The sequence below is a fragment of the Caretta caretta genome, chromosome 5, assembly GCF_965140235.1.
Source record: "Caretta caretta isolate rCarCar2 chromosome 5, rCarCar1.hap1, whole genome shotgun sequence".
NCBI classification, from domain to species: Eukaryota; Metazoa; Chordata; order Testudines; family Cheloniidae; genus Caretta; species Caretta caretta.
The window spans coordinates 136,519,741-136,662,445 of record NC_134210.1 but is presented as its reverse complement, the minus strand read 5'-3'; the positions used below and the strand labels follow the sequence as shown (position 1 = coordinate 136,662,445).

Below are 142,705 nucleotides of genomic sequence, written 5' to 3'. Positions count from 1 at the left end.
GCTCAGTAGCCATGTCCACACACGCCTTCTCCAGCATGTCTTCCCTCCCAGCACCCAGCCTCCTCAGAAAATGCCCTTTCAGAGCCATCTGGCAGCCAGCCACTGTGTACTCAATGCCCAACCTTGGCTTGATATCAGCTGTGAATTACAGAGACCCACGCACTGGCAGAGCCTAGAACTGGGGTACTTGTAGAAGGAGCAGTAAGATGCTGGGGTTAGTGGGATGTGGGGAGTAGGGCTGTACTGAGGGGTTATGGGTAGGGCAGCAAGGCTATGTGGGCATTACAGAAGAAAGAGAACAGGGTTTCTGGTTAGTGGGCACGGGTAGGGGAAGTGGTGGAGAGCAGCATTCCTCAGCTGACCTTTAGGAAGCTCATTGGAGCTCAGCTCCTCTGTGGCTGCATGTCCCCCCTCCCCTGCCCCATAACCTCACTGAACATCCCCTCTGCCCCGGCCCAGTCCCATTCTGCCCATACTCCCCCACGGAAAACCCTGCTCAGTCCCACTTCCAGCCTCCATCTGACCTGAGGGGGGGCAGAGAAGAGCTGGCTCTGATGAATTCCCTGTGGCTTCTCAGCATGCAGCTCTTCTCTGGTCTCACTTCTCCCTCCAAACCATGCCCCCCTCCAGCAGAAGCCCCTTTCAGCTCCCACCACTCCCTCCCCACAGCATCTAGTCAGTGGGCATGTCTGTGAGAATGCAGCTCTGGGGTTGGGGTTTGGCTGGGCAGGGCTGGTGGAGCTGAGCTTTCCCCTACGCTGGGTCTGAAAGCTGCCCTATTCCTGTGCTCTGGCATTGATCTGTGCGCATCAGAGGACTCGGGGCTCTTTCCTCTGCCATAGTCAGTACATCTTTAGTGAAAAAATATCATGGAAAATGCTGTTATCCTTGGCAGAGGTATGATGATAAATGGAAAGACTAAATTCAGTGCTCACGGTGTAAAATAGAAATGCTTTTAAATATCAAGTCACAGCACAACCTTAACTAGCCAACATGCCTCCATAAGACAATAGGGTTCAGAGTAGCAGCCGTGTTAGTCTGTATCCACAAAAAGGACAGGAGTACTTGTGGCACCTTAGAGATGAACCAATTTATTTGAGCATAAGCATCCGATGAAGTGAGCTGTAGCTCACAAAAGCTTATGCTCAAATAAATTGGTTCGTCTCTAAGGTGCCACAAGTCCCCCTTTGCTTAAGACAATAGGGAACGCTATTACAGTGGTGCAGGATGAAAGTATTATAGGCATTTAGCATCTCCAGAGTCTGAGGTATTAGGAATTATAAGTCCTTCCAATTGTCTTTACAGCTAGTTAAACTATTTATAACACTCTGGGGAGGTAGATATGTATTTATATTAAATTTAGACACAGAGATGTTAAGTGACCTGCCCAAGTTGACAGAGCCAGGAATAGACCCAAAAGTTGCATGCATGTGCTGGACAATCGTGGCTTTAGTTCCCGGGAGCAGATGGCAGATGAAATTCAATGTTGATAAGTGTGAAATTATGCACATCGGGAAACATAATCCCAACTCTACATACAGAGTGACGGGGTCTAAATTGGCTGTTACCACTCAAGAGAGATCTCGGAGTCATTGTGGAGAGTTCTCTGAAAACACCCACTCCATGTGCAGCCAAAATCAAAAAAGCGAACAGAATGTTGGGAACCATTAGGAAGGGCTAGATATTGAGCCAGTAAATATCATGTTGTCTTTATATAAATCCATGGGACGCTCACACCTGCAAATCTGGTTGCCTCATCTCCGAAAAGATCTATTGGAATTGGAAAAGGTTCAGAAAAGGGCACCAAAAATGTTCACGGCTATGGAACGGCTTCCGGATGAGGAGAGATTAAAAAGACTGGACTTTTCACCTTGGAAAAGAGACAGTGGGGGTGGGGGGAATGACAGTCTATAAAATGGTGACTGGTGTGGAGAAAGTGAATAAGGAGGTATTATTTACCCCTTCACATAGCACAATAACCAGTGTTACCCAGGGATGCTGGAACAATTTGTATAGGAGGGGTGCTGAGAGCCACTGAACCAAACTGTAAACCCTGCATATGAATGGAAACCACTTCAAACCAGAGGGTGTGGCAGCATCCACAGCACCCCTAGTTCCAGCACCTATGGGGTCACCAAATGAAATTCATAGGTAGCAGGTTTAAAAGAAACAAAAGGAAGTGTTTCTTCATACAACAGACAGTCAATCTGTGGAACTCCTTGCCACAGGATGTTGTGAAGGCTAAAATTATAACAGGGTACAAAAAAGAACTAGATAAGTTCATGGAGTATAGGTCTATCAATGGCTATTAGCCAGGAAGGGCAGGGATGTAACCCCATGTTCTGAGAGTGTCCCTAGCCCGTGACTGCCAGAAGCTGGGAATGGGTGACAGGGGATGGATCACTTGATGCTGACCTGTTCTGTTCATTCCCTCTGGGGTGCCTGGCATTGGCCACTGTCAGAAGACAGGATACCGGGCTAGATGGACCTTTGTTCTGACCCAATATGGCTGTTCTTATGTCCAATCACTAGACATGCTCCCTTCCCATGGTACCGAAAAGGATACTAGCAACAGACGCTGAAAAGCTAGTGTTGTTCCAGACAAGTTTAAATTGATCCAAGAATTGTGTGTGTGTGTGTGTGTACACTACCTTATCTTTAGAGCTGTGCAGAGGACAGAAATTCCATTTTGAGAAGGATTGAGATTGGAACAAACCTGAAAATTCTGAAGTTCTATGCAAAGGAAAATTCCTAAACAAATTTGTTTCCTGTCAGTCAAAACATTTTGTTTCTATTTTGACTTTTTAAATTTTATATTATAGTACAAAATAAACAACAAAAAAATTGGAAATGAGATGTTTTGACACTGTCAGAACACTTTCCTCCCTGGCTTTCTTCGAAAATGAAATTCTGGCAAAAATTATTTGATTTTGTGAGAGAAGGTGTGTGAGATAATATCTTTTGTTGGAACAACTTCTGCTGGTGAGAGAGACAAAACTTTTGGCTTACACGGAGCTCTTCTTGAAATCTGGGAAATGTACTCAAGAAGTTGCAGCTAAATTCGAGGTGAAACGGAAGTTGGTCCAATAAAAGATATTACCTCACCCCCTCCTTTCCCCTCCCCATCTTGTGAGGTATAGCTCATATCCTGGGACCAACATGGCGACAACAACGCTGCATATGTCATTTTGAGTGTGGTAGAACTGCATATTCTGACAGAATGTTATCCCATCGACATTTCTCCGACCAGCTGTAATTTTCTTGTGAAATAAGAGTACCGTGCATTGTTGCTAAGACTAAGATGATGTAATTGAAATCACAGAAGTCGCGGAATCCATGACTTCTGTGACCTCCGTGACATTTTCCACTTCAGTCTCGGTGTGGAGGGCTGGAGCTGTCAGCTGGCAGAGGCCCTGAAGCTCTGAGCTGCCATGAGCAGAGGGGCCCCCCACAGCTCCCAGCCACCATGGTCTGGACCGGGTCCAAGCTGCCATGGGTGAGGGTGGGGCCCCTGCAGCTTCTAGACACCATGGGGGGACCTGGAGCTCCCAGCCGCTGTGAGCTACGGGCGACCCAGGGCTCCCAGCTGCAGCCGCGGCAAGGGCTGGACTCCCCCCTCCTTTCCCCTCCTGCAGCGGGGCTGGGGCTCAGCCCCATTTTGTCCCTGTTATTTGTAATAAAAATCAGGGACAGGTCAAGCGCTTTCATGAATTTTTTTTTATTGCCCGTGACCTGTCTGTGACTTTTACTAAAAATAACCGTGACAAAATCTTAGCCTTGGTTCTTGCTGATGCACACGCGTGTTACAACGCTGGTCAGGAATCAGACTTCTATGGATGCAGCGATGCAGGTTTAATTCTATGTATCGACTCAGAGCTGAGATTGTCAGTCACTCCAGGCCTTCCAGCCATTTCAATCGGAAATGCCCCTAGACCAAACGAAGTGCCGTTACGGGAACAGGCCTGACACTTTATTTTTGCCAGAGCGGCGACAGGGCACAGGGAAACTCCTTCCCCTTGCCTCGGCGTAATCACACTCGGAATGGAAAGTGAAAACGGGCCGTTGGATGCAGGGCCGTGCATAGCGCCTTATGCCTTTCCATTTCATCTTGAGAGACAGCACCAGGCAGCTGCTTCTTTGTGCAGGCTAAATATAGCCCCGTTCAGGCGGGGTGCTGCTTCTTAACAGCTGTGGCATGCAGTCTTTGTTCTCCTTGTCAGTGACTGTGTCCCTGCTGACGCTGCCGTCAGACCCAGGACAGAAATAGCGCGAGTGACATTCCACGAGGAGAGCCCCGGGCCTGCTATCTCCTTTGCCAGGCCCGTTTCCCAGACGCGTCCTGGTTCCCTGTGTGCTGTGCGTGACTTCTCCCCTTGCACTACCCCTCCCTGCAGCAGCATTCTGGAAGCGCGCCCCTTTGTCTTCTCGGTTGACACGAGCTGTCTAATGCTGCAAGCAAGGCTCCTCCGGGGCGACTGACCCTTCTGGCCAGTGAGAGAAGTCACTGATCTCCCCATGCAGTGCGGGGCGGGGGACGATCTCCCCTCTGGTGCAGGGCTGGCCTCTGGACTCCTGCTCTCACTGCTCAGGGGGACAGAGTGGGGGCTCTCTCGCTGGTAAGAGCGACAACCTCCCGACGGGCCCAGCTTCCCCAGCAGCATAGGTGCTGGAACTCGGGGTGATGGGGGGCTGCTGCGCCCCTTGGCTTGAGGCGGTTTCCATCATATGCAGGGTTTACAGTTTGGTTCAATGGCTCTCCCCACCTCCACGATACACCCTGCTCCAGCCCCCCTGCACAGCAGGCCTGTAGCCAGACAGGACGCGGGGAGCCCTCCCTCAGGAAATGCTGAGATGTTCCCCTCCGTGCCGAAAACTCAGGCACTGCACTGCTGCCCTCCTCCCCACACAGACCCATTGGGCGCCTGGCCGCCACTCTGGTCAGGGTGCTGGGAATGCCAGGGTCTCACTCCCCCTGCCAGCAGGGTGGGCAGCCCTGGCGCCCCATTGCCCTGGCGTAGGAGGAGGGGCAGCCCTGGGGTGGGTGGTGGGAAGCGTTAGGATGGCGGAACTGACAAGGGAGGTGGTGGGCAGCCGATGGGGAGGCTGCACCTCCCTGGAGCCACAGGCCTGCCCCTGAAGATAGGGATGGCAGAGGAGTCTGGGGCAGAGGCGCCAACTTTCCAAGTTCCTGGGGGTGCTCGACCCCTGCTCTGCCCCAAGTCCTGCCACCACACCACCCCTACCCCCAAGCCCTCACCCAACCCCACCTCTTCCTGCCCCTGTGGCATGGGAGTTCATCATTACAGTAGCACCTAGAGATCCCCACCATGATCAGGGCCCCCTTGAGTTAAGCACTGTACAGACATAGTCTGAGATTATTCCTGCCCCAAAGAGCTTGCAGTCTAACGGAGCAAAGGTGGGAGGGGAAACTGAGATGCAGAAAGGGGAGTCCCTACCAACTGGCCCTCCAGGGGATTTAAGGGGACCTGGAGCAATGAGTGGTTGGGGGCCTGGAGCATGGGGTCATCATGGGACTGTGCGTGAGGCAGCAGGAAGCTCAAGGGTTGCAATGGGAGAGCGCTCTCTGCCTATATCACCAAGCTGTCACCTGGTGGGCCAAGATGACCTGACCATCACAGGGGGGGAAACAAGCAAGAGGGGGAAACAAAGAACAAAGCCAGCGAATTCACAGGAATAGTTCTTCAAGGGGGTCAGTGCTCTGTTTATCATCTACACCCGAAAGTGTCTCGTTCCTTTTCCCCAGAGATTTCTGACCTCTACAGCAAGTCCTTGGTTTCCTGGGGAAAGCCTGAGCTGGTGCCCTGCCCTCCCCAAACACAGTGCCTGCTCCATGGGTGTTCGGCTCTATGCAAGCTCCTTTCTGTCCTACATACGATTTCAGGATTCCAGAGCAGGGGTTTTCAACTGTTTTTCATTTGCAGACCCCTTGGAAAATTTCAAATGGAGGCACAGACCCTTTGGAAATCTATTGTCTATAAATAGAGTTGAATGCTGTTCCATCTAATTATTTCACAGCCCCCTTAGATATAGTCCGTGGCCCTCAGGTTGAGAACCACTGCTCCAGAGCACTGTCGTGTCGTTCTCTCTCCTCCCTTGCAATGAGCTGGGCCTGCCCCACCACGCCACAGGGGGCCCCACAAAGCTAAGATACATCATAGCTACAGAGTCACTGTGGGTAAATGTCGTGCGAGTATGACAGTAATTTCATCTCTACAAGTGGAAATAAAGCACACTAAAGCCGAGGTGTTCAAACTGTGGGGCCCCCAGATAGGGTTCCCACCTGGCCGGGATTTGATCGGTCTGTTTTTTTTGTGGCTTTACCAGTTGCCAGAAAAATAATTTAATCTGCTGGGTTTTTTACGTGGTGTAAAGATTTGCATTATTCTCCCAATTCACGGAGACGGGGAAGGATTGTGTGTCCAGCGAAGGCCGCTGCAGTGTTCGCGGTACCGCAGGTTGAGTGAGGACAGCTCAGAACTGTTGAGAACAGGGCAGCTGCCCGTCCCCGCCGCGCAGCCCGGGCCTGGGGGAGGAGAGGGCTTGAGCCACGGGAGAGTGAGGAGCCGACGATGTTCTCAACCCCCTCTGTCTGGGGGCTTTCTCCAGGTCCTGTCGGTGGCTGATACGAGGGGGGGGTGTTGCCTTCTGGTTGGAAGCTGGAGATTGCCTCGTGGAGGGGGGCGGGTTGCTGGATTTTTGCCTACCCCTAGAGGGTGCAGAGGAATGTTGAGGGAGGTGAGCCTTGCCGGGCGGCTCAGGTTTCAGCCCCAGGCAGTGGGGCTTAGGCTTAGGCTTCGGGTTCTAGGGAGGCATGCGGGGGGGGCACTGCTTAATTTCTGCCTTGGGCCCCAGCAAGTCTAACCGGGCTGTGGGCCTGCTTCTCCAGGCCCAGACCCCTCCCATGCCCAGCAGCCTCTGAGAGGATGGCTTAATGGAGTGCCCCATGTGACAGGTCACTCTGTCGCAGCCTGGCTCTCCTGCAGTGCGGCCACTGCCCTGTGTGCTGATGGGTGCTAGAGGAAATCCAGTTGGCTCTGCTGACTTGTGCGCTCCCCATCACTCTCACTGCTGCTTTGCTCCTGCTTTTCCTTCCACTGAGTTCAGCCTGCAGCTTCAAACAGCAGTGATTTGCTCACAGTCTGTGCAAGCTGTGTTGCTCACTAGGTGTCTGCACGTGTTTGGAAGCTGCACGTATTTGATGCTGCATTTGGAGTTTGAGCAAATGTTGTTAGAAAAGGCCACACAGGATAAGACCCATTTATTTCTCCTGGGTCCCTGATCGGCTAAGTCTACCCCTATGTGGCGAGAGAGGCCGTTTCAGTTGGCTTCCCAGAGAACGGTTCTGTTCTAGTCGAGCTCTCTGATCAGATGGCAAATCAGAGCAAACAAACATTTTCTCCCTGCCCCGTCTTCCTGCCATCAGCTGATGAAAGGCAGCTGTGCTGGTGGTCAGCTCCCTCCGGCAGGCATGTGGCTACAGTTATTACAGCCTGGTTAGAGCTTGTCCAGGAAAATGGTTCCTGACTCCAAGCAGTTGGGCAGGAAGCTTCCCCAGTGCCTCGAGGAAGAAGAATGATCTCTATCGCCGGGACTCAGGGCCGGCGCTGGACTTCCCACCCTGCCATGGTGCAAAGCCTATGGCTGCCTCTGACCCTGGGCAAGTCACCTCAACTTTCTGAGGCTCTGCAGCCACTTGGGTGAGGTAGAGGGAGACATGTGGCAAGGGGACATTCAGGAAGGTCTGTAAAGTGCTTTGAGATTTTTGGATGGCAGCTGCTATAGACCCATAATGATTAGTGTTCTGCACTAGCTGGGCTCAGACTCCCTGCTGCGCCGACTGCCCCTGGGTACCTACCCCCACATCCCCTCTTTGGGGACCACTGTCTTTCCTGACAGTCTGCACACCTTCCCTGCCTCTCTGTTGTCCATAGGTGTTTCCTCATCTCTGCGGTCTTCACTCAGACGCTTCCTCAGACTCCAGTTTCTCTCTCTCTACGACTTTGGTATCCCCTGCACCGCCAGACTCTAGAGTACACTGGTGCCCTGTTAATCTGCAGGGTAAGACTTGCCCCTCCTGGTGCCATTTCCCCTGACAGTGCACATCTGCTCCCACATTCTGTGGCTTCTCTCCCTCTCTCTGCAGTACTGTTACCCATGCCCCCTGATTTGCCGTCACTACCTCCGCCCTCCTCTCTCCCCTCCTTTCTCCCACAATTATTTAGAGAACTGTGCCTGTGAATGTGTGTGGTTGCTCTTTCCTGTCTGTTTCCCAGCTAGATAGTTGGTGAAAAGACATTGCTCAGACCCAGATTAGGTCTAGAGGAGGCTTTGGGTTTGGATTAGACAGTCCAAGTCCTTGTGAATTGGTTTTCTGAGATTTTTGGTCCCAAGTGGTGGAAATCTCATGAGATCAGTGTTTCTCACCAGACTTCTCCTGCCTTGGAACTAATCCAGATTGAATATGAAGAACTCAAACTCAGAACCACAGGGGTTGGTTTGGATCTGGGCTTTCTAGTCTGAACCATCAACAACCACCACTCCAGAAACCTGGGGAGGGAGCTTGGAGTTCCAGTTAAGACCTGTCTTTACTCCTATGTAAACCACGGTGATATTTTCCAGTATGGTCAGTGGTCGCAGTGAGCCTGCAATCCCCTGACTGTGTGTGAACCCAAACTTGGCCTGGGGTTCACAGTAACATGGGAGAACTGGGTTACTGGGTTACCCAAGCCCTTTTGAACTTGAGGCCTCTCCTTCCCTAGGTTGCACATGAGCGGAGGTCTCTTGGAGAGATGCTGTGGTGCTATGTTTCCAAGGTCAGTGGAAGGGCAGGACCTGCCTCTGGAACTTGCTCCCCCGACTGCCCTTCAGATCACAGCTTGAGCCAGCTCCAGATCAGGCTGCTAGGCTCTTGGCAAAATGTTGTTTTCTGTTTTTCTATTGTGCATTTGCTGTGGTCTGTCCTGGTCTGGTTAGCTGAATGCCTTCAGCCAGGCCTATTTCTGTGAAGGGCAGGACACGTATGAGCTCCGGGCACTGTGTGATTTTGATAAATGTTGTTCAGTTTGTAGGTACTGTTGTTATACAGAGGCCAGTAAATATATAAAATTCCCTGGCCTGAGAAGTCAGGCAAGTCACTTCTGACCCAGAGAGTTGCAGGAGCCCATTTAGAATAAATCTGAGATAGATTTGTAGAGCTCTGGAGTCTGGGCTACATTCTGCTTGCCTGTGACTTCCTAATTCTGGTTAGGGTTTCTTTGCTCACTGCTCTAGGATCCATAACTCATCCTCCAGGTAAAGCTAGTCAGAGGGCAGAATGCACTCCATGCAGAGGGTCAGCAGCAGGACTAAGCACCGTATACGTCCTTCTGCACTGCAGGGAATTTCACCGAGAATTCTTTGGAAGTGAATCTGTGCACCAAGTAAATCTGACTCAGTGATCGCTAAACAGGAGCCAGCAGCTGGACTGCCATTGACATCACTTTGTATTTATAGGGAAAGTCTGGGTCCCCAAGCAGAAGCCAATCGACCCTGTTTTGGAAAGAGTAACACTGGAACCAGAGCTGGAGGAAGCCCTGGCTAACGCATCTGATGCAGAACTCTGCGACATTGCTGGTAAGATCCAGTTCCAGTTGGGAGGGTCTTACAGACCTGTCTGTTGTTACTCCTCCTCGTTTGTGGTGTGAAACAGGTTACTGCCTTCTTCACAAATGCTGCTTTCTGCTTTTTATTTTAATGTTGTTGCTTAAGATTTGGTTACAAAGTCTACCCTGCACTGGTAAAGGGTTTGGTAGGATTTACTTAGTGACTACAAAGGAATTATAGAATAAAGTCTGCCTATCTGTCTTTTCCAAACCAGAGGCCAGACTGATCTATGGGTGGGGAGGGTGTTAAAGTATCTACTCAAAAAAAGAGGAAATATTTTCTGCTTTTTCTTCTTTCTCTTTCTGAGTCTCTGCATTTATTGTCAATACTCGCAGCTTCTGCACATGAAAGCACATCCCATGCGAGTGTGTCCTTTAAATGAAGCACATAGAACCTAGTCTGACTCTTGTCCATTATGGGTTTGGTTTGTTCGGGCAACCTATCTGAGAGTTGGTGGATTAGAGCAGGAGAAGGGAGGGGGCCAGTTTCTAAAGGGACCCTTTCTGTGTGCTGGAAAGGTTTTGTTTCATTGCAATTCTTTCTGATAGTCAAATTTTGCTATGTTAGCTTCAGAAGAGGGTGAATCCGAATGTAGGAGTGTTGCCCCCTGTAGCACGTCGCGACTCACTGGTGCGGCGTCTCCTGCTGGTCATCCTGGGAATTAGCGCTCCAGCCTCCGGAGCACCCTCTGCAGGCCAGTGTCCCGCTTGCGTCAGGTCCCCGTGTCCCTCCCGGACCCCGGTGTCCCTGCCCTCGGGGTTCTGCCCTCTGCAGTACCCCCGCAGTCCCTGGGTCTCCCCGCCCTGGGGAATCCCCACCCTCTATCCCCACCTTGCCTCAGCGGCTACTGCCAGGCTTCATCTGGCCCTGCACACTGGGGCAGACTGCAGTCTGTACCACTCATCATGGGCAAGGAGGGTTTGGACCTGCTGCCTTTGCCTAACCTTGGGCTGCCCCTCTGCAACCCCAGTACCTGCTTTAGGCCTTCAGCAAGGCCTGCAGGCTGGGGGTTTTCCAGCCTGGAGTCCCCCAGCTCCTCTGGCCTTTCCCCAGCCCTGCTTTACTCTAGGTACCCTGGTGAGCTCCCAAGCAGCCAGGCCCGTCTCTCTCCACAGCTAGAGAGAGACTGCCTGAGCCCCTGGCTCACAGCCTTTTCTAAGGCCAGCTGTGGCCTGATTGGGGCGTGGCCCCTGCTGCAGCTGCCTTCCCCATCAGCCTATCCTTTGGCTCCCCTGGAACATCCCTTTCCCAGGGCTGTTTTGACCCCTTCAGGGCTGGAGCGGGTGCCCACCCTGCTACACCCTCTATCTAGCAAACTAGGATTTGCTGGGGAATGTCAAGAAGATCAAAAGGTGGCTTTATTACAGTGTGTGTACCAGATACTAAAGGGCTATTTCATTTAGCAGAGAAAGGCATGACAACTACCCATGGCTGAAAGTTAAAGCAAGACAAATTCAGATTAGAAATAGGCACAAATTTGTAACAGTAGGATGATCTCCTTTCATATGCATTGCAAGTCGATCTCTACTTGTTTGGCCATCTAATGGCTGCATCATCCAGGGTAGTCAGGAGTTACAGCCCACCCACCAGTCTTCTGAGTTCTCCTCCACCACGTTGACCGTTTTCATTGCTGCCCCATAGTCACACTGGGAAGATGGGGCTAACCCAAGTTTCTGCATGGTGGCAGCCACTTTGGCCATTCCAGTCACCAGCCAGTTAAGCCTAGTCCAGGATCTGCGTCCCAGGTTGCAAACATGTGGATGTACGCAAGGGCTTCTGAAATTCGTTGGCATGCCAGTTTCTCTAGCCCAAAGTTGCTGCGACACTACGACGACGCAGCCGTCAGTCCTGGCATGCGGCTGTTCATCCGAGATGGCGCCAGACCAGCAGTGCAGTGGTCGTGCATGAACCAGGGCCACAAAAGGATGTTGCCAAGTCACTCATGGCAAGTCAGCAGCAACTGCAGGTGTAGGTGTTTTCTTCTGGAGGTGGGTGGATCTTGTGGGAAGTGCATATTGCTCATTTGCACCTACTGGAACCGTTGTCAGCCTTGTGTGCAGCAGGCTGCACGTTATTCCGTGGGAGCAAATACCCCTGCCAGGGCCGAGGTTCGTAGAACATTTGCCTCTGCTCCCCAGTAGGTTCCTGCTCGCGTCTGTATCACAGCAGTGCTGGAGGTGATCGTTTCCTTCACGTGTTCCAGGGGCCGCTTTGGTAGAGTGTGGCCCAGCTTGGCTCCTAAGGAAATGACAACTGTCTGGAAAGGGAGAGGATGACCCTCAACACAGATTGTCAGGGGTCGATTGGTCGGGATCCTTCAGCTGGAAGGTTGTGGCCCCTATCTTAGACGTACTTACCTTTGTCAGTGGAGACTTACATTATGTGGCCAGAGCATTCATGTCCTGGCTGAGTGACCCTTTGCTATCATGTGCATCGTCACCCACATCAGCAAGACAGATGTCATCTGCACATATGTACTTATCGGCCTTACTTCTGGGTAGGTCGTAAGTATGTATGTTGAAGAGGAGAGCAGCTAGTCTGCTTCAGAGCTGCCTAAACCAGCTGACTTTGTCTCCAGTTCGTAGGCGCCGACTTCCTCTCTACCCGGGGAGTGCTTGACACACACACACCCCCCCACACACACACAGCTTTTCTGCAGCGTTCAGGAGGCGCTGGGAGGGAGGCAGGGCCGCCGACGGGCAGGAAGCACTGGGGGAACTGGGGAGCTTGGCTGCCAGTGGGTGCTAAGAACCCACTAATTTTTTTCCATGGGTGCTCAAGCCCTAGAGCACCCACAGAGTCAGCGCCTATGCTCCAGCTAGCAAGATGAAGCTCTGATTTGGTATCATTTTCATGATAAACCACATCATGGGCTTACAGGGAACAGTCTGCAACAACTTAATGGTCAGCCCCACATGCCAGATGGTATCACCTGCAGCTGACAGAGCCTCCAGAACAGCACCAGCTTTCTTGCTCTTCTCAAAGGCATCTTCAGTGTCTTCTGTTAAGTGACAGGTTTCAGAGGAGCAGCCATGTTAGTCTATTCGCAAAAAGAAAAGGAGGACTTGTGGCACCTTAGAGACTAACCAATTTATTTGAGCATGAGCTTTCATGAGCTACAGCTCACTTCCACTGAATGCATCCGATGAAGTGAGCTGTAGCTCACGAAAGCTTATGCTCAAATAAATTGGTTAGTCTCTAAGGTGCCACAAGTCCTCCTTTTCTATTAAGTGAGTGACTTGGTTTTGGGTATAACGTCCTCGTCTGAAGTCAGCCTGAACAAAGGGACAACCACTGAGGATGATGCCCAGGGGAGTGATGGATTCTCCATCTCTTGGTCCTCAGATCATGGCTGGATGCCTTTCTGGGAGGCCTGCTTTCCCCCTTCTCACCATGCATCATAGCCAGTAGCTGCTGTGCTTCTAGCTGAAGAGCACAGGTGTGCTGGAGGTAGCAGGTTGCAGGATTTCTTTTGGAATTTCTCAGCAGTAGAGTCTTTGTTTTTGCTCAGACGGCACAAAGGGAACAGAGACCAGCCACAAGTCCCCAGTGCGCACCCAACAGCTCTTCTGCAGCCCTGCTTGCAGGTGGAGAGTGAGTGCTGAGCTGCAGCTGACCCCATCTGGCAGGTGGTTCCCTGGGGACCATTACCAGATGGCATAGCGTAAATCAGCCCCTAGGCTCCTCCAAATTGTGCCAGGGATGGCCCAGATCTGGCTAGAGCAGGGGTAGGCAACCTCTGGCACACCTGCCAAAGGTGGCACATGAGCTGATTTTCAGCACCGGTCCTGGGGGCTCTGCATTTTAATTTAATTTTAAATGAAGCTTCTTAAACATTTTAAAAACCTTATGTACTTTACGTACAACAATAGTTTAGTTATATATTATAGACTTATAGAAAGAGACCTTCTAAAAACGTTAAATGTATGCCTGGCACGCGAAACCTTCAATTAGAGGGAATAAATGAAGACTCGGCACGCCACTTCTGAAAGGCTGCCGACCCCTGAGCTAGAGACACGGGAAACAAGCATCAAGCGCCCAGGCAGGCTGCCTGTAGTGGAATGCTAAACTGTATGATATGTTCAGCCACTAGGTGGCACTGTGTGCAACAGCCGGTGCATCCGATGAAGTGAGCTGTAGCTCGCGAAAGCTCATGCTCAAATAAATTGGTTAGTCGCTAAGGTGCCCCAAATCCTCCTTTTCTTCTTGCGAATACAGACTAACACGGCTGCTACTCTGAGACCCATCTTATTTTAGCTAACCTCAGCCATACACCTGTCTCAGTCCTCGTCCTCAAAGGACACCGGCCCAACACCTTCAAAGGACAAGCCTGGGAGCTTAAATTCATAACTCTCTGGACACTAAAATCACGGTCTTCATAAAGATGCTGGATTTATGGCTTATTACCACAATCTGTAACCCATTAACCCCCCTTTTTTGTCCTATGGCTGCAGGGGTGTTAATAGGCCACTCTACCTTGACCGGTCCTGTAGAATATGTGCTAACTACTTATGCTAAACAATCTATTCCACCTGGCATTTAGCTGTGATGCTCCGTGTATGTTTCCCAGACCTGAAGAAGAGCTCTGTGTAGCTCGAAAGCTTGTCTCTTTCCCCGACAGAAGTTGGTTCAGTAAAAGATGTTACTTCACCCACCTTGTCTCGCTAATATCCAGGGATCAACTCGGCTATAACAACACTGCAAGCAACAGTGGAAGTTATTTGTTGATTGTCTGTTAAAACAATTCCACCTGACTACACGGCCTGGGGAATGCCATAGCACATTAGGGTCACGTCTGCTTGAGGCCCTATTAGATCTTTGTGGTGGATGACAGTAAATTCAGTCTCTATTTTAAGTTCTCCATGACCCATCATATTTGAGATAATTAATATAAATGTTTGTGGGGGACCATTTTTTCTTAACAATAGAAATGAAGAATTAAAAAGACTAACTAGTTTTAGTGCTCAACCTTCAGTCTCAAGAAACCATGGGTATGTGCCCCTGAGAGATAAAGAATTTACTCGGTTGGTTTTATGGCAGCCACAGCCATGGCTGAAGAGACCCACTCGAGAGAGATAATCTCTCTCTGCCGCATCTGTCACATTTAAAGGTGGTATTTCAATCCTTTGGACTCTGCCTTCTGCAAGCTCTTTTCTCCTCTGCTAAGCTGGACTGCTTCCTCTCGTAACTCTGGAGATCCCTGTTAAGCCCTTGTTTCCAAAGGCTGCAGTCCTGAGTGTGATCTTCCCAGGTGTCTACATCCATGTCCATTTCTTTGAGGCCTCGCTTGCACATATCCTTGAAATGCAATTTTGGGTGTCCTTTGGGTCTTTTTCCAGATGCCAGTTTGAGGGTGTCCTTTGGAATGCGCCCATCATTCCTTTGGCACACATGCCCAAGCCAGCAGAGGCGTCTCTGTTGGAGGAGTGTTTGCATGCTGGGTATTGCTGGCCCATTTGAGCACCTCTGTGTTGGTGACTCTGTCCCTCCAGGAGATTCCAAAGATTTGACGAAGGCAACGCACATGAAAGCTGTTGAGCCTCTCTTCGTGGTGAGAGTATCAGATCCCTGTCTCGCTCCCGTACAAAAGTGTGCTGATAACACGTGCACAGTACACGCAGATCTTTGTGTGTTCTGTCAGTTTGTTGTTTTGCCAGACCCTCTTGTTCAGTCTAGACATTGTTGTGGTAGCTTTTCCAATATGTATGTTGAATTCTGTTTCACATGCAAGGTTGACTGTGATAGTGGACCCCAGGTATGTGAACTTGTTCACCACTTCAAGTTCTTAGTTGTTGTTCTTGATGGAGGGTGCTTCCTCAACTCCTTGGGATGTTAGGTTTGTCTTTTTTAGGCTTCTAGTAAGGCCGAAGTCTTGGCAGGCTTTGGAAAAACTGTCCATGAGGTTTTGGAGATGGGCTTCTGTGTGGGTTGCCACTGTTGCATCGTCAGCAAAGAGAAGGTGTTGGATGAGGGCCTCCCAAGTCTTGGTTTTAGATCTGAGTCTTGCAAGATTGAACAGCTTTTCATCAGCTCTTGTGTGCAAGTAGATTCCCTCTGTTGAGGAACCAAAAGCTTGTTTTAGTAGCAGGGAGGAGAAGATCCCAAACAGACTTGGGGCACGGCCTTGCTTAACTCCGCTACGAATCTGGAAAGCCTCAGAGACTGAGCCGCCATATTGGACTGTGCTGTACATGTTTTCATGGAAGGATCAAATCATGCTTAAGAGCTTGGGGGAACATCCAATCTTTTCTAGAAGTGCGAATAGTCCACTTCTACTGATAGGGTCAAAAGCCTTTGAGATTGGTGAAGGCTACGGAGAGAGGCTTCTTTTGTTCTCTGCATTTCTCTTGTAGTTGTCTCAGCGAGAAGATCATGTCGAGAGTAGACCTTTCAGCTCTGAAGCCGCACTGTGATTCAGCACAGATTTCTCTGCCAGGGCCGGCTCTAGGTTTTTTGCCTCCCCAAGCAAAAAACAAAAAAAAACCTCCGAGAGCGCAACTGCCGAAGCAAAAAAAACCAAAAACCCCACCCCACCCCGAATGCCCCCCCCTGGAATTATGCTGCCCCAAGCACATGCTTGGTTTGCTGGTGCGTAGAGCCGGTCCTGCTGTCTGCAAGGGTCTGAATGCTGATCAGGCCAACTCGGGCAAAGGCTTGTCCCATAGTACTAAGAAGGGAAATGCCACGATAGTTGTTACAGTTGCTCCAGTGACCCTTGTTTTCAGAGAGATGTTGATGGTGATGTTGGTGTCTCTCATTTCTTGTGGTACTTCGCCTTCTTTCCAGCACAGGCAGAGCAGCTCATGGAGCTGTTGCAACAGGACGGGTTTCCACATTTGATGACCTCTGACAGCATGCAGTCTTTTCCAGGGCCATCTATGGCAAGGCTAAGCTCCTCAACTGTTGGTTCATTGTCGAGTTGGTTCATTACAGGTAGGCTTTCGATGGCATTGATGGCTATGACTGGAACAATATTTTCACAAGAGTAAAGCTCACAGTAGTGTTCTACCCAGCGATCCAGCTGCTTGGTGCGGTTGTTGATTGTTTCCCCTGTTGTTGATTTCAGTAGGGCTGTCTTCTTTGAAGTTGGGTCCAAGGCTTTCTTGATCCCACCATACATATTTCTGATGCTGCTTGCAATCAGCTGCTACTTGGATGCTTTTGCATAAGTGCAGCCAATAGTCATTGGAGCACCATTGAGCAGTTTGTTGTACCTTGGTTCTTGCTGCTCTCAACACATAAGTTTTTATTTGGGCTTGTAGTCGGGCGGTCACCCTGCTCCGGCCCTGAAGGGGTTAAAACTGCCCTGGGAAAAGGCTGCCCCAGGGAGCCAATAAGCTAGGCTGATTGGGGAAGCAGCCGCAGCTGGGGCCACTCCCCAATCAGGCCACAGCTGGCCCTATAAAAGGGCTATGAGCCAGGAGCTCAAGAGGACTCTCTCTAGCTTTGGAGAGAGAAGGACTGGCTGCCTGGGAGAAAAGGGTACCTGGAGTGGAGCAGGGCTGGGGAAAGGCCAGAGGAGCTGGGAAGCTCCAGCCTGGAGAGCCCCCAGGCTGCAGGCCTTGCTAAAGGCTGGGAAAGGTACTGGGGTTGCAGAGGTGCAGCCCAGGGTTAGGCAAAGGCAGCAGGTCCAAACGCCCCTTGCCGATGATGAGTGGTTTACAGACTGCAGTCTGCCCCAATGAGCGGGGGCTAGATGGTGACTGGCAGTAGCCGCTGAGGCAAGATGGGGATAGAGGGTGGGGGTTCCCCAGGAGGGGAGACCCAGGGACTGCGGGGGGTACTGCAGAGGCAGAACCCTGAGGTAAGGAGCACCAGGGTCCGGGAGGGACACGGGGGCCTGAGGCAAGCGGGACACCGGCCTGCAGCGGGCGCTCCGGAGGCTGGAGCGCTAATTCCCAAGACGACCAGCAGGAGTCATCACGTCGCTACAGGGCCTCTCTTGTAGTTGGTTTGGGCTGTGCGTTTGGCCTCTATGGCTGGTATCAATTCACTGGAATATGCATCAGACCAGTCGTTCGTCTTGCTTTCCTTCTTCCCAAAGACTGACAGAGCTGTGTCGTAGATTGTGTTCTTCAGTTGCTCCCGCTTCAGGTGGATGCTTGTGGCACCATCACTGAGTCCAGGACTTACTGTCATATGTTCTGGTAACTGCTGTGACTTTTCTTGGTCCACTAAGGCAGCGGTTTTTAAACTTCTTTTCTGGCAACCCAGTTGAAGAAAATGGGGAACCCAACAGAGGTGGGGATGAGGGGTTCGGGGTGTGGGAGGGCCTCAGGGCTGGGGCAGGAGATTGGGGTGCAGGAGGGGTCTGGGCTGGGTGTGTAGGCTCTGGGGTGGGGCCAGGGATGAGGGGTTTGGGGTGCCAGAAGGGGCTCTGGTTTTGGGGGGGCTCAGGGCTGGGGCAGAGGATTGGGACGCGGGCTTGGGGTGCAGGCTTACCTCCAGCCCCGTCAGCGGCACAGCTGGGGGGCAGCGTGCAGAGCCTCGTGCCCCTTCCCCCCCACGGGAGCCAGACCTGCTGCTGGTCGCTTGCAGGGCACAGCGCGGTGTCTGAATTAGCCGGGCAGCACCACCGCTGGGACTTCTAACTTCCCAATCGGCAGTGCTGACCAGAGCCGCTGTGACCAGCGCCTTCCATTCCACAGCCCAGTTCTGGGTCGTGACCCACCGTTTGAAAACCACTGTGCTAAGGTACCGATGATAATACAAGGACGCCCTTTGACTTTAGATCTGTTTATTGTCTTTGGTTTAAGTCTGACCTTGCTGCAGTGAGCACTTTGATAACTGCGGGTAATGAGGACGCTGTTAAGGCTGGTACCCCTTGTGATGATAAGATCCAGTTGGCTCCAATGGCCAGATCTGGGATGTTTCCAAGACCCTTTGTGCTGTGGCTTTGTCTGGAAGAATGAGTTTGTTACACAGAGGTCTTAATAGGAACAAACTTTTAGCAGGCTCTGACCGTTTCCATTCTTTTATCAGTTCCGTGTTGACCAAGACAGTTGGTCCATGCTTCATGATCAGCTCCCACCCTTGCGTTGAAGTCCCCTAGCAGGGAAACATATTCGTGCTTCGGAACCCTGCTGATGGTGGTGTTCAACTGGTCGTAGAACTGGTCCTTTGTTGGGGCGAATTCACTCGCAAGGTTGACTGGGCCCTCCGAGGTGAACAAGCGTGGGGCCAGAATTCTCTCTGATCCATTTGTAGGTGGCTCAGTCTTCCCCAGAAGTGAGTTCTTGATGGCAAATCCCACCCTGTGCTCTTGCGTTTCTTCAGCACTTTCCTCCTGCCTGAAAAATGGGTCCACGTTAGCAGACCTACAATTACTGGCATTTATTTGTCCCAGCAGGTTTTCACCAGGTAGGTCCCTAGCAAGAACCACCCTTCTCGCGACAGTCCCCGCACTCTGCAGCCAAAAAACCACATGGTCAGGGAAGCTCTGGCAATTTCTGCTTCTGGTACCAGCCAGACCCGGGAAGAGCCATTTGTGGAAAAACTAAGAGAAAACAGCTGTTGGGATCTTGAAGGTCTGTTCTGTGTGAAGTTGAGAGGAATTTTTGTTCTTCGTTTATTTTATGATTTGCCCATCCGTAATAAACATACGTTCCCACACATATCCCTGTGTGTACAAACAGGCATGTGACATTCTATATCGAACCACAGGAGAATGGAAAATTCATTGCTACAGGGCTTTCTCCAAAACGAATTTTCAAAGGGCAGCAGGATTTCTTTTTTAAAACGTTATGTTTGGTCGGTTGGCTCTGTGCTGCTTACTCTAGTAGGCGCTGGACTGCTGAGGTTCTGGAACATACATAGATTGAGGCTGGGTCTACACTTCAGCCGCTACCATGGCACAGTTGCAACATGTCAGTGTAGCCACTCACTGCGGCGACGGGTGGGGATCTGCCATCACCGCAGGTGATCTGTCTCCACGAGAGGCACTAGTTAGATCAACGGAAGGGTTCTTCCATCGGCTTAGCGCTGTTTTACACCAGGGTTAGGTCAGCTTAACTGCCTCGCTCAGTGGTATGGGTTTTCACACCCCAGAGCAACGTAGCTGGGTTGACTTAACTTAGTTTTTAGTGTAGGCCAGTCTCTTTCTCTCTCTCTCTGTGTATGTATTGTTTTAGAAAATTAGAGACTGAAATGCGTTTGTTATCTGAAACTTGGCTGCTGTCTTCTCGCAGCATTTTAATTCTGTTTACAGTACTTGTGTTTCTGTCTTCAACAAGTCACCATGGACCCCGGCACTGCTTTCAGGTTTTTGTGACCTGTTAAAGAGTGCAAAGCTCAAGTCAAAGCTGCCTTTAGTTTGTGTTGGGTATAAACAGAGCGCCTGTTGCCAAAGCACTTGGGATATATACACTGTTCTGTAGTTTACTGGATGAGAACATCTCATTCTGCCGCTGTGTGTGCCAGGTACAGTGTTGATGCTATTGTCTTAAACAAGTGTGGAGAGCCCCTCCCACCCAGGCTAGCGGCGGGTGGAAGGCACATGGTAAACTGCAGGATCAGTCTTGAGATTGGTAACTCCTCATGGCTGTTTCTATGTTTTGTGATTTTTATTCTTCCTCTCACTTTTTTTTTTTTTTTTTTTTGTTTGGCTCCAACCTAGACACTCCATTCAGCTTGATTATTGGGAAACTGTTCCCACGTCTGTGCCTCCATTTAATATCTTTTGGCATTAATGCACAGCCCAGACCCTTGCTGCCTGCAATGCATATACCTTTCCCTGCACAAATCGTGCTACCCTTTCGTAGAGAGAAAATGGCCATAGCCTCAGTGTGCTGTCGGTACCTGACATCACTCAGCACAGTGGGACTCAAACTGCGGGCTCATGGGTGCCATCTTTCTAGCTTTTCTACATTCACACAAAAGCAAATTTCTTACTGTGGAGGCCCACATTTTAGGTCACTTCTGGGAAGCTGTGTGCTCTCGAGGCTTTGCCAGAATCCATCTTTTCTCAGCATAAGGGGCTGCAATAACTTGTTTTTTTTTCCCTTTCTTTTTGATGTAGCCATCCTTGGCATGCATACATTGATGAGTAACCAGCAGTACTACGAGGCACTTGGGAGCACCACTATAGTTAACAAGGAAGGCCTGAACAGTAAGTATGTTTTACAGCTGTTCCGAAGTATTTGCTTGAAAGACTCAAAGTTGCTAGTGGGCTATTGACTGTGAATTATTTTTAATAATATTTTCTAACCTGATTTGTCTCATTATGTCAAATGCCCCTAAGAAGCCTGAACGAACACAGGGCCCTCTTATATTGCCAGAACTGTAAAAGTGTGAGATCTGGTGCATCTGGGATGGGCAAAGGGGAAAGCATGTGGCTTTCATTGCTCGATAGCCCCCCCGATGCTCACCTAATAGCATGGGACTGACCGTGACCGTACAGGAGATGATACGTTCTCTCTAGAGCTAGTCCGAGAATCAACATCTTTCTCACAAGGAATTTCAGACAAGTCCTTGGTTTGGAAGTTTTCAGCTGGAAGATTTCAGTTTTCCCATGGGAAGTTTTAAAACAAAAGGTTTGTTTTGACTTGGAATTTCAATTAAATGTAATTTCATTTTCTTTAAACCAAAAAAACAAAGTGACATTTTAAAAAAAAAAAGAAAATGTTTGTTTAGATATTTTCCTGTGGACAAAATGAAATTGTGGTTTTTTTGGCCGAGAAAGAACTTTTGGCATGAAAAATGTGGAACACCTTTAGTTCTGTGCTTGGAGTCCGAGCCTGTAACTGGCAAGGGGGGAGAACGGTGGCCCCAGACCTCATTTCCAACAGACAGGCAGCAGAAAATAGCAGAATGCAGTCAGAGCAAATCCTAAAATGGCTGAACCATGCAGGTTGTGACTTGTTTGACTCTTAGTACATATTGCTTCCCCCTCTCCCCACCCTTACTCTACTGTATCCACGTACTCTGGCCCACTACAGGGAAACCAGTGGGTCAGAACCTCCGCTGGTGTAAATCAGTGTGGTGCCACAGAAGTTTAATGGAGAGATGCTGATTTATAGCAGTTGAGGATCTGACCCCATATATGAATTGTAGAAATGTCATTGACTGAGGAACAAACTGGTGACATGCTAATATGTATTAGAATATGGCTTTGTCCGTAGCAACATTCTGATTGGCCTTTGTGATGACATCTGACCTGTCACATGCCAGCTACCAACAATGTTCACGTTGCAGCTGGGACCCCATTGTTAAAAAGAAATAAAAGGAAGATCCTCCCTCAACCCCAGTTAATATTTTTTAAAGGAAAAATACACAGGAAGATTCTTACTCTTTTTACCGTATTTCCCTTCCACCTGCATTTAACACAGTGGCTACAGGGAATTTCCTCAGAAAAGTATTACTCCTTCTTAGAGAAGTTGTCACTGTGGGTGCCCCATGGGAGGTGCGCGCCCCAAGGGAGGTGTGTGCCTGTCTGTGCACTCTTAACAGGGCAGCCCTTATGGCAGATCCACCCTTCACGTTTTTTCACCAGGACAAGGTGACTCCGTCCACATCCTCCTTTCCTGCCCAAGGACTCATCGGACTTTCACATAAACCAGGACGTTTCCAGACTAGCCCGGACTTCACACTTCAAGGGAAGAAGCTAGTTTTCATGCGCCAGATGTGAGACGAGCCCTTGCATTCTACTTCAAGAGAATTAAGCCCTTCAGAGCCTCTCCTAAGCTCTTTGCCCTCTTTCAAAGAGGATGAAAGGAGCCCCTATTTCCACCCAAATATTATCAAAATGGGTCTTACAGTGCATTTTAGCACGTTACAAAGTTTCTCAGCTGTGCAGCCCCTGGCTAGGGTGACTGCCCATTCCACAAGGGCACAACCCACCACGATTGTCCATTACGGACACAGTCTGTGGACTGTGCGGCTCTTCACGCCTGCAGGGCCGATGCGGCCTTGGGTGTGGTGGCTCTTCACTAAGTATTAGATCCAGTAGCGTAGCCAGGGGGGAGTGTGGGGAGCGGCCGCTCGGCGCCTTTTTAAATTCTTACTCACCCGGCGGCGCCCCGGTTCCTCGGCGGCAGGGGCCTTCACGCACTCCAGCTCCTCGGCGGCGTTTCGGCGGCGGGGGCCTTCAGTGCTGCCGAGGACCCGTAGCGCCACCCGGTGAGTACAAGCGGGTGGCACCTTTGTTTATGTCAGCTGCCCCTGTTGGCTCCACCTCGCTCCGCCACTGACTAGATCCGTCAGCTCAGCTTCACCCCCGTAGTGTGGGCACTGCTTGGGAATCACCTGGAGTGGAACACCCATAGAGACAACTGCTCGAAGAAGAAGGAGGTGTTACTTACTAGTACAGTGTGATCACGGCTTACGTTCTCATATAGTATTTCCTGGATGCTATAAAAACTCCAGGGGGTCTGAAAACGTTTACCAGAGCACCATTCTGCACCGCTCCAGTGAATTTAAGTGCTGAGTGTGATCTCTGAGGATCACCAGGACCAGTAATCGGCTCCTGCTTTGTGTCTTTCGGTGTTTTAATGTTAGGCTGCTCTGGTTCAGCCTTGACACCAGTCCCCAGTGTACTAGCATACGGTCCCACCCTGGCTCCCACCAGCCAAATCATGCCTTGCAGGGTGACCTCAACTGTCCTTCTGGTGCCAAGTATCCCCAAATCTGTGTACCTCAAGTTCTTAACTACCAGACATTTGGACTTTTCCCCTCTGGTTCCTCACCCCAAAGGAGTGTTCTCAGTTCATTCTCAGTTCTCAGTTCACTTTGGCACAGTTTGCACGACAGAGATCTGTTCAGGGTAAAAATAAACAAAAAGTTTATTTAACAGTGAAATCACAGACTCAGAGATGAAATGGCAAGGAAAGCAAACACGGACAGTATGTTTTTAAACCAAATAAACATAAAGTTGCAACCTCAGGCTTATGCTTTGCTATTAGACAAATAAGTTACCTATTTCCCCTGCACACTTTCCCAGCATGCCTCCTGTCACAGAGGAACTCCAGCATTGCCTGGAGAGTACCCCATTTAGACACTGGCCCTCAGTTTCTAGATGTCCTTCACTTCAAACCCTCTCTCTTGCAGACTGTGGTGATTCATGGTGCGGGAAATTCATGGGGGGCCATACTGGCTCAGACCAAAGGTCCATCTAACCCAGTGTCCTGCCTTCCGACCGTGGCCAATGCCAGGTGCTTTAGAGGGAAGGACTAGAACAGGGCAATTATCAAGTGATCCATCCTCTATCACCCATTCCCAGCTTCTGAGAAGGAGTAAATAACACTTCCTTATTTACTTTCTCCACACCACTCATGATTTTATAGACCTGAATCATATCCCCCACCCCCCTTAATCGTCTCTTTTCCAAGCTGAAAAGTCCCAGTCTTATTAAACTCTCCTCATATGGAAGCTGTTCCATACCCCTGATAATTTTTGTTGCCCTTTTCTGTACCTTTTCCAATTCCAATATATCTTTTTTGAGATGAGGCAACTAGATCTGCACGCAGTATTCAAGATGTGGGCGTTCCATGGGTTCATATAGAGGCAATATGATATTTTCTGTCTTATTATCTATCTCTTCTTAATGATTCCCAACATTCTGTTCACTTTTTTGACTGCCGCTGCACATTGAGTGGATGTTTTCAGAGAACTATCCACAATGACTCCAAGATCTTTCTTGTGTGGTAACAGCTAATTTAGATCCCATCATTTTATATGAATAGTTGGAATTATGTTTTCCAATGTGCATTACTTTGCATTTATCAACATTGGATGACTGGGCAAAAACGGCGGATGAAATTCAGTTTTGTGAGATCCCTTTGTAACTCTTCACAGTCCGCTTGTGACTTAACTATCTTGAATAGTTTTGTATCATCTGCAAATTTTGCCACCTCACTCTTTACCCCTTTTCCCAGATCATTTATGAATATGTTGAATTGGACTGGTCCCAGTACAGACCCCTGGGGGACACCACTATTTACCTCTCTCCATTCTGAAAACTGACCATTTATTCCCACCCTTTGTTTCCTATCTTTTAACCAGTTACTGATTCATGAAAAGGCCTTTCCTCTTAAGAGCCTTTGCTTAAGAGCCTTTGGTGGGGGATCTTGTCAAAGGCTTTCTGAAAATCTAGGTACACTATATCCACTGGATCCCCCTTGTCCACAAGCTTGTTGACCCCCTCAAAGAATTCTAGTAGATTGGTGAGGCATGATTTCCCTTTACAAAAACCATGTTGACTCTTCCCCAACAAATCATGTTCATCTATGTATCTGGCAATTTTGTTCTTTACTGTAGTTTCAACCAATTTTCCTGGTACTGAAGTGAGGATTACCAGCCTGTAATTGCCAGGATCACCTCTAGAGCCTTTTTTTAAAAATTGGCATCATATTAGCTACCCTCCAGTCATCTGGTACAGAAGCTGATTTAAATGATAGGTTACATACCATAATTAGTACTGCATTTTCACATTTTGAGTTCCTTCAGAAATCTTGGGTGAATGCCACCTGGTCCTGGTGACTTCTTATTGTTTAATTTATCAATTTGTTCCAAATTGCCCTCTTTCTGAGGCCTTTTCAGAGTTTCATCGACAAAAGTTATGTCAATGACCAAAAAGCACTATAATAACATTGCTGTTGCATGTTCACACTATGCTTCTTCTATCAGCAGAACACGTCCGTTCTTGGTGCTCTCGCATGGACAGTGAGAGCAGTGCACTGCGGGTAACTATCCCACAGTGCTGCTCCCCACCTTATGCTGCTAGGACTTGGGGGTTGGTGGAATGTACCACAGCGCATCATGCGTGTGGGCTTAACATCCCATGATGCATTGCTTTCTGTCCCAGCATTCTATGGGCTTACGGCTTTGGTTCGCAGCTTATTTCAACGACCTTAGTTTGCTGTCTGCCTGCCATCTCTGTGCGAAAGGATGGATCCTGCATTGCTTTCTACTGCTCTGCTAAATGTCATTAACACATCACAGATGGCAGTGCAGTTAATCATAAAGTTCCTAACTGAACAGGATTCAGACTTGCCCGACCTGCTGTGTGCTGTGGATAGGAGCAACATACAATGACTTGTGGCATTCACAGAGCAGCTGCACACAGTGGACCACCACTTTTGGGCTCGTGAAACTAACACTGAGTGGTGGGATCGTATCGTCATGCAGGTCTGGGATGACGAGCAGTGGCTGCAGAACTTTCAGATGTGGAAAGCCACCTTTCTGGGACCGTGTGTGGAGCTCACCCCAGCCCTGTGGCACAAGGACACCAGAATGAGAGCTGCCCTCTCGGTGAAGAAGTGGGTGGCGATTGCAGTGTGGAAGTTGGTGACTCCAGACTGCTACTGGTCAGTCACAAATCAGTTTGAAGTTGGGAAGTTGACTGTTGGGGCTGCGTTAACACAACTGTGCAGGGCCATTAATCGCATCCTGCTGCAAAGGACCGTGACTCTTGGCAACGTGCATGAAATAGAGGACGGCTTTTCAAAAATGGATTTCCCTAAATGCAGAGGGGCCATAGAGGGCACACATACCCCAATTTTGGCACCAGGCCACCTTGCAATGGAGTCCGGCAATAGAAAGGGGTATTTCTCCATGGTATTGCAGGCATTTGTGGATCACCGCAGCTGTTCACCGACATAAACGCTGGATGGTCTGGGAAGGTGCATGATGCACATATTTTCAGGAACACCAGCCTGTACAGAAAGCTGCAGGTGGGGACTTTCTTTCCAGACCAGAAGATTCCAGTGGGAGATGTTGAAATGCCCATAGTGGTCCTGGGAGACCAGCATACCCCTTACTCCCCTGGTTCAAGAAGTCTTACATGGGAAACCGGGATAGCAGTAGGGAGCACTTCAACAAAAGGTGCAGGATGGCTGTGGAATGTGTGTTTGGCAGATTAAAGGCATGTTGGCGATGCCTTTCTGGCAGGTTAGATCTGAATGAGGAGAATATTCCCATGGTCATCGCCGCCTATTGCACTCTGCATAATATTTGTGAGGCTAAGGGTGAAAGGTTTGCTCAGGGGTGGACTGCTGATGCACTGGGCCTGGCAGCTGATTTTGAGCAGCCTAATACCAGGGCTATTCAAGGGGCACAGCGGGGGGCAATTCAAGTCAAGGAAGCTTTGAGACAACACTTTGAGAATGAGAACCAATAATGTATATTTCTATGCTGCAAACTGCAATGCTTCATTAAATCAAGTTTTCTTAAGACGCACCTGTGATGATTCATGATCTAGGATTTCAGTAAGCAAAGGATTAAACTGCTTGTGTATGTCTTGCTGCTGCCTGCTACCTCCGTTTGTAGGACACAAATAAAGAGCAGTTATCTTTCAGATTCTTTGTTTTTACTAAACAAACGATCCACCCACACACAAACGCTCAGTGGGAAAAGAAGGGACCATGGAAGGGCAGACCGTCAGAGCTGTGCATAGGTCCAGCTATCATTTTGAAAACTGTCTGAGGGGGTGGAATGAATGGAAAATGGAGAAATTCCAGAAAGCATAAGGGAATGCATGGGTGGAGTTGAGAGAGGCATGGAAAACCGTTCTGAATGTGCTGCAGGGGAAGGGAGGCACGCATCTGTTGTGACTGCAGTGTTATGAGAAACTTAAGCATCTCTATTTGCTCCTCCATTACTTTTATCATCTGCTTAGTAGCATCCAAGAAAAAGTCCTGATTTTCTTTTCTGTCCTGCCGTTCAATTTCTCTCCACTCCCTGCATTCCCTTTTTACTGCATCGGAGTATTGCAGGACGTCCTGGAACATGTCCTCCTTGCTCCATCTTAGCCACTTTCTTATCTGGCAGAAGCGCTCCACTGGTGTGTAGGGGGCTCCCCTGAAGGCCATATCTGCAGAAGCACAAGAAACAATACACAGAAGCATGATTGTTAGTTCATGCACAACATTGAATCATTGCAGTTTAGCACACCCTTTGTAACATACCAAGCACTTTCTCACTGCACTTGGCAAGCACATATCTCGGCGAACACGCCAGGCATGGTGAGATTAGCCCAACGGGGGAGGGGCATTCTACCTGGGGTAAACAGCAATGGTGCTTATGAAAGGGTCGTGGTGCAGTGACTAGGGACAATATTGTAAATGCTCCAACACTTTTCCCCGGGCAGGGGTCATTGAAGCAGATATCTCACTCCTGAGGGTAACCAAGGAAGCAAGGCTGCAACTGCTGCATGCTTGCAGCTTCCGACTGGTCCCTATGCTGCTCGCCTGTGTGCAGCTTTGGTTTGCACAAGTAATTGCCAAGTTGCGCGGGAAAGTTTCATGCAATGGAGGAAGGAACAAAGCAGCTCTGCCAAGGAACCTCCAGCAGAGGACTACCAAGTACCTCCAGGAAAGTTTCCTAGAGATCTCTCTGGAGGATTCCTGTGAAATCTCAGTGTGCATCAACACACTGTTCCACTGCACTGCTTAGAGGCACAGGAAAATGTCCAGCACACAGAAACACAGCCAGCCTTGTACATTTCTATCCTTTCACCTACTTCTGCAGTACACAAAGCAAATGAAAGCTGAACATCATGAGCACCATCAACTCAAAAAAAACACTTACCAAGGGTCTCCTCTCCTGCTTCTTGCTCACCAGAGTGGGAGTGCCAGGACTGGCTAAACCTTTCCGGAGTGGAGAACAGTTCCTGACTGGCCAGCCCACCTAGTGAACCCGCCGTGGGAGCCACATAATTCCCTAACTCCACCTCCTCGTCCATGACTTCATCCTCGGAGTTAGGTCCACTTTCTGCCACCTCCAGCCCTGCCAAAGCATCCATGGGGCTCTTGGCAGTGGAGGTGGGGTCATCACCAAGGATAGCGTCCAACTCCTTACAGAATAGGCAGAAGGCCTTCAGGACAGCACCAGAGCGTCAGTTTGCCTTCCTTGCTTTCTGGTATGCCGGCCTCAGCTCTTTTATCTTTGTTCTGCATTGCTCTGTGTCCTGACTGTGTCCCTTTTCACACAAGCCCTAAGAAATCTACCCATAGGTATCAAACTTCCTATGGAGCGCAGCTGCAACTGCATAGCCTCCTCTCCCCAAATACTGAGCAGATCCAAGAGCTCTGCACTGGTCCAAGCGGGAGACAGACCTGGTTTGCAGCGTGGAGCCACCATGGTCAGCTGGGAAGAGGCGATGTGAGCTCTCCACGCTGACCAAACAAGAAGTGGAATTTTAAAAATTTGTGTGGCTTTAAATGGGGAGGGGTGGATGGTTGTTTGTGGCTGCAGGGCAGCAGAGTTCGAATTGCTGATCAGAGCTGTCAGGATGGGCATTGTGGGACACCTCCTGGAGGCCAATTAAAGCAATCAAATCAAGCGCGGTATCTACACTGGCACTTCGCTGCTAAAAACCCTGTGTCTCTCGTCGAGATGGCTTTATTTTGTCGCCAAAACTGAAGAGTTTTGTCACCAAAAGTGGCATTGCAGTGTGCACACCTCCACCATTTTGCTGCCAAAAGCTGCCTTTTGCCGACAAAACTGTAGTGTAGACAAGGCCTTAGTTTTCCAAGACTGGGGTTTTCTTTTTAGTTTCAAGTTAACTGAAGTCTAATGGTCCACCGTTGTCTTTTCTTGGCTGGACAACGGGGGGTACCTGAAGTGAGGCCTTGCCTACACTACACAATTCTGTTGGCAGAAGGCAGCGTTTGCTGACAAAACAGTGGAGGTGTGGTGTACACACTACTCTTGGTGGCAAAACTCTGCCGTTTTGCCGACAAACTAAAACCACCTCGACAAGAGGCATAGAGCTTTTTGCAGCAAAATTAAAGTGACAAAGCATCAGCGTAGATGCTGCCATTCGTTATGTCGACATAACTGGCCTCCCCCAGTATCCCACAGTGCCCACTGTGACCGCTCTGCTCACTGTTTTGAACTTGGCTGCCCTGTATCTAGCTATGCCTGCAAGCGCCCCTCCCCTTGCAAAGCTCCGGGAAGCTCTGACATTCCTCAGGGGTGAGAGTGGAGGCTGTGGGAGAACCTGGAGGGAATCACAGAGCCATTAATGTGGAATCGGCAGGCAGGCAGAGTGGGCTGCTGCCGTGGGGGGAAGAGACTGCTGTGCTGTGCAGAGCCAGGGGCTGGTGTCCCTCTTCCCCCAGGACTGGTTGCTCAGGCTGCTGTCTGAACTTAGAGAAAGCCTTCCGACACACTGTCCTTCAACACACACTTCCCCAACATACACTGTCTGTCTCTCTCTCACATATTTCTTCCCCCCTCACACACACACACACACACACACGTGTTGTTTCTGTCACTCCTCTCTCTCTCACACACACACTCCCTGTCACAGACTCACCCCCTCCTCTCTCCACCACACACTTCAGTTGAAAAGCAGCTGGCAATCTAGTTGGATGCCCCTGGAAGGATGGGATTGAGAAATCTGCATCATGTGACACTGTACCTGCCCCATGAGGCATTGCAAACCTCTCCCAAAGTACCCTGCAGCCAGTTGCACAATGGGATAGCTACCCACAGTGCACTGCTCTCTGTGGCAATGCAAGAGGTGCGAGTGTGGACGTGCTCTGCCGACAAAAGGAGCACAGTGTGGACATGCAGCAGCGGTTTAATTAAAGCGGTATAACTTTTATCGACAAAACTCTGTAGTGTAGACAAGGCCTCAGTTTCATGTGAACAGCTAGCTAGGGAGGATCCACTCCCTGCTGGGAGGCATACTTGGCGTTGCAGTGCCGGCCATGAGCATACTATTCTAAATACATAAATTATATGTATATAGAATAGTAAATTCTGTATATAGAACCCCAGGCTGTGTACAAGTCTCATAGTGATCATCAAGTTCAGACCATTTCATAAAAGACTTTACTCGATACGCTTTTATAGTTGCATAAAATCAGTAGATTCAACGTCTTATTCTTTGGGGTTCAGACCCTGTTCTCCCCTTGGGGTGTCAGGACCCTGATTGTCACATGCAGTTACTGGAGTTCTTTGAGATGTTCTCTCTCTGAGTGCTCCTTCCCCTCTACTTTGGAGTCCTTGCCTCTGGCCAGGTTTCGTGGGTGAGAAGGAACTGGAGCAGCGGAGGGGCTGTCCTTCCCGTACGCCCTCAGATTGGGGCACTAGGGTATATACAGCGTAGGCACGGACCCCGCACACTGCTACCACAAATCTCCTATTGAAAGCGCACAGGTGCACGCACACCTAAAGGGAAGTGCCCGTAGAGAGGGAACTTCTCAAAGAACTCCAGTTACTATACACGTAAGTAACCTCTCCTTATGTTACAGCCAAGATCCAACTGAGATCAGGACCCCTTTGTGCTAGGCACTGTACGTATTTAACCCACTGGTGAGTGTGTGTTGTAGGGTGTCGTCTGTGCCAATTCTCAGAGGATATGAGTTGTTACTGCCTCCAGATGCAGAGGGGCTTTAGTAGCTTTTAGCGATGGGGGTCCCTTGCCCTCATGTGCCAGCAATGCCTCTTAGCCATGTGCATTGACCAAAACGGACAGTCTCTACGCAAAAGAATAAATGGACACAAATCAGACATCAGGAATGGTAACATTCAAAAACCAGCAGGAGAACACTTCAGTCTCCCTGGACACTCAATAACAGACTTAAAAGTCGCAATTCTTCAACAAAAAAACTTCAAAAACAGAATCCAACAAGAAACTGCAGAACTGGAATTAATGTTCAAACTGGACACCATTAAATTAGGCCTAAATAAAGACTGGGAGTAGCTGGGTCACTACAAAAACTAATTTCTGCCTGCTGATACTCACACCTTCTTGTCAACTGTTTGAAATGGGCCACCTTGATTACATAGGCCTTATTAGCACTACAAAAATGATTTCCCCTCCTTGTCAACTGTTGAAAAAAGCCCACTTCCACCTTAACTGAATTGGCTCGTTAGCACTGACCCCCCCCCCACGTGGTAAGGCAACTCCCATCTTTTCATGTGCTGTGTATTTATACCTGCCTCTGCATTTTCCACTCCATGCATCTGATGAAGTGGGTTTTAACCCACAAAAGCTTATGCCCAAATAAATTTGTTAATCTCTAAGGTGCCACAAGGACTCCTCATTGTTTTTGCTAGTACATACATTGTAAGGGATAGTCCCTGCCTTGACAAATTTACAGTCTAAATAGACAAGACAGACGAAGTTTACTTAAGTGACCTTCTGTCTTCAGTTAGAACCTTCATCAACCAGTTGATTCCTCCTTTCCTCATGTCCTTTTTATGACAGGGAAAAAATAGCCCAAACCTGAGAGTGGCCTAAAGAAAGTGTCTTTCCACCCCATCTGATTTTTTCATGTTGCTTTTTAATTGCAGGTGTGATTAAGCCCACGCAGTATAAACCAGTTCCCGATGAAGAACCCAATTCAACAGATGTAGAAGAAACTTTGGAACGAGTAAAGAACAATGACCCTAAACTCGAGGAAGTCAACCTTAATAATATTAGGGTATTCAGCCTCCCCTTCCTATGACAATTAACACTTCACAGTGAGACAGGATGTGTGCTATCTAGAGGACAAAGGCCAAGCACACCGTGCTGTGCAGGAGAATAGGTTATTGTCACAGCAGGCTGTGTTGGCCATTATTGGCAAAAGGACAAGTTATGGTTAGGGCTAGATTCTGAATTCCTTGCTTATGTAGAAATCAACAGGGCTGCTTGCAGAATAAGGCACCGCTCAACAGAAGTTAGGCATCGGAATCTGGCCTTGACTAGTTTTAGGATGTTTTTGAGGGGATTTCACAGTATGTCATTAGAGCCTACCTACAGTCAGAAAAAAGTGCTTTGGGTTTGCATTGTATTTACAGGGAATCCTAATTGTGCATGTGGCTAGATGTCATGTACAAACACACTGCAAGACTGGCAGAGCAAGGATCTTTCAAAATAATACACACTGAGTCCCTAGGTCAATGTTAGCTGCTTCACTGCAGGAATTTCTTAGTGAAACCCTTGCAGAAAAATTACACAGATGTAACACTAAGGCTGGTAATTTAATTACACAAAAGACAGTGTTTCGCATTGCCCTCTTGTGCTAATGATACTGTATTATCTGCCAAAGGCTGTGTGGCACTGAACAGCGTGGCATGGCTTGCAATGAACGGGCTCGTATAGGTATCTGTGCATGGCCGTGACGCTAAAGCTGCTGTGAGAAACCACCATTCCGCATTCCCTGACCTGGCTGATTAAAATCTAGGCTTTTCTCTGGGCTTTTCTAGCTAAAGGTGACATGCAAAGGACAAGCAAATGTGCTTGTACGCTCTTCTGTTTCCCTTAAACCTGCTAAAGGAGGGGGTAAGGCGTTCTAGTCAGGCTGTTAAAAACTTGGTTTCTGTTAACTTCTCTTTAACTCCTGTTGTGGGCAACATGCCTTCATTGCTGTTTTCTTTTGGGGGCTGGGAAAGCGCCCGTGACTGTTTTCTAGTCCAGTCCAACCGTGGAGGGTAAAACCAAATACTCAAGTTAAAACAGGCAGAACTTCCCTCTTCCCTCCCAGCTGTTTCTTTTCCCCACAGACCTCCCATAAAGAAGCAACTCAGGGCACATGCACAGCTTGGCAGGTCACCTTTTAAATGCGCACACGGTATCGAATGCACACACGCCAGCTGCATGATGATGGCTCCCGCACCTGCCTGCGCCCTCTGTGTGCGTTGGAGGGTGTTGTGTTCAGATACATGCAGATGAGGTTCCTGTGTGTGCAGTTAGTGCTGGTGCCGTTAACTCCATGTGCACAGTCAGCCAGCTGCAACTGTCCATAGATAAGGTACTGCATTTTCAGAAGTGACTTGTGACGTGGGGTGCAACTTGAGACCCCTGGAGAGGAGCCTGACTCACAGGTGGCAGGGGCTCAGCACCTGTGAAAACCTCGAGGTGTCTCTAGTTGGACTAAAGATTTGGCGTGCCACTTTTGAAAACCTGGGCCAAAGATACATGACTGCATTATTCACAGATGGGCTTACGGATAGTGGTGGTAAGGCCATATCATGCCAGCTGATCCCAGGGAAGCACTCCTCGTTGAGGACTATGGAAATAGTCAGTTTGAAATTTTAAAGAGTCCCTTGGAAGTTATCAGATTCTGAAAAGAGTTTGTCAAGTATTGAACAGGAAAGAAATACTCTTGGCTGGTGAGAGCTCAGAACAGGCACACAGATGTTTGTCAAACTCTCCTAGTTCTCCCCCAAAAGTTACCAGTGACGGAGGGAGAGAGAAGACTGGGCCTGATTCTGAGAGTTGAGGATGAGCTGCTTAGCTGTCAGGGTCAGGCTGTGATCCTGCAAGTGGATCCTTGCAGGCATAAGCGCCATGCAGGCCTGCACACTAGATCGAGGCCTGAGGAGGGCAATTATTTCCCAGCCATGACTTGGCTGTGGCTGGTGCAGTGATATAGCACTGTTAGAACTTGTGTACACCCAGGGCTTTACCTACTCAAAGCACTCGGTAAACCTCAGCTACGTAAAGCCCCACACTGCCCAGGGAGGTGAGCAGGTGAGTACTGGCCCCATCTGACAAGTGGGGAGCCCAAAATGCGCTGAGGTGACTTGCCCAAATCCAGGCAGCGAGTGAGGGGCAGCGCTGGGATCAGAGTGGAGGCATTCCCGTGCTGCTTGGGCCATGCTGACCATTTCAAGCACTACTGTACAATCTAGGTTCAGCTTTCTGTCCCCTCCTGAATACCCAGTTGTGCCATTTCCACTGTACAGAAAGCTGCTTGTATTTCGTACACACAGTGCATGCTCCTTTATACAATATTTTTTTAAGGAGTGTACCAGGAATCTGGATAAGGATGACTGACTAATGCACCTTTCCGGGCCTTCTTTTTGCAGAATATTCCCATACCAACTTTAAAAGCATACGCTGAAGCACTGAAGAATAATTCCTATGTAAAGAAGTTAAGCATAGTAGGAACAAGAAGCAATGACCCGGTAGCCTATGTAAGTACCATACCATGCTGTGTGTGATGACAGGCTAATGGCTGGGGGACGGTTGTTAGTGGAATTGTTTTCTTGCGAGAGTGATTGTTTAAAGCAACCTGAAAAGGGGAAAAAATTGTGGTGCCCTTTTTTGTACTTTTATATTGTATGAAAAATGCCAGAGATGGGAAACTGAGGCATGGAGAGACTAAGTGACTTGCCCAAGGTGTCACAGGCAGTCTGTGGAGAAGCAAGGGCTTGAACTCAGGTCTCCAGCATCCCAGGCGAGTGCACTGGGCCGCTCTTCCTATTATTTATTATTCAATTCTAACACTCTCCCCTTCGTGACTGCAGGCACTGGCAGAAATGTTAAAAGCCAATGGTGTATTGAAGAGCTTGAATGTGGAATCCAACTTCATTTCTGGGTCCGGGATCCTGGCTCTGATCGAAGCACTCCAGCACAATACTTCACTGATCGAGCTCAAAATTGACAACCAGGTAAAACAAATCCCAACTTGACCTCTTAGATTGAATAAAAATGGTTTTGTTGGGAGGCCTTGTATCAGGAAACGTGGGGTTTGGCTCACCTGATACTTTCTGGACAATCACTCTAAAAAAAAAAACCAACTGGTGGGGGGGATAGGGAGAAGTCTGTGTAGTGGGCTTGACAAGTGGCTAGCCCACATAGAGGATTACTGCCAGCTAATGGAGTAACTCCCTTAGGCCGAGCGGTAGAGCACTGTGCTGAAGGTTCTGGGTCCATACCCTGCTGATTGCCTGTGGTTTTGGGCCATGTGTACATAGTCAAAACTACACCAGGTTTCTCTGATGATTCAGTATTGGTCAGCCAACAAATGACAAGATAATTTAGGGCCTGATCTTTCAAGCTGCCCATTTGCATGGAGCACTTGATGGACTGGACCCTCCATAAATGGAAACAAAATCCTGCAGGCTTCATCCAGTGCCCTTGTGCCATCATTTATAATCCTCTGCGGAGAGCCTTTTGGAGAACTAGGCTCCTAGCTTTTTTCTGAAGAAAGCAGGTTGGGACTTTTTTACAGCAATAAAACAGATGTTTGAAAAGCTGGAAAGCCCAGGATCCAAACACTGGAGATCCGTGGGCATGCCAAGGTGAGCGATGGACCCAGATTCGGTAGCTCGCCCCGATCTCCGCTGAGTTTGCTGTCTCCAGAAGGCTGGGCAGTGGTGGGGGAAGGCCTGTGCAATGTTTGCTGGTACTGATGAGATGTACTGTGGAGTCAGCAGGAGGCAGTCCAGGGATCAAAGACCAAAATAACAGGGCAGCCCTCAGTTGTAACCTGCTTTTCCATTATCTTTTAATAAAGAGCCAGCCGCTGGGCAACAAGGTGGAAATGGAGATTGCAAACATGTTAGAAAAAAATAGCTCCCTTTTGAAGTTCGGGTATCACTTTACACAGCAAGGTCCCCGGCTTCGTGCATCTAACGCCATGATGAACAACAACGACCTGGGTGAGTCTGCCTACACGCCTGCTTGCATGCATTCTTCCATGCTCCCCATAGTCCATGGTGCTGGCGCTCCCCTGCGGTGTGCTTGTCAGGAATTCCCATCAGCTGTGAATGTAGCGGGTGCGTATTTCCTCTCCTGCTCTCTGGCGGGCACATTGACCGAGACTCTATGTAAATACATCTCAAGGAAATAAACAATTCAGGAGAAATTTCACTTGAATTAGGAAAGCACCCGTTTGAATCGGAAGGGGCTGGTGCTTGCTAGGGAGAACCTGATTCTCTTCCTGCTTTCTCCTGCTGAGAGGTACCGGACTCCACCAGCAGTTCCATTCAGTCATTGGGGCTGGCGGTGGAGTAAAGCGCTACTCAGTGTGAGTAAGACAATCGGCTTCTGGCCCAGAGTAAGATGCTGTGCAGGGCAAGGGTGGCAGAATCTGGCCTTAACCAAACAGGGTCTCCCGTGATACTCAGAGGCAGTGAGCACTAGTGCTGGGGAGTTTGGCATTTCCATGTCCTTTGTTAAGCCGTAGTTGGCAGAGTTAGTGCTGGGAAGCCCGGGCTGCTGCTGGCATGAACTGGATCAGCAGAGCCCTTCGCTTTCCTGGGCTGCTGCCCTTTCACAGACACTGCTTCCATCCCCGCTTTAATGGGGAAAGGACAAGCAGAAGAGTCAAGCTCTGAAGACTGAAAAGTTTGGCCCCTGCCTTTGAACAAATCAGGTCTGTTGTTAGTTGTGTTCAGGGGTACAAGGCTAAATTCTGTTCCCAGTTCTATCTGGGCGCCCCAACTGAAGTTAACAGAGCTGCGTGCGATGACAGTACTTCTCACTGATAGGTGCGGTGCTGTAGGCATTCGCTGACGGACGGTTGCTTGGCGACAGCCTCACATGCTGCACTGGAAGACTACCCAGTGGAGCCTGTTGGGACCTGAGAACAGACCTAATTTCCAGAGATCTTACCCGTGGAGGAAATTAACATATAGCTCCCTAGACAGACTGGCTAAGAGGAAGTGCCTGGTGAAAGATTTGCCATATAAATGTCTGCCCTGAATAAACAGCAATAATCTGAAGCCGTATATTTTGCTCTTAACGTGGTTTTCCAGCACAGTCTAACCATTTTGTGTCCTTTATGACATGAGTCTACTTCAATTTAAAAAGCTATTGAATTAGCGTACCTCTAAATGAGACTGCTGTGCTGAAAAGCACTGACTTATGACTTGGTGCTCTCTGTTCCATGCAGATGTCTGTGTATTACTGTGTGTGCGCGCGTGTTCAACCTGTTGAGGTTTTTAAACCAATGGACTGGATTTTGTCTCCAGCTAGTCTGCTGTTCTCATGGCAGTGTAATAATACATTGCATTTACACAGAATACTCCTGGGGGGGATTCTGCACCAAAGAAATGAAAATTCAGCGCACAATATTTTAAAATTCTGTAAAAATTTTGCGTATTTTATTTGTCAAAATAACCCAGTATAATCACACCAGTTTCAATTATTTTGGTAATTTATTTCAAAATACGTCAGCAATTATGTCTGTGACAATACAGACAACAAAAAAGATTGAGGAAATGTTTTTTTGACAAATAGATTCCTTACGAGGCATATTAATACAGAACTCTGAGTAATAATTCATTTAAACTTTGGGTTTCCCACTCGTCAGATGGGGCCAATGCTCACCTGCTCACCTCCCTGGGCAGTGTGGGGCTTTATGTAGCTGAGGTTTACAGAGTGCTTTGAGTAGGTAAAGCACTGGGTGTATACGAGTTCTAATATATCTATATATATCTAATATATCACTGCACCAGCCACAGCCAAGTCATGGCTAGGAAATAAATGCCCTCCTCAGGCCTGGATTAATCTAAATGCATTTCCTGCAGCCCTTAGAAGCAATGTAAAGGTTTGTGGGAGTCAGGGGTAATGGAGGAGCTGAGGGACAGGGAAGTAATTGCAAGGAAGGAGCCTGGGAGTGAGCCTGGAGGGTTCTTGGGTGTGGGTGGGAGAAGTATGGAACAGGTTATTTTGCGGGGCAGGGAGGGATTGTTAGGGAGCCTCCCCCATGCAGACCCTGGCTGACCCCTAGCTTCTCCCATTCAGTCAGGTTCATCTGCCCCTGTCCCCATGTGTCCCTGAACCCTCCCATCCCTACGTATCCTTGCACACCCACTCAGGCACCCCTCCTCCCCCCAACCCCATGTGTCCTTGCACCCTCCTACCCTATCCCCATCTGTCCCTGCACCCCTTCGCCCCATCCCCATGTGTTCCTGCACCCCCACTCCCATTCAGCTCCCGCCCCAGTCTGTCCCCACCACTAGCCCTTCTGAATCCCAGTCTGTGACCTCTCCAAACAGCTCCACACTGTCTGTCCCCCCCAAATGCCATGCCTTCTGACCTGGCCCCACGAGCAGAGCGCTGTGAGGAAGGCAGCCTTTTCTCTTCCCTATCCGCAGCTGGGGCTGGCCCGGGAGTGGCTGCTCTCTGTTCTGGCACCACAGCGGCCTATGGTGGGCAAAAGGCATAACGGCAGCACCTGTCCAGCAGAATGGATTTTCTGCAGAAAGAGAGCTCCGCATGGCACATGAATTATGTATGTGTGCAGTGGTGCAGAATTTCCTCAGGAGCAACAGAACCTTACACCTCGGAGTGCTTCCAAATTGTGGCTCTGATTCTGCAGACACTTAAGCGTGTGCATACCTTTATACACACTAGGTGTCCTGTGGGACTACTTGCATGCATAAATGCACACACAATTCCCCAACACAACTAATTTCCCCCTTTGTGCATATGCATTTCACCTCAAATTAAGAGTTTCTTGGCATGGCACAGTGCAAGGAGGATTTTCTCTGGAACTAGAAAATGGATAAAAGCCACAATTTCAACTAGAAAGTCACTGCTCACTGACTCTCGGATCAGAGTTGGTTTTCATGAACTTGGAATGTATGCGCGTCACCACGTTACTCATAAAAAAGGCATTACATTTAATTTGTCACTCCTGCTTCTTTTTGGTTGAGAAGTTGGTGACTTTACCTGTCATGCAGCTGTTGTATACTTTGCCTCCTTGATCATGAGAACTGTACAGAAGATATCTGATTTGGATCTTGTTTGCAGCTCGTATACGTCGCTCTGATGGCCCCTGGCATAACTTCTCAGCTCTGCAACTGGACGATGTATAAGTACAGACAGAATTTTTTCCCTACTGGCAATAGCTCTCTATCTGTGCTCCACGACTTGTGCTCTCAGCTGCCACCACCTGACTCAACTCAGACTTGGTTTTACTCTCTCTAGCTTCTGTTTTACTGCTCTTGGCTCAGCTGCAGGTGATACGTTGTATGATCTAGCACGTTAGATGGAAGGCTTTTTACATTCATCCTATGAGCTAATTTCTGCATTCTCCCTTTTCTGGCTGCTTTTTCTTTCCCTCTGTATTTATTTCAAATATATAAACTGTGTTATGTATCCAGTTTAAACACCTTCTCTGAAAATGCTCACTAAAGTGTGGAGGAGCAGAAAAACACAGCTCAGAGATTAATGAGGGAAAACCTGTTTTGGCAGGGCACTTTTTCTGAGGTAGGAAGGCCTTTATTAAGCTATACAGAAGCAGTAAAAGATAAGGACTGGATAAGAAGCCATACTCTCCTTGCGCAGCTGCAGGCGTTCACCAGCTATTCTCTACCTGCCTCTTATGTGCTGATCATTACCTGATGAGAAGCAATCAGGGAGAGATGTAATTGAGCTACCAAACTCTTGTTTAACAGAACCCTGTGAGCTCTGTCCCCATTTGAAGCTGATGTCAGTTACTTCAATTTTTGAGCTCTTTTTTAAACGATGTAGATTTTTAAATTGATGTTAAAGACCCTGGTCTGTGTTCTCAAGGTCACACATCAACTTTAATAGAAGAGATGAGGCTAAATCCCCTGGACTGCTTTGAAAATCTCAACCCTGACTCAATGGATGACAGCTGAAGCCAAATGCATTCAAATTAAAAATTAGGCACAAATTTTTAACGAGGGTGATTAACCACTGGAACAAGCACCCACGGGAAGTGGTGGATTTTCCATCTCTTGATGTCTTCTGATCAAGACTGGATGCCTTTCTGGAAGAGATGCTTTAGCGAAACACACATTGTTGGGCTCAATGCGGGCGTAACTGGGTGAAATTCTCTTGCTTGTGCTATACAGGAGGTCAGGCTAGCTTATCTAGTTATCCCTTCTGGCCTTAAAATGTATGGAAAACCCCCCAAACTTTTCCCCTCACATGAGTTTTGTTCTGGTTTTAAACTATCTGTGGATATACCCGCTATCCGCGTGTGCAGCGTCTGCCTTGACTGACCCTTGTTCCTGTTCTTTTTCAGTGAGGAAGAGGAGACTTGCAGACTTGAATGGGCCTTTCTATCCCAAGTGCCGAACTGGGGTGTAGTTCCCGGCTGTGAGGCTTGCGCCTGGTGGTTTGTGCTATACCCTGGAAATCCGAAGGCAAAGTGCCTGCACAAAACGTCTGTGGTGCCTCAGTTCTGTGTTGCATAATTATGCACTAAAGGTTTAAATTAACTAGTGATTGTAGGTGACGATTTGATCAAATATGACTAATGATGTTTTCTTTAGTCAAGCTGAGTCAATCCAGTTACGAGTTGCCAATTTTAAGCAGTCTCGGTTTAGAATACATCACAGCACAAATGTGACTGTTAATTCACCTATGACTTAATTTCTCTTAGGATTTCCTGTGTGGTGTTTCAGATATATTTAGGATGTGTTATGCATGATTGGAAAAATTACTGCTCTACACAAGTTGCATAGGTATTTAAAAAAATATTTTTTCAACTTGCTTTCCTGTTTGACAAGCATTTCTACTCTCCTACCACATTGCTACTATCCCTTTTAAGGACTTGTAAATTACAATTAATTACCAACATTTGCTGACTTTATTTGCAGACAGGATGTCAAAACCACCCATATTTTTTCCCAAAAAGAATTCATGTCTTTTTTACTCCCCCCGCGCCCAAATGAAAAGAACGTAAGGCCACTGATTATAAAGTAATGGCTCCATAAAAACAGAGTAGTAGGTATTAGATGGGACGTTAAAATCTTCTTCTCTCCTTTCCCATGGATATGTAAAACCATTGCTTTAAGAGATTAGGAACGAAATCCTGACTTCACTGAAGTCAGGAGCAAACTCTCATCGATTTCCCCCTGAATTTTCTCTTGGAAATGTGCCCCATGTGCTTTTACTCAGTCTGGTAATGAGCGTGCTGGAGCCCTCACTTGTAATTCTGGTTTTCTGGCTGGATGACCATTTTATTTATCTGCAAAACTTCTTGTTCTGCTAGAAATTTTATTTTACCAACATCCTAAATTTCTGAGTAGGGCACCCTAATAAAGAAATTACTTGAAAATACCCTGCCTGGGAATCCATGTAGTCCAGGATGCCATTTGAGTAGAGTTGCATAAACACACCAGGCAATTGGGTTTGTGTGGTGATAAAAACCCACTGCCTTTCTAGGGAGGAATTTCCAGCAGCCACATGCAGCCTTTGATCATGCAGTGGGTTCCTCACCTGCAGGCCATTTATACCCACACCAACTCCCATTGACTCCAGTGGGAGCCTGGTCTGCACAGCGTGAAGTCTGCCCATGCAGAGCCATTGCCAGAGGGGGGCCTTTGTTTATACCCCTAAAGAATCCATCCGAGCAATCTTTTTCACATAATAAACAACCTTCTGCCTGCTGCTGTTCCCAGTGGAGTTCTGCAGTCTGTGCATTGTGTAATACAGCAAAACTGCCACTAATTTCAACAGAATTTTTGCATGAATCCAGGATTCAGGCTTTGGCCCTGATTTGCTCTCTCTGAATATTACACTTTAACCTTGAGTGGGAAATACAAACACGTTTGATTGTTGTAATAAATGTGTCAGAAATGACAAATAAAAGGTGTCAGTGCAATTTTTTGTAAAATCCCATACAAAAGATTAGAAAATCCTGAAAAACCAGAAAGGGGCATGATTAGCATAATGCCAGATGGACAGCGCTATTCCCACCCGACACCTCCCAAAGGCTTTAGAAAAATCAATGAAAACATCCGTCCAGATTCCACTTGATAGCTAGCGGCAGAGTTGTCTGCTCAGATTTGCCCAGAACTAACTCGGCATCTGTGTCTGCTCTTCCACTGACTCAGAGGAATGGCAATTGTTCTCCCCCTGTTAAATGCTGCTTGCCCTGATGCCCATGGGGAACCTGGGTCTGTGGGGACAGTGCAGAATGCTCTGAAGGGGACCCTGATGTGAAGACCTGAGAGGATTTTACCCTACGTGAAAATAAAATAGTCCTTAAAAAAAGCAATAACCTTTCCCTTTTTCATGCTATAGTAGCATCTAAACTCCCCTGGCAGTTGAAACATATTGTGGGATGACTCTGGGCATGTGTGTGAAAGTCACACTCATGCTGGTGAGCCCTCACTTGCTGCGTGGTGACTGTGCTGGGATTACATGGGTAAGTGAGCAAGCACTTACCAAGTAGAGCAAGGACTGGCACAGTTGCCTGGGGAGAAGCATCAGGCTCTGTACCAGCTGTCCTGTCGAGCTGTGATAATGATGAAGGGTCACGAGCTCTTGAGGAAAAGGGGATTCCCTCCCGACAGCGAGCACCATGCCTGCTAGTGCGCAGACTCTCCTGCGCGGAACTGCTGAGACATGGAACTAATGTACCGCCTCAGAGAAGTCACAGCAGTTGTGCTGAACGGCGAGTCGGCCTTTCAAGTTGTGTCAGAGTGGTTCTTGGGGCGTAGCTAACGAAGACCAGCACATGGCCAGACCCCAGGGGTTGCCTACTCACTAACCCTTAGAATATGGAGGCCATGGAGTGTACTTGCCTTCTATGCTGGAAATGAGTGAAATAGTCATGGGGGCAGCTGCCCCCTCTTACCTCCTGCTCCCTCCCCTTCCAGAACAGCAAACCACCCCAGTCTCCTGCTCCTCCTCCACAAAGCACTGGAACCACCTCACCCCCGGCATAAAGGAGCCTATTGCTTCTCCTGCCTTGTAGCGGGTCTGAGGCTACGTCCTACTCAGCACTGGTCCAGCCTCCTTAGCCACTGCCCGCCCGCCTGGCCATCCCACCCCTGGCATGGGTAATGGGGAGACTTTCTCAACACTAGGGGAGCAGGACCCAGTGGGGTTTGGGGGTAAAGCCCCTCCTAGGGGCCAGAAACTCTCTGTAGACCAGCACCTTGCTAGCAGGCTGCTTGCTTAGGAATGAGCTGAAACCCAGCTGCCACTCACTGGGGCACTAACAGGTTTCCAAAGGGTTAAGAGCAGCCCACGCCCTGATGAAGAGCGTTTATACAGCTCTGTGGCAGCATCAAGGATGACGTGTCACCCTGTCATATTTAGAAGTTCATGCTAACATGCAGTTGACACCGTTTCCCATTCTGTACTGAAAAACGGACCTGGCCAGGGCCTTTCATGGGGGTTACAGGATGGTAATTTAGGCGGTAGGTTTGTCGGCTGGTTGGGGGTTTTAAAACATGACATCTGAAAAATACCACAGTGCAACAGACTCGTTGTGGGATCCTGTTCCCAACCACACCTACTGGCAGTGATGTAGGCTGGGAATGCAACATGTGCCTGATGGCAGGACGCTGCTTCTGGGCCAGCTTGCCAACGCAGCTGGGAAAGGTGCTGCAAGCAAAGAGGCATCGACCTAGTGCTAGGAACACCCGCTGCCTAGGGAAATAGGGGCCTCTTCCAAAGGCCAGTGTTGTCAGTGGGTGGCACTAGTCACATCAGGGGTTTGGGCTCAGCCCCTGCATTATCAGTATTACCTAATATCAGCTCTAGGGAAGGGTCCCACAGTTGACCTTAGAGCAGATCTGAAAGCCCAGCTTGGAGAACACAAAGCAGCAACCCAGCAGTTGTTGAACAGTCATGGGAACAATGTCAGAGAAGACAGGGAATTAATGCAACCAGTGTATTACATTAACATCAAATCTAAATCTGTTGCAATGCCTTCCTCCCCATGCTTTGGAAAGGGACCATGGCTGTAACTGACAATAAGCAACTGTAGAAACTTGAGTGTGATGGGGCACCGCCCCCGCAGCGCAGATGTGGTCAAAGTGGCAAGAGAGGCCACTTAGCCTTAGGCTGCACCTGCTGGGGAGCTCCGGGGCAAGGCACCTGGTTGAGCGCACGGCTCACCTGGGTGGGAACAGGTGGGGCTGCTATAAAGCCACAGAGCTGAGGTAGGGGTTGCAAGGAGGTGAGTCTGCAGGCACACTCCCTGGTACACATGGGACAGTAGGAGCCTGACAAAGGCAGGCTTGGACACAGTCCAGGGAAGGAGGAGCAGTAAGGGGTGACAGGGACAGACCTGATGTGCTGGGTTGAGGGTCCCTGGGTTGGCGCCTGGTGTAGAGGGCAGGCCCGGCTTTCCCTGCCAGCCAGTGCGGGAGTGGTGCAGTCAGTGCAGTGGAGATGGACACTGCCTGAGACTTTGAGGAAGGGAGACTCTGATAATAGCCCAGAAGGGGAGGCCCCTGGGGCCTGGACCAGAGGGCTAAGCCATTAAGAAGCAGTGCCGCAGAGAGCGAAGGGCCACAGTGCAAGTGACAGGCAACACACTGAACGACCGCCGGATGGTGGCGAGCTAATTCCCCAGATGAGCCACGAGGAGGCGCTGCTGAGCAGCGAGTAGCAGACCCCATGATACTGAGAGAAGGGTTTTTTAAAAGCCATTGTCAGGACATAGCACTAAGTGACTTTACTGGTCATTAGTACGGACGGGGGGATATATTTCAAAGGGGATTTTCTTCACTAGTGACAAGTCTTCCAAACGATTAATAAAATCTCTTTACAAACTTGGCATTGTCAGTGCTTGACAAGCCTGGCTCAAGAGAAGGCCATCTGGTGAGCCTGGCCCTGGCCCAGTGACTTTAGTCAGGGCATCAAGTGATGGGACAAATTCCAGTTCTAGTTCCGTAGGTTCCTGAAGGCCTCTTATGCCTTTAACAAGGGCTGAGAGTCAAGTCTGACATCCCACAGCAGCAGAGCGACACAGGTCCATGCCGGTAAGTGTAACAGTACCACTCTGGGTCCGTGGAGATGCATTACATGGATCTCATGTGTCCATTGTGTGCAATCACGTGGGGACTCCACACATCACCACTCCTACTCCAATGATGCTCATTAATATTTACATCATGTCCCGTGCTTTCCTCAGCAAATGGCTGCATTTCAATGCATTTCAGAACCCCGCCGGTGTTCTGCAGCACACATAGCACAATGCAAGTCCTGGGCTAAGGGCTGTATCTTGAACATTTAAAAACTCAGTCACATGAATTCCCTTCTGCATGGTAACACCTGGGCACTGACTGCCACGAGAGAGGGGCAGTGAGTGGGTTATACATCTCCCTCTTCCCACACAACATGCCCCGCCAGATGAACTTGACTGAGGTTGTACATGGCCATTGAGTGTCGCCAGCTTTCGCTGGGATGAAGTCGTGGGTCCAGGTTCTAGTCTCACACCTGCTGGCTGCTAGTGTAAACCCAGGGACTTGTGTAGCTAGCCTGACTTACACTGGTGTAAGGGAGAGAAGACTCAGGCTGCTGGTGTTTATGTGGAAAATAGCCTCAACCACAGTCTGTTTGTGTTCCCAGTGATTAAAAGCCTGTTGCTTCCATCTCCCTAATCCGTGCAGAGTGTGGGGGGAGGGCCCAGGACACACACATGGCTCAGTGATGGTGGCAAAGACAGCATAGACCTTGCTTGTTCCTTCACCTTCTGGCTCCTGTTTGGTTGTGAGTGGCTGAATCCCACGGCATGTACTGTACTCATAAAGTTCTCCCTGGCGCCCATCACATTGTGGGAGGCAGAGCAGTAACTTCAGTGCAGCGGCAGGAATCCTGTAGCACCACTGCTGTTTGACGCTCCATTAATTTATACTTGGCCAGGGGGTAGTTCATGGTGCAATCAAGCGCTAAAGAGACACTGGGGCTGAGCGTTTCAAAGCCACTTCAGGGGTCTCAATGTACAAATCCAATGAAAATAACTGGGAAGCAGGCACCCAAATTTGGAAGCCCCATACCCTAGAACGCGAGTGTATATTATGGAGTGTCTCATGTTTTCCTGTGCTTCTCTTACATGTGTTTGACTGGGACCCGCTGCCGTCTGTCCGTGCATTCACATTCCTCCTTGACCATCCATCCAGAAGGGTTTGAAGACAGCTTGAGTCCTTTCTCCTGACAAACGGGACAGCAAGCCGTGAATCCCTTCACTCGACAGCTTGGGCAGGTCAGGACAAGCTGCCGGCAGTGCAGGCTGGAGCACAATTTGTACTGATCCCAGAGCGTCCCGCAGTACCTGCATTCTGGGGAGAGGAGAAGTGGAGTTAAAACCCATCCTGCCCTGCCTATCACACTTGCACTGGGGGCACTGTGGTCTCCTGCTAGGCAATCCTTTGCCACAGGGCTCTGCCTTAAGAATGTCCGGCAGTATGGTCTGAATGGGCTGCCAAAATTCATTCAAATGGTGACCCTTCATCTTCCAGGGTATTGCATTCACGCTCTGGCCCTGCTTCCCTGCCCTTCCTCGCCAGAACGAGAGCTAGCCCCTGCCCACAAAAGGGGCTTTTTATTTTGATTTCGATGTTAACAAACTTAGGACAAACTCCTTCCTGCCATCCAGGCCCCATGCGCAGGAGCTGGCTGTCCCTAGGCAGTAGCCCATGCCTCCTTGTGGCTATCGTGTACAAACAGGAATGGTAGTGCTGCATTTGGAATCTGCTCCCAGGCTTGGGGGGACAGAGTCCTAGAGGCTACACATCCCTAAACAACCCAGAGCACTTGTCCTTTACTGAGCAGCTTTCCTCCCGACTCAGCTGCACTGCTGGGAGCTAACCCTGACTAGTCTAGCGTGTAGCTGTTTGCTGAGCCATGCTACTTCCCCTTCAGTCCCTCTTGAGCATGGCCAGGGCTTCAGAAGGACATTTTATTCCCAGCACAAAGCCTGCCACCTTCAAGATGGATAAACTTATGGCAAATGAATAAGTCGAGTCAGCTGCTATTGAGCTCACAGTGATTATCCATCTAGAGACAGCAGCACCATCCTCAGAGCACTCACTGACTCCACTTCAGATGCAGCAGACAAGCCACAGGCAAGCTTAGCCCAAGTCCTTTGTTGGTCACTTCTCACCAGCAATGTCATTTCAAGCTGGAGCTGAACAGCTGAAGAGCAACACCAGCTGGAAAGCCAGGGAGTGTTCACTCATCTTCAGCTTTTACTAGAGTGAAATACAATTCTCTGGGCTGTGTAAGCCTTGAAAGCTAGAAACAGCCAAGCACCCCATGGGCTGTTGCTACCAGGTTTTCTTCCATAGTGTGGCAGCCTAAGGTTAGTGGAGCCAGCTCTGTGTGGTGGTAGAAGAGTCAATGGCTGGCTCAGAACGGTTTGATCAGTGTAAAGGGGTGACAAAACCAGTACTGAGGGTAGAAGTGCTAGCGACCTACATTACAATCTGCTCCTCCCCAGTGGGACAGTGTGCTGTGCTGTCCACGACGTCACAGAAACATTATCTCACGGCCCTCTGCCCTGCCAGTCCTGAGTGCAGACAACCTCCCCTCTCACTCCTGATCACAGAGCGTCCCTGTGCCACTGACTGTCAAAAAAGCCGTATTAGGAAAGCATTCCTTAGATTTTTAGCTGTCTTTAAAGCAATTCAGTAGCTGGAAACAAGGCAGCAAGGCAGCACCCCTGAGCCCAACCTGCTCTCTGCTGTAGGTGCTCCCCAGACTACAGTGTGCGAGCCTCTGTCCTAGAGGGCTCTGTGGTGACTATTACAGCTCTTGTTCTGTGATCTGAGATGTGATGGCCCTACCTGCAATGACATCTTCATTGGAAGAGATGGTGTAACGTTCGTCAAACACAAACAGCTTCCCCCGGTAGAACCCATCGGGAAACTCCTCCAGGTACTTGTGGATGCCGCCCTTGAGCTGGTAAACCTCCCTGCATACAGCCTGTTTAAAACAAAGCACCAGAAAACCCAGCTTAGGCTGTCCCAGCCAGCTTGTGCCAGACTGCCCAATGCTCAAACAGGGAACTAGACCCCTTGGAAAAGGAGCAATATCCCAGTGACAGCCATAAGACACTATGCATGTGCCCACTGTCAGTCCCTACTGGGTATTACCGTGGTTGCCAATACTGCATAACGGCTGATTGACACGGAGCCAAAGGGTCACTGCTTTTGTGGTTCATGAATGGTGTTTGTGGTCTGGATTCTGAAAGAATCCAGATCAACTCCAGAGCCAAGAGGACGCTATCTTGAAGAACGGTCGCTGTATTATACAGTAAAAGCTCTTAAGGCCTGATTCACCCATTGCTTACACCAGTTTTACACCAGTGTAATTCTAGGGACTTCAGTGGAGTTCCTCTGGGTTTACACTGGTGTAAATGGATCAAGCCTCAAATCTCCAGAGAAAGTTTATCTGGACTGATCTCTTGCTCTCTCTGGGCAGGGGATAACGAATAGAGGTGTGAGAGAGGGAGGATGGTCATGTGAATGGGGTACTAGACTAGGACCTGGGAGATCTAGACTCCATGTCCAGCTCTGCCACTGATCCACTCTGAGACCTCGGGCCAGTCACTTAATATATCTAGTTCCTGAGTTCCCTGTCTGTGAAAGGGGGATAAGCCTTCAGAGCTTCCTTGGAGTCTTGTGAGGATTTTAGCCTATGATTGTGAGGTGCTTCGATAGTGGGGTGATGACAGCATGGCACAGGGCAGCTGGCCCCAAAGGCAGTCAGCTCCCAGCCTACCTGTGCCAGGCTCTGCTGAAGAGGAGCCAGCCCAGACCCATCTGGGGATAACCGACAGCCTAAGCAGCTGGGCAGTAGTTAATCAGTTAAGGAACACCTAGGCCTTATGAAGGATGGTGTGGGTTCCGGCAGGAGAGAACACAGGGAGGAAGTACCTGGGGCATGAACTCCTCAGGAGAACTGACTAGGCAGCTGCTCCCACAGGGCGTTCCCTAGACAACAGAGGCTTCAGGGAAGAGAAACAGTCCCCAGAACACAGAAAGAGAAAGCTCCTAATGGGAGAACTTCTCAGGGGAGCTGGTGAGAGGGCTCACTGGGAAAGGAAACATGCTCCTAAGTGGGAGAGGCTCTGAAAGGGAGAAAGGATGCCACGTCTCAGTGAAACCTGATCCCAATGGAAGGACTTCACCAGAAAGCAGCAGGAGCCCAAGATCAGAGGAATTATGTGTTCTTCTGAGAAAGGGCCGTCACAGAATCACAGGACTGGAAGGGACCTCGAGAGGTCATCTAGTCCCGTCCTCTGCACTCAAGGCAGGACTAAGTATTATCTAGATCAGTGGTCTCCAAATTTTTTGGCTCATGCACCCCCAGGTGAAGACCGGAAGACCTGCCGCAGGCGGGCCGCCGCCGGAAGAACGACGGAAGACCTGCCGCAGGCAGGCCGCCGCCGGAAGAACGACGGAAGACCTGCCGCAGGCGGGCCGCCGGAGGGGGAACACCAGCCGTGGACGTACAGAGCTTCCGCAGAAGAAAAATAAAAACGGCGGAGTGCCGTCCAGCGGCACTCCTGCTGCCATGCACCCCCTGGATCATCTCATGCACCCCAGTTTGGAGACCACTGATCTAGACCATCCCTGACAGTGTTTGTCCAACCTACTCTTAAAAATCTCCAATGATGAAGATTTCACAACCTCCCTAGGCAATTTACCTACACTTTGAGCCTGGGCCTCAAGCTTCTCTTCCCAGAAAACAGGATCCCGGAAGTACCTGAGTCTGTCCTCAGCTGCAGGAGGTGCATGTGTGTACATGACATTCCTCTCCACCCAAGCAGGAAGTACACTGAGTTACCCAGCATTCCTTGCACAACAAACACAGGCTCTACATAGGTTAGACTGTACAAGGAGAAGGGGGGGGAGGGGGGCTGAAAATTGAGATCCCCCCCATTGTGATTCTCATTTGACAGAAGGCTCCAATGGAATGGTTGTTTTGGGCACATGCCTTCTGCCCTTCTTATGATTCCCACCAGATGTACAAACATACGGGCCTGACACTCCATCCACCCTATAAAACACAACTTCACCAACCAGCAACAGAAAAGACCACCCCCATATAGTCCCTCCCAGGCTTGGCAATGAATGCCCCAAGCCCCTGACCCAGGTGCTCCCAGAATGGCTTCTCACCTTGCTCCTGAGGTAGGCGGAGCCACGCTCACAGCGGATCCCTCCTGTACAGTACATCAACACGCGCTTGTTTTTAAAAAGCTCTAAATTTTCATCTATGTAGCTGGGAAAGTAGCTGAACTTCCTAATGTCTGGAGCCAGGCAGCCCTGGAAATGACCCTGTAACAAGAAGAGATGGCTGTGTGATCGACAGCACTGGCAAAAGGAGTGGGAACACTGGCTGAACTAAAGAAAGAACCAACCCTTTGGGCCTGACCCTCCAGGTCACTGCAGCTACTTTGGCTCCTCAAAGGGTATTTAGGCACCTAACTTCCATTGATTTCAATGGGAATTAGGTGCCTAAATACCTTTGTGCCTCACAGCATCTGGATTCTGGTTCTAAAGCCAAGACATCCTACCCTGTTACCCCAGTGTGAACGGGATCGCCTGGGGAGGGATAGCTCAGTGGTTTAAGCATTGGCCTGCTAAACCCAGGGTTGTGAGTTCAATCCTTGAGGGGGCCATTTAGGGATCTGGGGCAAAATTGGGGATTGGTCCTGCTTTGTGCAGGGGGTGGGACTAGATGATCTCCTGAGGTCCCTTCCAACCCTGATATTCTATGACATAACACTGAGGCTCCTCCCTGCGGCTGGCACAGAGGGCGTGGCTGGAGGACGGGGACTTGGTCAGGATGTCTCTCTGTTGCACTGATGGCCAAGGCAGGGTGGGCTTTGGCTGTCTAAACCAGATTTGAATGGCTTTTCTCTGTTGTTAAAGCTTTGGCATCCCCCGTCTGTTTCACGTCAGACTACACATGCTGCTCCACTGCTGGGCACTGAGCCGTCGGGCCACCCTCAGTATGGCACTGAGAAGCCAGGCAGGTCCTTTGCTGCTTGAAGCGACGTACCATTCGTGAATTGGCACCACCAAGCTGCAAGGTAGCATGGCAATCCCTTCCCCTCAGTCACATCACCCACACATGCGGACAGGGTGAAATGATCCCCCCAACCACCAACAATACCTCACAGGGAGCAAATACTCAGCACTTACTATTTTACTTTCATAAAAGTTCCTGCAGTCCAGTAAAATGGTGTCGCTTTGTGCTTGAGGAGCCTGAGATAAATATTTTTCTACTTCTTTATGAAATTCCTCGGGGGATAAATGGATTCCTAAAAATAAAACACATGGAAAGAAGCGCTGAAAAGCTGAGCTGTTTTAAATGCTGACCAGTTTAGCAATTCCGCTTGGCCTCTCTTCTAACCCAGCAGTGACACATGTGCATGACAAGCTTCTCTGGGAAGTGAACGCTACTGGAATGTCAGCTGGTCTCAGCCCAAACATACTGGGCAAATTTATCTGTAATGTCACTCCACAGGCTTCAGTGAATGAACAAATGCATCACAGCATGAGTCAAGGGAACGAAGGATGCCAAGCTGCCATCTGTCTTACAGTGGGCTGGGTGGAACAGCAGTGCTGAGCCTTTGCTGCCTTGCCCTATCATTTACACCCCTCGTGTGCAAAACACTGCCCTGCTGACTGGTGGCACTTTACACTCACTCCACCTGGGTGTAAATTGTGACACAAGGTGCAGGGCTGGGGAGGATCAGACCCTGAATGGTCTGGGCTAGCAGGGTCTGAACAAAGGTAGCACAAAGGTATCCCCACCTGCCGCCTCTACACTAATGAGCCTGCCCTGGAGGAGGTATCAAGAAGTGGCTCACACAGAGCCAACCTGCTCTGTTACGTCAATGTAAGCCCAGACGAACTCCACCTGCTTTCCACAGCATCTCCAAGCAACAGCACCCCGCGCATCATTTGTCTTTGTAGAGGGCTCCATCACATCTAAGGGAACAGGCTGGCTCGCCTGCCCGCTGGCGCCAAAGATTGGATAACAATGCCGTGTTTACAGAAAGCTATCTTGGGGGACAGCACACGTGCTCATGAAAGGTGTTGCACTGTCAGCCTTGGAGAATGAAGCAGATCAGGGTGGCTCAGCACTTGCTAACCTACCTCAATCCTGACCTGGATGGATGAAAGAAGAGCTTCGTCTCCAGGCCCATTCAGTACTCGCTCTCTGTACAATGATGTCAAGGGTGGGCAGGGGCTTGGTGGTCTCCAGGGAGCTAATTTAAGACCATCCAAGAGCCATGTACTTGCTGCCTTAGATGGTATCTGAATGAGTGGCTTAGCAGTGAGCAGCTCTGTAGCTTCATTTGTCATGCAGATGTTTATGGTCGTTCGGGTCTACAGACTACTGGGGCCACTGTCCGCAGGCAGCACCTAACGCTTTTTGGACATGTTGCAAGGATGCCACAAGACGTTCCAGCGAACGCCATTCTCAGGGTGGTTTGTAACATCCGGGATAAAATTCCGCCAACTGAGGGGTGGAGGCGGCCAAGAGGCAGACCCTCCTATTACATGGGTTCATCAAGTCTGTTCCGATGTTGGACTCTCAGACCGTCAAGCCTTTGCAGTTGTGCAGGAACGGACCAAATGGGAAACGATCGCTACAGCCGACTGTCTGGGTCAGTGTTGAAGAAGAAGCTCTGTAGCCCACTACCAATCACTGGAGCCATACAGTCCCTCTTTGGTGGGCTTGCACAAGTCCCACAGATTATGGGTATTCTAGTGTATTGTGCTACTATTCTACTATCTTCAACGGATCCTTTACCTTTTTGAAATGAATAGAATCATAGAATATCAGGGTTGGAAGGAACCTCTGGAGGTCACCTAGTCCAATCCCCTGCTCAAAGCAGGACCAATCCCCAACTAAATCATCCCAGTTAGGGCTTTGTCAAGCCTGACCTTAAAAACCTCTAAGGAAGGAGATTCCACCACCTCCCTAAGTAACCCATTCCAGTGCTTAACTACCCTCCTAGTGAAAAAGTTTTTCCTAATATCCAACCTAAACCTCCCCCACTGCAACTTGAGACCATTACTCCTTGTTCTGTCATCTGCTACCACTGAGAACAGTCTGGAGCCATCCTCTTTGGAACCCCCTTTCAGATAGTTGAAAGCAGCTATCAAATCCCCCCTCATTCTTCTCTTCTGCAGATTAAATAATCGCAGTTCCCTCAGCCTCTCCTCATAAATCATGTGCTCCAGCCCCCTAATCAAAAGTGATTCCCTCTGCTGGACTCTCTCCAATTTTTCCACATCCTTCTTGTAGTTTGGGGCCCAAAATTGGACACAGTACTCCAGAAGAGACCTCACCAATGCCGAATAGAGAGGAATGATCATGTCCCTCGATCTGCTGGCAATGCTCCTACTTATACAGCCCAAAATGCTGTTAGTCTTCTTGGCAACAAGGGCACTCTGTTGACTTATATACAGCTTCTCGTTCACTGTTACCCCTAGGTCCTTTTCTAGCCGCTCGGTCCCCCGCCAGTAGCAGTGCAGGGATTCTTCCATCCTAAGTGCAGGACTCTGCACTTTTCCTTGTTGAACCTCATCAGATTTCTTTTGGCCCAATCCTCTAATTTTTCTGGGTCCTTCTGTATCCTATCGCTACCCTCCAGCATATCTACCACTCCTTCCAGTTTAGTGTCATCTGCAAACTTGCTGAGGGTGCAATCCACGCCATCCTCCAGATCATTAATGAAGATATTGAACAAAACTAGTCCCAGGACCGACCCTTGGGGCACTCCGCTGTGCTTACAGACGCTCTGGGACATGATATTGTGGGGCAGTGCACAGCTGCACCACAGATGAGGTTGCACCAATGTCTCTGTTTAAAGTCCAATTTTCAAACCTCTTCAAATTCCACAAATAATATCAGATCATCTTGAAAACTGGTACGGCAGCTCCAGGCTCAGGGCAGTTTGTGATGCAAATCTGGGGTCATTTGGGCCAGAGATTCTCTGCCCTCCGCTGCCCCAAAAGACTTGTTTTTAAAATTCCAACTTTCTTCTAACACTTTTTTGTGCGGAGTTGAGGGGCAAAACCCATGGATAATATCTATCTGACACTTATAACATGTGCCCGCCCCAGCTGCGATCTAGTGACTGGTACCAAGAACAAGCTTCAACACCTCCTAAATAAAAAATAGCTCTGATTCCAGAGAGCAAATGCCAGGCCCCTGCAAGGGACCCTAGCACTACATGTAGGATCCTGGCTGGAGCTGAGAGAGATTCTCACTCTTGGCACACCCTGGAGTCTAGGGGAATGGATCTGCCCTGCAAGCCAGGAAACCAGGCATTCAAGCCTCTTCTTCCACGACTGCCACACGTGTGTCTGTGCCTCTCGCAACCTTTGTATGAGTCAAGCCTCCACAGCAGCATTGCCCCTATCTTAGAGGTAACAGAGGCCACAAAAGGTGGAGCTAAGAATAAAACCCAGGTTTTGGATACAGCAGATCCAAGTCTCAGCCACTCAACCTCTTCAAAGCACATGCCAGATCTATGGGCTTGTGCAGCCTGTCTCTTACTCCTGCTCTAAACACTAGCCCAGATTTCCCTTCCAGAACCAAGGAATCCTGATTCTCAACACTCTGCTGCTTTCTATCAACTAGCTGCATAACTCACTGGCAAAGTATGTTAGCTCAAGCAACGCCAGGCTGTAGTGTGGTTCTGAGTCCCCTCTTCAAGCCCTCCTGCTGAGCCCTGGGGGGAGCACTGGGATGTCCCAGGATGGGACTTCTCCTTTGGCAGTTAACGTTGCAACTCAGTTTCTGTTTAAAACCAAATTTTACATCCTCTCTAAAATCCACCAAATTAGGACAAATCAGCCTGAAAATTGGTAGGTTAGGGGCCTGGCAGCAGCTCTACAAGGTCACTTCTGGCAGAACCAAAATTAGAACCAAATACTTCACATAATAAAGCTAGCGTGTAATCTCTTAGCCAGTTGGGCTTTGAGAAAGGCTAAGCCAAATCTATGTGCTTGTCTATTCTGTCTGTATTGGTGCATGTGGGATTCCAGCACACGCACCTCAGGGCCTGGTGAGACACACTGATTAAGTGCCAAACAGCTGCGCACAGGATGGAATGCCTGTGCAGCGAATGGGGGAAGTCTGGCCTGAAAGAAAAAGGATGGTTCTGTGGCGAAGGTACTGGACAGGCTGCGGCACTACCTGACTTTGCCACGCACTTCCCGGGTCAGCTACTGTTCTGCTGCTGGAGAACAGGAAACACAGAAGTTACGTTTATTCCATACTCCTCCTTTTCAGTTTGCTGGTGTTGCTCTGCAGTATAATCCAAGAGTGGCTGGCCATAGCACGCATACAGTATAGCTGAGAGTAACTTGCATGCTGGAGGCTGGGTGTGGGCAGACCAGAGGTGGTGGTTCTCTCAGCCAAGCAGTGTAAAAAGCACCCCAGGTCGGAGAACTGAGGGGACACAGCATTTAACAGTCCAGATTGTTCCCTGATTAATGTCACACAGAGGCCTAGGCGAGAAGATCCCAGTGCAGGACTGGGGCCATAATTTGCACTAATCAGCTTGCAGTAAAGACAGCATGAAATAGACTTCACGTATCAATATGATATTCTACAGCAGTAGAATAGCAGAACCCACAGTTAGGGCCTGATCCTGCTCCACTGAAATCAATGGGAGCTTTGCCATTAGCTTCAACCAGAGCCAGACTAGGGCCTTCGGTCCCAGTTTAACAAAGCACTTAAGCACATGCTTAAAGTTAAGCACAGGCTTAAGTGCTTTGCAGAATTGGGATGTTAGGATCTGTTCCAAAACCTAGAGTGATAGACCCAGGCCAGTTGGGTACAGCAGAGTAGCCTTATTGGGATCCAGGAAGTGGGCGGGCGAAGCTCGCCCACTGCTAAAGGATCCCCCCCCAGCCTAAGGGGGGGATCCACAGGACCTGGGAAACCAAATAATTACGGGGGACAACTAATGAACAACAGGGACGGGAGTGCGGTCAAAGGGTCAAACGAAGGGAACCGGACGGGGACACCGAGCAGAAAACCCCGGACAGCGCCCACAGCTCCTCAAAGGCGTCAAGTGAGTCAGTGGACGCCGCCCAGAGGAACTCTGCCCGGAGGCGTGAACGGACAGAGGATCAGAAATAGGCCCCGCAGTCGCGGGAGACTCCATCGGCCAACCTCCTCACCCTGGTTTTATAGATGGCCACTTTAGCCAGGGCCAAGAGGAGGCTGACCAGGAGGTCCCGCGACTTAGTGGGGCCATGGACAGGGAGTGCATAGATAAGGAAGTGAGGAGAAAAGTGCAACCAAAACCTTAACAAAATATTCGTGAGGAGCCGGAATAGGGGCTGCAACCTGGCGCACTCCAAATAGACGTGCGCCAGGGTTTCCCTCACGCCGCAAAAGGGGCAGGTGTCCGGGATTGGGGTGAACCGCGCCAAGTACACGCCCGTGCTCATGGCCCCGTGAAGGAGCTGCCAACTGATATCCCTGGCGGGCCTCGGGACTAAGGTGGAATAGAGGCTGGCCCACCGGGGCCCCTCACCCTCTAGAGGTGGCAGGAGGTCCTGCCACTTTGTGTCAGGGCGGGACGTGAGGGTGAGGACATGAAGGGTGTGGAGCACGAGCGTGTAGAGATGTTGTTTTGGCGTGGTCTGGAACCGGACTGGCTGCAGCTCGCGCAGCCGGCTCACGGTGAAGGGGCGGGGAAGGGGTCGGTTGGGTCCACGGGGCAGGGGCCCGATGAAAAGGTCCGGAGGGCCTGGGGTAGAGGGTGGGCGGGGCGCGCCCTCTCGCAGGACCCGGTCGAGGTAAACCCGAGCAGCGGGCGGCAAAGCGGCCCTTACCTCCTGAAGTACGCACAGGGCAGTACGAGGTCTGGAGAGCCCCATGCGCTGAGCGAGCATCAGGGGATCCAGCCAGTCTCCCCGGTTGTAGTCCAGGAGGTCTCCGACTCTGGTGACTTCTGCCAGGACCAACCTCTGGCACACCGAGGGGGACTCTGCCGCCTGCACACAGAGCTGGGGGTTGTGTAGCAGGGGCTCCGCGAGGAGATCTTCTCCCACGGAGACCGCCACAGACCTGGTCGCTGCAAACAGTTTCCAGGTCCGGAGAAGGTCCTGGTAGAAGACCGGCAGCCCGGAGAGGTCTCGCGGAAGACCCCTCGGATGGAGATAAAGGAGCTGCCGGTCATATCGGAGCCCTCGGATACAGCAGAGTAGCAGAAGGCAGATATACTGGCCACTGGGTTAACAGTTTTCTGTTCCCTGACTGACCAGAGCAGGGGCTGCTCCATGCTAATGAGAACACCTGACTCCAATTAACCTGCGAAGAGTCAGGCGAGGCCATTAAGCTAATGTGACCACCTGACTCTAATTAAGGCCCCTCTGATAATTATAAAAGGGCTCACTCCAGTCAGGAAGGGAGTAGCCAGAGGAGAGGAAGTGCAGCTGAAGGGCTGGTTAATGAAGACACCTTCAAGTCTTTAGTAAGGGAGCCCTAAGGTAAGGGTGAAGAAGGGAGAAGCAGGAGAGCTGTGGGGAAGTGGCCCAGGGAAATGTAGCAACTCTGGCAGTAAAAGGTTGGCTGCCAACAGTTGCTACCATTAGGGTCCCTGGGCCGGAACCCCGAGTAGAGAGCAGGCCCGGGTTCCCCGCAACCCACCACTACAGAAACACCTCCTGGGAGGGGAAAAGAGGCCCATCAGGACAGGAGGCTAAACTGTTTTGGCATGAGGCTGTAGGAGCAACAGAAACCGTGGGAATTCTCTCACCAAGCTCCATTGCTGGCTTATGATGAAAAGGGCTCAGTAGACTGTATCCCTGACCCTAGAGAGAGAAGGGCTATGTGGAGGGTTGCAGTGAGCCTCTGAAGCTAGCATAAACCGCCTGGAAGCGCGGGACCCATGGGGACAAGGTTGGAGCTCTGCCACACTAGCGACACCAAAAGAGGGTCGCCCATTGACGCCAATGGGCTCTGGATCAGGCCCTTCACGTAGAGTTTGGACCGGAGGAATTAACAACAGGCTACCTGCAGCAATGTTAGGCTCTTTGTGCAATACCAGATGCAGCAGCAATGCTTACACAGCAATCTCTACCAGTCTCTCAGTATTTGTGCCGTAAAGGCAATTTCAGAGCGGTCTGAAATATCCACATCTCATGCATATTTAAAGCAATTATAAATATTTCTTGTGCTCAAAAACTCCTCCAAATCATTCCATTATTAATTATATATATTTTCTCCTTACATCCTTTCTTGCCCTGGATGACTTTTCAAGTGTTATGTCAGACTCAGTGACCTTAACTACTACTAATTTGGTGAAATGAAATGGATAGCTTACTCTCGAGCTGCCAAAGCAGCTAAATATTGTGCAAATCAATGACCTGATCCAGCAATTTCCCTATGAAGGGAACCCCCATTGTAAGCATGGCTGCTCCCCTGGACGTTTTCTAACAATGCTATCTATGCTTTTGTCATATCCTGGTTACTGTGCGTAGATGGTGTTCTGTTGACAGTGCGTTACTCTCTCATTTACTTCACAGTTCAGTTCCAATCTCTGTTATTAACAAGTTGTTATTGTTCATAAAATTAATGTACCGGTTTCTTTGTAGGAGACTTTGTTTGGATTGATGCCCATGGGTACGATCTCTTCAAATACGCCAACTCGAAAGTCTGGGAAACAGTGAGCTCCTCCAGCACTGCTCTGGGAAATTAGAAATAAGGTCATGCCACCAAAGAGACACCTTGCTGTCAAATTAAAGACTCGCCAACAAATGTACAGATCCCTTCAGACTTGTTGAGACTCCACTGTATTTCTAGTTTCTAAAATCATGTGAGATGTCAATACAAGCAAGTCGCTTTGGGGGGACTGGATGGCACAAGGGATTGGTGATGGCTTCTCTCCGTTCAAGGTTGCCTCTCTGAATCCACCAGAGAGGGGTGGTGGTTTCAGTCCAGTTCCCAGTGGACAGTTATTTGAATAACTGTTTAAAAAAAAAAAAAAGTCAACTGGCCTCTAATGGATGCGCCATGGAAACTGAGCCAGCCACTCCCTGCTAGCAGCAGTTCCTCTTGGCCAGAAACAGACCTGTTAGCAGGCAGTAGAGGGAGGCCTGCCTTGCCACTGTATATGCTGAATCTATTTTGTTGATTAAAGAAAGGTTTTTTTTATCTGGGACTGACAAGCTGGGACCTTTCACCAACACTAAATTCACGTCAAATTTAAAAGAATAAACAAAATTCCCTTCTGATCTCTGGCTCTGCTGGTGGGTTTGTGGCTCATTGCAATCTTCAGCCAGAACAATCCCTGACACAGAGCACCGTTTGTCCTGGTGTGACTGTATGTAATTGCAATCTGCAGTGATCCATGAGGCTCGCTGGACCCTGATGTAATACATGAGGGACCAGCCAGATTCAGGGTTTTACTAACAGCAATGTGCATGCAGGAGGAGCTCTGTGTGTGAAAATTCCATCCTGTGTGGGCAGGTGTGAGAACGTGCCAATTGCACATGCTGGTGTTTGAGCTGGGAGAATGCGATGCATGAATGCACATGTGCAACTTTGCACATACACAGGTGAAGACTTTGCTAGGGCCCTAATGAAAAAAGTTTAAAATCAGCACTAGACTTTTATAAGGACTTTTAGTTTAATGATGCTCAATTATTTCATCTGCTTGTCTTATTTACAACATAAAAAAGTTTTCTCACTAGACACGAAACTATCCACAGGACAGTAAATAATAATAAAACAAAACAGTTTATCCACAAATAAACTGTTCCTTGGGCCAATACTGCAGGAGCTGAATTCCTTGTGTTCAATGTGGATTTTCAGTGCAGTAGAGGGATGCTACCAAGAAGTAACATTTATTTCTAAAAGAAATTTTGAGGATGAAAACAAACATTGGAGTAAATAATTCTGTGTGTGTGTCCCTTTCTCTTACCTTGAAATCCTCTCTGCACAAAATGTTTTTGAAAAGAGGATGGGAAAGCATTGCCTCTATATAAAGATTGGTAGCTACTTTGCTTCCACCAACTGTCCCATTAATGCCTTCTGAAGCAATGCGCACCTAGAAGCCAGAAAGGAAAGCTAGATTTAAGATCTAGTCATAATGCAAACCAATCAAAATGAAACTAATGAACCAGGACCAGCTGGGAATGAGAGGAGAGTTGTAGAAAAATGTTCAGGAAAAGAGAAGAAGTGGGGAAAAAAACTATAGTGATCCTGAATGAGAGAGGAGAAGTGCAGCTAAAGAAAAACTGCAAAAGGTAGGAATTGTTCTATGGCCAGTTTTGCTCTGTACTCCTAAAAAGGATAATGAGGAAGTCAGAAAACCTTGTGCAGGAAGCAGAAAAAACAATTTACCAGTAAGGGGCAAATTTTGCAATAATTAGTCAGACACAACCTCCAGTGGGAGTTGTAGCTGAGTGAGGACTGTGGTATTAGTCCCAATAAAGCAAGTCGAAAGAAAGGGCGAAAGTGCCTGTGTCACAATGAAATCTATCCAACTCGGATGCATCACAGCTCGACCAGTAGAGATTTTTTTTTTTTTTTAAGTGAAGAAAATCTCAGAACGTATGGAAGCAAATTTTGACTACATCGAGAGAGAGAGGAAAAGCATGCAGCTGACAAGGGCAAATGTAACCCCTGTCTTTGAGAAGGAAGGACTTTATTTTTATTTTTTGGTAGTTTACATTTAACACAGTACTGTACTGTACTGTATTTGGGTTGTTTTTGTCTCTGCTGCTGTCTGATTGCATACTTCTGGCTCCAAATGAGGTATGTGGTTGGCTGGTCGGTTCATAACTCTGGTGTTCGTAACTCTGAGGTTCTACTGTAGTCCATCAAAAAGAAGTGTCAGAGGTCACGGACCCAGTTCATAAATAATTTTAAGGAAGATAGACTACACATGTCTGCAAAGGAACTATTTGTACTCTAAGAAGACAGTAGGACAAGGAGCAAAGAGCTGAAGCTAAGGAAGGAAGAGTTTAGGGTAGGCACTGGGGGAAAGACTATAGGAGCAATGGAGCAGCAGAACAGAGTAGGAAGGGCACCATCACTGCAGATGTTCAGGACAGCCTGGAGAAGATGTTCATGGGTATTATCTACTGTTGCATAGTGACTAATCCTACAAAACGCAGGGAATCAGGCTGGATGAGCCAAGCCCCATCCAGACTGGAAGGGTTAATGTGCTGCTGTGAACTAAATCAGCCCTGCCTGTTGCACTGGTCGGAAGGGAAGGGCTGAAGAGGGGAGAGCCTGCTCAGCGGGGGAGGAACACAGATGGTTGCCCTTCATGTGGTAACAAACGCAGGGCTAGGACTGAAGCCTGATGGAACCTCCCTGGCACAGGACTATTTGGAGGGACCTGGGGACCTGGCAGGGGGTGTCTCACCTGAAGGGGAAGTACAGCGCTTGAGAGCTGAACCCAGAGGGTAGATGGATGAGTAACTTTAAAGGGACTGAGAACTCCCCTTTATTTTGTGTTTGTGACTGTGGACTCTGCTAACCCAGAAGGGGATTGAGCTTCTGTAGTGACCTGGTTGGAGGGCTGAGCCACATAAACCTCTAGAGTGGGCAAGAAACAGTAGCTGGAGAAACTGAGGTAGAGGCAGGCCTGCAGTACCATGCCTCACCATGAGATGATGGACTGGGGCCCCTAATGTCTGTAAAGTTGTGAGACACAAAACCATGCCTGACAATAAACAATCCTCTCCCTTATGCGGCTCTCCATCGTACAGTTCTCTGTAACTTGTTGAATGCTCTGCTCTCTTCCTCAATACAATAGTGCCGATTACAGCCTGGCTCTCTGGGGCACATCATTTCTCACTAAACAGAGACAAATATGGGGAGGGGAAACAGCCACTCCTTAAAGATTTACCTTGCCAGTGAGATTAAGGTGCTGGCACAGGGACTTCTGCCAAGCACAGAGCCCCCCTGGGTCTTCCACCTCACAGTAACAGTAATATAACAGCACTCCTCCCACGCCGCTGCCACAAGTGCCGCCAGGGAGAACAAACAGGAAGAGTATTTTAGATTCTGCAGCACACAAGATTATGCAGTTAATACAGTGATTGGTGTCAGACAGGGAATTCATCCTTAGAGAACCGGCCATTTTCCTCCAGGCTGTTGTCAAACGGTTTTGTGGGGCTATGCTGTTTATTTTCATTTAATTCAAGAAACGGAAATAAGTCAGAGACGATGCAGATCTCCATAGCCCTAGTTTTTTCTACAGTGGCCTTGCCAATGTTGACAAAAAACTAATTAGCCCTGAATGGCCTGTCAGTGCCAGTAGCTCATACCTCATTCACATTTGAGAACCAGATTTCTTTAAACACATGCAACGCGAGGACTCGTGTTTTCCAGACATGTCAGAGGCTCCTTGAGGACTACGGCTGAAGTTTGAAAACTAAACTTAAATTTGAATTAGCCAAGTGAAAAAAACATCCACTTCTTTTAAATGGCCAATCAGGGGCCAAATTCTAAGGTGGTGTAAGCTGGACTCTCTTACAATCAGTAAGACTCACGTACACCCACAGACAAATGTTATAACCCACAGGCTGGAGAGCCAGGAGAGGATGATAATAGAGGGTAACCTGCATATTCTCACCCTCTCCTGCTAGTTGCTTTCCTTGAGAGATGCCTTTTTATGGCCTCTGAGCATGTGAGTTCCTCCACCCCAGGCCTTCTTCGACTCAGTGGGAAGAATACAGAGATGGGGCTTGATTCTCCACCACCTTGCACGGTGTGCAGTCATTTACGCCAGTGTAAAGCGGGGGTGAAATGCTCCCAGATCAGCACGGTGAGGCTTCACACTCCCTTCGCACAGGTCAGAACGGCTGCACAAGGTGCGTTTAGTCAGTGGGAATGAGTCCACGGGGTTCTAGGTCACTAGATAAATCATAGGGGTCCTGGAGGGATGAGATGAAGGTGGGAAGCTGCATCAACTAAGGCCTTGTCATACACAAAAGTTGCATCAGTTTAATTAAAGCTAACTGTAAGTGGCTGTAGTTAAACTGGTGCAAACAGTGACATGGATGCCTTTCCATTGGCTCACCCCAGGCTTACAGTGAGAAACACAGTTTTCATATTGTTGAGGCAATTTCTTACCTTGTCAGTTCATCAAAACTAATGTGGCTTGTGTCTGGGAGCCTATCAGAGAGCTCCTGGCTGTTACAGGTGGGACCGCTTAGCCTATCTGTCTCGTCTGCAGAAGCTGGGTTACTTGAGGTGCTGGCTTCAGCAGCCAACTGCTTTAGAATCAAACCTGTCTGCTGCTGGATGTCGCTGGAATGCTGCGTGGCGACATGTATGTGAACGCTGGTGAGGTCTTTAAAGGTTTGTCTGCAGCATTTCCACCCCAGTCCTGCTCTGCACATGGCTGGAGGGCAGCTAGCTGTTGCCGGCAGTTCCTTTGCTTTGACAAAGAGGGCAAATGCCTGCAAGCATTACAAACACTGTCAATTAGGCTTTGGTTCCTTCCTAGATCCTGTCACACAACTCAAGACTGGATGAAGGACAAATCCCAGTGATGTGGTGCTTTTAAACAGGTCGCCCAGTTACTGGACAGGGTGTTGGGGTAAGTAAATACCCTGGGATTCCTCAGCAATGCCATTTCTCATGATGCTGTCAATCTGCCCTGCCAAGGCTCTTGGTTTCATTAGAAATAGCTACCACATTAACCTGCTGGGGAGTTATTTTCCAGGCCCAGCCTCATGTGCCATATTGGGAAGCTTTGCAGTACTAGACCCCAAACCATGACAGAAACATAAGCATGTCCTCTTCTTTTGGGGACACTGTTCCAATGCTGCCACAGCACCCCTCATCAGTCCCCACGACATGCACCTACAGCCCCTGACAGAACCCCCGCTGCCTGCCTCATGGAAACATGCTGCTGCCCAGGACACGGGCTTGGAACGGTATTTCCATGCATTCCAGTGACCTCAGCATTAACTCTCCAATTTGTCATATAATCACAGCAAGTGGATACATCAATCAGCAACAACTCTGCAGTTTCCAGCCCCATCCACCCGCTGCTGGGGTAATTAAGTCTTATGTTTTAAATACAACCATGCTCTTCTGTTCATGGGCAAGCCCCTCAAGTACCCTGCGGTTCTTGGGACATTACACATTTGGATGGCGGGTCCCACCATCCTGCCACATCCCTAAAATGTCCCACATCTTCTGCCCCCACCACCTCTTGCCTGAGTGCACACAGCTGCCTACCGCTGAGTCCAGTTAACTCCACTGCCAGGGTGGCTGTGCCTGCCCTCCCTACTGCCTGGTCCCTGTCTGAGGTGTACACTTCCACCAGCAGCCCCCTGCCTGAGCCCAGGCAACAAGGGAAACACATGCTTACCTTCCTACTGTGCTCTCCAGCATCACTTGGAGGATTGCAGGGAGGTGGGATATGGGGCAGACTGAGGGAGGATGGGAAAGGGGAGAACAGTGGCGTGATAGGGGCTTAGACTGCAGAGGAAAGGGAAGGAGAATAAGGTGTCACTTCAGGAATCACAACCCTCTCTGCCTCCTATTTTGGGGGACTCTGTCACACATGGCCATTTGGGGAGATGTGTACACAGATATGTGCATGGTGCCACACCACATACTATGTACATTCAGCAACCCAGTGTGTCTGAGTAAGTGTAGCAGATGGTATCGGAAGATAGCCGGCAGTGCATGTCCTTGTGTCTGAGCAGAGCTGAGCCCTCAGCTGGGAGCCTTAAATATGCCCCCTGTAGCTTTTAAACGATTGTGAAAAAACCCACACTCCTCAGATCAACATTTTGATCACCTGCATTTGCTCAGTTGGAACAGGAGGTCTATGCTCCAATTATTGCTGAGGCATTCTCTGCACGCTTAGCTTTTCAGCACTGTTCGGTTTTACTGTAGCTAAGCGATGCAATACATTTGGTTTAGCCTTGGAAATGTCGGGAGCATCCTTGCAGACCATCTTGAAAATGTTGTTTCACATACAAACACCAGTTTTTAGGTACAAAAGTGGGGAATAACATTATTAAAACAAAACTATTCCTTTAATGTGTCATATTTCTGTCTGATAAGGAGTGTCTTTCCCACCCATGATTGTTGCATGCAACCTAGTGATTAAAGACAAAATATTTCTCTCTATTTTGTCAGTGTATTTGACAGTACTCTGTGTAAGTCTGTTTCACTATAATCAGTTGCTATTGTTTACTCTGGAGAGGCAGAATCACTGTATGTAAAGTGCATTTCACTGTTGCACCAGAGGACCGCAGTGAATGTTTGAGTCTTTCATACAGCAACATTAAAATGGAAATTTTTCTAAAAAAATAAGAAAATATTGCTCCACACCTGCAAAAATTGGCAGGAGGAATCAGAGACAGATTTCAGATTGGAAACTTTTAATCAATTTTTTTCTTTAAACTGACTAGATTTCAAGTGGAGAGTTTCTCTATGTTTGAATTCTATGTTTCAGATTCACCTTTTCACTTATCCTGCAGCAGCAAACCGGTGACAGTTCTTTAATGCACTAACTTCCTCTCTTAGGCCCAATTCCACAAACATATGCTAAACTTTAAGCAAGAGTTTAAAATCCCTAACTATTCAGCAAAGCACTTAAATTTAAGCACATACTTAAGTGCTTTGCTGAATCAGGTCATTATACCAGTTACATCCCCATTTGCCCTAAAGCAATGGTTCTCAACCAGGGGTTTGCATAACTCTGGGAATACGCAGAGGTCTTCTCGGAGGTACAACAACTCATCTAGATATTTGCCTAGTTTTACAACAGGCTACATAAAAAGCACTAGCAAAGTCAGTAGAAACTAATTTTTCATACAATGACGTGTTTATGCTGCTCTATACACTGAAATGTAAGTACAATATTTATATTCCAATTATTTTATAATTCTGTAGTAACAATGAGAACGTAAGCCACTTTTCAGTAACAAGTGTGCTGTGATACTTTTGTATTTTTATGTCTGATTTTGTAAGCCAGTAGTTTTTAAGTGAGGTGAAATTTGGGGGTACACAAGACAAATCATACCCCTGAAAGGGGTACGGTAATCTGAGAGCCACTGCCTTAAATTTAAATATGATACTAATGGAGCCAAATTACTTTTAATTTATTACTATAACAAGAATTAAGAGTGTAGCAGGAATGAGATAGGAACACTGTAAAGCAAGTTCTGACAAGATAAAGAAATTGTGCAGTTGCATAACTTGCATTATGAACATATACAACAAAGTACTATACTAAAATGTACCTTCTTCTTTGCAAATGCATACTTCTTTCTCACACTGCTATCTGATTCTGCTTTGAGTTTGCTTTTCGCTGTCAAAGGAAGAGGATCTTTCAAGTCCAGATCTGGAAATCTTAAAATACAGCACTCCACTTCTTCTCCTCCATCCAGCAGCACAGAAGGAGGTATCATTGCTGTGTCCCTGCAGTTAGGCATAAATCCTGTTGTGTGATCTAGGGAAGACGCAGGCAAAACACAGATTTGTATATATTCTGATCAAACATACACAGCAAACAACATATCAATATTATACATTCAAAATAATAAAAGCACACTAGAGACAGACATTGCTAAAGGCAGTCTTTGTCTTCGCAGCCTTTGTCACTGCCCTACAACAGCAAAAAAGTCAACCAGCAGCAAGCCTTAATCTTTTAAGAATTTAATACTATAAAAACAGTGTTCACAGAAGTTACTAGATAGCTGTCTGGAGATCTTTATGACAGGCTTTCAGAGACAGAAACTTTCAACTAAGTTCAGAACAGTAAGTCCTCATGATCTCTTCCTATCTCACAAACTTTGCTGGGTAGCGGTATACAGAAATAATCATGGTTTCAAAAACCCTGACCAGTTCATTGGAGAGTGTGACTGATCCATATGCTAAATACTGCATAGCAGGCTATGGATTTCCCTCTTCTCTCTGATCTTCCCTGGTAGGCAGATGGTTCAGCTCTCTCTGTACTGGAGGAAGCATGTCTCATCTCACACCTCTATCCTGGAAACACTTCACTTCAGGGACAATTTACAATTCACAATACAATTCACAATTTTACAATAACTATACTGACAAAATAACAGTTATGAACTGCTCATCTTGATGGCGTTACTATTTGTACCAGTAAACCAGAATCATGTAAAACTACTACAATGAGAGAGAGAGAAATGTGTCATATCTATGACACCAACATGCATGTACTTCTTGTGTCTCTAGCCTCCTTGTGTCCATCTTGCTCCTCTTCCAGAGCTTTCTAGTGGAGTGCAACAAGAATTCAAGTTTTGCCCTCCCAGGGGATGTTCTGTACCATAGGGGACTTTCACGACACACGCAGTGTGAAATGCATTCAGTAGAGTTGGCCAGAAAAGGGAATTTACATCCAGCAGGACATGGCAACATTCTGAAATTTGTTTTAGAACAAAAAGTCGAGTTTTTGAACATTTTCACAGAATGGAAATTCCAAATTTTTTTGATTCAGAACATTTTGTTTTTGATAATGTTGAAACACGATAGTATAATCTAAAATGTGAAATATAATATATAATATAGAAATATATTTAATGTATAATGTCAAAACAAAATATAACAAAACAAGGAAGTCATTATGAAATATTTTTACCTCACTGAAGCAAAATGTTTTGACATCAAATCAAGAAAGCCAAAATAATTTGACACTTTGCTGTTGAAAATGTACACGTTTCCCCAAAATCTTTTTAGACCAAACTGCATTTTTCAATGGAGAACTGTTTTGTGGGGGAAAAGTTCAACCAGCTCTATTTTTTTCAGTGAATAACATACATTGAACAGACTGTGAGACAGTTTTAAATTTCAGAGTAGCAGCCGTGTTAGTCTGTATTCGCAAAAAGAAAAGGATTACTTGTGGTTAGTCTCTAAGCTGCCACAAGTACTCCTTTTCTTTTAGTTTTAAATTTGTAATTCCATTTGCAGTCTGAAATCCAAGAGGCCACTCCCTGAATAGTGTGAACACTTTAAGGCAGGGGTAGTCAGTAAGGAAATAAAAAGATTTCGGGGTCTGTTTGAAAGCATCTGGTGGTCTGGATTTGGCCCGCGGTCCACCTGTTGACTACACCTGCATTGAGGTATCATCTGGTTCCTGGTACGATTCCTTGTTCGATTTTTACATGACAACGGCATGTCCACGCTCTTACAGGCAACTGACTTTTCCTGGGCCCTTGGACAGCTAATTCAAGATTTACAAAGCCCAGAGAGTCTCCCACACGGATGGATTTGCATGATTGCACCCAAACTATTAACAATGGCCCAGCTCCTCGATGGCATTTAGGAGCCCAGTTTCCAATCATTTCAATCAGAGTCAGGTGCCTAAAGAGCCGAGGGGACTGGGCCAGGAGCGTTTCTGTGAGGGCATTTCGCTCGCTGACCGTGGGCCGGCTGCGCGGGAGCACCCTCCCGCGGTGCGTGCCGCCCACCCGTGGGGGCCGCGCAGGAGCCAGGCAGCGCTCAGGCTGTCTGAACCCGCTGCGCCCGTCCCCAGGGGCACGAGGAGCAGAAATGCTGGCACCAAACGCTATAAGGCGTCATGGTTCAGTAGGGTTGCCAACTCTGACTGAAGCTATTCCGGGAGATGTCCCCCCCAACACCACACCATGTCGTTTTCTTAAAATCTCCTATTAAAATCTCGGGGATGGCGTTCGGTGGTCCCCGGGACATCGAAGCCGATCCCGGGAGGCTCCAGGCCAACCCCTGCAGTGAGCCCTCCGGCTCAGGCTGTCCAGGGGGTGCGAGCGGCACGGGGCGCCTGGGCCCCGATACTTGCCTCCGGCCCGGCCCCGCTCCTCGGCGCTGGCCTAGCCGGGGCACAGAATCGGGCCCACGGGAGCCAGCAGGAGCGAAGACGCCGGCTTCGCTGAGGGCAGGATCGGGGCCTGGCCCGTGCGCCGCGCGGTTCCCTCAGGATCGGGCCCGGGGCGCGCAGAGGCGCCGGCCGCCGCTCCCAGTCCCGGCAGCAGGCCCCGCGCCCGCGCCGTCCCCGGGCCCAAGCCGCCCCGCCAGCCCCCCGCCGGCGCCCGCCGCTGTGACGGACCCAGGCCGGCAGGTGGCCCGGAGCCCGCGGGAGCGCCAGGCCCTTGGCAGACGCGGAGTCGCCGGTGCCGCTTCCCTCCCGCGGGCTTCACGCCGCCCCGCCACGTCCCGTCCCTCCCCCGACTGCCCGAGCCCGGCCGACGCCTGCCCCGGGCTCTGCGCTCCACGCCACCCACCACGCCCCGCGCGGAGCGGACGAGCTGCCGCCGGGCGCTTTCCCGCCTTCACCGGCTTCGCGCACCGCCGGGGCGGGCGCTGAGAGCGCCTCGGGATCGGGCCCGTGGGAGCCGGGGGCGTCCGGGGCCGGGCAGGATCGGGCCCATCTTCCCGGAAGTGGGGGGGGGCTGCTGTTCCGCCCCGGAAGTGCTCCCCCGGCCCCGCCCGCCCCGGAAGTGTTTCCCTGGCGGGAAGGAAGGAAGGAAGGGCGGGGTGTGGGCGCCCCTCTCCCGCCGCCCTTTGCCCCGGAAGCAGCTCGCGGGCGCGGCTGGGCGGAAGCTGGACTGAGACGGCGCCGCCGGGGCCTCTGCTCAGCGCCGCCCGCCCGCCCCTCCCCCGCCGCCCGGCCCCGCCCGGCTCGGCCCGGCCCGGCTCGGCCCGGCCGCCAGCATGTCGCGCAGGCGGCACAGCGACGAGAACGATGGTGAGCGGGGAGGGCCCGGCGGGGGGCGGCCCGGGGGGCGGGGTGCCGCGCTCGGCCCGGCCGGGACCCGCGGGGCTGGGGGGAAGCGCCCCGGGCCCGGCTCGTCCCGCGCCGCCTCCGAGGCGGGCGGGCGGACGGACGGACGGAGCGGGCGGCGGGGGCGGGGCGGCCGCTGTGGCCGGGAGCGGAGCGTGTCGCGCCCCCTTTCCCGGCCGGGCTCTGGTGCGGGGCGCCGCCGCCCCCCCCCCCACTCGCCCCCCGCCCCCTCCCGCTCGCCCGCCGCGCCCCCATGGCTGGGGGGTTAGCGCGGAGCCTGGCGGGGCCACAACCGCCGCTCCGTCGCGCGGGGCGCCTGGGAGAATAGGCCGCGAGCGCGCCGCAGCCAGGACCCGCCCCCGCACCCCCCGGGGGGGGGGTTACTTTGGTTTCTCCGGTGCGTGTCTAGGGTGTATCTCCCCAAAATGAAAACCTACCCTTAGCGATGCAAGCTGCTTTGTTAGAGGGCCTCCGTTCATTGCTTCAATAAATTGAGTTCATGTTTCTGTTTCCGGAGCATTAATTTGTGATCTTTAATGTTCTGGAAGGTCATTGCTTACAAAAATTAGGTGATTGCCAGTCCGATGGCATTGCCTGTTATATTCTCTTGATTTATGAAGTAGTGGACACAAGCAAGAACGTTACTTTTGCTAATCTGTTTCACTTACTGGCATAGCAACAGCAGCTTTGAATAGCATTATACCCTTTTAAAAACATTTTAAACTGGCTCTGCCTCCACCTGCTTGATGTATGTGGCCTAGTAATCTGCATCGGGATCCACTAGTCTAGACCTGTGCAAAACCTATCTGATGGCAGTGCGGGTGTGTATAGGCGGAGGGGAGTGTGCTAGCAGATTGTCATTCAGGAGTTGAATATGGTGAATCATTGTATAGTAGCCTCAGCCATCAATGTGCTGGCCCCGAACGTCCCCTTCCTCCCCATCACCACATAGTTTTTTGATAACCTGCTTTAGATGGAGAGAAGGTGGAAAACAAAGGCTGAAACAAAGAATTTCTGCCAGCCTATGCTGAGGCTGTGTTACCGACCACAAGAACCTTCCTCTCAGTCTCTGCTGAACCTGTCAAATCATGTTTTAAGGAGCTAAACCACTTGTGTGGGCTGTAGGCCCTCAGTACCAGCACTAAGCACTGTGAAGAACTAGCATTCTGCTTCACTGAAAAGGAGTGCACGCTTAGGATTTCTTCCCAAACAGCATGGATCTGCTGTCATGCCTGCAAACAAACAGGCAACCTCGGTTTCCCCATTTCAGTTGTATGTGCAGCTGCTAGGTAAATTGGTGAGATGACTGGATTCAAGTGCCAGCAATATGCAGATGACAACCAGCTCTACCTATTCTTCACTGCATACAGCCATGCCACTATCACCAAGATAGTCCAGTGCTTGGTGATACGTGAATAGCTGGCTGAAGCTGAACCCAAGCAAGACCGAGTATGATGTTCACTTTGGAGAATTTGCAGCCAGGGGGCGATCTTTTTGTTAAAGGTACACACTCACAACTGATCAGACTGTCAGTCTGTAGATTAGCGATGCTCCTGGATTCCTTGCTGACACTAATACGATATACCTGGACATAAAGCCATCAGTCCACCTAGCAGAGAACGCTACAACACAGGTTACTGGGAACACATTGAACTTGTCCTGCACTCTACAGTGGCTTCTTAGAGAATGTCACATCAAGGTCCTTTGTCTTGAAGGTGCTTAATGGCCTGGGCCCAACATGTCTAAAAGATCAGCTAAAAAGCTCAGGCATGAGAACTGTGGTTAACAGCTTCACTCCCTTAGCACACTAGAATTAAGAATTTTATTAAGATTATGTTAACCAGAAACTGTACCTTTTTTTTATTTTATAAGGGAATAAGGTACAGATTATCAAGGGGTATGAAGTTTGGTTTAGGATCAGATGGTGTAAGGAATACTTAATTTGCAATATCCCCAATTGGGGTAAAAAGTTAACAGGTCAAAGTACCCTCATATCTCAGTGTCTGTATGTTGTTCATCTAATGGCTACGTTCAGGTGTGGAGTATGAGTGGATACGATGATGAGGATGGATTGACCCTCATTTGGTGAGATCTAATGTTCAGTGAGTTTATGGTTCCAGTTCATATGGTCCAATGGAAAAAGTCTCTCGGTCTTGTTCTTTACTACTATAAGGGGAAGATTCATCTGTGCAGGATGCAGACTTTCTCAGTAGCCAGTTCCAGGCTGGTCACCGAACTCCCATAGGAACTAAGGACCATTACAGACTTCACTACCATTGCTCTAGCTGCAAGGGGCACTATTTCCACCTTGCCTTCTCTACCACCAGTGTGCAGCTTTTAAAACAGATTAAACTCTACTAAAACAAAGTACACAGTATGTACAGTTCTGCCCCGGGGACATGGTGAGAAAATGAACCACATGTGATATCCATCAGTCATGTCGCTTAATGCCCTGGTGATGACAGTGTGATAAGAACATATATAGAATAGAGGCAGCTTTTGGGGCATATATGGTTAACTTGGTGCAACCCTACAGACAGAGAATCTACTGCTTTTTCTAGCAACATTTTCAGCTCTGACACGAGCACTGAGTTTAACTAAAATTGACTCCAAAAGGTCTTTAGTGCTTGCTTGCTTGCTTGTCTAGTCTTTTTTCCAAAATAAAAACCTTGATAAGTAAAAGGCTACATGAGCATCTTTGCTTAGGCATGTTCTCATGTTATCTTTGGTGCCAGATAATCCCATATGGTACTTCGGATGAGCAGTACTTAGGTATTGCTAACTCTATAACATGTGTTTAACTTCACTCTGCATGTACCACCAATACTGTATCTTGCCACTTTAGCAGAAATACACTTCCAAAAACTTTTTTCAAATAAGAGGGTGAAAAGGACTTGAGTAGCTGTGAATAAAATGTCTACAGAAACTGGATATGTTTTAAATAATGTTAGCTTTGTTTTTCATGTTTGTTGGATTTGTCTTAAATAATGGTAATACCTGAATGTCTTGTGGGTAGTTTTTTATTATAGTACAGAACTGGAACATGAGCGGAGGCTGACAGAATTATTCAGAATTTTTTTTTAAAAGCAGTCAAGGAATTATTTAACTGGTATTCTTGGTTTCATGAATGTATTGAAACAGGAGGACAACCTCACAAAAGGAGGAGAACGTCTGAGCCATCTGAAATTGAAGAGAGACTGGAATCTTTAATATGCAGAGTGGGAGAGAAGGTATGAGTAGCAATTTCTTATGACACGTTGGGCTATTGGTTTTGAATCCTTGGATGTAAGAGTTTATGCTTCTGAGAGAGCTCTGTCTACTACAGGGGTGGGCAAACTTTTTGGCCGAAGGGCCACATCTGGGAATGGAAATTGTATGGTGGGCCATGAATGCTCGTGAAATTGGGGGTTGGGGTGCAGGAGGGGCTGAGGGCTCTGACTGGGGGTGCGGGCTCTGGGGTGGGACCAGAAATGAGGAGTTCAGGGTGCGAGCGGGGGCTCTGGGCTGGGGCAGGGCTCCGGCTGGGGGTACAGGCTCGGCTGGGGATGAGGGTTTGGGGGTGCAGGAGGGTGCTCCGGGCTGGGACCAAGGGGTTTGGAGGCAGGGAGGGGGATCAGGGCAGGGGGTTGGGGTGCGGGAGGGGGTCAGGCGTTCAGGCTCCGGGTGGCGCTTACCTCAAGCAGCTCCCAGAAGCAACAGCATGTCCCCCATTTCGCTCCTATGCGGAGGGGCAGCCAGGCAGTTCAGCATGCTGCCCCATCTGCAGGCACCGCCCCTGCACCTCCCATTCACCATGGCTTCCGGCCAATGGCAGCTGCGGAGCCTCTTGGCTGACCCTATGCATAGGAGCGGGAGGGGGGCATGCCGCTGCTTCCGTGAGCCGCACAGAGCCACAGGCAGAGTGGGGCAAGCCCCGGACCCTGCTCCCCGGGAGCAGCTCAAGGGCCGGATTAAAATGTCTGAAGGGCCGGATGTGGCTCTCAGGCCATAGTTTGCCCATCCCAGTCTAGTACATGAAATGAGACTTTTGTATCAGTGCTTAGTAGTGTAGTCCTTAATCTAGTGAGTGGGTGCTGAGTGGGAAAAAGATATTGATGGAATAAATTCAGAAAGAGAAGTGCAGGGTTTTTATTGGGGGATTTTGATGGAGGGAAGGTATAAACAAAATATAGGATAAGAGGAAGATCCCAAATGCAGGGGAGACTGCTAAGGATGGGAATCAAAAAGTGAGGGTGGACAGGGAGAGAAGGGGAAAACAGGAAATACACTGAAGACAGCTCCAGAAAAAGACCAGTCTATTATAGAGAAGGAAAAAATGGCATGAAGCCAGGTAATGAAAGAAGGTATAAAATAAGTAGTAAGTAGGACTGACTGGTTAGAGTTTGTAAATAGTAATTTAATTTTAATTTCACGCAGTTTTCTATACATACTTTAATTATATTCTGCTAGCTGTAACTGGATACTACTCCGTAGATATATTGCCTGTTGAACACTGGTGAAATTATTTGAATAGTATGTTCACTAACTTTTCCTGCTGTCCAGATTGCTGAAATAGTAAAAACCTTAGAAATGCCTTTGTGGAAAGCTAATTGGCAATGTTCAATTAAATACAGTGCACAACTGTTCTGTTTCTTTAAATGTCAGGGAGCATAGCAGCACAGGTATCTCACTTGGAGGGTAGGCCCCTGTATGTTTCAAGACGCAGACTATAGATACTGAAGGGATCTTTTTAGTTTTTCTCTTTTTAAAAACATTTCAATGAGATTAGGATGGTCCTCCCCCTTAATATATTTGCAATAGATTTGGAGTAACAAAGAAATAAAAATGGACTACCTTCAACAGTTCTGTGTGGAATTCAAGAGGTATTACTTATCTGCTGTCTACTTTCAGCAAACTAAAAATATCTTGTGTAGCCAGATGAAATTTGAAACTCACTCCCACTAAAAAACAAAATGCAAAATTTTATTCTTACCCAGATTTATCTTTTATCAATAAGAGCACAATAAAATAGTCTTCTAATCAAACAGTCTTGTTACTGAAGGGTTGGCTGGCTATCCCTTGATTTGGTTGTGATGTGTTTCTAATTATCTCCTTTCTTAGAGTACTTCTTCTTTGGAGAGCAACTTGGAAGGCCTAGCTGGTGTCTTGGAGGCAGATCTACCGAACTACAAAAGCAAGATACTAAGAATTCTTTGTACAGTGTATGTATGCAAAAGATTTGTGGAGCCAGGTGATGATGTATTATCTACACTAAATGCTTTTCAAACATATATCACATATTTAAAATGTTCATATGAACAGCTCATACATTACTGACACTTCAAATTGGCAACAGTAACAACTGGAGGGAAAACTAACATACTGTGTATGCACACTAATTCTCTTAAGGACTTAGTCTGCTCTAAGAGCAGTTAAGCAGACAGAGGGTCCCAAACCTACTCCCCACCACGGGAAGACATCTTTCATTATTGGTAGTGTGGGTCTGCAGGGGAGGGCCTTGATGCTGAGCCACCTCAGATGAAGCTGTCACTGATGTCGCTTCTGGCCCTTGGTGTTTCACTTCTTATACTTTCTGTATCTTGTGTAAGATGAAGTGCTAAGCTCCAGGGTAAGTGAAATTAGAATTGAATGTGCGGTCAAATGATATCACAGCCACGCTTTTCTGAGAATTGTAATGCAAGTTACAATCTTAGTCAAGCAGTTAATTTGCTTCCCACAGCAGTAATGCACATGTCAGGGTATAAAAGTACACATGAATATAAAACATAGTTAAGGAGATGACCTAAAATTATCATCAGAACCATCCCTTTGAATTTCTTAAGCACTTTCCATTTAAAATCAGTCATGTGGATGCAATAGCCTTTTTATGTTTAAATTTAAATATACAATGCAAAATGGTGTTAAGTCTCTTATGTATTCCTGGTGTTTTTAAAGGAATTACTGTATTTAAAGGAATTACACAAGGGCAAACAAAAAGTACTTGTTTAGTAGGGCATACAAATCTTCACAGCCTCTAGCTCTTCAACTGCTTAGTCGTATTCATATAAAAATGTATATGAAAGGGGTGAGAAAAGAAAGTGTGAGAATCACTATTTCTACTCTAGTTTAGTTTTTTAAAAAACCCTACATAAATTGTTTTAGGACTCTATGATCCTAAAATCTACTTCGACCCTTTCAAGTTCAGCTGCTGGTTCACTAAAATTAAATTGTTTTGGTGTGAATCTTCTGTAAAATGATGCTTTCTTGTGGCTTTTAAACTTCAAAGCCTCTTTATAAAATAATCCTCAAAACACCTCTATAAAGTGTTGTAAAATTTCCAATAAATGCCATTCCAGGCTCTTATGCCATTTTTATTGTCAATAACAACTTCTATCCAATTCACATTAACTTCAACGTGAGACAGAGGCTACCGCTGATGGATATTAATGCACAATTGCTGCAGGCTTCAGAACCCAGTAGTTTGAAACTATCTAGTTCTCACCCACTGGAATGAATTGAAGGGAAAATATTTTGAAATTGAATTTAGTAGTAGTTATATTCTCAGTAGGATTGTAGTTTAAAAACATTGGAGAGTATTTTTCAGAGCAAAGTAAACAAATCTAAAGAAAAGTTAATGGTCTGGGTGGTGGTACTTATACTAGAACAAGAAATAGATAAGTTTAACCTACCCTATCCAGAATCTGAGATGTTGTATAATTGTGGCAGGTGGCATATGACAGAGGTTAACATCTGATGCAATATTCTTTCTTTTCTGCGTTTAAATCAGTGCACGTCTGTTACCTGAAAAGCTTACTGTTTACACAACACTAGTTGGGTTGCTGAATGCCAGGAACTACAATTTTGGTGGGGAATTTGTAGAAGCCATGATTCGTCAGCTCAAAGAATGTTTGAAAGCCAATATGTATAATGAAGCTGTGTATCTAGTAAGTATTTTTTTTGCCTCTTATGCTCCTTTCCCCTTAACCTGATGTGCTGTCCCTGTTACACCTGCCAGAAGTAGGGTGTCTCTAATTGTGATCCTGTGGAAACTGGTCTGTTCTAGAGTCAACATGTGGTATTCCATAGATGATCTAGGAGAAGATCTGAGGTGTTCAAGAGATTTTTTCCTCCCAAAAGAAATAAAAATTTTAATTCATTCTTTTAGAGAGTGAATATTATTACATAGTTTAAGGGGCAAGGCTTATGAGTTGTTCAGGGAGGGACTCTTTTTACACTCCATGCTTCCTTCGTGCTACTAGGCGAGTGCTAGTAACTTTTTTTGGCCTAGTAGTTTGTTTTAGTAGCTGAATGAATATTTATATTTGTTGTCAGGTCTCAGATTTACTACTTCAAACTTGCTGAAGTTCTTGCAAGAGAATAGTTTAAAAATGTATAACATCAGAACTTTTCTTTACCTCATTAGGTTCGTTTTCTATCTGACCTTGTTAATTGTCATGTAATAGCTGCGCCTTCAATGGTAGCCATGTTTGAGAACTTTGTGAGTGTGACTCAAGAGGAAGACGTGCCGCAGGTAATACAGGAGTCTTTACTTTGTGGATGACTTGCTATTCCATCAGGAATTTTTCACAGCCAGGCACTTACAGTACCAGCAATGTAAGGGGTTAAAATGGGCTGGTGCAATGGTAAATTCCCCAAGTGGGTTGCTGACTGTTTTTCCTTCTAGCCAGACTATGGTAGCAGTGGCAGCTGGAGAAAAAATAAAGTCCTTGGCCCTTCTATGGTCGGTCAGCTCAGGCAGCTTTCTTTACTTTCCAATTTGGCGTATACGTAATCCTCAGTGAGACTCTGCCAAGTTTGTGTTTTGAAACTTTAAAATACTGATCTAATCCGAAAAATGACTCTAAAAATGGCTTTTGTCACTCAGTGACTTTTAAATTAATTATGACCCAATTTTAGAAGAAAAAAGTTTTATTTTCTAACTGCCAGCCATGCAGATCCACCATGGTCTCTGAGAGTCAGACTGTGCGCTTTGCTGCTTCTGCATCATTATCAGTAGTGTAAAGATTCTGCAGGCCAGATGAGGGCCTCAAGGACACCCATGCAATTCCGTTGTCTTTAAACAGACTTTTCACATAAACGGAAAGTTAGTAAACAATTGTATTGATACAGAAGTCATAATTGAATACAGGTCTCGTCTTTATGAAAGTTGTCAGATATGCTTTTGAGTACACCCGTAGGGGAGAACTCATGACGAAAGAGCCCATTTTTACAGACTATTCCTTTAAGGCATAGTTCTGTTTTGAAAAGCAATTGTCAATTTCAATTTGAACGAAAATTTTAACATTGTTAAAAACTAGGTGTTTTTATAATGAGATCCTGAGACTGTGTTAAAAACAGACAATGGAGTTTTATTATGCTTTCCTGCAGTGTTTGAAACAAAACCTGTATGTCAGTGATTGGTTTCACTGGCCAAAGAACACACACAGTGGCAAGTAAATTCATTTAAAAAAAAAATATATTTACTGCTTCTAATCTAAAATATTGGTAAGAGATAAAGATTGCTTTGTAGTAAAGTCGCAGCTGACTGCTCAATCATTACAATGAATAGTGCTGGTGCACAGTATTTTTGCCGTACCAAGTTAAGTGTATGTGCAGTGTAGTTGCACTCATGTCAGTCCCAGGATATTAGCAAGACGGGGTGAGCGAGGTAATATCTTCTATTATGTAAATCTTTTAAGAAGTTGGTTCATTTAAAAGATACTACCTTGACCACTTTGTCTTAACCTAAGTGTGCTTATCTAGATACTTAATGTCATGAACATGAACATATCTCAAAAAGAAAAGGAGTACTTGTGTACTTTGTTAGTCTCTGAAGTGCCACAAGTCCTCCTTTTCTTTTTGCGAATACAGACTGACACGGCTGCTGCTCTGAGACCAATGAATGAGTCTGATATCCACATGCTGAAATACATTCACGCTTTCAAACGCAGAGCTGCTGAACACACCTGTGGGTACTGGTGGCTCTGCGAACTAGCACTGAAGTATAGTTGCACTTTTCTCTCCATGGTATTCAAAGGAACTTATTCTTTCTAATCCCTGCCAAGTAAAATAGGATGTTTCTTGAGAAATTCCTTGTTAAAAGTATGGAACTTAATTTTTAAAGTTTTTTTTGTCCTTGTTCTCTGCAGGTGCGATGTGACTGGTATGTGTTTGCGTTTCTGTCATCTCTGCCCTGGGTTGGGAAGGAACTGTATGAGAAAAAGGACGCTGAGATGGACCGCATTTTGTCCCAGACTGAAAGCTATTTGAAGTAAGACTACAGCCAACATCAATCCCCTCTTCCCTGATACCTGGTGAAATGTAGAATAAATAGCTTTGCTTATTGATGATTCAAAATTAATCTAAAATTGTAAAACCTGATAATTCTCAGAAGTCTGACACAGTGAAATGGCATAGATTGTGGGATTCTTTTAATACAAAATGATTTAAGCACCTCTTTCATACTAGTTGATGCTCCAAGTTTTTTCCATTTGTCTAAAACTTGTTTAGCTTTTATAATGGTGATGCAAAAATGATGGAACTCTGTTTATTTTGGATTGTTTTGAGGGTTCCTTTAACAGCAGCTTATTAAAGATATAGGACTTGTCTTTACTGCAGTGTTAGCTTGTGTGGTGCCCCAACCCAACTCCTGTCCACATACAGATCTATAGCTTAAGTTAAATAGTGCTTTAAATTTGAGCTCGCTGGCCAGTTGGGCTATGGGTTGAAGCTTGAGTGCTGCTAACACTCAAGCTAAGGGTATGTCTACACTATATGAAATTAGGTCGAATTTATAGAAGTCGATTTTTTAGAAAGTGATTTTATACCGTTGATTGTGTGTGTCCCCACACTAGTGCACTAAGTGCATTGAGTCGCCGGAGTGCGTCTGCAGTACCGAGGCTAGCGTCGACTTTCGGAGTGGTGCACTGTGGGTAGCTATCCCACAGGTCCCGCAGTCTCCGCCGCCCGTTGGAATTCTGGATTAAGCTCCCAATGCCTGATGGGGCAAAAACATTGTTGCGGGTGGTTTTGGGTATGTGTCATCAGTCGCCCCTCCCGCCGTGAAAGCAACGGCAGACAATTGTTTCGCGCCTTTTTTCTGTGCGGGTGCCATACTGCTTTCAGCAGATGGTGCAGTAGGACTGCTAACCATCGTCATCATCCACCGCTTCTGCGGCCACTCTGCTCTCCTGATGCTATGAATCCACCTCGCAGGTCCTCTAGGTGACCATTGTCATCCACTGCTTCCGCTGGCACTCTGCTCTCCTGGTGGTCTCGCAGGGCCGCTTCCATTGCAACTCTGCTTGGCTGCTCATGTCTTTCCATACCACGGCAAGCATGCAGTCCGCTCAGCTGTTGTGTCCTGGCAGCAGACGGTGCAGGAGGTCTGCAAAACTGGTCATCCAACCATCGCTTCCCCTGCAACCCTGCTCTCCTGCAGACGCCATACCACAGCAAGCATGGAGTCCGCTCAGATCAGTGCGGCAGTTATGAGCATTGTAAACATCTCACGCATTTATCATGCAGTATATGCAGAACCAGAACCTGCAAAAGCAGGCGAGGAGGTGATGGCAGCACGGTGACGAGAGTGATGAGGACATGGGCACCTCTCAAAGCACGGACCCCCGCAGTTTGGCCATCCTGGTGGCAGTGGGGCAGGCTCATGCTGTGGAACGCCGATTCTGGGCCTGGGAAACAAGCACAGACTGGTGGGACCGCATAGTGTTGCAGGTCTGGGACGATTCCCAGTGGTTGCGAAACTTTCGCATGCATTAGGGCACTTTCATGGAACTTTGGGACTTGCTTTCCCCTACCCTGAAGCACAAGAATACCAAGATGAGAGCAACCCTCACAGTTCACAAGCGAGTGGCGATAGCCCTCTGGAAGCTTGCAGTGCCAGACAGCTACCGGTCAGTCGGGAATCAATTTGGAGTGGGCAAATCTACTGTGCGGGCCGCTGTGATTCAAGTAGCCAACACAAACACTGAGCTGCTGCTATCAAGAGTAGGGACTCTGGGAAATGTGCGGGTCATAGTGGATGGCTTTGCTGCAATGGGATTCCCTAACTGTGGTGGGGCTATAGACGGAAGGCATTTCCCTATCTTGGGACCAAACCACCAAGGCAGTGAGTACATAAACCACAAGGGGTACTTTTTCAGTGGTGCTGCAAGCACTGATGGATCACAAGGGATGTTTCACCAACATCAATGGGGGATGGCTGGGAAAGATACATGACGCTCGCATCTTCAGGAACTCTGGTCTGTTTCAAAAGCTGCAGGAAGGGACTTTATTCCCAGACCAGAAAATAACTGTTGTGGATGTTGAAATGGCTTTAGTTATCCTTGGGGACCCAGCCTACCCCTTAATATCATGGTTCATGAAGCCGTACATAGGCAGCCTGGACAATAGTCAGGAGCTGTTCAACTACAGGCTGAGCAAGTGCAGAATGGTGGTAGAATGCACATTTAAAAGCACGCTGGCGCAGTTTACTGACTCAGTTAGACCTCAGCAAAACCAATATTCCCATTGTTACTGCTTGCTGTGTGCTCCACGATATCTGTGAGTAAGGGGGAGACGTTTATGGCGGGGTGGTAAGTTGAGGCAAATTGCCTGGCGTCCGATTTTGAGCAGCCAGATACCAGAGCGGTTAGAAGAGCGCAGCAGGGTGCGCTATACATCAGAGAAGCTTTGAAAACCAGTTTCATGGCTGACCAGGCTACAGTGTGACAGTTCTGTTTCTCCTTGTTGAAAACCCACCCCCTTGATTCACTCTACTTCCCTGTAAGTCAACCGCCGTCCCCGTCCCCCTTCAGTCACCGTTTGCAGAGGCAATAAAGTCATTATTGTTTCAAATTCATGCATTCTTTATTCATTTGTCACACAAATAGGGGGATAACTGCTAAGGTAACCTGGGAGGGGTGAGGAGGGAGGGAAGCACTGGGTGGGGTGGTGGATGAGTGAAGGACAAGGCCACACTGCACTTCAAAACTTATTGAATGCCACCATTCTGTTGCTTGGGCAGTCCTCTGGGGTGGAGTGGCTGGGTGCCCAGAGGGCCCCCCATGTTCTTGGGCGTCTGGGTGAGGAGGCTATGGAACTTGTGGAGGAGGGCAGTTGGTTATACAGGGGCTTCAGTGGCGGTCTGTGCCTTTCCTGCACATCAACCATATGTCGGAGCATATCGGTTTGATCCTCCAGTAGCCTCAGCATTGCATCCTACTTCTTTTCATCATGCTCCCGCCACCTTTCCTCCTGATCCCGCAACCTCTCCTCGCTCCAGCCATCTATCCTCTCGCGTGTCCCTCCTGTCCTTGCGTTCATTTTGTGCTTTCCTGGACTCTGCCATTGTCTGCCTCCACACATTCTGCTGGGCTCTTTCAGTTTGGGTGGACTACATGAGCTCAGAGAAAATTTCATCACAAGTGCGTTTTTTTCACCTTCTTGTCTGCGCTAGCCTCTGGGACGGAGATCCTAGTTGCAGCATTGAAACATTTACAGCTGCGGGGGGGGGGATTAAAATTGAAAAAGGCACATTTAGCCATTTAAAAGGAGGGGCTGATGTTTTTGGGTTAATGTGCAACACAAACCCAACTAACCTCCCCCCCCCGCCCCCAATTCTCTGGGGTGATTGCTTCACCCCTCCCCACACCGAGTGGCTAACAGCGGGGATGATTTCTTTTCAGCCACAGGCAAACAGTCCAGCAGGAACAGCCACCTGTGAATGTCCCCTTAATAAAATTCCCCTATTACAACCAGGTGACCATGAATGATATCACTCTCCTCAGGATAACACAGAGAGATAAAGAACGGATGTTGCTTGAATGCTAGCAAACATCGGGCAGCCACACGCTGCCATGCTTGCTTATGCAGTGATTCCAGACTATGTGCTACTGGCCTGGCAGGGTAAAGTGTCCTACCATGGAAGACGCAATAAGGCTGCCCTCCCCAGAAACCTTTTGCAAAGGCTTTGGGAGTACCTCAAAACCAGTAGGTAGGCTTTTTGGTAGGCTTGCTTAAGCTCCTTAAGTTTCATGCCGCACTGCTGCGGGTCCCTGTGATAGCCTCTGTCCTTCATGCCCTTGGAGATTTTTTTCAAATATTTTGGCATTTCTTCTTTTGGAACGGAGTTCTGATAGCACGGATTCGTCTGCCCATACAGCAATCGGATCTAGTACCTCCCGTTCAGTCCATGCTGGAGCTCTTTTGCGATTCTGGGACTCCATGGTCACCTCTGCTGATGAGCTCGCCACACTGGCCAAACAGGAAATAAAATTCAAAAGTTCACGGGGCTTTTCCAGTCTACCTGGCCAGCACATCTGAGTTCAGATTGCTGTCCAGAGCTATCACAATGGAGCACTGTGGGATAGCTCCCGGAGGCCAATACCGTCAAATTGTGTCCGCACTGACCCAAATTCAACCCGGCGATGTTGATTTCAGCGCTAATCCCCTCATCGGGGGGGAGTACAGAAATTGATTTTGAGAGCCAATTAAGTCGACAGAAATGGCTTCGTTGTGTGGACAGGTGCAGGGTTAAATCAACCTAGCACTGCTAAATTCGACCTAACCTCGTAGTGTAGACCAGGGCTAAGAATGTGGTGGGGGCTCAACTTCTGTGTTTCTTTTCAAACACTGGATGCTGCTAATCGTCACTCTGTGCTGTGAAATGTCCACTATAACTGGATGAGTTAACTCAAGCGTAGATAACTAAACACTGCAGCGAGGACAACACATAGTAGCACTTTAAATAATACCTGACAGATTAGTAAATGGTAGTTTACTACAAAGCTACAGAGCTGAAGAGCTCAAATGCTGTACATGCACAATAAAAAAACATTACTTTTTCTAGATTACAGTTTTAAAATGGATAGGCTTTCTCTCTATATGTCATAGACGGCGTCAGAAGATCCATGTACCCATGTTACAAGTTTGGTCTGCTGACAAGCCACATCCACAAGAAGAGGTAAATGGATTTTATTTGTTATGTAGTAACAAAAGTAGAAAAATCTGTGGCTAAAGCACTTTTTTCTTTCCCCTTCTGAAAAAGTGATCTTGTTGAAGCATATATTTCTCCCTTTCCCCGTGGTTTGTGTTATCACCAGTAGGTTCTACGTAACCAGCTGTCTTTAGTTTCTCAGGTCTAACCCTGTGCAAAACATGGCCATTCTGCAGGGACACACTTGTTTTCTGGCACACCACTTAGGAAAACACTTGCTGCTCAGCTGAGCAGCGGCTGCAGGCTGAGATCACTGCGGGGAGAGTACTGTGAGGCTCCCTTTTTTGGGGTATCCTGATGCAACTAATTATCTAGTCACCATTTGGGAGAGATAGATTGTGTTGGAAACAACACTGACCTTGACGGAAAGGGGACCTGTACTGTTGGCCCTTCAGTGACCTCATTCTTTGCAGCGGTCTTGTGTTGACAGGTAGGTTCAGGGCCTACCTTTTGTCTCCGTCACGCTCAGAAGGACCCACCTGCTGTTGTGTGGCAAGAAGCACAGGCAGCCACTCCTCCCCCTTGGAAGACAGGTATGAAGAGGTGCACTGGTAGTGTTGGCCAGGGATCCCAGCTTGGCCCCCCCATGTGGGAAATCAGAGGAACTGTTTTCCTGTGGGAGGCGGGGCTATTAGCGTAGTTCAGCCCCTCTGTAACGTAGCAGGCAATGGAGCAGCGCAAGGGGCTCAGAGAAAGATGCTCCCACTTCAGCGAATGTTTTCAGTACCCTTGCTGCAATCCTGAATGGGAGGGGTCATCTCTTCCGGCTCTGAAGCTCGATGTGGCTCTGAAGCTCTTAGGAGAAGCTCTGTTACAGAGTAAGCGTAGGCTCTGAGTAAGAGACAGACAGGGACGATGGATTCTGCCTAAAAGTGTGGGGGGGTCACAAGGCCCCGGTCAAGCCAGAAGCTGGGGTGGGAGCCCCCGAGGGCAGACCCTGGCCCATGCTGTGCCTTTCTCTCCCTCTCCCCCCGGGCGGGTAGAGGGTCCATGGCTCCCCACAGCTGCCTGCGTGGCTCATACCCCACTCCAGCTTCCAGCCTGGCAGTGGCGCCAAAGAGCTGGGGCAATGTAAGAGCTGCCCAGGCAGCTGTGGGGAGCCACGGACCCTCCACTTTCCCTGGGTGGAGGAGTCTGGGGGTGGGGACACGGGCCAAGGGCTGCTCGGGGAGGGTGGGGGGAGGACAGTCCATGCTCCCCACAGCTTCTCTGGGTGCCTCTTACCTGGGACGGGAGCTGCTTCTGGCCTGTCCAACGGGCAGGACCTTAGGGGGAAGAGGAGGGGCAGGGGGTTGAGCCTGTGGCAAAAAGTAGACGGGCCAGACCTCTTGCCCGCCCTCCCCCACGTCCTGGTGCCCCGAGTGAGAGGTAGATATGGACTTCCGCATGTGCTACATTCTGCACTGCAGGCTCATTAAGCAAAGAGGGAATATGACTCCTCACCCTGTGTCCTCATGGGAACATGCTACCATCAGGATATTGAGAAGCTACAGGCAAGATGCAAAATGTACAGGGATGTAGCATGGTTAAAAGTGCTGATTACTGAGTAAATAAAGTATCAATCAATTTCTGAAAGATTCTCTAACAAAGTTTTCATTTTGTTTTCTAAAGTCAAGATATACAGAAAATAAGAATTGTTATAGCTTCTGTTGACCCGAAACATAGAAAATTGTAGTTAGAAGCAATTGTCTCTTGTCTCAGTATTTCCCTTGTTTTCTCTCATTTGTGACTTAAGAGAGAATTTGCTGCTGCTCCTGCTTGTGTTGAATGTATCATAAGCTTATACACGCCCCATCACTAACAATAGTTGAGCACTGGGCTATTTTATTAGTAGTAGAAGTTTAAAAGTGGCAACACTTGTGAATGTGTGGAACTATGAAGGCTACTTTCTTCTGTGTATAGAATTACTAAATTTAAACAATCAGTCTCTTATCTCCTAAATGAATAGATGGTTGCTAATAAGCAGCGTAGCCAAATGCCTTGTTTTTCCGAGCGTGTGAGTGATAGAGTTCGGTAATGAGGAAATCCTTTTTTGAAAATGCCTGGTGCTCTGAAGGGCTTTCTGGAGTGGCTGATGGAGGAACTAAGCTCTTGCGAATGACAATATAGAATTTTGTAATTTCCTGAGATACTTTATCTGATATTTAAAAATATTTCCTGTCTTGTTTTTAGTATTTAGACTGCCTTTGGGCCCAGATTCAGAAGTTGAAAAAAGACCGCTGGCAGGAAAGACACATTCTGAGGCCCTACCTTGCCTTTGACAGCATCCTCTGTGAAGCCCTGCAGCACAATCTGCCTCCTTTTACCCCACCCCCTCACACTGAAGATTCGGTTTACCCTATGCCAAGAGTTCTCTTTCGAATGTTTGACTACACAGATGACCCTGAGGTATGTGGTCTTCAGGAGGTGGAGGAAAGCGAGGGTTTTGCATACTGACATCTAAATCTACAGCAAGGGTCATAAAGCTGGTGGAAACTCAGACCAATGCAGGGTGAGACTTCCCCCTCTCCCCCCCTTTTTATGGACTGATAACCAGTGTGAAGGATCAGCGGTAATGTTTTGATGTCGCTGGGAAGACACCAACATGAAAAATTTACTTTGGCAGTTCATGTAATCATACATGTCAGCTTCGTTTGACAATTGAAAATTGCCAGAGTTAATATTTTAACATGTACAAACACTTATAACAGCAGTGGCCAACCTGTGGCTCCGGAGCCACATGCGGCTCTTCGTAAGTTAATATGCGGCTCCTTGTCTAGGCACCGACTCCAGGGCCAGAGCTACAGGTGTCAATTTTCCAATGTGCAGGGGTGCTCACTGCTTAGCCCCTGGCTCTGCCACAGGCCCTGCCCCCCCTCCACCCCTCTCCTCAGCCTGCAGGGCCCTCCCCCCAGAGCCTCCTGCATGCCACAAAACAGCTGATTGGGAGATATGGGGGGGGCGGGGGCTGCTGACATATCACTGTGGCTCTTTGGCAATATACATTGGTAAATTCTGGCTCCTTCTCAGGCTCAGATTGGCCACCCATGATTTTATAATATATGTCATAATGTGCATGTAAGATACTGTATGATAAATGAATTTAAGGTGCACCTTTAGCTACCCTCACCTGGTCTTAGCCCACTAATCTGTCTCACTGAGATGATTTCTGATGTTCCAAACCCCTGAGTAGCTTCAAACAGCTGAGTGGGTTTTTTAAAAAGTCTGCCAGAGAAACCTTCCCCCAAATGCAGAATGTCCTTTTCTCCCCTCCACCAAAATTATTTACCTGGGCCCAAAGGGGGCAATGTTCTGTCCTAGAACATTAATAACTTTTCCGCAAAAAAAGTCTCAGCATTTAAGTCTGTTGTTACACTACCTTGCTGAGCTAGAAACAGGATCCTTATATTGTTGAAAATGGGAGAATCTCCACTTCTGATGAGACCTGGTGCTTGAAATAACTGACTTTGAATTGTGCATTTTTAGGTATAGAAAAAACTACTGGGTCACCTGCAGAGCCCTGTACATTTAGGGTGCATGGTAATTGCAGTGCTTTGTTTAACAGGCAGAGGTACATTTTAAAAAAAAAACAAAAAACCTCCATGAAGATTTTATAAAATAATTGTAGAAGTTATTCTATAATATATGGTATGTATAGTATATGATACCATGGTTTAAATGTTTTATTGGTACTCATTTGGGATGGTTGGCCTGCCTCGTGGCTTTTCCAGTTTGTGAGTAGTGAAGTATTATGCCAGACTGTCATTAATAAAACTGTTATACCATGTCATCTATTCTAGGTTTAAAAACTTTTAAACAGTGCCAAATACTGCACACACTAATTTTGACCTCGTGTATTCAAAAATATTTTCGAAATCTTCCTGTTAACAGAAGCTGGTATCCTAACCATTATGGGAAGAGCAAGTAACTTTCTCACTGCCATTGATTGCCTTTCAAGGACTATTGGTATAATCTGAGAATGCATTGCCATTAAATAGCGATACATTTAGTTAACTACTCCTGTCTATTTTAGTGTATTTATGTAACCCTTTCTTTACTATATCTGGAAACATGAAAAGCATGCCCAGCATGGGAAGTGAGAAGTCAGATTTACTTGCTATAAATGTGGGAAGGGGGTGCCTCGAATCTTGTTTTTTTTGGTTGATACGGATGACATAGTCTGACCTTCCTTGCGGTAGCTGAAAAGGATGCAGTATCAATGTGCCTATTGATGCGGTCTTTACATGTGGAGTAACTCTTATTATGAATTGTAGCCATTTTGTGTAATATTCAGAAGCAGAAGTTTATTCAGAAGAATATTCAGAAGTTGGGGTAAAGGTGGTGTGTGGGGGAATGGGGAATATGACAGGAAGAAATTGTACAGAAGTGCTGAATATATTCTTGGAAGCTTAGGTTAAAAACAACATTTGAGTGGTGAAAATGACCAGTAACCAGGTCAAAACAGGCGCAGCTGAAATTGTATCTGGGTATTAGAACTTTAATGTAAGTGAACTGAGGTCTCCTCTACAAACAAGACAACCTGATACAAAAAGCTAGATATGAGTTCTGGTGCTGTCTGTTTTTTGTTTGAAATCGTCTTTAAGGATGTCATTTTATTTGAAACTACCCCCTTTGTATTTTAGCAGTTTAAAACCCTTGATGAAACAGGTTGCTTCGAGGAAGTTTTTATACCCAACAGCAAATAGTGTTCAATCCCTGTGAATAATTATTTATAATAGAACTACAAAAACAACGAGGAGTCCGGTGGCACCGTAAAGACTACTAACAGATTTATTGGGGCATAAGCTTTCGTGGGTTAAAAAAAACCCACTTCAGATGCATGGAGTGAAAATTACAGGTATAGGCATAAATATACTGGCACATGAAGAGAAGGGAGTTACCTCACAAGTGGAGAACCAGTGTTGACCAAGCCAATTCAGTCAGGGTGGATGTGGTCCACTCCCAATAGCTGATGAGGAGGTGTCAATACCCAGAGAGGGAAAATTGCTTTTGTAGTTAGCCAGCCAGTCCCTGTTCAGGCCTGAATTAATGGTGTTAAGTTTGCAAATGAATTGCAGTTCTGCAGTTTCTCTTTGAAGTCTGTTTTTGAAGGTTTTTTGTTGAAGGATGGCTACTTTTAAATCTGTTGAATGTCCAGGGAGATTGAAGTGTTCTCCTGGCTTTTGTATGTTACCATTCCTAAAGTCTGATTTGTGTCCATTTATTCTTTTACATAGAGATTGTCTGGTTTGGCCAATGTACATGGTAGAGGGGCATTGCTGGCACATGATAGCATATATCACGTTAGTAGATGTGCAGGTGAATGAGCCCCTGATGGTGTTGCTGATGTGGTTGGGTCTTCCGATGGTGTCGCAAGAGTAGATATGGGGACAGAGTAGGCAACGGGATTGGTTCCTGGGTTAGTGTTTCTGTGGTGTGTAGTTGCTGGTGAGTATTTGCTTCAGGTTGGGGAGCTGTCTGTAAGCAAGGACTGGCCTGCCTCCCAAGGTCTGTGAGAGTGAGGGATCGTTTTCCGGGGTAGGTTGTAGATCGTTGATGATGAGCTGGAGAGGTTTTAGCTGGAGGCTGTATGTGATGGCCACTGGTGTTCTGTTATTTTCCTAGTTAGGGCCTGTCCTGTAGTAGGTGACTTCTGGGTACCCGTCTCTCTCTGTCAGTCTGTGTCCTCACTTCCCCAGGTCGGTATAATAAAACTAGTCACTTGTAGTAGTGACTTTTCATATATCTTAATTCCTTTTTTAATAGGGTCCTGTTATGCCTGGTAGTCATTCGGTTGAGAGATTTGTAATTGAAGAGAACCTTCACTGCATCATCAAATCCCACTGGAAAGAGAGAAAAACATGGTAAGAAGTCTTTTCACTGAGTGAATAAAGGAAAAGTGGTATGATACCACAATACCCCTTCCTGATTTTTTTTTAGCTTTCTATCTAAGCATCATGACTTTCAGAGGAGACCTTAAAAATCCTGAAATGATGTTGTCCAAAAGCTTGAGATGAAGAAGTTAAGAAATTATATTCCTGCATTCCACTAAGTTTTTAAATTTAAAATTGCTTCCAAAAAAGAGCCAGTAGCCTTAGTGTAGACATTTAGGGTATGTCTGCACTACGAAATTAGGACGATTTTATAGAAGTCGATTTTATACAGTCGATCGCGTATGTCCACACTAAGCACATTAAGTTGGCGGAGTGCGTCCTCACTACCGTGGCTAGCATAGATTTACAGTAGCTATCCCACAGTTCCCGCTGCCCATTAGAATTCTGGGTTAAGCTCCCAATATCTGATGGGGCAAAAACATTGTCGTGGGTGGTTTTGGGTATATGTCGTCAGGCCTCCCTCCCTGCATGAAAGCAATGGCAGACAATGTTTCGCGCCTTTTTTCCTGGGTTACCCATGCAGACGCCATACCACGGCAAGCATGGAGCCCACTCAGCTCACCATCACCGTTCATCTCCTGGGTGCTGCTGGCAGATGCGGTACTGCATTGCTACACAGCAGCAGCTCCTTGCCTTCGCGGCAGACGGTGCAGTAGGACTGATAGCCATCGTACATTTCCTGGGTACTCCTGGCAGACCTCGGTGAGGTCGATCAGAGCGCCTGGACAGACATGGCTGTCCTCCTCTTAGAGCACCGAATGGGAGCCAGAGACTCCAAGTCATTCTCCTTTAAGTTTCGTCTCATGGAGATTCAGTCCTGCCTGGAATATCTTGTGAGCTGAAGTCTTCTGCCTAAGGCTGCTCTCCCAGCTGGCAGCACCGCACGGTTGCACCTACCCCAGCCTACCCCTTGCTCCCATGGCTCATGAAGCCTGGACAGTAGTAAGGAGCAGTTCAACTGTAGGCTGAGCAAGTGCAGAATGGTGGTAGACTGTGCCTTTGGACGTTTAAAAGCTCGCTGGCGCTGTTTGCTGACTAGGTCAGACCTCAGTGCAACCAACGTTCCCATTGTTATTGCTGCTTGCTGTGTGCTCCATATCTGTGAGAGTAAGGGGGAGATGTTTATGGCAGGGTGATTAGAAGAGCACAGCAAGGCGCGCTGCGCAACAGAGAGGCTTTGAAAACCAGTTTCATGACTGGCCAGGCTTCTGTGTGACAGTTGTTTGTGTTTCTCCTTGATGCAAACCCGCCCCCTTTGTTGATTTTTAATTCCCTGTAAGCCAGCCACCCTCCCCTCTTTGAAATAAAGTAACTATTGTTTTGAAACCATGCATTCTTTCTTTCTTAAAAAAAAATAAATAAAAATAAAAGATAACGGACTAGGTAGCCTGGGTGGGGGAGGAGGGAAGGACAAGGCCACGTTGCTTATTGTAGCCACACTAAAAATCAAACAGTTTGAATGACAGCCTTCTGTTGCTTGGGCCATCCTCTGGAGTGGAGTGGCTGGGTGCCTGGAGCCGAGCCTCGCCTCCCCTCCCCGTGTTCTTGGGCATCTGGGTGAGGAGGCTACGGAACTTGGGGAGGAGGGTAGGCGGTTATACAGTGGATACAGCGGGAGTCTGTGCTCTTGTTGGCTTTCGTGCACCTCCAGCACACGCTTCATTATGTCAGTTTGTTCCCCCATTAGCCTCAGCATCGCGTCCTGCCTCTACTCTTCGCGCTCACTTATTTCTTTTCTGGCCTCTGCCACTGAATGCCTCCATGCTTTAAGCTGTACCCTATCCGTGCGGGAGGACTGCATGAGCTCGGAAAACATGTTATCATGAGTGCGTTTTTTTCGCCTTGTAATCTGCGTTTACCTCAGAGACAGAGATGATAGGGGGAGCATAGAAACATTCTACGCTCTACGATTCTGAGGGGACTGCATGGTCACCTATGCTGCTGAGTTCGCCACACTGACCAAACAGGAAATGAAATTCAGAAGTTCCCGGAGCTTTTCCTGTGTACCTGGCTAGTGCATTGGAGTTCAAAGTGCTGTCCAGAGCGGTCACAATGGAGCACTCTGGGATAGCTCCCAGAGGCCAATACCATCGATTTGCGTCTGCACTACCTCAAATTCAACCCAGCAAGGTCGATTTTAGCAGTACTCCCCTCGCTGGGGAGGAGTACAGAAGTCGATTTTAAGAGCCCTTTAAGTCGACAGAATGGGCTTGGTTGTGTGGACACATTCATTTTAAAATCGACTTAATGTGGCTAAATTTGACCTAACCCCATAGTGTAGACCAGTGCTTAGTGATAAACAGGCAGGATTAGTGTTTGTGGCAACGGTTCTTGCACAATGACTGGTAGGATTTCTAGTTTCTGTGGAATCAGAAAGCTCTGTGTTCTTGTGAGGACTTTGACTGTTACGATTAATGGGAGGATTCCGGTCTTAGTCTTTCCACTTTGCTTGTGGAAATTATCTAGAGGTAGTTATAAATTAGTGCAAGTGGACTAGACTTAGACTAATTGAAGAGTGGCATTATTTTCCTTTGGGACGAATGCTGGATAATGAAGTGTTCATTAAATGATATTGCAGAAGTCAGAAGGCCTCTTGTATTTTCCATTAGCTCATCCTATATTCAAATATCAATGGTAAAATAAGGGCCATGGGGAGGTGGCTCGGCAGGCACTTGCTAATGAGATACTCTTCATTTTGGTTCATGAATCAAATCCAGGCAAGGCAAGTGGTGACTGGCAGGTTTTTGTCTGGCTTATATGAGCTGAGTTTGATTTCAGTCCAGCTTTCAGGTGGGCAGGTACCAACATTATGCAGACTACCACAAAACTTATACTAGATGATATCTTTGTTAGTAGTTTGAGTATTCAAGAATTGCATATGCATGAAAATAAACATGTCCCTCCTGGTTATGGTTCAGGCGTATCTGTGGGTAAGCGTGCACTGATGCTTGTGTTGCACCTGTTGTGTATAAATAGTTGACTTCAGTCTTCAGACCTGTCAATCTGAGAGCCTTCATGCAAAAAATGAACTATTCCGTAAATCATCATTTCTTGGTACCTAGACAATATCTAATGTGTTGCATTCTAACTCACATGTATTTATTTTTGCAGTGCTGCACAGCTACTGAGCTATCCAGGAAATAACAAGATCCCTTTGAACTATCACATAGTTGAGGTATGCATTTTACACACTGCATCTTGTACAATGATACCTTTACTTCCTAAATAATAGACTCCAAACCATTGTATTCCGTTCTTTGGGTATTCGAGTAGCCTGAAGGCTAGGATGTAGTTTCTCACTGTATTAGATTATCGTCCTGCAGTTTTAATAAGTGGATCAAGTTCAATTACTTCTATTGCAATAGTATTTCAAATAATGGCATTTCTCAAGTTTTACCTGTGTTTTTTCGTAGCTGGCCAACATGCTGATAGGCCATCTCTGAGATGGTCTTTTTTAAAGATTTTTAGTACTGAAAAGAACTTTGTTAATCCAAACCCCCCCTCCCCCTCAGCCTTTGTCTCTTACTAGTTAGTTTTCTGAGTTGCTTAAAGCACTGTATGTCACGTCCCAAAAGGTTTTAGCTTTTAATTTGAAGTCAATTTCTGGCTGTTTAGTGATGTTTCTTTTTCCATAGTCACCTCTCCGGGTGGAGGGATTTTTAATAACTACAAATGTGAGTGGGAAGACAAATGTAGGTTCTCAGTCAGTTCCTCTATTCAGAGAACTCTCAAAGGCTGGTGCAGTCATGCAGAACTTTGTATGTTAAATTGGATATAAGGTTGAATGTGGTGACTTGAGTGTTAACTGCAACTTGTTTTGCAAGGCCTCTATGAAAAATCAAACATTAAAACTAGGAAGTTCAGTTAAACTTACGAGCAGGTGATAATCTTACAGGTGAATGGCTAAACAAAATCACTCTGGGAATTAAAGGTTTACAATCCAAAATCCCCAAATTTTTTTAAAACCAGGAATCTCATATTATTAGGTCAACCAAACCACCTCGTCTTTACCCCTATTCAGGCCAAAGAAGCAGCAGAAATGGAGATTGCTTTATCTCTCCATAATAGTTTTATCTTATCAGTAGCTACAAACCCTAAACTGCCTTTAGTGTTAATCAGAGAGTTGTTGTACAAAGTCTTGTGCTGGCTGTACACAATCTCCATAAGAAATAATTTATCATTCTCAATTAAAGACTGCTTAAAGGCCTTCAAAAAATTCCAAATCAGAAACGTATGCAGGGGCCTCCTCTTCAATCCCTAATCTGAGTAGGATATGAAAGTAATAAGGTTTGTAGGTAAGAAGGTAACAAGGGGAAATGGAAAGTGGGTGTTACAGGTTGCTTGACCGTGACTGGTAATCTTCCTGTCTACGAATGTGTCTTTAACAAAACTACAAAGTTCTTTGGTTTCTTTTGTCTGAGAAACTGGAAAATTCAGTGTTAGTAAAAAAAGAAAACTGCTATGCTCTTGTAAGACCTCTAACATTCAAGTCAGTGAAGCATCACTTTCAACCTTAATGCCAGTTTAACGAATGCTTTTGTCTGGGGAATTTCCCTTCTTTTTAAAAAGTCATTTGAATAATAGAAATAATGTGAACTAACCAATAGAAAAGGGAAATGCCATTTAAGCTTCGATACATGTGTACTTCTGCCTCACTGATGGAGGGCTAAGGTGCTCCATCTTTCTTCAAAGTGCTGTGCAAACTATGCCCAGTTATGCTAGGTGCTTAAAGGATTCATGGCCTAGGCCCTAGGGTTTAGCTCACTTCATCCCATAAAGTTTCTGAAGCCAGGCCTAGAACTCTTCCTTCCTCATTACAACTAGCTGTAAAAAAACTCCAGGTTAGCCACTCAGGTGTGGGGCTCCTGTCCTGCAGTTGATCTCTGATGAACACTCCAGTTATCTAGCACTTAGTGCCTTGATGCATTTGGTACCCTGTCAGCACAAGACACTCAAGTATGTGGGTTAAGTGATGGCCCAGTGTGCCTTACTGTGTGCTGGATGCGATGTTGGTGGAGTGGAGTCGTCAGTTTGAACTTGGTAGGGATCATCCTGTGGTTCCTTGGAGTACTGATGGTACTTACAAAGCAGGATGTGCCAATCTGGAGTTCCCATTTCAGCATTTAGTGACCTCTGGCATTTCATTTTAGAAACTTGGTCTTGTGCACCACATCTTGGGACACAGACCAGCCTCAATTCTGAGCCTGAATTAAATGAAACTGTTGTTCAATCTTAACTGTGGTTACGTGCCCACCGCTCCTTCATAAACTTACTTAAATCAAGAGATTCTGACTAACGATCCTTTTGGGAAAACTAAAAGTTTTACCTTATTGTCCAGGAATAAGTTTAATCTTTTAACCTTCTTTTTTGGCTTAAGAAATTCAAGTTGAAAGCGCAGCCACTATTTAAGATGCTAACACATTTCTCATGTAACTTTTTTTGGAAGTCCATATGATTAGGCATTTATGATGGCAGGATGGGAGAATGCAGTGCTGTTGTAAAGGCCAAGATGGCAATTATGCAAAATACTTGTATTTCATTTTACGACTTTCTCAGTCCAGAAGCAAATTACCTTCATTTCCTTACTGTTCTTTTGACAAGTTTCAGAGTAGCAGCCGTGTTAGTCTGTATTGCAAAAAGAAAAGGAGGACTTGTGGCACCTTAGAGACTAACCAATTTATTTGAGCATAAGCTTTCGTGAGCTACAGCTCACTTCATCGGATCCGATGAAGTGAGCTGTAGCTCACGAAAGCTTATGCTCAAATAAATTGGTTAGTCTCTAAGGTGCCACAAGTACTCCTTTTCTTACTGTTCTTGGTTCTCTTCTAATACTGCAGTAGCTCCTGTTGTAAGCACTCTAAACCTCCTCTTTTGATCATAACTTTGGAAAACATTACTTTTGGGCTGCAGTCTTCCTGGCTTGGTCTCATAAGAGGTGAAATTAGTTTTGGAATCTTTGTGTTAAATTGGTTAAGTAGACATTTGTACATGGTGTTTCTTAAATCACTATGTTTTAATTCGAAATTTTGTGCATACTTAACTCAAACAGCTGTCTAGTTTGAGCTTGCCTCATTTAGGAAACAGCTGCACTTGGAGCAATGTTTCAGTTTTAAAAATTGAATAATTGAATGTATGCACAGTAGAATTTACTGTTAAGTCTTCTAAAGCTAGAATCTCAGAATAATAGAGTGCAGTGAAGTGCTTTCACTTTGGATTGATCTTTAACTCTGGTGTAGAATTCGAAGTGGCTGGGTTCTAAGGTATCCGGATCTCCATCAAGGACACACTAGGGTCATATGAAGAATTTACAAAGCCCATTAAGTATTTTCTGTCCTTAAAGGAAATGCAAAGGCATTAGCAGACTAATGCTAGGAACACTAGAGTTGAGTGAACAAGCAGTCAAGCCTAGAAGGCAGGGTTTATGTTGAAAATTGAACCTTAGTTGTGCCTTTTTAGGGAATACAGTAACTCCTCACTTAGTCTTCCTGGTTAATTTTGTTTTGTTGTTACGTTGCTGATCAATTAGGGAACATGCTCATTTAAAGTCATGCAATGCTCCACTCTTACATTGTTTGGCTGCCAGCTTTCTCCACAGCTGGCAGCCTCCCTACGCCCCCTGGTCCCCGTAGACCCCGTGGATCAGCGCCTTCCCCCTCCTGCCCGCCTTCCCCCTCCTGCCCGCAGCAATCAGCTGGCTTGCAGCATTTCGGAGGGAGGAGCGAGGATTCTGCACGCAGTCTCCCCTCCCCCGCGAGGCCGGGGCAATCAGCTGGCTTGCAGCGTTTAGGCGGCAGGAGGGGCGGGGGGAGAAGAGGTGTGAGGACTTGGCATGCAGTCTGCCCCTCCCTCCCCTTCCTCCTGAACAATGCAAACCAGCTGATTGCCCCCGGCAGGAGGGAGGGGGAACCTGCATGCCAAGTCCTCACTCCTCTTCCCCCCCTCCCCCCCTCCCCCTCCGCCCCGTCAGCCAGCTGATTGTCCGGGTGCTTCCCCCTCCATCCCCTGCCTCCTGCCCATGGGCTTGCAGTGTTCAGAAGGGAGGGGGGAGGAGCGAGGACGCAGTGTGTGAAGTAAAGGGGGAGGGAGGGAGAGAAGAGGCGGGTCAAGGGTGGGGGTTTGGGGGAAGGGGTGGGCTGGATGGGCCGAGGGTTGAGCCCCCTGCCCCCGGCAAAGTCAGTGCCTGTGCATGCAAGAACAGCAAGAGGAGCAGCTGGACAATCCATCCTCTTCCACTCTCTGACTCCACCACCTCAACCAAGCTTCATACTCCGCGGTGATGATTGTAGTATTAAATTGCTTGTTTAAAATTATTTAAAATGTATATAATGCCTTTTGTCTGGCAAAAAAAATTTTCCCTGGAACCTGACCCCTCATCCCCCTTTTACATTAATTCTTATGGGGAAATTGGATTCGCTTAACGTAGTTTCACTTAGTCACGTTTTTCAGGAACATAACTACAGCGTTAAGTGAGGAGTTACTGTAACTGCTTATCAAATAAAATTACCTACGAAAAGAACACTCGAGTGGCAAAGTCAGAGACTGAACCTGCATTCTGGCATTTCCTAATTTGGCAATGTTGTAGCTGTGTTGGTCCCACAGTATTGGAGCGACTGTGTAATATCTTTTATTGCACTGAGTTCTGTTGCTTACACAGAGTTCTTTAGCTGTGACACTGCGTACCTTTCCTAGATTGTTAAGCATAAGGAACTAACATATTGCAAGGGACCATTCAAGGTGAAGCAGGGAGTTAACACCTCTCTAATAGTATGAAAAAGGAGGGTTAGTGACTCACAGCTTGTAATTATGAGCCATAAATCCATTGTCTTTGAGTCCATGATTTTTAGCTTCTAGCTAAAGTTATGAATTTAAGCTCCCAGGCTTGTTTTTAAGGTGTTGTGCAGGATTTTTTTGAGGATGAGGACTGAGAGGTCTCATATGGAGAGATGGTTTTCGTTAAAAATGTTTGCCCTCAAGTTGTATGGCATTTTTGTCTTTTATCATTTTTTCCTGTGTGACTTCATTCATGAGCTTAGTGATTGTCTCATTTCACCCATGTTGTTGTTGTTGGGGAATTAAGGTTCTCTAGGTATTCTTAATTTGGTCCCCTTTGTTCTTATCCATTATGATAGTCTTTATTATATGATCACATGTAATAAAGGACCCCTACTTGATTCAGTGTGCAGAAAAGTGTATGGCTTGACTCTTTCTTTCAGGGTACTTAGCACTTTAATGAATTTCATGAACTTGGAGCACAGCTCTCAATGACTGCAGTTGAAGTTGAGTGTGCTCAGCACTCTTACAAATCAGACTCCAGATGTCTCAGATTGGGCACCCAAAAGTGAGAACAGTGAATACTTGTGAAAATTTGTTTTGTGACTTGCCCATAATCGCTCAAACACTGTGGCAGAGACAGGGATAGAATCCAGTACTCAAGGGTTGCATTTAATTTTCTAAACCATGAGACCATCCTTCCTTCTCTTGCAGTCCTCTTCCTCACTTCACTATACCGTTCAACTTCTGAAACAAGTGTGTCCAGGGTCAGACAGAAGACAACAGCCTCATTAACTGTACAGCCCTGACTTCATTCCCTTAGCACAATTCATCCTGCTCACTGAATGAGGCTGGAGTTATCGATACATACACACAAGGGAGCCAAAATGAGATTACACAGGCAACCTTAATTTTGTTTTTTCCTTCTCTTGGCTGCTTGCCAGCATGAGATCATGGCGCACACAGATGAGAGAGCCTCCCTGCTTGCAGTGCCTGTGCCTCATGTCAGAACAGACCTTGGCTTTCAGGAGCCTGGAAAGTCCTGCTCATCCCCAGAATGGAACATGCTTAATACAGATGGGATCTTCAAAGAACTTAGCCTCCAGACTCTAATATGTCTCTACTAAGCACACAAACTGCAACTTTTATTGGCTTATAAATTGGCCAGATTGAGGCAGATTTTCATGAGGACTGCAAATGGCAAATTCCTGACATCAGGGTGACTCTCTTCCAAAAGATGGAGGTGCTGGAACGTCTCACTGAAATGGTTAAGAATTTTTTTAATATGGATAAAACTTATTTTTCCAGACTTCATTCTGTGAAAGGGCTGAACCATTTGCTTGCAATTTGCCCCCCCAAAATCAGCTTGATGCAGATCCAAATACCTGTTGTGGAGAATTTCAGACCAAACAATTTAACTTTAGAATTTTGACAATCAACTGAAAACAGGGTGTTAAAGCAAGTGTTTGGCATCCTGAACTGTCGGCATCGCTACCTGTGGTACTTACATCAACACAGATTGGATCGAATACAAATGTACGCATTTTAAATTGTAATACAGTGCAATTTTCAGACTGTTTTTTTTTAAATCTCATAGAAACTTGCAAAATAAGACAAGCTTAAAGAAAATTACTTCAGTAGCATTAATATTTAAAGCCACCAAGTTGAAACTTTTGTTTTGTAGTATAGTTTGGAATGCTCCTAACTAATGAACTTACTTTCTTTCAAATAATTTAATTTATAGATTTTTTTGCAATATCTGAGGACAGCATCAACTTAAATATATTTTAACTGATTTCCTTAACTCCTTTAAATAAAAACTAAATGTTTTATTTTCCCCTTTTTGCTGTTTTACCTTCCGTAACTTCTCTGGATTGGGTCATGAAACTTAACTGTCTACTTTTGTTTATAGTTTCGCATTCAAGTTCTCAGTGATGCAATATTTTGATTGTAGACAATGTAGAACAATAACTCAGTTTAAAAAATGTTCGAATTGATAGTTTTACAAGACTCCTTTGTTTACAAGCCAATAGGGGCTCAAACTTAAGATGTCTCTCTCAAAATCAAGCCAACTTGGAAGACTGTTCACTAAGCTACTGTAGGGGTGTTGAGTGAGCAGGAGAGTGGCATTTAAGGTGGTGGGGTTTTAGTGTCACGTGTGTTGAGGGTCCTGAATGGGTCTTGCGGTAGTTCTTGTTGCAAAAACTTTCACAAGGCTGCGTATGAATAGTATGTGCATGCGCTCAGTGGGAGAGGCATTCTTTTGGAGCTATCCATTTTGTAAATACATCTTATAGCCCTCATAGCAAGAGTTTAACAGATGAAACATGCCTTATTTGTGGTGTATAGTCACTTGATACTGTTGTTCGTCAGAATTGTGCAGACTCAGACATGATGGTGGAAGTGTGTGTGTGTGTCAAGACAGGGCTCTGATCACATGTTTTTTTCCTCCTTCCCCCCAGGTAGTATTTGCAGAACTGTTTCAGCTTCCAGTTCCACCCCACATTGAGGTCATGTACACAACACTTCTGATTGAATTGTGCAAACTTCAACCTGGCTCTTTACCACAAGTTGTATCCTTTCCTTGTTGTTGAGGAACACGGTAGCTTGAATGCTTTTTCCTTTGTTCTCTGGAAAACTGAGTGTTGGCATAAATTTTAGCAGTGACTTCTCCCCTTATTCAATTGAATAAAACAATCAAATACTTTGCCCATCAGTACTGGGTATGTGAAAGAACAATGCAGACAAATAGCCATTGTAGTTCTGTTACTCTAGTGTCAAAGTGATGGGGAAAATCTCCAGTGTTTTAAGCACTAATTTTAAAAATAAATCCCATGTGCTAGAATAGAGATGACTGTAATTATGCCATATTATTGAATCATAATGAAGGAAACACTGTCAGTAAACCTGACATATTTACTTCAGTGAACAGAGCACGTTGGTTTCTCAGTTACTTTGTCTCTGCGTATTAACTCTTTGTTAATATCAGGGTCTGAAATTAATTACAAATAGCAGCAGCATTTGTGTAAGTTGTACCACTAGAAATTTCACTTGAAAGTGAATGGAGCTTCTAAGGCTTGTTAATGTTGAGATCACTTCCTGATCAACAGCAAAATGTATGTTTTATAAATAAACTTTTTTAAAAGTAAATTGTTAGACTATATTCTCCTTACTTACCTGCAAAGACTCAGGTAGGGATCTTTGTCCTGGAAGAGATAAGGACATCACTTAAACAGTGCAGGTAGTTTAAAAAGTCTGTATGGTTTAAGACTTATGCAATATCAAGTTTCAGATCCTATTGTGTTGTGTTTTACAGCTTAGATAAAGTTCGTGAAATTTAGAGTTAAGTCTTTGACACACCTGTATCTCAGTGGTGTCATGATCTTAAATGAACCAGCTTTAAAGGCTCACTCTGGCTTCCAGAAGATTAATATTACAAAAAATGTAAAATTGACTGTGGATGACTTGATTGGGTGAAAATTTTCAGTCTGTTTCTAACTCAACCCAGATTAATAGATTTAGCATATACACTTATGCAACAAGTTTGTCACTGAAATAGCTGCTGCAGTTTTCTTGCTGCATCATAGCAGGGATGTCATCCCCTTGCTATCTTACATTGCCCCATGTCTTTAAAAATATTAGCAGTTAAGAATCATGGAGAACTGTCATCCATTTTTGAGCTGCCTTCTGTTTAAATTCTTCCCCAAAAATCTCTGCTAACCCTAGTGGTGAAAACAATGTGGCAAAACAAGTGCAGTATTCAGAGAAATGAAGATAAAAATGAGTGAAGGTGGTTTGTTTTTGTTGCTTCTTACTGAGTTCTTTAATGTGTTAGACTGCATCCTCTCCAAAAAGCTCTGTCTCTTCAGAAGCCAGAGTGCTTTGCGGTCACTGAAATTTGGGTCTCCATAATAATCTGGATGGCAGCAAGTATCACTAGATGTGCAGCTTCCGTTGTCTTGTAAAGTACTCTCTCTATTAGCAGAGACAAGTGTCTACCTATTGGGAAAACTGCAGTTTCTGTTTTCTGTGAAATTACCAGGACTTGCCCCAGCTTGGGATAGTTGAAAAGTGAGATGTTACTGCGGGGAAAAAAATCCTTCTGCAAACCCTCCTAGGAAAGTGGAAAGAGTTAGTGTAAGCTCTGATTTATTGGACTCCTCTTTACCTTAATTAGACACTTGTAGCTTGCACAAGCCACAGAAATGCTGTACATGCGCTTGGATACAATGAACACTACGTGTATAGACAGGTAAGTGCTTATGCATTTCAGGAACATCAGAACGTTTTCCTCATTGTACATTGATGGATTGAAAATGGGTCACATTATATTCTTCCTACTACCTACTGGCTCCATTAAAAAACCAACTGTAAATCCTAAGTAGAGTGTTTAACATTTGAGCTCTAGTCTTGAGCCTTCTAAACTGAAGAATGGGCATCTGAAGGATGGGCATCTAATTAGCATTTGCTCACCTTTCTCTGCTGTCTGCTGAGACCCTTCTCTCCCTACTCTCAGAAGGGCAGTTACCTTATACTGCCAACCCACTGCTCTGCCTACGAGCATGGTGCAGTTGTGAGCTCAGTCCACACACTGCTCTGCTGATGCATGCCACTTCCAGTCTCTGGCCTGAGGGAGGGGTTGAGTGTTGGTTTACAGTGGGATAGCAGGCTAAAGGAGGGTGACAGTTCATTGTTCTAAGGGTTACGTGAAGCTTGTGCAACATGTTGTAAGAATTACAACTGCTATGGAGAAAATCATTAAGACAATCTACATATTTGCAGTCAGCTATCTTTGCTTACGTTAATAAACTGATATAATGGGGCCAATGTGGTGAATCTGACAGAGCATGAGACTATCTCCATTCTGTCTCAAAGGCCAAAGTGACTCTCACTAAACCTAAGGTGTGACTGCACTTACGGCGGTGTGTAGAGTGCAGACACTACACGCCCCCACAGCCTGGGTATAAATAGTGTAGACAGCGCAGCGCTGCTTAGGTGTGCAGAGTACAGAACTTCAGGGTGCACACTCTGCGTGGCTCCCTGCGTTCCCAAGAAGTGCCTGTTTCTAGCAGTGTGGTGTTCCGCTGCTGGAGCCTTTCCCCACTGCCACATGCAGCTACAGGCACCCTGCTCATCGCTGCAAGTGCAGACACGGCCTTGATGTTTGGTATCTAAGAACACACATGTTAAGTTTACTCCTTAGAGGTGCCTTACAGACCACTAAGATGGAGCCACCTGGAACCAAATAACAAAGTTTTGTCATCATTTTGATGGGAGCTTAGGTAGTGGGCTAAGACTGCAGAGTTGTCACTTTTCATTCTTCCTTGTTTGATGCTTCATGGACTCTATGTGAATTTTTTAAGTGTTGCAGGCTAGTAATTGCTCTAAAACCATACGTTGTGACCTGATTAATCAGTGGCTTCTAGTAATTGAAAGAAAAGCTATATCTTACAAAGGACTATGTAAAGAAAGTTATCTGCCAAATAAGAAAAACTACTCTGCATGTGTGAATCATATTTTAGCTGATAAAATAGTGAGAAGAATGAAAAAGAAAAGTCTAATAACCCCCTTTTGAAATTGCCTGTTGCACTTCTATATGAACATATGACCAAAGACCTCTGTAGATAGATCTATACACTTGACAAACTTGGCTTCATTTGGAGTTCAGTGCTTAGCAAGTATTGGAGATGGGGGAGAGGCTGTGTAAGGGGTGATTTTCAAAAGTGCCGAGGGGACTTCGGAACATAAGTCTCACTTATTTGCAGTGGAAATCCCAAGTCTCTTATGCACTGCTGAAAATATCCCACTTAATTTGGGCACCTAAAGCAAAGAAGCTAAACATTGTTGACCTTAGTATACCAGTGCATTTCCATTCTGTTATAAACGGTGCTTTAACATCAACTCTGACATACCAGACACGAGTGTGCCTTTTAACCTGAACAGGTGACTCACTAACGACTCTTACTCTGAACTTTTCTTTCTGTTCATCGTTTTTTGGGACACATTTTTCTCGACTATTGAAATGGCTCTAGGCTTGCCTTTGAAAAGTGTAATTGGAACTCTCATCTAATTTTTTGTTCTGTGAGTTGTTGCATATTTAATGGAACTATAACATTTCCCTCTTTAAAAGGTTCATGAACTGGTTTTCCCACCATCTGAGTAACTTTCAGTTCCGTTGGAGCTGGGAAGATTGGTAAGTTTCTTTTTGAGGTCCCCATTTGAGCCATTTGTATTGCATACGACTTTCGAATGTATCCATAACTTGCCAGTGGCACTGCTAATAGTTGTCCCCAGCTATCTGTAGTTGACATCTCTCTAAAGCACTAATCACCATAGCATCCTCACCACCGTGCCTTAACTTCATAACCATTTAAATTTAGACAGGATGCAAAATACTGTCCTTGTGTAACTAATATATCACAATGTGCTTAATACAGTTAAACCAGTTTTTATTGTAATTAGAAATCACTTATTTCAATATGTATTTGCAAAGATGAGACTCCATGTTGGCAGTTCATAGATTCTAATACCATTATGTGTTAGTACCCCATCTCAAAATTGCTGACACCCGTAGAGAGCGGGAAAGAGCATTGTAGCTTAACTGTGAACACTTTGTACAGCACTGAGCCAATCTAAGAACAGATTAAGAAGCAATGCTTGTTAAATGCTATCAAATGCTTGTTAAATGCTATCAAATTTTGCACTTTGATAGGTCGGATTGTCTTACTCATGACCTTGATAAGCCCAAACCCAAATTTGTAAGAGAAGTCTTGGAAAAATGCATGAGGTAAGTGAAGCTTTTCAACACACCACTTTAGGAGTATGGTATTTACTATCAAGTTTGTCTGATAATAGTATCTAAAAGTAAACAAAGAACCAGATTCCTTTCAACTTTGTGCCTGTATATGTACTGATGAACTCTTTCCCATATAGCACATTCTATTAATTCATGTTTTCCGTAGATGTGTCAATCTGTTTTGTTGTCTTGGCTGATAAGACTCCTGGAAATATGCCAGTAATGGGACACTCCCACTCTCCTAATAGGTTGGAGAAGTGATGCCTTTAAATAGGAAGTGAAATATTCACAGCTACAGTTCACTTTTAGATGCAAGTCCAGAGCGTTAGACACTCCCTTTACTTGGACTTAAGTGACGGAAGTTGATTGTGGGGGATGGCAGAGGAAGTAATGTTGCTGGAAAGTATTGGTCATTCATAAACTAAATGTAGGAAGGAACCTACTTTTGAGTTCTACCTTATTAATGGCTTTCAAGTAGCACAGGGCCTAATTTGATCGGTGATGAGGATCCAGGATTCTCATTGACTTAAAGGAAATTGCCAGTGCTCAGGATTGGTCCAGCAGCTGGTGAGGGGGAGGAAATAAGGGTAAAATTTTTCAAAGTGCTTACGTGACATGGGCTTGGTTGACACAACAGTTAGGTTGATGTAGGGCAGCTTATGTGAACCTAACTATGGTGGTGTCTATGCTACAGCCTTGCTCCCACCAGTGTGAGTGCCATGTTACACTGACGACAGCAGACCCGCAAGAGGCATAGGGCTTATGCCCATGTAGTTAGGGCGACTGTGTCTGCCTAGGCGTTGCATTGCTTCATTGGCTAAAATTCTTGTCAATTTCAGGGCTCTGTGCTGGAGCTCTGAAATTGACAAGGAAGGTGGGTAGATTTCTCTGCTGTGAACCCTGCACCTGGCTCACAGCTTGGGCTATCACCCTGGGGTGGCTCGGGGGTCCAGCTAGAGCCCAGCTGCCCCCCAAACTCCCAGCTACCTGCTCTTGGGCTCCCCTCTGCCCGCCTGGTAGTTGAAACAATAGTAAAGAATAAAATTGTCAGACACAGAAGAACATAAATTGTTGCGCAAAAGTCAACATGGTTTCTGTAAAGGGAGATCGTGTCTTACTAATCAATTAGAGTTCTTTGAGGGGGGTCAACAAACATGTGGACAAGGGGGATCCAGTGGACATAGTGTACTTAGATTTCCAGAAAGCCTTTGACAAGGTCCCTCACCAAAGGCTCTTAGGTAAATTAAGTTGTCATGGGATAAGAGGGAAGATCCTTTCATGGATTGAGAACTGGTTAAAAGACACAGAACAAAGGAATAAATGGTAAATTTTCAGAATGGAGAGGGGTAACTAGTGGTGTTCCCCAAGAGTCAGTCCAAGGACCAATCCTATTCAACTTATTTATAAATGATCTGGAGAAAGGGGTAAACAGTGAGGTGGAAAAGTTTGCAGACAATACTAAACTGCTCAAGATAGTTAAGACCAAAGCAGACTGTGAAAACTTCAAAAAGATCTCACAAAACTAAGTGATTGGGCAACAAAATGGCAAATGAAATTTAATGTGGATAAATGTAAAGTAATTCACAATGGAAAAAATAACCCTAACTATACATACAATATGACGGGGGCTAATTTAGCTACAACTAATCAGAAGAAAGATCTTGGAGTCATTGTGGATAGTTCTCTGAAGACGTCCATGCAGTGTGCAGCGGCAGTCAAAAATGCAAACAGGATGTTAGGAATCAGATGTTATCTTGTTCTTTGGTTCTCCCATTCTTGAGGTTGTAGGGTGGATTCCAGTCTGCCCTCTGGGGGGTCCTCTGGTTATTTCCACTTGACGCCTTCTTCAGCCGATGGACACTGCATTCTTAGGCTGGCACCTCCCTGATCATTCAGTTATTATCCACACCAAGCATCCATCCACATACATATGTCCTCTATCTCTATTTTAATCACAATTGTTAACAAAGCGAGATGAATACAACAAAAGGGCAGGGAGTCTCTCGGTGCTGTTTCTGTTGTTAGAGTATTGTTTTGAGTCTCTTCTCTGTGTGAGTGGTTGTTACAAAGAATTGCTTTGAGAACAGACTCTGTCTTAGAATGTACTAACACAATTAGCAGCTTGCAAGTTTCACGCATAGAGGGAGAGAAACAGTACCAAAAAGCAAGAGACCTCTTAATTAGTAATACCCTGGAATTTAAACTATGGGGAATCAAACTCATTTGTGATTTTAATACAGAACTTCTTTAATATGATCCAACATTAGAATCCCAAATGAAAACTATTTTCACTTATTCCTTTTTGAGTCAGGAAGCATAGAAGGAGTAAAAGCACTGACTGGCAAAAGAGAAATATTTTGTCTGTGGATCCCTTCCATCTCACCTCAGATGGTGGTAGGCTAATTCTTAAATGTTTATAAAGGTTGGATGGAACTGAGGGTTAAAATGGAGAAGTCAAGATTACTTTATTTCATTGAATTTTAAATTGTAGCACCAGTATTTTGCCTGTGATCCACATAGCATGTGCAGTGTTTTAATAAAATGTGGCCCTGACTGATGGTTCCTCTTAACCTTTCTCTGAACAAAGTTAAATATGTGAAGTTGAGAATATAATTTTTTTAAAGACATTTTTTTAAAATGTCCATTGGAAGGTCAATGCACAATGTGGTTTCATTGACTCTTAATGTCTGGAAGGAACTATCCTCGATAAAATGTAGTAATATTCAGACTTCTTGGTTTTTGTTCTGCCAAAATTAAAACATAATAAAATACGAGCATCTTTAAGGCAACGCCATGTGGTATTCCTGAAAATATTCCACTGGTAATTCTATTACAACTGAAATTTTCTCTTGCAGGCTTTCATACCATCAGCGAATAATTGATATTGTTCCTGCTACCTTCTCTGTCCTTAGTCCTGCAAACCCATCGTGTATTTATAAATACGGAGATGAAAGCAATAGTAAGTATAAAAGCTATGTAGAAGAGTTTAATATTTTGATAGCATTCTGAAGAAAAGGTTATCTGATTTGAATCTGATCAAGAAAGGAAACGCTCTAGTTTCTGGGTCAAATTAGTTATCTTTATAGAAGAAAATTCACAGTGGAAATAAAAAGGCTGACTTTTGACCTGGAAAAATTGCTTGAGTTGGGCACAGTAATATAGTTTAGGTCTAAAACTTTGATTTGGGGCAGGTTGGGAGGGAATTCACTGAAGAAGCGTTCCTAACAACTTTAAAATGCCAATTACCCTGCAGTGTTTGCTGCCTGAATGCTGCAGCATTGTGCTAGTTGCAAGGAAGCCTAAAAGTCAGTTTGGCTTCTGTTTTTAGTGTCTGAGCTGAGTGATGCACAAAAGTTGAACAGCATAGTGAAGATAACTTACTATTCGTTGAGTGCCACATTTGTTTCAGAAACAAACGAAAGAGCTCTTGGTAAGCTCCAAAGAACTCTGTCTAATAAATGAAGCAAGCAAACAGACAGGAGTAAGACCATAGTTAAGGGGAAAAATGATGTGGAGAGATTATTTGTGAAGAAAAAAAGATGAGTGCCATAAGTATAAGGAGTGTCACGACTGAAGTCACAAGGTGAGCGGGAGAAGGAAATGAAGAGACTCTCCAAGGAAGTAGAAGGAAATTGGAGGACATATGTAGGCAAAGGAACTGTTATGTAAGGCCTCTAAAGTTGAGGCCAAGTGGGGACTGAATTTGATGTCGCAGATAGGAAGGAAGGATTCTATGGGGCTGCTGATGCGGACAGTGACATGAGGAGCAGGGTGGTAGCAGCAAGATTTTGGGTAAATGTGGGGGTGAGTTGAGAGGCAGAAAAGATATGTGTATCTAGGTGTGGATAACTTTTTGCTAATGAAATAGAGGAAAAAGTGGACTTGGGAGGAAGAAAGGACAAAAGGAATTTTGAGTGTACTAGTTTTGCCAAGCTTTAATATGGGGAGGTGCTGCCACAGTTCTTAACATCCTCGCTACCTGGCATTGTGACTGTGGTTTAAAGTGTCATTACATGATTGAACTATTCACCGACTATTAAAACAAGTTCACATCTTGAGAGAAATTAGAGATTTGTGAGTTGGCTGCGTGTGGTCCAGATGTAGCATTTGAGCCTGCAGATTGCTGCAAAATCCATATTTCCAGCATGCCAAAATCTCAGTTCTATTAATACAAAGCAGTAATTGTTGGGTTTTTTTAATTGTTCAAGGAAAAGTGTGTGCTTTTCTGAGAAATGCACAAGCTGACATAAAAGTAACCCATATTCATTTGCAATTAATTTTGAAGATGATCAGACCTTTTGTCTTATGTTTAGAGTCTCTGCCGGGATATACTGTCGCACTCTGTTTGACCATTGCCATTAAAAACAAGACAAGTAATGATGAAATATTCGGCATCTTAAAAGATGTGCCCAACCCTAACCAGGATGATGACGACGGTAAGGATATCTGACATTAGGCATTACTAGGTCATTTATTCTTTGTTCAAAACTACTTTCACCAGCCTGTCGAACTAGGAGTTGTGCCTGGTACATTGCCTCATGACTTTTTACACTTCCTCCATTTGGCATCACTTGACAGAAAACGGAACCACTATAAAACATTGAGTGTATTTTTGTTTCTCTTGCCCCATGGACAGGATCCATTCTTATCAATGGGATACTGGTAAGAAGGAGTAAACTGGTATTTGAGATGTACTATTGGGTGGCTGTTGCTAACAAAGACAGTATGAAAGAATGAAAAAGTCCCTCAAACTTCACCATCAGGATGCATTTCTTGGCATTAGTTTTGATCTAGAAAATGTAACGTGGTTTGTGTCCTAAGTATGTGAGAGCGCCTCTTTATAGATTACCTTAGCAGTTCAGAACAGCTAAGAGCTCAAGCTGCCATTCTCCTGGTCTAAACAAAATAGACATTCTTGTAAGGGGGCCTTGACTTGAGCTCACTTCCCAGCCTCACCCTTGCCGTAGACATCCAGTGTCTTTCTGTCCAGGGCTTATCTGTTCTCCGATGTCTTAGAAGAGAGGTTTGAGAAGTCACATCTAAAGTTGGTAGCTTGGTTGAAAAAGAACTTGAATAATTCAGTAATACGTGAGATTGTACAGGCACCTAGACGAATATATAAAAATCGAAATACATGGAGATAATAAAGTGGTGTAGGAGTGTCCCAAGTCAGGGGAAGAATGGGTTATAGCAGAGGTTCTCAAAGTGTGGTCCGCAAGTTCTATTCAGGTGGTCCGCAGATAGTTCCTTCTAAGGTGCACACCTGGATGGCTGCACACGAGAGAATGAAGGGCCGTAATTAGGTGCCTGGACCCTGGAAAAGATGCACATGTAAGGTGAGGTGGTGGCCTTAGGGGGAATAGGGGGTCGTGGGGTGAGAAGAGGGGGTGGAGAGAATTTGGGACATGCAGGGCTGCAGCGGCCAATGAAAGAGGCGACTTTCTCCAGCTCCAGGGCTGTGGCTGAGGGAGAGACTACTGATATTAAAATATGAGTTCTGTGCTTTTATTTGTGGAAGAAAAACACGTTAATTATTATTTAGGTTTTTTATATAGCTCTTTTATCCAAAGCGCTTTACAATAGTTAGCTAACGGTACAAACAACATTTGGAAAGATCATTAAGTGGTCTGCCAAGACCCTCAGCAATTTTCAAGTGGTCCGCGGGGAAAAGAAGTTTGAGAACCACTGGGTTATAGGAATCCTAAAGGGATTAAACTCCTGGTTATCCTCTGAAAAGAAAGATGTTGCTATGAGTGCTTTTGAAAGTCAGCAGTAGATTTTGCTAGGTTTGATAAAACTTTCAAATTGGAATGGCATCTTCCCTGCTGGTATGAAACGAGTTTGAGAATCGCCTCCTATAGCGGATAAGGGAGCAGTGTAGTGTAGTCCTAAATGTACTCCAGTAGCTGCATGTCAGTGAGGTAAGACTATCTCTGCAGCCTGAGGGAGTTGCTAATAAAACTGCAGCTTTTAGAAAGCATTGACTGATTCCTTGTTCAGGCTGTAAAGCTCAAATGCTAAATCTTAAATTTTACAAAATAAAGAAACCATGAATTATCTTCAGTGCTTTGTTTGCAGGGTTAGATTTTGATAAATACTTACTATATTGATTTTAATTTAACCCACTGTTTCAATTTGAAAACAACTTTCAGATGAAGGATTCACCTTTAACCCTTTGAAAATAGAAGTTTTTGTACAGACTCTGCTCCATTTAGCTGCCAAGTCCTTCAGCCACTCATTCAGTGCTCTGGCAAAGTAAGTGATAAATGCATTATATTTCTGAGTTTATGGAACACGTTTTGATTAGAACAGTGACTTGCTTGGTAGAGCTATTCTTCCACAAGCTTCAGTGTTTTGTATGTTGCACAGTGTAATGTGCAAGTAAGGAAGGAGAGAAGAGCTGATAGTTTTTTTTATTAAAGGGATGGTAGTGTGACTCTTACTATCCAAGCAGAGATCGTAATGTGTATTTTACTCCATGTGGCTAGGTCAAGATTCTGCACGTTCTGAGACATGCCTTAGCTTGTGGCTCACCTGGAAGAGTGCAGCAATAGATAGCACACTTCCCAGTGCCCACAATGAGCCAAGAGGGCCCCACCAGCATAAAGTACTCAGGAAGGCTTGATGTCTCTCACCTATATGGGCTTTCTTGGTGAAACTTAATCTAGTTCTATATATGTTATGATCCTGTGGTGTTAACGCTCCATGGTGCAGAGCCAGGTAGGTGCAGGTGGGGAGGCAATGGAGGGGTCTTGTATGGGGAAAGCAGGCGGAAGAGCTACATTCAGAATGCATCTGTGGAGGAATGGGGCCCATTACAGTGCAACTTGCAAGCTCCATTTGAGATCTTGTCATTGCGCAGTTAAATGTGACTTATCCCCAGGGGAGCTAGGACTTAATTCATAGAGCAGCAGTGGAAATAGTAAATAAATATTACTAAAGGGAAACATGCCTTATTGTAGCGTCCTCAAACACAAATGTTAGCCAGGAAATGCAGATAAAATAATTTTAAAAGAAATCCCTATATAGCTTTAACTGTGGCCCTGTACCATCACTCACAGAGCAACCTAAACAAGAAAAGTCTGTCCTCCAGTACCTCTCATCTTCATCTCATTAGTGACTCCAGACATGCAAAGTGACTTATCTGTACTACCAGTCTCTTGCTAAACTGTTCTCTCCTGCATTTAAACTGAAGTTCAGTCTAAGTTTTAATTCCTATATGTTCCTATAAAAATTCTAGTTAGATTGTAAACTTCTCACGGGAGGAATGGTCTTCCTCTTTTACCACAATGTGAAGCATATTGGTGCTCTCTGTAGAACTACTGATGATGCAAAACACTTTAATGTAGCTTGAGGCTGCACAACTGAAGTCGGGGTACAAGGATACAGAGCTGGTGCAAATTTACTGATGTAAGTGCAGTATATTCTAGATCTCTGTACAGTGCTACGTATATTTTAAATCTTAACTGTTAAACCAAGACACCTCACATTTAAATGGCTATCTTGTCTGTCGTCTTCGAGTGATTGCTCATGTGTATTCCACAATAGGTGTGCATGCTCACCACGTGCACCGGTGCCGGAATTTTTTCCCCTAGCAGTACCTGTAGGGGCAGCACCCCAGCGACCCCTGGAGTGGCACCTCCATGGCGCGTTATAAGGTGTGCCTTCCCCCCCATCTTCCGTTCCTTCTTGCCTTCGGCGAAGGTGCATCGGAACTGTGCTGCTCCAGTTTTGCTGTAGCTCGTCCCCAGAACTTTTCGTTCGTTTAGTGCTAGTACCTGTCGTTAGCTGTTACAGTTACTTCATTTAGTTAGAAAAAAGAAAAGGAGTACTTCTGGCACCTTAGAGACTAACCAATTTATTTGAGCATGAGCTTTCGTGAGCTACAGCTCACTTCATCAGATGTATACCGTGGAAACTGCAGCAGACTTTATATACACACAGAGAATATGAAACAATACCTCCTCCCACCCCACTGTCCTGCTGGTAATAGCTTATCTAAAGTGATCAACAGGTGGGCCATTTCCAGCACAAATCCAGGTTTTCTCACCCTCCACCCCCCCACACAAATTCACTCTCCTGCTGGTGCTAGCCCATCCAAAGTGACAACTCTTTACATAATCAAGTCGGGCTATTTCCTGCATAGATCCAGGTTTTATCACATCCCCCCCACCCCCATACACACACAAACTCACTCTCCTGCTGGTAATAGCTCATCTAAACTGACCACTCTCCAAGTTAAACCAGAACATCTGGAGGGGGGGGGGGGGGGTAGGAAAAAACAAGAGGAAACAGGCTACCTTGCATAATGACTTAGCCACTCCCAGTCTCTATTTAAGCCTAAATTAATAGTATCCAATTTGCAAATGAATTCCAATTCAGCAGTTTCTCGCTGGAGTCTGGATTTGAAGTTTTTTTGTTTTAAGATAGCGACCTTCATGTCTGTGATATATGCCATCATGTGCCAGCAATGCCCCTCTGCCATGTACATTGGTCAAACTGGACAGTCTCTACGTAAAAGAATAAATGGACACAAATCAGATGTCAAGAATTATAACATTCATAAACCAGTCAGAGAACACTTCAATCTCTCTGGTCACGCAATCACAGACATGAAGGTCGCTATCCCTTCCACCGGACAGATTCGAGACCCTAAAGGGGCTCATTGACATGGTCACAGAGTTCCCTGTGACAACGTCCAGAGCATGCCTCCAGCTCCTGGGTCACATGTCGGTGTGCACGTATGTGGTCTGCCATGCCAAGCTCCAAATGAGGCCCCTCCAGCTTTGGCTGGCCTCTGAGTTCTCCCAGGCCCTGGACAGGATGGACAAGGTCCTCACCGTGCCCGACCTGGTGATTGCCTCCCTTCGGTGGTGGTCCACCCTGAACAACATGCTCCAAGGGGTCCCTTTCTGAGGCAGGGCCCTGTCGTTGGAGCTGGTGTCCGATGCATCGGACCTGGGTTGGGGGGCCCATGTGGGGACCATTCAGACCCAAGGGCTGTGGTCAGCCCTGGAGCTATCCCTACACATAAATGTCAAGGAATTCAGGGTGGTGCGTCTGGTGTGTGCGTGGCCTTCTGCTCGCACTTATAGGGCAAGGTGGTCAGGGTCCTCATGGACAATATGGCCTCGGTGTTCTATATCAACAGGCAAGGCAGGACCCAATCCTCCGCCCTCTGCCGCGAAGCCCTCAGACTGTGGGACTTCTGCATAGCCCACGACATCTCCCTGAGGGCCTTCCACCTGCCGGGCGCCCGCAAGAGCAGGGACTTGTCCTCCCAGCACAAGTGGTCATTCCACCCGGAAGTGGCTCACCAGCTCTTCCAAGTGTGGGGAACTCCCCAGGTGGACCTGTTCGCGATGAGACAGAACTGGTGCTGCCCCCGGTTCTGCTCCGGGGGGTCTGGGAAAGGGCGCCATCTCAGATGCCTTTCTCCTGTCCTGGTCGCACCAGTTTCTCTATGTGTTCCCCTCCGTTCCCCCTCATCAGCAGGGTCCTGGAGAAAGTAACAATGGACAAGGCCCGGGTTCTCTTGATTGTCCCGGCATGGCCCCGGCAGCATTGGTACGGGACCCTCATGGCCTGGCAGTGGCTCCGCAGCAGCCATTGCCGCTCCACCCGGACCTGCTCTCCCAGGACCGGGGCTGCCTCCTCCCTCCCAGCCTAGCGGCTCTCCACCTCACGGCGTGGCTGCTCAATGGCTAGGTGGGGAGGAGCGGATGTGTTAGGAGGGGGTCCAGCGCGTTCTTCTGGAAAGTAGACGGCCCTCCACACGCTGTGCCTACGTGGCGAAGTGATCCCGGTTCTCCAGATGGGCCGCCAAGCAGGTGTTTCCCCGGTGGCCACCCCAATCTAGCTTATCCTGGACTACCTCCTTCACCTTAGAGCCCAAAGCCTGGCTTTTTCGTCGGTCAGGGTGCACCTGTTGGCCATATCGGCCTTCCATCCGCCGGTGCAGGGACACACGGTGTTCTGCCATGCTATGACTGGATGATTGCTTAAGGGATTGAACTGTCTTTTTCCCATGTGCTAGGCCCCCTGTCCTGCCATGGGACCTGAACTTGGTGTTATCCCGTCTCACGGGGCCCCCGTTTGAACCTCTGACCACATGCTCCTGGTCTCACCTCTCGTGGAAGGTGGCCTTCCTGGTTGCTATCACATCGACCAGGCAGGTCTCGGAGCTCAGGGCCCTGACCTCCGAACCCCCGTACGTGGTTTTTCATAAGGATAAGGTTCAGCTCCGGCCACACCCCACGTTCCTCCCTAAGGTGGTCTCCGCCTGTCACTTGGGCCAGGACATTTTCCTGCTTGTCCTCTGCCCCGAGCCCCATGCGTCCAGTGAGGAACGCCGCCTCCACGCAGTCGACGTGCGTAGGACGCTGGCCTTCTACCTGAAACGGACTAAGCCGTTCGGGAAGTCCTCTCAACTGTTAGTTGCCTCAGCTGAACGCATGCAGGGTCGGTCGATTTCCACCCAGCGCCTCTCCCACTGGATCACCTCGTGCATTCGCACCTGGTATGATCTGGCGGGTGTTCCCCCGCCGCCCATTGTAAAGGCACACTCAACTCGGGCCCGGGCCCAGGCCTCGTCGGCTGCCTTTGTGGCCCACGTCCCCATCCAGAATATTTGTAGGGCCGCCACTTGGTCTTCGGTTCACATGTTTACCTCGCTCTATGCGATTGTCTCCCAAACCAGGGATGACACCAGGTTCGGCAGGATCCCGTGCTCTGTCCGGGGATCTGTGAACTCCTCCTGCCTCCAACAGGTATAGCTTGGAATCGCCTATTGTGGAATACATATGAGCAATCACTCAAAGAAGAAAAGACAGTTACCTGTTCTGTAACTGGTGTTCTTTGAGATGTGTTGCTCGTGTCTATTCCACATCCCGCCCTCCTTCCCCTCTGTCGGAGTTGTCTGGCAAGAAGGAACTGAGGGTGGGGGGAGCACACAGCGCCCCTTATACCACACCATGGAGGCGCCACTCCAGGGGTCGCTGCGGTGCTCCCCCTATGGGTACTGCTAGGGGAAAAACTTCCTGTCTTTTTTGCTGAATCAGTTTCTGTGTAGAATTCCAGCCTTGTGTGATTTTTTGTTTCTGTCTTCATCTTGTAAGGGCCAAAAAAACTAACACACACATTCCTGGGTTTTATTTTCATGTTGGGTTAGTAAACTCTAGCAAAGACCACAATACAAACAGAGCTGTTACCGGATGGTACTTAGGAAAAGTAAGAGTTGGAAATGAGCACAGTGCAATCAGTATCTTATGACTTGTGTCTTTCTCAAAGGTGACTTGCTAGTGCTGTACTTAGTGGTTGCATTATGTCAGGATGCCCCAGATAGCAATTAGATTTCAAAACATACTTGTTACCCTTACTTTCAGATGACCCTGCGCCCTGGTTTCAAGCATTCCCTGCTCCTGGTTAAATGTTCCAGTTGTGCACTGTGCTGGCAACATCCCTACTACCCAGGGGTGGCACAAAGGGGGGCAGGTAAGTGGTGCATTTCTTTACTATATGGCAGAGTTTTGCCAATTTTTTTTACATTACCTTTTGGAATATAAAATACCTCTATATTTGCAAAACCCTGCCATATAGTAGGGAAAATCCCTCATATGACCTCCCCCTTGCAGTCTGGCTCTACATGTGAGGTCACGAGCACTGCATATATCGGGACATCTTGGAGCAGGAGCAGCTGATAAATAGGTAAACCTATGTGTTGAAGGTCCCAAAGAGCAAGTGGCATAACCTTACGTTAACTGGGTAACACCTGTCTACCAACGATCCTTGGTGTTGCACAATAAAATACCAACTAAGTAATTTTAAATACGACACAAGTAATTGTCAGTATAAAACCATACATTAAATCAAAAGCTTTTTGATAGAAATGTCTTAAATTTGCCTAAGCAAGATAAAATACATCCTAGAATTTTTTACTGGATTTTTGATTCCGAGCTTCTGGTACAGAAACATTTGAACTCATAGATATTCTGTTGCAACTGTCTAAAATATGTTCTTTAAATTTCTCTTGATCAAACATTGTGTATGTAGATACAATATGCTGTGCTAAAACGTGGCACTTCATGTAAGTACATTCTGAATCCGTTCACTCCCAAATCACTATATTGGTTTCTGAACTAGCAGTGAAACCTGAAATGTTTTCAGGTTATATTGCTGCTTAAATTCAGAAAGGTGCTACATAAACTGCCACTGGAAGAAGTGTAGCAATTTCGAGCCTGGCTGGCCCCGACCTGCAAGTGATGATACACTGGCAGCCTGCTGTGGCCAGGGAGCCTTCTTGCCGTCACTGGCACACCTGGCACCATCAATTGTAGCATTGGGTGTTAAACTGGTAATTTACATTTTATGTCTTAACAACTTCTGTTATGAACACTCACATTCAAACACCAACAAAACTTAGCAGGGGAGTTGTTGGAGGATCGTCTGCTGTGGAGTGTATGGGATAATACGCTACAAGGGCATGTCTACACTGGAGCACTCAGATACGTTAAGGCAAATCAACTAAAGGGGTAAGTTAAAATGTTAAATCCATGCGTGGCTGCTCTCATTCAGGAGAAAAGTGGCAATAATTCGCTATAGATTAAATTCCATTAGGGACTTGTCTACATGAACAATTAGACTGCGTCCAACTGGGGTGTGAATTACTCCACACTAGCCTGCTGGTCTAGGTCTAACTGTGGGCACCCTGATGACGCACTTTAACAGTTTGTTAGAGTGCTTTAACACGCGTCGTCAGGGCTCGCGCAGACCATGAGACCACAGCGGGCTAGTGTGGGGAAGATTCACACCCTGGCTTGCCGCAGCCTAATTGCTTCACTTTACTCCGAAGCGAGATCATCCACATGGGGGCTTTACTCTCGTCGGCTTCAAACTAGTAGTTCATCTGCCGTAACTTTCCAAAGTGTTCCTGTGTAGACATGGCCTATCAGAGAATCCCCATGAATGGGTCACAGTGAGAGTGTCTGCACAGCCGGTAGCAGTGAGCCTCCCAGCCTGGGTCCGTGGACTCGGGCTTGCGAGGCTCATACTACTGTGCTAAAAATGGCTGTACGGACAGCGCCTTGAAGTTGCAGCTTGGCCTCTGAACCCGCCCCCCTCCCTAGCTCTAGCCTGAGCTGCAGAGTCTACACAGCTACTTTTAGTGCTGTAGTGCAAGCCCCGGTCTGTTGACTCGATCTGTGAGGCTCACTACCGTAGGCTGCGTAGGCATACTCTCAACCAAACTTTTACTGGACCACTTCACCGACTTGCAGTGCATCCACTGATTGCTTTTATTTGTTATAATAAGGTTTCATGAAGTCTTCAAAACACTCGCTGAAAGTGATGAGGGGAAGCTCCATGTGCTGAGGGTTGTGTATGAGGTCTGGAAGAACCATCCACAGGTAAGAGTTGTGGTTTCAGATGTTTATTGAAGCTTGCATTCTCACGATAATCGGATACAACAAAATGAACACTGAGAAGCCTAGAAACTGAATTGTTTGCAAAGACAGCGTTGCATTTTATGCTCACTTTAATAAAAAAAAAAAAAGAAAGAAAAGGCCTGGCCGCTGTTTACTTAAATTGTTTAGTAGAAAAAATTCAAACTATTTACTGGTGTTACTAACAGCATCTTAGATTAGATATCACATTTTTAGCTGTTTCTCACTATGCTACCTCCTTTCAGCATTTATTCCAAATTGATGGCAATTTGACGTTCATCTTCTCAGTGCAGCGTTTGAGTTGCTAACCCTGCAAGAGAATGGCTCTTATTAAAACAGCCGTTTCCACTGGGGTGGTTAATATTATGGAATCATTTCTCTTGATCTTAAGTTTTTTGTAAGAGTTTGTATTACAAAATCTAAACTTGGGCCAAATGCTTCAAAGAAATAAAAGTCTATCACTTAGAACTTGCTCTGACTGCAGACATTACTTGAAATTTAAAAAAAAAAAAAAGTGTTACGATAAACTTGGGCTCAAGGCAATGTGCTTGTAGAATTGACTGGATCAACTGATGTGGCAGATTGGTTTTGTGATGTGGCTGTTGCTTAATTGAGGTAAATACAACCTTAATTGTTTGGCTGTGTTACTGAGATTCAGCAGTAGTTAGTGCTCACCAATTGAACCAAATGTAGATACAGATTTAGTTAAATTGTTGCAGGTCTTCTAGTGTTAACACTGTGTGTGGGTGATCTTAAAACTAGTTCAGTGTGACCGTCACACCAGCTTACTCGTATCTGGTAAAAATTGCACCTTTAGTTAAACTCCTCTGCATACACTGTTGCCTCAGGCCTCTAGAGAAGCAACTGCCCTTGCAGAGGGCATTCATGCTGCACTAGCTAATGATGGCTGTTAAGCAGAGGGTCACTGGAGAAGCTATAACTGATAGCACCTATTCCTGTGTTTCACACCAGCAATGAACAGGTAGGATTGAATATCTCTTATTACCGTAGGTATCATGATGCTCTAATACAGTAAACAGATTTTTTTTTTTCCCCCTCTCTCACAAGATGATTGCTGTGCTTGTGGATAAGATGATTCGGACGCAGATAGTTGATTGTGCTGCCGTAGCAAACTGGATCTTCTCTCCAGAGCTTGCTCATGATTTTACTAGGTAACAAAACGAATTCTCTGTTGCTGAAACTAACATTCAGTTGGTTTAGACATATTTTCACTTTGTGGATAATGTACATGGAATACCAGTTTACTTTGCTCAAATTCTTGGCTATTATGGTGAGTAAGCAATTTTTAAAAAATAAAAATTACCTTTGCACTTCATACACAACCTACCTGTCAACCCCTCCAAAAGGATATTTGTCATTCAACATTTTCCATTTAGAGTTGAGGTGCAGGTTTATAAGGAACCCAAGAATCCATCTTGTCTAGTTTCCAGACAATGGCCTATAACTTCAGTGTGCCTCTGAGGAAGGTACACCTCTACAGTCACCATGCAAACTGCTTGTTGGCATAGGGACTGTCTTGGTCTGCACTAGTTTAGCACAATGGGAACATGATATGTGGCTGAGGTTCCTAGGTGCTGCTGCAATACAAATAATAATAATAATTAATTGGGGGTGGGGAGAACGTCCCAGACGCAGACTGGTTCATGTAACTATCGTCTATAATTGCAGGTACTGTTGTTGCTATACCTTTGTGAATTATACTTATCACTCTCAGTCCTATAAGTTAATAGTACATTGTATTCAGATAATTACTTTTTTAAAGTCAGTTTATTTGTTCATATAGTTAGTTACACTGAGTATCCAAATCATTAAAGAAAAGGATCCACATGACAGTATCCTATGGAGACTCTAGCATCGTGACGTTTTTTAACTCTCTTGACTTAGAACATTCTAACAAAACAAATCCATGATGTGCTTCATGCATTCCTGAATACATTCAAAATAGAACACCACTCATGTTCAAGGAAAAATGGAGGAAAGATCCCACTGTTAGTAATAGGAAGACCCACCTGTTTAAGTGTACTCCCCTAGTATTAATATTGGTACTTCACATGCATAAGTTGCATAAATTGCAAAGGAATTCAGGTTATAGCTGAAACTTTGGAAAATTCTTCCTCTGCATGCATTTCTGTAATAGATTATGTGCTCTTAATACGTTCTGGTAACACTTGAAACCCGCACTGTTAGTCTGAATGAGTAAGAAGGTTGGGGCTAAAATACAGCTAAGATTTTAGATTTTAGACGTGTGATTTTTTTCTCTCTGCTCTTTTACAGTTTACTATTTACTGTGTTTTGTATTTTGTTACCGGCTACAATAAGATTATAATTGGTTCTCTGGTAGGTTCTATATCTGGGAGATCTTACACTCCACAATTCGTAAGATGAACAAGCATGTAGTGAAGATCCAAAAGGAACTAGAGGAGACTAAAGCAAGATTAGCCAGGCAACACAAACGAGTAAGTGTCTTGTTTTGTATCTTGTAAATATATTAGTAGCACTAGTCTATTGAAGTAAAGCCATGTAAATTTCACATTTACTGCATTTCAGACTAAATCATACTTTTTCTGTGGCAGGATGCATGTCAACTGATCTGAGACTTGCTCTGAGAGTCACAAAATAAATATGCTGTAAATGTTTCTACAACATTATACCCATCAGTAGCACATAGATATTGACTTGGATTCCACAGGGATTGTGATACTAACATGAACTTCAAATACAGCTGTAAAGGCTGTTACAGCCAAGAAGTCAAAGTAAATGGAGCTCAGTTTACGTTCCTTTACTGCTTTTTTAGGTCTTTCTCATGAGGTAAACATCTGATGAAGTGAGCTGTAGCTCACGAAAGCTCATGCTCAAATAAATTGGTTAGTCTCTAAGGTGCCACAAGTACTCCTTTTCTTTTTGCGAATACAGACTAACACGGCTGTTCCTCTGAAACCTACAAAAGAACACTAAATTTTTGTTGCCAACTATAGATGCTTCAGTGACAGCTATCTCTCAGCTAACTCACTCTCGTTTTCTGTTACATTCTTGTGTAGCAATGGAAATTGTATTTTCAGTATTTCAGCTTTACTGTAGTTGCAGATAAAAGGTTCGTCTTCAAACTTGTAGATATATCATTTAGTAACTTGATAAATATTACAGAAAAGCAAATTAGAGAGGCTAGTCATGGTAGAGAAGCTGGGGGACTCAACTGACCTACTGTCCCATGCTTACGCTGCCACTACGTTCCAGGGCATGCTTCTGGATTTTGACAGTTTCACATACTCTTTTTGTTTGCTCTGAATACATTGTGAATCCCCATGTGTGACCTTACCCCCAGAAGTTACTATACAAGATGTTAGAGCTTTAAACACTATCCCTTGTGTGTAACGATTTCAGTATTATTTTAAAACACATTATTTTGGTTCCAAGGATAACTGAATGTCAAAATAGATTAAATGGGAAAGCTGATAATGTTTGAAGAAACTGATTGATTGACATCCCAAACTACACTTGTGGGGAAAAAATTGAGTCTTGCCCCTCCGCATAAAGTCTGTATGGGCATTAGAAGCACTTAGTACCTTGAGTGTCTTCTCCGTTATCTTTAGCATAATTAGTTTTATTTAATGCATTTCCGGTTATGTTGGAATTCAGTTCTGAACAATACTGTAGACTGTGTTGTGTGAATGATGCTTCCCTGCACTATATCCTTAGATGACTGGACCTATAATGTGTTAATGCGGATATAAGCCGTTTTGAAGAAAAGTTACATTCAGGGCTGCAGAGGAAGAAAAGTACTTGCTTGTCAGTTTTTATGCAAGCAATCACACCTCTTGGATTACTTAACACAGGGGCCCTAGTTTTGTCATCCTAAATTGGTTTTGCATATAGTATTTCTACAAATATTTTAAGTTTATAGCTATAAAATTTCTGGACAGATGTGCAGAAAAACAATCTTTCGTGAGAATAACAAAGCAAATAATACCTGCAGTCAAAACCTTCATCTGCCTAATTCCTTATTTCCTACTAAACTACATTTAGTTCTTTGTATAACTTCCCTTGACTGACTCATGGCTAGTTGCTAAGGGTGAAATGGCAGTTCTGAAAATGCTTTTTTTTTTTTTTTAAATAGATTAGGGGAACAGACAGTAACTGTTATCTAAATTTTTCTTTCGTAAGGAGCACCACAGTGAGCCCATGTCACAATTACAAGGGCTAACTGCACCTCTCTCCCCTTCCTGGTCTCCGAGTGCACCCTCTCCACTGTCCAGCCTTGTGCCTTTACCTCTCCCGGGGTACTCTTAGACCAGGCCCAGCACGCAGGGTATTAACTATGTGCACACCCAGCAGATTCTACTGCGTTCTGGCACCTGCTGTTCTTCCATTCAGGAGTCTGTGACCAATATTGTGGTTGTTGACCGGGCAGCCTTTCTAAACCAAGATTTTTTTTTTAGCAGTAGAAACAAAGCATTTAAAGATTTTAAAACAACCTTACCATCCCTGGCAGGTAAACGAAGCTGGCCTAACTTCTTCAGACATCTCCACTGAGTGTGGGTGTGTCTGTCTGTTTGGTTCCATCGGACAACTCCCCACCTCTCGGGGACGAGGGAGGAGGAATCTTCCTTTTTAAACCTGTCGCAGTTCTTTTGATCTCCTTGTCCTGTCCTGGCAGCATCTCTTCTCAGTGCAAGTGTTTGCTGAAAAGTGGTCTATCCTTAGCTATTCCTCTTTCCTACCAGCCCCATGTAAACTAAAGCAGCATATTCATATAGTAAACAACCCATGAATGCAGTCAATTTACAGTATTGATAAATGATTACAGAGCAGCTCCACTTCCCTTGAGGCCTCATTAGGCAAGTTGCTAGCAGCTATGCACATGTGTTGTAGTATGAGCACTACCAGGATCTCACTAGCTAAACTTTACCATGGTTGGCTGTGTCAGTAACTTTGTTACTTTCACTTCCAGCGAGACAGTGACGACGACGATGACGACGATGACCGAAGCAGCGATAGGGAAGATGGACCATTGGAAGAGCAGATAGAACGCTTGCAGGAGAAAGTAGAGTCTGCTCAGAGTGAACAAAAGAATCTCTTCCTTGTTATATTCCAGGTAACGGTGTGGGATTTTGTCCCTCTGGCAACCCTCAACTTTTAAGGGGGCTAGAATTCGGAGGGTATGGGGAAGGATGAATAGCTTTACTATGGAAGCTAGTAATGTGGTCCAGCCACTCCAGAGCAAGAAACTTCTAGGTTTCCCCTAGAGAGGATTTGTTTAACTTCAAAATGTTTGAATAAAGGAGTTCTTATACCAGATTGCGCCTTTCTTGAATAAGAAAAAGGCAGTGTTTGTCTAAATGCAGTGTTTAGTATCTCTTAATTGAAATGAATTCTTCAGACTTGATTGTTCAAAACTTCTGTCTGTAGAATATCTCATGGATTATTTTGTCCAGAATAATAACTCACTAATCTTAGATAAGTATGTTCCTTCATGTTCCAAGACATGATTAACCAGTACTTCCTTAAAACTATTCTCTTTTTTAGCGTTTCATTATGATATTAACCGAGCATTTAGTGCGGTGTGAAACTGGTGGGATTGATGTAATTACGCCTTGGTACAAGAACTGTATAGAGAGACTGCAACAAATCTTCTTACAGGTTGGTCTTGTTCAGCAGGTGGATAATGCTTAGTGATTTGAGAATCAGTCCTGTTCATCTAGCCTCATCCACTTCATTTAATTAAGACAGCTGGGTGGGGCAGTGTTGTCCTAATTGGTTAGCACAGGGGGTTGTGCGTAGGTCTCCTTGCTTCTAATCCCAGTTTTGCCAGTGACTGTTACTGTAGGTAAACTATTTGTTTTACATCCATTTTACAATGGAGGGATAGTTAATACAAAGCGTAAGGGATATATCAAGACTCCATGCTTGTAAAGGCACTTGAAGATCCGCTAAGAGGTGCTATTATATGTAAGTGCCAAGAATGGATTGAGAGAGGGTAGTTGTAAAAACTTTATCTGTGAAATGACTGCAGCCCTGGGAGGAAATGTTTAAAGACCCCTATTAAACCACAAGAACTTTGGAACTCTGCTGTCTCTTTTTAATATCTGGTAACCAGTGTAAAAAGACTAAAGTTTTTGGTGACTTGGCTGAAAGTGACAGGCCAAGAAATTGAAAGTGGTCCTCTCTGTGAATACTAGTTGGTAACTGTACAGGATATGGTATGTAATTCTTCATGTGGATTACTCTCCCATATTTGTAAACAAAGTTTACATGGCCTCCTAGTAGTATATTCAATCCTACAGTTACCTCCATGCATGTGCAGAGGCCCACCCACAACGCACTTCAGGATCAGGACTGCAGAGTCACCATTGCTAGCATTTTCCAGCTTGTTTCACACAGGGAGAGTACAGCACTTGGCAATACAAGATATAAACGCAAATGCAGTTTCTACATCCTGTCATTTCTCCAGGCTACACCTTCCTTGCAGGTGGTAGAAATTACGTGCAGCCCTACCCAGTACCCAGTGTAGCCCTAAGGTCTGGCCAAAAGTTTAGCTCCTGTGTTTGATGCATGTTCTTTTCTCTGCATGTTTTGGTACATAAAGGCAACTAAGAGTACTAAAGCTGTCTGTCTCTGTCTGCAGCACCACCAGATAATCCAGCAGTACATGCTGACCTTGGAGAACCTTCTGTTTACAGCTGAACTGGACCATCACATATTGGCTGTGTTTCAGCAATTCTGTGCTCTGCAGGCCTGAGAATTTTTCACATGCTGAGTCTTATCTGCAGGACTTAAACTGATTTCATATTTTTAAACAAAAAGGGGAAAACTTGACGTGGGGAAGGAAGAAGCTTTGAATTCAAGATGGCTTAATATGTTCTTCTGCATAAATGATACAGTACAGTACTCTACCAGACATCAACTGTTTTAGCGTCCTAGGCCTTTGCTATGACTGGTAGAGGACTGGTGTGGAATAATTATGAATTCTTTTAATTTGTCCTTTAATTTTAAATGATTTGAATGTTGGCTTCATCATAGCATTTGTTTTTGTTTTTTTGTTTCTGCCCTCTGTTGTTTATATAAAAATAAATAGGGAAAATATTAGAGAATTGGTTACCTCTGCCTAATCTTAAAACAAACAATTCCCCCAATTACCATAATGTGAAGCAGGTCATAGAGCGTCTTGTGAATGTGATAGACATGCAACTCTTCAGTGAGCAACTCGATAAATTCTCTTTAGTTAGGCAGAGGAAAAGTATCTTAACTTCAGGCATGTGAAACGCTGAGTCAAGCTTACAAAGTAGTCTAGAGCATATGATGAGTTTATTACCAAACTGAATAGACTTTCACAGTTTGAAAGAGAATGGTTGAAATACAGTTGAAATATGTTTTTTAAATCTATTGTCTGGTCTTTTTTTATTACAGTAATTACAAACATTATGCTGCTCATAAACATAACTGTTCATTACAAAAGGTTTTGTAGGAACTGTTAACAATTGGGAAGCTTCATGCTGACATCTTCTGAGGAATATATTGCTACTTTCCAACACCCTAAAAAGATGAGTTACCACCTTACAGTGCCTATTCTATACCCCTAATCATTTTTGTTGCCCTTCTGTGTACTTTTTCCACATCTAATACATCTTTTTTGAGATGGGGCAACCAGAACTACATGCAGTATTCAAGGTGTAGGATGTACCATGGATTTATATAGAGGTATTATATTTTCTGTTTTATTATCTATCCCTCCTAATGGTTCCTAACATTGTTAGCTTTTTTGACTGCCGCTGCACAGTGGATGGATGTTTTCAGAGAGCTGTCCATGATGACTCCAAGATCCCTTCCTTGGAGAGCTAATTGAGACCCCGTCGCTTTGTATGTATAGTTGGGATTATGTTTTCCAATGTTCATTATTTTGCATATATCAACATGGAACTTTATTTACCATTTTACTGCCGAGTCACCCAGTTTTGAGATCTCTTTAACTCTTCGCAGTCTGCTTTGGACTCTACCGTCTTGAGTAATTTTGTATCATCTATAAATTTTACCACCTCACCGTTTACCCCTTTTTCCAGATCATTTATGACTATTTTGAACAGCACTGGTCCCAGCACAGATCCCTGGAGAGCTCTATTTACCCCTCTCCATTCTGAAAACTGACCATTTATTCCTACACTTTGTGTTCTGTCTTTTAACCAGTTACTGATCCATGAGAGAACGTTCCATCTTACACCATGACAGCTTATTTTGCTTAAGAGCCTTTGAGGGACCTTGTCAAAGGCTTTCAAAAGTCTGAGTACACTATCACCCTTGTTCACATTTGTTGACCCTCTTAAAGAATTCTAATAATTGGTGAGGCATGATTTCCCTTTATAAAAGCTGTGTGGACTCTTCCCCAACACATCGTATTCACTTGTGTGATAATTCTGTTCTTTATGTAGTTTCAGCCAGTTTGCATGGTACTGAAGTTAGGCTTACTGGCCTGTAATTGCCACGATCACCTCTGGAACCTTTCTTAAAAATTGGTGTCACACTAGCTATCCTCAAGTCATCTGGCACAGAGGCTGATTTAAGTGATAAGTTCATACCACAGTTAGTAGTTCTACTGATTACAGAGTTTCAGCCGTGTTAGTCTGTATCTGCAAAAAGAAAAGGAATACTTGTGGCACCTTAGAGACTAACAAATTTATTTGAGCATAAGCTTTCGTGAGCTACAGCTCACTTCATCGGATGCATTCAGTGGAAAATACAGTGGGGAGATTTGTAACTGTAGTTCTACAGTTTCATATTTTAGATCCTTCAGAACTCTCGGGTGAATACCATCTGGTCCCGGTGACTTATTACTATATAATTTATTAATTTTGTTCCAAAACCACCTCTACTCACACCTCAATCTGAGACCAGTCCTCAGATTTGTCACCCAATAGGAATGGTTCAGGTGTGGGAATGTTCCTCAATCCTCTGCAGTGAAGGCCAATGCAAAGAACTCATTTAGCTTCTCTGCTACAGCCTTGTCTTCCCTGAGCGCTCCTTTAGCACCTCGCTGTCCATCAGCCCCACTGACTGTTTGGCAGCTTCCTGCTTCTGAGGTACTTAAACATTTTTGCTGTTAGTTTTTATCTTTTGCTAGTTCTTTGAATTTTTTTGGCCTGCTTATTATACTTTGACTTGCCAGAGTTTTTGCTCCTTTCTATTTTCCTCAGAAGGATTTGACTTCCAATTTTTAAAAGATGCTTTTTTTGTCTGTAACTGCGTCTTTTACTCTGTTTAGCCACTGGCATTTTTTGGTCCTCTTAGTGGATTTTTTGTATTTGAGATAGACATTTAATTTTAGCCTCTATTAAAAATGTAAAAGTTTCCATGTAGCTGGCAGGCATTTCATGGTCTCCTGTTCATAGCAAGTCCAGCTATATATATATTGCTAATGATTGAATTCCCCATTACTATTACCTGTCTCTTCCTAATAACGGGGCTCCCCTCTCTCGGAGCGGTATCCTCCGTGCAAGCGGGCACCATGACCTCATCTGGAAGGAGGATCCCAACTATGGGATCATTTCCCTTCATTCCAGTTTGATCTCCTTTCCCAAGTTATTCCTCTTTCCTTAACAGCACAGCGGCTCTCGGGGCAGGTCTTCACTACAACTCGGATCAACACTCTGAGATTGATCGCCCGCGGTCGATTTAGTGGGTCTAGTGAAGACCCACCAAATCGACAGCAGATCTCTCTCCAGTCGATCTCTGTACTCTACCGGAGATGAGAAGGCCGGGCAGACCCCGTGGTTACTCGACCTAAGGTACGTCGACTCCAGCTACATTTATTCACGTAGCTGGAGTTGCATAGCATAGGTCGACTTGTCGCGGTACTGTAGAAACAGCCTCAGATTGAGGGCAGGACTGCTCTGCTCTGTTCCTCTCTGTCTCCCAGTTCAGCCACTCTGGCCTCCAGAGCTTGTACTCCGTCTCTGAAGGCCATGAGCATGCTTGCAGCAAGCACACACATCCGCCACCTGCCCCCAAGGCAGGTATTCATAGGTGCTGTGTTCAGGGCAGTACATCGGAGAGCCCCCACGCTGCTGCTGGACTTCTGCCTGCATTCTTTTTGCTCCTTCAGCTTTTTTGTAGGCGATGGGGGGCTAATATTGGCTTAAGTTCAGAGAATGTTAATCAGGTGTATCTGGCTTTCACAATCCCTCTCTCCCATCCCTCACAAAACTGCCCTTTGCTGGCCCTGTATTCGCTGCCCATCTGGTCACTTACAAGCTGGCTTTTTAACCCCCTGTTCTTCGAGTAGCGTCCCTGTGGGTGCTCCACTGTTGGTGTCTGTGTGCCTCTGATCGGAGATTTTTGGTAGCGGTGTCTGTTGAGCCCGCGTCTGTGCCCTCCCTCCCTCGTGGTCTGCCTCGAGGCTGTCTAGCACTGCATGGGCGAACCCCCCTCGCTTCCTTCTCTGCTGCCTTTGGCCTCAGAGAGCAGTCGTCCCTTCCTTATCTGTGTCATCAGCATAAGTAGTGTTCGTTTTGTTACCTTTGTTCTCCTTAAAAGTAGTTAGGCTAGTGTTCCTTTATTTTATTTTATTCCTTTGGTCGGGGGAGGGGGGAAGAGAGAGAAAGGAAAAGAACTTCAGTTTCCTGCCCTGTCTGGGAGCATTTTCCTCCCCCACACCCAAGGCATCTAGTAGACCAGGGACGGGCAAACTTTTTGGCCTGAGGGCTGCATCGGATTTCGGAAATTGTATGGAGGGCTGGTTGGGGGCAGGGGTCGTGGCCCGACCCCCACCTCCTATCCATCCTGCTCCCCCATCCACCCCGCACCCCCGGGACTCCTGCCCCATCCACACACCCCCACTCCCTAACTGCCCCCGGCCACCCCATCCAACCCCTCCTCTCATTCCTGACTGCCCCCCTGGGACCTCTGCCCCATCCAATCACCCCTTCTCCCTGTCCCCTGACTGCCCCCCGGCACCCCATCCAACCTAATTCCAGTTCTGCAGTTTCATGCTGGAGGCTGTTTTTCAAGTTTTTTTTGTTGAAGAATTGCCACTTTTTTAGGTCTAAGTGACCGGGGAGATTGAAGTATTCTCCTACTGGTTTTTGAATGTTTTAATGCCTGATGTGAGATTTGTGTCCATTTATTCTTTTGCGTAGAGACTGTCTGTGAAACTGCGGAACTGGAATTAATTTGCAAACTGGATACCGTCACATTAGGCCTGTATAAAGACCGGGAGTGGTTGGGTCATTACAAAACCCAAACCTAATTTCCCCCATACTAATTTCCCCCTACTGTTACTCACACCTTCTTGTCCACTGTCTGAAATGGGCTACTCTCATTCCCACTGCAAAAGTTATTTTTCCTCCCTTGGTATCCTACTGTTAATTGAATTGTCTTGTGAGACTGACCTCACACTTAATAAGGCAACTCCCATCTTTTCATGTATTTATTCCTGCTCCTGTACTTTCCACCCATTGCATCTGATGAAGTGGGTTCTAGTCCACGAAAGCTTATGCCCAAATAAATTTGTTAGTTTCTAAGGTGCCACAAGGACTCCTTGTTTTTTTTGCTGATACAGACTAACACGGCTACCCCTCTGAAACCTGTCACAAAAAGAACAGATTCAGACCATTCTTAGAGACGGTCAGTTAATAGCCAGACTGGTCCTAGAGACAGCACTGGATGTAGCTGTTACAGCTGCCTGCCCAGTCTCCATGACAGTGGTACTGAGGTGGGTTGTGGTTTGTGATTTGGGTTTTTTTGGCTACACCTCTCTAGATTGCACAAAGAGCTACAGACTTCCAGTTTGAAGGGACATACTCTTTGCGGAGAAGACAGATTTTTCTCTCCACATCCTGAAGGATTCTCAGACCACATTACACTCCTTAGGAATCCATACTGTGGGACAGAAGAGCAGATAGACCTCTCAACCACACCACAGGTCACAATCTTCTGAATACCCACCATCTCTGTGCTGTTATGAGCCACAGTGTAAGAGGACCAAGGCTCAAAAGTGGGAACAGTCTGCATCCCAGTTAGTGACCTCTCAAACTGCCTCTTTTGTAAGCACTTTTGATGAGCTGGTCGAGAGCCTGAACAATGATACCTTACAGCATCAGCTGCCATCTATACACTTGTCACGGCACTCAGAAGCCCTACTTCACAGCAGTTAGGACCAGCTCATTGCCCTCATCTTCCCATGGGACAAGGCGCACTTGTATGTTTTTCCCAGTTTCCTACTCGATCCAAGGTTCTGTTGAAAATTCAACGAGACAAAACGAGAGTTATTCTGATTGTCCGTCTTAACCATGACAAGTCTGGCTCCCTTACCTGACACAGATGGCGATATGCCCTCCTGTTTTTCTTCAGCCCATTCCTCACCTGCTCTCTCAAAACAATGGGCTGACCCTTCAGCTGAAAGACATGTTGCAACACAACCAAAAGTTGACCACTCGACATACTTACCTACAGAATGGAAACGATTCCACATTTGTGTCGTTCCAGACACACAGACCCAACCTCATCTCTCCTCCCTCTGATTTTGCACTACATTTTAAACTCTCACTCAGCTCCCTTAAGGTGCATCTCGTGGCGAAAACGGCTTCCCACTGATGCGTAGATTCTTTAAGGGCATTGGGAATCTCTTCCTGCATGTGACACCACCCCGCTCTAGCCTGGGACTTTAACCTAGTTCTCAGGGCTAGTCCTCTGAGTCTAGGGCAACTTGTTCTCCCTTACAGCTGTCCATGAAGACAGCATTTCTAATTGCCATCACCTCAGCTAGGCACATAGGAGAAATAGCGGCCTTCATGGCAAATCCATCATTCACGGCCCTTTTTTTTATAAAAAAATAAGACAATAACTCTAAGGCCCTATCCCAAGTTTCTCCCTACTTTCTGTGCACTTTCCACATGAATCAACAGATCCATCTCCCTGATTTTCCCCAAAACCACATTGTGACAACTGGGAAAGAATTGTGCATATGCTACATATTAGAAGGACATTAGCATTCTACTTGGACAGAACTTAAGACTTCAGGAAATAAACCCTAAACTCTTCCTTTCGTCCACAGAAAGATCCAAAAGCTCTGTGATATCAGCTCAAAGACTATCCAAATGGGTCTTTAGTTGCATTAATCCCTTATCAAGGGTGCAACTTGCTTCCATCCAGAGTCCATACGTACTCCACAAGGTCAGTTTCTACCTCAGTCACATTCCGTAGGGATACCCTTATCTATATAGCAAAGACTTGGGCCTCTGCCCATACTTTCGCAGAACCTTATGCGATCACTGAAGATTTGACTGCTGACACCATCTTCGACTCCACAGTAGTCTCTGTAGTAAAAGACTCCGCTCCGAAGTCCCAGCCTCCAGGGGTGGGTGCTGCTCGGGGGTCACCTACCGTGGACCACCCATAAAGACACTACTCGAAGAAGAAGAGGAAGTTACCTTGTGCAGTAAAGATGGTTCTTCGAGATGTATCCCTCTGTGGGTGCTCCACAACCCACCCTTGTCCCCTCTACTTCGAAGTTCTCTATAGGGCTCTGCAGTAGAGAAGGAAGTGAGGGGGGGTTCGCCCGTGCAGGGCTAAATAGCCTTGAAGCAGATCACGAGGAAGGGAGAGCACATGCGTGGGTTCAACAGACACTGCTACCAAAAATCTCCGATCAGAGGCACGGGGCGCACAGACACCAACAGTGGAGCACCCACAGGGACACACATCTCAAAGAACCTTCGTTACTGCACAAGGTGAGTAACTTCCTCTTCACCCTTAATTAGCCCAGCCCCCTTGTCAAGGGACCCTAAAGGGGGTAAGGATCAAAGGACAGGATTAGAGCCCCGTTAGGAAGGGCTCAGCATTGCCTAGCAGGTAACTAGGCTCAGCAGTAGACCAGTGGTTTTCAAATTGTGGGTCGCGACCTAGTTCTGGGTCACGGCGGCTCTGATCAGCACCACTGACCAGGCCGTTAAAAGTCCCATCAGTGGTGCTGCCCAGCTAAGGCAGGCTAGTCCCTACCTGTTCTCACACCACGCTGCGCCCCGGAAGTGGCCAGTGGCAGGTCCGGCTCCTAGGCAGGGGGGTCACAGGACTTTGCACACTGCCCCGGCACTGGCTCCACACCCCCATTGGCTGATTTCCGGCCAATGGGAGCTAGGGGGTGGGGGTGGTGCCTGTGGGTGAGAGCCGTACGCAGCTGCTTGCGCGCGCCTGCACCTAGGAGCCAGACCTGCTGCTGGCCGCTTCCGGGGTACAACGTGGTCCACGGTGCCAGGACAGGCGGGAAGCCTGCCTCTGCACCCCAGCTGTGCCGCTGACCAGAAGCCACCAGAAGTAAGCCAGCCCTTGCCCCAACTTCACACCCCAATCCCCAGCCTTGAGCCCCCCAACCCAAACCCCCCTCCTGCACCCAAACCCCCCAGCCCAGAGCCCTGACTCCCTCTTGCACCCCAACCCCCTGCCCCAGCTCCGTTAGGTTGGCTGATTGTGAGCAAACTGATTACTGCTGGCTGTGCACCAATCCAAAACCATCCCCTCCATATAAAACTATCTTCTGCAGTTCATCTTTCTGTAAGTGAGTGTCCTTGCAGTTAGGCATGCAAGCCACACCCTGACTGTCTGGGTGTAACTCTAGGCTGCCAGCTACCCCCTGGCTCTCACCAGCCTGGGTTATACTGTAGGGTGACCCCAACACACACACTCAGGGTCCGGCTGGCAGGTTGTTTGTAAGCAGCCCAGGTGGGAGCCACTACAGCAAGGCTTTGTAAGGAACCCAAGGCTGCAGGGCAGGGGTGACAACCCCCACCAGTCAGGGTTGTGCCCTGTGTCAGTAAACTAGGGGTTACGCACAGCTTGCTATAAGGTTTACATTTTAAGCACTGAGATAGTAATGTTAAGGGAGGCTCAAGTGTATTGGCTGGAACCAGATAAAGCAAGGTCAGTGTGTGTTTTGTTTTGCTTTGCTTATTTGGGGTAAGGGAAATAGAAACAGGAAAGCAACAATCTGAGCACCAGTGAAACAGCTGCAAAGCAAGAGCTGGCCAGGTTGGAGAAAGAGAGAGGCAAAGAACGTAAACGCCAAAAGTGGCAAGCAGCGATGCAAATCAAAGAGCAGGAAGCTGCCCACTGATGAGCTGAGGACTTGAAGGAAAAAGAAACAGCTCAGCTTCCAAGGAGCCCACAAACAAGCCATGGAGCTGAAAGAAAGAGGCCCTAGAAAAGGAGTGGACGTACAATCTGGACATGCTGGCAAAATGTGGACAGATCCCACAGTCACCAGTCTCTCTCCCTCCATTCAAGAAACCCTCAGCGTGGACAAGATGTGCCCTGAATACCAGGAAATAGACTACACTGAAGAACACCTTTCCACTTTTGAAAGATTGTGAGGCTCATAATAATCCTGAGGATAAGTCCCACACTGACTGCAAAACTCTTGTAAAGCTTTGAATGTAACACGTGAGAGGCAGAAGTTCTGAGAGACTCTGAATTTAAAAAAAATCTGCTCTGCAAGTTTCAAGTTACTCCTGCTGCCGACAGGCTGAAATTTAGGAAACTTAAGAAAAGTGCTGCCATGAGTCAGGCCACCTGCCTACACAATGTCGCCTCATGTGAAACTGGGTAAACGGGGAAGGGGGCTGAGGATTTTAACCAACTTTTGATGCCTCGATGAGGTTAGGAATATATTCCGGGATAAATCTTGAGATTCCATTCAAGCAATGGCCACTCTGGCTGATTTCTTTGTGCAAGCCCAGGCTACGGAACAAAGGGCACAAACCCAGTATAAAGTGGGAGATCTTTTTTTACCCCCTGGGAAGAAAGGGTAGCTGGGAGCTCAAGCACTCGTACCCCTGCCCTTGAATCGTTCCATTCCTGGAAATCGCTCTCACAAACCTCCTGTGAAGGAAGAGGGTCCAAGAAGGTGTTTCCAGTGTAACTCTCATGAGAACATGAGAAATCAGGGCCGCAAGCTAAAAGAATCTAACCCATATTAATGCAGCTGCCCTTAGCACACAAGCCCCAGTGGTCCCTACAGTTCACCTGGTGAGTCTTGTGAGGACTGACCCTAAGATGGTGGATACAGAATTTATTAAGGTTGCCAAAGTAGTTGCCAAACAGTGCCTAGGGCAGACGCACCGGGCCCCAGATCTCTCTGCTCGAGAGAAGTATAGTCCAAAAGACTGTCTTGTTACCTGACCAGAAAGTGGAGTTTCTGGCAGTAGGTGGCCATAAGATTCCTGTGTCTTTAGACAAGGTGCATGTGGAATGTGAAAGTTTAGAAGGGGTCTTGACTATCCCTGTTGAAATGCTGAGTGGGGATGCTATTTTACATATGGCTCAGGCTAGTAGCGTGGTAATCCACAGCCAAAGGGAATACTGGGCTGGGGTCCTGGAGGGGAGCTGGAAAGTCCCATAAACTGCTGAGGGTAGAAGGGAAGGTCTCTAGCTCTTCTGCAGAAGAAGCAACCTGTGTTTCCAGCTGTGGGAGAAGCTGAGGCTGGCTCTCGCACAGTAGGGGCTCTCCAGCCACCTGAAACTCAAGAAGGCCCTGCTTGTGCTTTCTTGGCCATGTACCTGATCACCCTGCTGGCCAATGCCCTAAGCAAACTAGATCCTGGTCTTCAAACCGCCAAGTATTTCTCTCTGGCCTGGATGTGTTACATGGCCATCTCTGTCCCACCATTACTGCACCATCTCCTTGCCCAGCACAAAGACTGCTGCACTGGGCAGCACAGCATGGGGAGGAGGTGACCAGCCCTCTGTGGAGAAAGAAGTGGTTCGGGACTATTTAGAAAAGCTGGAGGAGCACAAGTCCCTGGGGCCGGATGCGCTGCATCTGAGTGCGCTAAAGGAGTTGGCAGATGTGATTGCAGAGCCATTGGTCATTATCTTTGAAAACTCATGGCGATCGGGGGAGGTCCCGGACAACTGGAAAAAGGCTAATGTAGTGCCCATCTTTAAAAAAGGGAAGAAAGAGGATCCTGGGAACTACAGGCCAGTCAGCCTCACCTCAGTCCCTGGAAAAATCATGTAGCAGGTCCTCAAGGAATCAATTCTGAAGCACTTAGAGGAGAGGAAAGTGATCAGGAACAGTCAGCATGGATTCACCAAGGGCAAGTCATGCCTGACTAATCTAATTGCCTTCTGTGGCGAGATAACTGGCTCTGTGGATGAGGGGAAAGCAGTGGACGTGTTGTTCCTTGACTTTAGCAAAGCTTTTGACACGGTCTCCCACAGTATTCTTGCCAGCAAGTTAAAGAAGTATGGGCTGGATGAATGGACTATAAGGTGGACAGAAAGTTGGCTAGATTGTCAGGCTCAACGGGTAGTGGTCAATGGCTCCATGTCTAGTTGGCAGCCGGTATCTAGCGGAGTGCCCCTAGGGTCGGTCCTCGGGCCGGTTTTGTTCAATATCTTCATAAATGATCTGGAGGATGGCGTGGATTACACCCTCAGCAAGTTTGCAGATGACACTAAACTGGGAGGAGAGGTAGATATGCTGGAGGGTTGGGATAGGATACAGAGGGACCTAGACAAATTAGAGGATTGGGCCAAAAGAAATCTGATGCGGTTCAACAAGGACAAGTGCAGAGTCCTGCACTTAGGACGGAAGAATCCCATGCACCGCTACAGACTCGGGACCGAATGGCTTGGCAGCAGTTCTGCAGAAAAGGACCTAGGGTGACAGTGGACGAGAAGCTGGATATGAGTCAACAATGTGCCCTTGTTGCCAAGAAGGCCAATGGCATTTTGGGATGTATATGTAGGCGCATTGCCAGCAGATCGAGGGACGTGATCGTTTCCCTCTATTTGACATTGGTGAGGCCTCATCTGGAATACTGTGTCCAGTTTTGGGCCCCACACTACAAGAAGGATGTGGAAAAATTGGAAAGAGTCCAGCGGAGGGCAACAAAAATGATTAGGGGACTGGAACACATGACTTATGAGGAGAGGGTGAGGGAACTGGGATTGTTTAGTCTGCAGAAGAGAAGAATGAGGGGGGTTTGATAGCTGATTTCAACTACCTGAAAGGGAGTTCCAAACAGGATTGATCTAGACTGTTCTCAGTGGTAGCTGATGACAGAACGAGGAGTAATGGTCTCCAGTTGCGGTGGGGGAGGTTTAGGTTGGATATTAGGAAAAACTTTTTCACTAGCAGGGTGGTGAAACACTGGAATGCGTTACCTAGGGAGGTGGTGGAATCTCCTTCCTTAGAAGTTTTTAAGGTCAGGCTTGACAAAGCCCTGGCTGGGATGATTTAGTTGGGGTTGGTCCTGCTTTGAGCAGGGGGTTGGACTCAATGACTTCCTGAGGTCCCTTCCAACCCTGATAGTCTATGAAAACCATCTCCAGCTGTTTGTCTCCCTCTCCTGGGGGCCAGTGGAACGTGTCCTTCTGACTGTCATGGCATTCAGATGCTAGATAGCCATATGCAGCCCCCTGCACTACCCCTTTGTCAGGAATAGGAGACGGTGCATGCAAGGTGCTGGGTAACTGGAGTCATCAACCTGTTGGCACAGCCAGCAACCTGCATTAGCCCTTCTGTGGGCAAAACATCCTCGACCACTTTACATGGGAGATCCTGGCCATCCTGCAGCTGGCATATGTGGACTTGTCTCAATGAAGTGATCGTGGTGGTCTGCAGCCTCTCCCTCCTGCTTGCTCCCCTGCTGCTCATCTTTGTTTCCTGTGTTTTCATTCTCTCCATCTTTTTTTTATCCTGAGGTTGCACTTGACCAAGGGCAGGCACAGGGCCTTCTCTCCCTGCCCAGCACACCTGGCTGTGGTGGTCCCCTACTGCTGGGCCACCCTTTTCACCTACAGGTGGCCACCGTCCAAAGACTTGCTGGCCTTGGCCAAGCTGGGGTCCCTTTCTGTGGTGTGGTGACTCCCATGCTGAACCCCATCAGCTACAGCCTCAGGCCCAAAGGGTCTTGTCCAATGCCTGGAGGGGAAAGGCATGCTGCTTCAGGTGCTGGCCCCACAGGGGGGTCACGGAGCAGGGACACCCTGTACGGAGCTGATGGCAAAGCTCTTGGGCTAATCCGCACAGGGCATTGCAAGGCTCAGCAGTGCAGTAACCTGACTGCTACCTGCCATGCCGCCTAGGGGAATTCTCAGGCCTGAGTTCGGTGCCCAGGTTCCCCTTACGATGCAGGGGGAGTGAGGTACCTAAGTGTGGGCTGCACAGAAGCCTAAAGTAGCCTAGGAAATGCCAAGCAGCGGGGTGCGGCTCTGCTCCGCTCAGATGCCGGGAGGCACACCTCTCAGCTCTGAATTCACATCCAGAGACCCTCTCCTGGAGGTTCAGCCTGTTTCTGTGACAAACCAGCCTGGGGTTCCCTGTCCCCTTACAGCCCGTAGCCTGGTGGTTAGGGCATGCTCTGTGGACATGGGAGACCCTTTTTCAGGTGTGTGCTCTGGAACAGGGATTTGAACACATGTCTTACATCCCTGGGGTGTGCTTAACCCATTGGGGTGTTGGGTATTCTGGGGTGGGCCTCTGTCTCACCTGTGGGAGGGGTTCCACTCTGTATGAGTAATTAATTAGAGACAAGACTTGGGTCTCCCACAGCCTGGGGGAGTGCCCAAACCACCAGGCTGTAGTGGAATCTCTCTCTCTGGCCCAATGAGTATTTCATTTATATAACGTAGAATAGCTTCAGTAGGAGAGATTGAGGAGGCCCCACCCCAAAATAACCAGTAGCCTGGAGGATAGGGCATTGAGGTGGGAAACCCAGGTTTAAGTCCCTGCTTCAAATTGGACAGAGAAGAGATTTGAGGACAGCTCCCCTGCGTTACGGGTGAGTGCCTGCACCACTGAGCTACTGACTGGTCTATACGCACACCTGGGCACTCCACCCTGCGGACTGGCTGCTGCCCTTGGTGTGGGGCCAGGCCTCGTAGGCATGCTCTGAGAACACCTGACAGATCAGGCTTGACAGGGGACTGCCTAGTTTGAGAATCCCAGCGGGGTTCAGATGCAAGCTAAGGTGCTGAGCTGCTCTGTGGCTTTAGGGTTTAGAGGCAGTTTTGGATGTGCCCCCCAGTGGAGATTTAGGTGCCTAAGGAATTGAGGCACCTACAAGTTTAGCTGGCAGCTGAGCAGGGATTTTGAGGATCTCAGTGGCACTTAAAATGTCCGTTAGGTGCCTGAGTCTCTTTGTGGATCTAGCCATTGCCCTAGAGGGCTCAGAAAGAGACTCGCTCTCATTGGCCAAATTTTCCAGAGTGTAAGGTTTGCACCTCTGCTTGCTGCACCTGCAAAGACAGCCTGGCTGTAGCCATAGACCAGCGCCCTGTTGGGCTAAGCACTGTACAAAGGCTAGTAAACTTGCTGGTGACAAAATGGGTTGAAACAAATCTTGGTCCTGAATTGAGAGAAAAATGAGCTTTTTTTCATCTGTTTCCTCCCTAGCCATATTTCTGTTCACCATAAGAGTTTATTCAACAGGGTTTCTTTTGTCCTCCTCCCCCTTCCTAATTGAAATACATTAACAGAAATAAATGCTCAAAGGTCAGGAGACTTGAGGTTAATACTGAATGGGAAACAAATATGATGATGCAAAGAACCTAGCAATTCATCTCCTTCCTTTCCAAAAGGAGATTACATTTTTCAAGGGGAATAGGAATATTATTCTTACTCCTCAAATACTTATTCATTCTGGATAAGGATTAGCCTCTGCTATTGGCTCCCACTCTACCATGGGTGCAGTTTAGCTATACTCCATACTCATAACCCCTTTCTGATAGCCAATATTTCTACGGAAATATTAAAAAAAAAAAAAAAAAAGCCTATTACCGGAGAGTGGTTATAACTGATCACTGGTATCAAAACTTGGTCATTTATTGTATATATTGTGATACAAATGATATAAACAAGCCACCGTATATTTTATACATACCGTATTATATGCGACTACTCTTAATGCACTGCTAAGTATGAGACTTTAATTCAATGACAATTAGGAAATTCAAGCTGGATCTAAATAGAGAGGGCAGATTTATCCTAAAGATAAACATTCCCCTGATGGTTGCCTATATCATAAAATCTCATTATTGAAAAATTGCCCAGGGGAATACAGAAGCCCTTCCAAAAATGTATTAAAAATGTACAACCAGTGTCCACAAACACAGGCGGCTTTAAATATCCAGATATTGTGACCCAGCCCAGCACATTCATATAACTGTACTGTACCTCATTGTTCTTTTTTGTATGACCGCATCACCCTATATGTGCAGACCAGTTTACAGACCCGGTCCCTGCCCTGACAATAGGGTACAAGCTGTGGCCCTGATTATGTAAAGACTTATTCACAATCGTGTGTAATTTTAAGCAGGAAAGTCCTATTGAAGTCAATGGGACTAATCACCTGCTTAAAGTTAAGCACATGTGAAGGTCATTGCAGGATGGGGTCCTGCCTTTGTACGTTTAGCTGTGGTGCAGTTCTTTTGTTACATTACACTGTATCTTTGGCTGTGCTTCTATGTCACATTGACCAGTAGTGTGTGATTATGGAATGAAAGACCCTGGTATCATATATAACTTTGTGAGTACACAGCGAATGTCAAACAGTTGGTTTATTTGATCATCCCTTGATGTCTGCAAAGCAGCCATCGGACAGAAGTTACAGGATGTATGTCTGCAGACGTGCATTGCTGTAGCTTCTGGTCTGCAGCAGGAAGTGCAGCAAAAGCTTGAGAAATCGCTTCTGGAGGGAAGTGCTCCAGGGAAAAGCTGGTGGTCACTTTCACAAAGACAAAGGAGAATCCAATCATCCTTTATTGCCTGCTGTCTCCCACTGAGGAAGCCAGCCCATACAGTAAGGCTCATCTTTGTTCAAAGATGCCTATTGATCCCAGAATGGTGGTTTTCCTGTAATCAGCTTCCGAACAGTAGAAAACATTTGTGTCTGCAGACTAGATAACAAGCCTACCAGTTCCCCTCCTGAAGCACGTTAACAGCCTTCTATTCCTGACACCCCTAACTACCTTAGGCACGTCATTCCCCAACAGGGCAGAATATGGGGGTTTGGGTCAATTTGATGAATTTTCCCAGCATATTATTCTGTAGCCTTGTCAAATAATGATAAGAAACCGTATGTAATCAGATGTAGAAATCTGCTGCTTAATCCAGCAAAGAGATCTACAATACAAGCCAAGTTTGAGAAAATCAATTCAGTATTTCTAAATTTGTGTGTGCTGGGATCCCTGGGGTGCAGCCTGGGACTGTGGGACCACTGCACCCCCTGAACTCACCAGCCTGGGCTGTCTCTCGCAATGCCCTGCTAGTGATAAGCCGCAAACCCCTCCAGGCGCTGTGATCACTCAGCACACCCACATGTGGAGCCTCACACGCAGCTAGATGGCATGAATGCTCCCGGAGCCACTCGCGAATCACACCGAGCAAGGCACCAGCCACATCTCCTCCCCCAGCTCCCAGCCCTGTACCTCAGGAGTAGGCCGTCTTGCACTGCCCAAGCTGAGCACTGCAAATTTATTAATTGCGTCACCACTTCATCAATGGACAGTGGCTATACACCAGCCTTTGCAAACCTGAGCAGATTTGCCCCACACTTCAGGCAAACTCAATGGTAAAAATAAACAGTAAAAGAAGTTTATTGACTACAAAAGATTGACTTTTTGCCTGTCACTTAAAATCTGAGTGGTTACTAACAGAAAATAAAATATAAGCACACAGTCTAAACTCTCAACCCTATTAGACTGGGCAACATCTAGATTAAGCAGCTTTTCTCACCCCACTGGATATTGCAGTTCATAGTACACAGGTTTCACCCTTGAAACTTGGGCCAGTCTTCTCTGTTAGAGTCTTAAGTCATCTCAGTGTCCTTGTTGCTTGCAGCGTAAGTGGGGGCAGCAGAAAGGTGAAGCGTGGGCCCCATGTTCTGTTTTACCCCCTTAGTCCATGTGCTTGGAGAACACAAGTCCGGGCATGTCTGGGGGTATTGCTGAGTCCCCAGGCAAGGTTGAGCAATTCCCCTGATGTGGCCTCATGCAGGAATCACAGTTGCCTGATGCACAGTCCAACATGGATAGCAGCAGCATTAGATTGCTTTTGGCATTCATGGAACAGCTGAACACAGTGGAATGTCGCTTTTGGGTTCAGGAAGCTAGTACTGAGTGGTAGGATAAGACAGTTACCTTTTCCATAACTGGTGTTCTTCGAGATGTGTTGCTCATGTCCGTTCCACAATAAGCGTGTGTGCTTGCCACGTGCACCGGTGCTGGAAGTTTATCCCTTAGCAGTACTCGTAGGGGAGCATCCCTAGCCACCCCTGGAGTGGTGCCACCATGGTGCGATATAAGGGGCACTGCGTGCTCCCCCCACCCTCAGTTCCTTCTTGCCAGTCAACTCTGACAAGAGGGGAAAGAGGGCGGGATGTGGAACAGACATGAGCAACACATCTCGAAGAGCACCGGTTACGGCAAAGGTAACTGTCTTTTCTTCTTCGAAAGATTGCTCATGTGTATTCCACAAGCTATATCTGTTGGAGGTGGGTTCACAGACACTCAGGACAGAGCCCTGCCTTGCTGAAGCCGGCGTCCTCACTAGTTTGGGAGACGATCGCATAATGCGAGGTGAACGTGTAGACCAATGACCACGTGGCAGCCCTGCAAATGTCCTGAATAGGGACGTGAGCCAGAAAAGCAGCCAACAAGGCTTGCGCCCTTGTCGAATGCACCCTCACAATCGGCAGCGGGGGAACTCCCGCCAGGTTGTAACAAGTCCGGATACATGAAGTGATCCAGTTGGAGAGCCGCTGGGTGGAGATTGGCCAACCTTTCGTGCGTTCAGCCGTGGCGATGAACAGTTGCGAAGACTTTCTGAATGGTTTCATATGTTCCAGGTAAAAGGCCAGAGCCTGTCTCACATCTAGCATGTGCGGGCGGTGCTCCACACTGGATGTGTGGGGCTTGGGACAGAGCCCTGGCAGGAAAATGTCCTGGCCCATATGATAGGTGGAGACCACCTTAGGGAGGAACGAAGGGTGTGGTCGGAGCTGGACCTTGTCCTTATGGAACACCGTGTACGGGGGTTCGGAGGTCAGGGCTCAGAGATCTGCTCAGCAGACATGATCACCACATGAAAGGCTACTTTCCATGAGAGGTGGGACCAGGAGCATGTAACAAGTGGCTCAAATGGAGGTCCCATTAGCCTGGCCAGCACCAAGTTCAGGTCCCACTGAGGGACCAGGGTCCTAACGTAAGGAAAGAGGTGATCCAAGCCCTTAAGGAATCGACCGGTCATGGCATGAGAGAATATCGTGTGGCCCTGCACCGGCGGGTGAAAAGCAGATATGGCTGTCAGATGCACCTTGACAGACAGGGGCGCTAGGCCCTGAGCCCTGAGATGAAGGAGGTAATCCAGTATGAGGTGGATCTGGGCAGTCACTGGTGAAACGCCCTGATCGGTAGCCCACCGGGAAAACCGAGACCATTTTGACAAGAAGGCCTGATGCGTGGAGGGCCTCCTGCTTTCCAGTAGGATGCGCTGGACCCCCTCCAAGCAAGTCCTCTCCTCCTGGCCTAACCATTGAGCAACCATGCTGTGAGGTAGAGGGCCGCTAGGTTGAGGTGGAGGAGGTGACCTCGGTTCTGGGAGGGTTGCCAATGGTCACGGCAGGGCGACAGCCAAGCTCATGAGAGTCCCGTACCAGTGCTGTCTGGGCCATGCCAGGGCGATCAGAAGGACTTGAGCCTTGTCCGTCTTGATCTTTTCCAAGACCTTGCTGATCAGCGGAAATGGCCGGGGAAGGCATGCAGAAGCTGACCCAACCAGGACAGAAGGAAGGCATCGGAGATCGTGCCCATGCCCAGCCCTCTCTCTCCCCCGGCCCGGAGCAAAAATGGGGACACTGGCGGTTCTGCCTGGTTGCAAAGAGGTCAATGTGTGGAAAATCCTGTGCACCACCTCCAGGTGCAGTGACCACTCGCGCTGAGAGGAGAAGTCCCGGCTCAGCCAATCCACCCGAAAGTTTCAGACGCCCAGTAAGTGGTGGGCTTCCAGGGCGATATTGTGGGCTATACAGAAGTCCCCCAGCCTGAGGCCTTCCTGGCAGAGGGCTGGGGAGCAGGCCCTGCCATGCCTGTCGATGTAG

The 142,705-nt window shown here is 46.8% G+C and overlaps 3 protein-coding genes across 11 annotated transcripts in view; 2 read left to right on the top strand and 1 right to left on the bottom strand.

Moving 5' to 3' along the window:
* Positions 1–41,899, top strand: part of TMOD1 (tropomodulin 1) — a 73,659-nt gene extending 31,760 nt beyond the window's left edge. Inside the window, exons 4-11 of one of the 3 annotated variants that reach the window (XM_075128931.1) lie at positions 9,514–9,633; positions 20,681–20,770; positions 31,906–32,036; positions 34,408–34,515; positions 34,849–34,992; positions 35,841–35,985; positions 39,086–39,144; positions 40,329–41,899. In XM_075128931.1, the coding sequence (XP_074985032.1) occupies positions 9,514–9,633; positions 20,681–20,770; positions 31,906–32,036; positions 34,408–34,515; positions 34,849–34,992; positions 35,841–35,985; positions 39,086–39,144; positions 40,329–40,331 (800 nt within the window). In that variant the 3' untranslated portion in view covers positions 40,332–41,899. Of the gene's footprint in view, positions 1–9,513; positions 9,634–20,680; positions 20,771–31,905; positions 32,037–34,407; positions 34,516–34,848; positions 34,993–35,840; positions 35,986–39,085; positions 39,151–40,328 lie in introns of all 3 variants that reach the window. The other 2 variants (XM_075128930.1, XM_048849744.2) reach the window with 2 other exon arrangements.
* A 2,809-nt stretch (positions 41,900–44,708) lies between these two features.
* TSTD2 (thiosulfate sulfurtransferase like domain containing 2) lies at positions 44,709–70,207 on the bottom strand. Of its 6 annotated transcripts, none has more exons than XM_048849706.2 (10): positions 70,190–70,207; positions 66,268–66,476; positions 63,131–63,459; positions 61,902–62,010; positions 59,964–60,089; positions 58,622–58,727; positions 51,202–51,320; positions 50,173–50,331; positions 47,836–47,974; positions 44,709–46,329 (listed from the first exon to the last, which is right to left on the bottom strand). In XM_048849706.2, exons 2-10 carry the CDS (start codon positions 66,457–66,459, stop codon positions 46,100–46,102), a joined length of 1,509 nt encoding a protein of 502 aa, XP_048705663.1. In that variant the 5' UTR covers positions 66,460–66,476; positions 70,190–70,207; the 3' UTR covers positions 44,709–46,099. The 6 variants fall into 6 exon arrangements, with proteins under 6 accessions (XP_048705663.1, XP_048705660.1, XP_048705659.1 ...); XM_048849703.2 differs by lacking the exon at positions 70,190–70,207 and adding an exon at positions 69,253–69,429; XM_048849702.2 differs by lacking the exon at positions 70,190–70,207 and adding an exon at positions 69,318–69,427.
* On the top strand, positions 69,630–124,999 carry NCBP1 (nuclear cap binding protein subunit 1). 2 transcript variants are annotated; one of them, XM_048849694.2, is made up of 23 exons: positions 69,630–69,716; positions 72,894–72,982; positions 74,853–74,982; positions 76,519–76,675; positions 77,155–77,262; positions 78,881–79,002; positions 83,622–83,691; positions 85,897–86,112; positions 89,470–89,567; positions 92,709–92,772; positions 99,830–99,940; positions 101,555–101,619; positions 103,498–103,560; positions 104,080–104,154; positions 107,019–107,122; positions 108,477–108,599; positions 110,316–110,418; positions 117,473–117,566; positions 118,671–118,774; positions 119,965–120,079; positions 122,572–122,715; positions 123,147–123,260; positions 124,246–124,999. In XM_048849694.2, the coding sequence occupies exons 2-23, from the start codon at positions 72,964–72,966 to the stop codon at positions 124,357–124,359; spliced, it is 2,313 nt and encodes a 770-aa protein (XP_048705651.1). In that variant the 5' UTR covers positions 69,630–69,716; positions 72,894–72,963; the 3' UTR covers positions 124,360–124,999. The 2 variants fall into 2 exon arrangements, with proteins under 2 accessions (XP_048705651.1, XP_048705650.1); XM_048849693.2 differs by having other exon boundaries at positions 69,636–69,716; positions 74,853–74,953.
* The last annotated feature ends 17,706 nt before the right edge of the window (positions 125,000–142,705 follow it).

What these genes read in the sequence shown, in the direction of transcription:
- NCBP1 (XM_048849693.2), top strand. Translation starts at nt 69,683, where the DNA reads ATGTCGCGCAGGCGGCACAGCGACGAGAACGATG. An exon ending in GCACAGCGACGAGAACGATG is followed by an intron (nt 69,717 to 72,893) that starts GTGAGCGGGGAG and finishes GTATTGAAACAG; the next exon opens with GAGGACAACCTCACAAAAGG. An exon ending in CGTTGGAGCTGGGAAGATTG is followed by an intron (nt 103,561 to 104,079) that starts GTAAGTTTCTTT and finishes GCACTTTGATAG; the next exon opens with GTCGGATTGTCTTACTCATG.
- TSTD2 (XM_048849702.2), bottom strand. Translation starts at nt 69,399, where the DNA reads ATGGGCCCGATCCTGCCCGGCCCCGGACGCCCCCGGCTCCCACGGGCC. An exon ending in AGTTTTGATGAACTGACAAG is followed by an intron (nt 62,011 to 63,130) that starts GTAAGAAATTGC and finishes CACTTGTGGCAG; the next exon opens with CGGCGTGGGAGGAGTGCTGT. An exon ending in TGTGCAGAGAGGATTTCAAG is followed by an intron (nt 58,728 to 59,963) that starts GTAAGAGAAAGG and finishes CTAATTTCCCAG; the next exon opens with AGCAGTGCTGGAGGAGCTCA.